The sequence below is a fragment of the Halichoerus grypus genome, chromosome 12, assembly GCF_964656455.1.
Source record: "Halichoerus grypus chromosome 12, mHalGry1.hap1.1, whole genome shotgun sequence".
In the NCBI taxonomy this organism is placed as follows: domain Eukaryota; kingdom Metazoa; phylum Chordata; class Mammalia; order Carnivora; family Phocidae; genus Halichoerus; species Halichoerus grypus.
In genome coordinates, this window is record NC_135723.1 from 1,028,883 (window position 1) to 1,168,220 (window position 139,338).

A 139,338-nucleotide genomic window follows, 5' to 3' on the forward strand; every position below is an offset into this window, starting at 1 on the left:
GGGCCTGCTCTTACTTGGGGGGGAGGGGTCACACGTTCGGCAGGATGGAGCCCCCTACCCCGCCCCAGGGCACAGCGCAGGATTCCTGCGTTTTCCACGCCCCAAGAGACGGCCCAGCGGGCTGCGCCGCCCGGCGGCGGGGAAACTGAGGCTCGGGGCGCGGCGGGCGCCGAGGTCACGCGGCCCCTCGGCTCGGCGCTCGGCGGGGCTGTCGCAGCGCGGCCGCCGGAGGACCGCGGGCGGGCGGGCGGCGCAGTGCGCAGGCGCGGCGGCGGGAGGGGCCGCGCTCGGGGCGCGCGCGCGCGCGGGGCAGCCGGCGCCCCGAGTCTGCCCGCCGCGCCCCGCGCCTCCCGCCCGCGCCCGCCCGCCCCGGCGCCCCGGCCGCCGCCGCATGGCGCTGAGATGGCGGGGGCGCCGCGCGGCCGAGGCGGAGGCGGAGGCGGCGGCGGAGGCGGCGGCGCGGGCGAGCCCGGGGGCGCCGAGCGGGCGGCCCGGCCGGGCGGCCGGCGCGGGCTGCGGGCGTGCGACGAGGAGTTCGCGTGCCCCGAGCTGGAGGCGCTGTTCCGCGGCTACACGCTGCGGCTGGAGCAGGCGGCCACGCTGAAGGCGCTGGCCGTGCTCAGCGGGCTGGCGGGCGCGCTGGCGCTGGCCGAGCTGCTGGGCGCGCCGGGGCCCGCGGCCGGCCTGGCCCGGGGCTCGCACCCGGCGCACTGCGTGCTCTTCCTGGCGCTGCTCGTGGTCACCAACGTGCGCTCGCTGCAGGTGCCCCAGCTGCGGCAGGTCGGCCAGCTGGCGCTGCTCTTCAGCCTCACCTTCGCGCTGCTCTGCTGCCCCTTCGCGCTCGGCCGCCCCGCGGGGACCCACGGCGGCGCGGCTTCGGGGCCGGCGGCCGCCGACCAGGGCGTTTGGCAGCTCCTTTTGGTCACCTTCGTGTCCTATGCCCTGCTGCCCGTGCGCAGCCTGCTGGCCGTCGGCTTCGGGCTCGTGGTGGCCGCCTCGCACTTGCTGGTCACGGCCACCTTGGTGCCCGCCAAGCGCCCGCGTCTCTGGAGGACGGTAAGTGCCGCTGCGCGCCCTCCGTCGGGTCTGGGATACACGCCTGCCCGGGAGGGACCGGGGACACAGGGGGCCGGGGCGCATCTCCAGATTGGGCGGGTGGGGAAACTGAGGCCCCGAGTGTGTGTGGGGGGGCGTTCAAGGTCACTCAGCGAGCTGAGGACGCGGTGGGGGCCGCTAGGGCCGGGCTCGTTTCCGAGTTGCCATCCACAAAGCTCCCCTGGGTGTGGGCCGTGGGGACGGGAGCCTGGAGAGGGCGAGGATTGGCCCAAGGTCAGGCAGCTGGTGAGCCGCCAAGCCCCGCCAGAGCCCAGGTTGGCGCTTTTTGGCCGCACGCATCCCGCAGGAGGGACGGAAACTGGGCGCGGGACCGGCCCGGGCGGGCAGGGCTCTTGCTGGCTGTGCGCACAGCTCCGGGCTCCTCTCCAGTGTGCCTGGACCTCGCGCGGGGCTGGCAGAGTCTCCCTCCCAGCCTGCGGCACCCCGGGGATGTGGGGAGGGGACAAGGACTTGGGTCCCCACCAGTCTCTCCGGTGCCCGTCGTGGACCCGTCTCTGGTCTGGAAAAACAGGTTTGCCAAGGTCGAACGGGGCTCTGGTCCTTGCCGCCCCCGCCCTGCCGGGGCCTGACCAAGGCCGGCCGAAACCGAACTTTGTCACTGCCTTCCGGGCGGGCCAGTGAGACCGTAGCGAGGACAAGGACGCTGCCTGCTTCCCATGGGCTCCTCCCCAGCCGGGGACCTGGGAGGCTGGAGGCAGATGTCTTTGCGGTGTGGGGCTGTCTGAGCCTGTCCGGGCAGCGTAGCCCAGCCCAGCCCACTGGGGCTCCGAGGGCCCTGAAGGAGGGTTTTGTTTGTGCCTCTGGCAGCATTTTGGCAGGAGCATGGGGGGGAATCCGATGGGGTGGGCGAGCCCATCTAGCGGGAGAATGTGGCAGATGGAGGCGATGGGGGAGATGGGGTGAGGAGGGGAAGCTGGACAGAGCAAGCTTTGGGAAGGAAAAGGGGGGGTGAGGGGAATCAGACAGCAGGGTCTGGGGGACCCCCTGAGGACCCAGGGAGGTGCTCTCGGATGGTGATGCCAGGGACACCCAGGGTCAGAGGGGCCATGGACAGATTCCTGCAGCAATCCTGCACCGCCCTGGTGTGTGGAGCTCTGGGATGTAGGCCCCGTACTTTGGGGACCCTGTGGCGCCTCCCCCTCTGGGCCCAGCGGCCAGGTCAGCTCCAGGTGGGGAGGGGAGGCCCGAGATCTGATGTATTAGGGGTTCAGCTGGCTCAGTGAAAGGCTGTACTGTTGTCTCTTTCTGAAACAATTTTTTTATACAGTTTCTGGTCATTCCTTCTAGAGAACTAAGCGAGAGGAAAGACCGTGTATAGGTGCCTTGGGCCCAGGGAGCTCTGCTCCCGGGGTAAGATGAGCCCCTGTGTTCCCGGGGAAGGGAGCCTGTCCTGAGAGCATGGATTCTTAGGGAGCAGACGTCTGGGGTTGGCTGCTGCTGGCTCGCTGGGCAGCGCACAGCCTTCCCGCACAGAGCCTCAGTTTCCCTGACCTGCAGAGCCAGCATGCAGGTGGAAAACTCCTGTTGGAAAAGCAAACATGCAGAGTCTCCTGCCTCCTCCAAGTTGTTCTGGCATCTTTAGAACGTCCCTGTTCAGGTCCGCGCGTCGCTCCCGGTGGTGGGGATGTGGACAGACAGATGCGGTGGGCTCAGACAAACGTGGTGAGGGGCGTGGGTGCTGCCCCGGGGATGGAGTCTGCGCGTGGGCCGGGAGGCCAGTGGGCAAGGTGGGAGCCACGCCACTCCCGGCTGCTCCAGCCCCTCCCGGCTGCCCTGCAGTGCGGTCACGTGCAGACGGCCCCATGTTCTTCGGGAGCTGGTCTGGGGCAGGACGTGAGGTGGAGGCCCAGAAGGACAGGGTGACGGGTGACCGAGGCCCTCTCTGCCTTTGCTGTACTTCCTGGGTGGAGTGTCCGAGCCGCAGGAGGGACAGAGGTGCTCCTGCTCGGGGCACGGAGGCCGGGGGTCACACGGGAGGCCCCCAGAGCCTCTGCCCCTCCACAGGGAGGCTCCGGGAGGTTCCTGCAGCAGTCCTGCACCGCCCTGGTGTGCGGAGCTCTGGGATGTAGGCCGCGTGCTTTGGGGACCCTGTGGTGCCCAGGCCGGCCCAGGCTGACAGGCTGAGAGCACCCAGGAGGTCGGGGACTGCACGGTTGAAATTCGGGGTGCTGCTCTGCCACCCTTCCCCGGGAGGGGCTCCTGCTTCTGCTCTCAGCTAGGGTGCAAGGAGTTTAGGGAGAGGGTCTCATCCCCCCCCAGCCCAGCTCAGCCCCCAGGAGGAGCCTCGTAAATACTGACCAGACTGGGCCCCTTCCCTCTTCCTGCCCCTTGCCCCCTATGGATTGTATCTACGCGAAGCACAGAAATTCGTTTTTATTTAACTGAGCCATGTGTCAGAACCGAAGGCATCATGTTGGGGAACCCCTGAGGTCTGCTCTGGGGCAGTAGGGCAGGCATGCTCGGCTGGGGCGGGCTGGAGACCTGGGGTGGGGCAGGGGGGCATGGGGGGTGAGGAGGAGGAAAGGGGGAGACGCCACGCCTCTGACCCCTGCTCCCTGGTGGTGGCACTCGGGGACTTGAAGGGTACAGCTTGAGGAGGGAGTGACTGTGCTTGGGGACTGGGGGGCAGTGGTGGGGAAGCAGAGTCAGAAGTGTGCATGCCAAGGTCATGGCCTTGGAGTGGTGGTGGGGGCAGCGGGGTGTGTCTGGAGAGAAGCAGCTGGCTCAGGTGCGCCTACAGGAGACCCCCCGGGGCCCTGCTCCTCACCGGCCCTGCGTGTGCGCCTTGGCCAGCTCCAGCTTCCTCCTGGGCGGCCTCTCCCTCGCCCCCCTCCCTCCCTCCCGCGGCCCCCAGTGCCCACTTCTTGGCCAGGGTGGGGCGAGATGACTGTATCTTCTTGGACCCATCCAGGGGCCACTGCCCTGTGCAAAATGGTGTTGTTTGGTTGCCTGTCAATGTAAGTGACGTATTTCATGCCCCCTCCCTCCCCAGGTCTGAGACTCAGGCAGGGCAACAAAAAGCACCATCGTGGTGGGCAAGTGGAGGCTGGCGGGAGTTCCCCTGTGCCCCTCCAGGTCGTCTGAGCTCTGGGGAGAGCTCGAGTGCTGCAAGCAGGTGGAGCGATGTCACCGCCCTCAGAGCCCAGGTGCCCAGGCTGCCCACAGCAGGGCCCGCCCCAGACGTGCGCTGCCCGCTTCCCCCACGGGCTGTGCCCACTCCCCGCGCTCCGGCTCTCCGGCTCCCGGGAGTCGTCCCGACCTATGCCCCGCCCCGGGCCGGGCCCGCTCCAGGCGGCCACCCTCCCCCCCCACCCCCCCCCCCCCCCCGCCCGTAACTCCCTTCGCCCGCCCCCCCGCCGGCCACCCCCCACCGTCACTCCCTCCGCCGCGTCCCGCCCCGGTCTGGCCCCGCCCCCGCCGACCTCCCCCGTCACTCCCTCAGCCCCGCCCCGCCCCCGGCCTGGCCCCGCCCCCTGCCTCCTCTAGGTACCCCCAGCCCGCACCCCACCTGGCTGGGCCCCAGCACCGCTCCCCTGGCCCCCACCCCCACAGGCCGCGCCCCTGCTGCCCTCGCTTCCCGGCTGGGCCCTCACCCAGCAGGGCCCTTCCTCCAGCTAGGCTCCGCCTCGGCTGGACCCCCTCTGCAGGCCTCCTGCCCCTGCTGCCCTGCACCGGCAGGCAGCCGGGCCCTTTACCCAGGCTGGCCTCTCTCCCCCGCTGCTACCTCCCTCCCCCTCCCCCATCTTGGCTGGGCCCCCGTCACTTTGTTTGCTCACCTGCTGGTGCATCCACCTGCCTTGGCTGACCCAGGGCTGCTAGGTGGGGGCTGGAAGCGGGAGGGAGACAGGTGGGTCCTCCTGGCTCCCACCAGGCCGTGTGAAGGCGAGGAGTGGGTTTCTCTGCCTTGGTGAGGAGTGACCCCAAAGACAGCCTCCTTGGCCTTGGCTGGACCCTCTTTCTCCAGGCCTCTGGTCGCTGGGCAGGGCTCAAATCTTTCCACCTCGGGCTTCCGTCACTCTGCACGCTCAGGGCCCTGACACTCCCTGAGCCCCAGGTGGTGGTAGGTGTCTCCTCCAGGCCTGCAGGTCCGTGTCCAGCGGGCGCCCTGCTAGGAACACCCGATCCCCCACGGGCTGCACTCCCACATCTGCCCGGGGGGTCCCTGGGTTCCCTGCCCATAACCTGGTCTGCTTCCTTGGAGACTCCTGTTAGCCTCCCTCCAGAGCAGTTGGCCCTAACTTGAAGAAGTACCTGGAATGGCTCAGGCCAGGGCACAGGAACTGGGCTGACGGGAAATGGGGCCTGGACGCTGAGGGGACACATCCCGGCTTCAGACGAGGGCTGGCACCTGCTCGGAGCAGAGTCCTGGGGACTATTTTTTGCTGCCCCAGCAGGTGCCAGGTAGGGGTGCTTCTGCCGCTGCAGGACCCAGGGACTGTGCGTGGGCTGGAGTCCAGCCCCACCGGTGGACCCGCTGGGGGCGCCTTTTCTGGATAGCTCTGTGATCCACGCTTGGGGGCCAGGCCGCGGGCTAGGGGCTGGGGGGCCCAGTGGGACCGAGACCCCTGTGCTCTGGGAATTTATTGTTTGTGGGGGGACGCTGGCCAACACCTGGGACTGCAGTCTGTGTTGGGGGGGAGTCCATGTGACCTTCGGGGGCGTGTGAAGGAGATAGGGCAGAGGGAGGGCTCAGGGTGGCTTCCTGAGGTCAGTGTGCTCCAGCCAAGATCCCGGACAGACGAGGCCTGGGGCTCAGCCAGGGAGGTGGGCGTGCAAGAAAGGGCAGTTGGGGGGGCACATAGAGTATTTCCTGTTTCTTTGTAAAACAGTGCCGGGCCCTGCAAGCCTTTTTAGCAGAGGGGTCTGATCGGGTTTCTGTTTGGGGGTCCCTGGGATGCAGTGGGGAGCAGGGGTCCCACAAGTGGGCCTGGGTGCTGCTGCCTGGCTCAGACCAGAGTGGTGTCCTTGGGGAAATGTCTGCTTGCCACGGTCCCCACCTGCAGTGACACCACCACGTTCTCATAGGAAGGGTATGGGGCGCAGGGCCCTCCAGTCCGTGACCTTGGGAGGCATCAGAGACCACCCAGGAAGGGAGCCAGCCTGGGCTTCATCTGGGTGGGGAGGTCGGGTGAGCGGGCTAGAGCGTGAGGACAGTGACAAGGGCCAGGCCCCCTGCCCAGCCTGGGTCCATGCCCCTGAGGCTCCCGATGCATGGGGTGAGGGGTGGGACAGGCTGTCCCTTACTGCGGTACCTGGATCCTCCCTGGATCTTCCTCTGTTCCCTAGACCCTGGACCCTGTGCTCCTGGACTGGGGGTGGCAGGATCTGCTTTGATCTCTGAGGTGCTGGGGTCTCACCGGGAGGAAGGCACCCAGCTGATGAGGGAAGGGCTTCCTGCTTCCCAGTGCTGTCCGTGTGGGGCCTCTGTGTGTGCACACGCGAGTGTGCGTGTACACGTGTGCACACGCATGTAGGACTCAGCACACGTGTAATGTGCGTGCAGCTTAGTGGGCACACGTATGAATTTTGTGCACGTGTATGTGCATCCTAGGGTGCACGTGAGTGTGTGTACGCACACATGTGTGCATGTGCGTGTGTTGGTAGCATTCGGACGCCTGCGTCCCGTGAGACCTGCAGGGTCTGGATGTGTGGGTTTGAGGCCGCTTACTTTGCTCTCAGCATCCAGGACCCACCTGGCTCCAGGCTTGTGGCGGGGTCTGTGGGCCTATAGCTTGGGTGGAGGGACAGCAGCAGGGCTGTTGTGAGTCTAGGTCTGGAGTTGGGGCGCTCCCCTTGGTGGGGAGTGGGGCTGGGAGGGGGGGCCTGACCAGGTAGGAGCAGTCCACGGTGACCGTGTGCGCAGTGTGGCTGCCACAGGCCCATAGTGTCCTAATCAAGCTACTGAGGGATCCCAGGGAAGGGACCCGGGTACGGGGGGACAGGACACCCATGGAGGGTCCCAGGTGTGGAGGGACAGGATGCCCATGTGAGGGACCCGGCTGCAGAGGGACAGGACGCCCATGGAGGGACCTGGGTGCAGAGGGACAGGATGCCCATGGAAGGTGCAGGGGGACGGGATGCCCATGGAAGGACTTGGGTGCAGAGGGACAGGATGCCTGTGTGAAGGACCCGGGTGCAGGGGGACAGGACGCCCATGGAGGGACCTGGTGGCGGGAGGGCAGGACGCCCGTATGAGGGACCCGGGTGCGGGGGCACAGGATGCCCGTGTAAGGGATCTGGGTGCAGAGGGACAGGACGCCCATGGAGGGTGCAGGGGGACGGGATGCCCACGGAGGGACCTGGGTGCAGAGGGACAGGACACCCATGTGAAGGACCCAGGTGCAGGGGGACAGGACGCCCATGGAGGGACCTGGTGGCAGGGGGATGGGACGCCCGTGTGAGGGATCCAGGTGTGGGGGCACAGGATGCCCGTGTGAGGGATCTGGGTGCAGAGGGACAGGACGCCCATGGAGGGTGCAGGGGGATGGGATGCCCATGGAGGGACCTGGGTGCAGAGGGACAGGACGCCCGTGTGAGGGACCCAGGTGCAGGGGGACAGGACGCCCATGGAGGGACCTGGGTGCAGAGGGACAGGACGCCTGTGTGAGGGACCCAGGTGCAGGGGGACAGGACGCCCATGGAGGGACCTGGGTGCGGGGGGACGGGATGCCCATACGAGGATACCCAGCCCACAGGGACAGGATGCCCGACCAGGTGAGGGACCTGAGGACAGGGGCCATGGCCCATGGTGTGTCGGGGGTCACCAGAAGTGCAGGGAGCCCCCCTCCGGCCATCACATTCTGCAGCAGAGCAGGTGCACGTCGTCCGTAGGCCCTTCCCAGCGTGAAGGCAGCTTCCTGTCTTGATTCTAAAGGGCAGAGCAGGTGTCTGGGCCCGGCTTTTCCTTTGCTCAAGTAGACCCCCGGCCTTCCAGGGGTGTGGCCGCCTCGGAGGGAGGGACCGGCCTGGTGGTTGGCACAGTGGCCCATGTGGGCCCCGAGGCACCACAAGCCCACGTTTGGGGACACGAGACACGGCACTCTGGACGAGGAGAGCATGGCCGGGCCTGCCCCCCTGAAGCTGGGCCGTGCCTGGGACCCCAGCCCTCCTGGAGCTCCTCTTGCCGGCTGGCGCTGACTTGTTCTCGGGAGGCCCTCCCTGTGCGCGGGCTTCCCAGCGCCGTCGCCCGTGTGAATGTGAGCTCTTCTGGGGGGGCGGGGGGCTCGCACATCTGCACTGGCAGCCTCGCGCCATGCTCGCATCTGGGCGAGGGCATCTGCTCTGGAAGGTTCTCCAGACCCGTGCCACGGCGACCCCGCCTGGTGACCTTCTGTGGGGCTGTTGGTGCGCATTTCTCCATGTCTTTGCCTGGTTTCCTGTGTGAGGGAGGCGCTCTCTTGTTAACGCCTTGCCTTCGGGAGGCAGCTGTGACCAGAGGGATCTGGGATCCTCACTCGTGGATGGCGGACCGCGCCCAGCTGCATGAAGGGCCAGCCAGGGAGCACGTTCCAGGATGCATCCGTTTAGCCTGAGGGTTTCAGAATATCTCTGATTCTTATTTGCAGCAGACCTGCACTTACCAGACATCAGGGCGTCTCCCGCAATCTGACTGTGCTCTGCGGGGGCCGTGGGGTGGGGCTCATTTCCAAAGCCCATTGGGGACAGGCATCAGACATGGGCAGTGACGGGAGAGCCCCTCTGTGGCTAGAGTGAGTGTCTGGGGGTCCAAAGGTACAGGAAGACGTCGAAACGTCCCAGGGCTGTGGCCAGGCGGTTGGGGACACAGAGGCCCAGCTGTCCTGTGGCGTGGAGGGGGCCGTGGCCCAGCAGGTAGGTGAGCCTGGGCTGGGGCAGAAGGCCCTCACGCCAGGAGCTGCCCTGGTAAAGCCGTCAGGGGCCACAGAGGAAACCCCACCCTGACTTCGCCGGGAGCCCCTGGGAATCGGCTCCTGGGTGTGGTGGCCACAGCCCGGTGGTCCTTCGCTTCAGGGGATGGGAGACCCAAGGCAGGAGCTCACGAGAGCCCATCAGAATTGTTTTTTTTAAAAAAAATATCTGTTCTTGTTTTGTTTTTATCGTGGAAACGTCAAACACACACTGAGTAGCGAGGTCCGCAGGGCGCCAGCCCCAGCCTGGACACGTCTGCGTCCTGCCCTTCCTCTTTCAGACGATGCTCATCCCAGGGCACTCTTATTAGTTCAACCACAGAGAAGCTCACAAGCAATGACGTTAATTTAGAAACACACTCGTGAGCGATGTGGAAAAGCCAGACCCGGAGCACCACCCCGCCGGGGGGGGGGGGACATGGGGAGGCAGGACCGGACGGGTCCCCTCTGAGTGCGTGCGGGGTGAGAGGGAGCCCACCGACCAGACACACGACACTTTGTGAGGCTGGGGACAGTGTGTTGATTTAGCAAACGGGATGCGCTGTGTGCGGTGGGGGCTCTGCTGTGTGGGCAGAGCTCCCCCTCTTTGTCCTGTGGACGAGCTGCCCTGAGTGAGTGCGAGCTGGCCCACCTGCGCTCCCCGAAGGCGAGGCCCCCGCCCTGTACTGGGCGGTGTGCGGGGCGGGTTGAAACTGGAGCGAGTTCAGGGGAGAGGTTTGAGTGCTAAAGAGGGGTGATCTTGGGGTGCCTCGGGATTGGGGTCAGTGGACAGAGGGAAACCCTTCAGGCAGAGGCCGCCGTGGGAGGGGCAGTCCCGGGGGAGAGCACGGTCTCCCCAGAGCTGCACGCTGCATGCACGGTGGGGGCACGTGCCTGTGTGCGTGCACGTAATGTGACCATGCCCAGCACACAGGGTGAAGGGAGAATGAGCCAGGTGAGAGGTCAGCCTGAGAAGTGGGCAGAGCCCAGGGTTCTGCTATGGGGGGGATGCTGTCCTGGAGACCACGGAATGTGGGATGCAGTGACCATGGGGGTGTTGGGGGAGCGACCAAGGGGGTGTGGGGGAGTGACCACGGGGGTGGGGGCAGTGACCACCGGGACGTGGGGTGCAGTGAGCACATGAACATGGGAGCAGTGACCAGGGGGTGGGTGCAGAGACCATGGGGTATGGCGGGAGGGACCACGGGGGTGGGGGCAGTGACCACGGGGTGTGGGGGCGTGCAGGGATCACTGGGAGGCAATGGGCAGTGACTGGCTAAATTTTAAGGTGCTTTTTCTCAGTTGGTACAGACGTGTTTTGGGTTATGTTTTTGGGTTATGTTTCCCCTTCCAAGGGGCCCCTCTGAGAACAACACGGCCGTCTGGGAGAACGCACATCAGGCAGCTTCTTTCCTGTGTCCCTGTCCAGCCTTAAAGTCCGAGTGTGGCCCCCGGGGAGGCTGGGCAGTTATCTGCGTGCCCACTGCCATCTGTGGGCCGGGCCCTTCCTCCGAAGCAGCCCGGGGCTCACTGGGCTGGGCCAGGGTGGCCCACGTCCGCTGGGGGCACTTCTGTCTGGACGGCTGCTCACTCACCTGGTCCAGGTGCTGTCCTGGAGAGCCCGCTTGGTGACCTCTGCCGTGTCCTTCCTGTGCGAACGGTGACCTCACTGTCCCTGTGGACCCACGGACCGGGCCCCTTGGGAGGGGGGCCCAGGGTGGCATCTGGGCTGTGTGGCCAGTGATTCCTCCCCCCCTCCCATGCCTGACGCTACAGCCTGGGGTCACCTTTGTCTCTGGGAGGCTCACAGTGAGCCTTGCCCGCCTCCCTTCTCGTTTCTGCGTGGCAGGTGCTAAGCCACACGGCCACCGTGTTCCGCACGCCTGTGGCCATGAGTTCAGACAGTGACTCTGGGGAAAACCTCCAGAGTGGTGGGTTTGTGTCATTAGGTGGCTGGGGGATGTGACAGTTTACTCTCTGCAAAGACATGGGGACGCCGGGTCCCAATGGTTGACACGGAGGGGCGAGCCGCGGGACTCTCCAGGTGGAGTGACCCCACCCAGTCTTCCCGAAGTGTACCTGCTTCCAAAGATCTCCCGTCGCAAGAAATCCCTCTGAGGGGCTCTCCTGTGCGGGGTGGGGGACCCTAGCTCACTGGGGGCGGTGGTCTTCCAGCTGGGTGAGCGGCCCTCTGGACGTCTGAACATGGAGTTTGTTGGCGAGGACGCCCCTTGGGTACCCTAACTGCGGTGGGTTAGAACCCCTCCTACCAGGATACCTTTGCAGCAAATAGATGTGGGGGGGGGTTCCTGGGAGGAATGGGGGCGGGGTGGGGCACAGGCAGTCCTTGGCTGCTCACTGCGCTCGGGAGGGGGCCCAGACCCTGGCAGAGGGGGATGGAGCACTGACCGGTTGTTCACCTTGACAGAAGAACACAGCAGCTGTTTGTGCCCAGGGGACTCCTCGTTCACGTTTGGGACCTCACCCCAAAGATGGGAGGAGGGAAGCTAGGAGGATGAGGAAACTCTCGAGAGGGAGGTTTCCGCTTCTTTACAGTTTTTATTTCAAGGGCTGGGGGTCAGTGTTTGCTGCCTTTAGAAGACGGCTCCTGGTCTCCCGTTTAAGCCCCTCCGGATGCCCCCGTGGCCCCAGCTCCCTCCTCCAGCGCTGACCCTCCCGGCCTCGCGTCTGGCCGGTGGCCAGGGTCTCTGCTGCTGTGTGGATCCCACGTCAGTCCATCTGTGTCAACATTCTGCTTACGTTCTCCTTGGAACCCTGTATCGTGTGTGCTTCCTGACTCCCCAGAACTTGTGACTGGGTCCTAATCCCGCGTCCGCTTGTCCTGAGAACATCTGCTACCCCTGTCCCGGTGGTCCCTCCTCTATCACTCTCAGCCTGGCGCTGGGCCCACCTCCCACTCGGGCCTTGCCTGCCCTGGGCCTCCTTACTCCCAGCCTCCACTCCTGTCCTGTGGGGAGGACAAGGGAGCGTGAGGCCATGGTCATCCTCCCCTGCCAGCGACAAGCCTGGCAGCCCTGAAGCCACGGGAGCCCCGAGGCCCGTCCCCGAGTGCCTGGACCCAGAGATGGCTTGGGGGGAGCTGGGGTTCCCTCCCTGTGTCCGTCTGTAAACCACGTCTTCCCTGCTAACTGTGGTGGGCTCTGTGAATTCCAGAAGCCGTGCGCGCCTGGCCCCCTGCAGCCCTGGGCCACGGTGTGTCCAGTCGGTCTGCAGACACTTTCCACCCACCCTGGGCCCGCACCTGCCGAAGCTCGCGGTCCCTGCTCGGCCTCCTGGGCGTCGCAGGGCCTGAACAATGGCCCGTGGGTTTTGAAGCTTGTTCTCAGTTATTTATCTCAAGCTTCTCAGTGATTGTAAAATTCAAGATGCTGCCTCTGGCCAGCACAATGCACATCACTGTGGGCCCCCGTGCAGCACACGGTTTATGGAACAGGTGTGTGTGGAGACGGGGCGCGTACCCCCTGGGGGCAGGGAGCCCCGTCCTGCGGGTGCGAAGCCATCGTGCCGAGCAGGGCAGGCACTTGCGGAGAAAGCACCTGTCCCCGCGCTCCGAGAGCTGCAGGACCGTGTTAAGAGGCAGGGGAGGCTTGGGGGCAGCTGGGGGGCCCAGGCCGCCGGGACGAGGCATGGCTCCGGGGTGAGCTCAGAGAGGCGGGAGGCGGTGGGCCCGGGAGGCCTGGCGGGGATGCAGGACGATGAAATGCAGGCCACTGTTCGGAATTCCTCGTGCGCACCACATGCTCATGTGACCCGGGCTCCCAGCCCTGCCAGAGAACTTGCCGAGAGCCGGCCCGTGATCCCAGCCCCGGCTGTGGGGGCGGTGGGTGAGGGCCCCGCCTCCAGAGAGCAGTCCCGTGCGTTCCTGCATGATGGCGGAGGGTTCTGCTCTGCAAGCCAACTGTGGGGACGCGAAGGACAGGGTCAGAGGCGTACCTGCCGGGATCTTTGCCCAGCACCCTGAGAATGCCACGGAAAGATCACGGGTGCAGGGGGTACCGTGGGCCGCCGTGTCCTGCGGTGATCGAAGCCGTGCTTCTCAGTACCGTCCCTGACCGGCAGCGCGGACGCCTGGGAAGCCCCCAGCCTGGCCCCTCGGGGCAGGAGCCCCAGACACAAGGTGGTCTCCTGCTTTCCAATAACTACCGACCCAACTTGGCCCTCAGGTGGTGGCCCTTAACCTCTTGGTCGGGTCTGTAGCTCTGGGGTCACGGCGGGAGTGGAATCATTTCCACGTGCCAGACCCAGTCCTGGTCATTTTTCATCCCCGTGAGGCTCTACTCAGAGCTTGTGTCCCCCACACAGTCATGGCCAGGGTGAGAGGGGCCTGCCCGCCATGGTGGACATCGGGACAGTTCATGCTGGCCAAAGGCAGGGGCCCCAGGCACCTGCTGGCTTCTCCCGTCTCTACACCGGCCCTCCCGACCATCCGAGGGACCCAGGTGTCCACTGCGGGGCGGGGGTTGGCTGCTCACCTGGGGCCAGAGGGCTGATGAGCCTGCCCGGCCGTGCACACCTGTGTCCGGGTGATCCCATCCTTCCCTCCGCAGAGCCTGTCCCCCTGGCAGTTTGCCCAGGTCCACAGGGCAGGGGTCTGCTTTGACCCCTCCCTGCCCCTCCTGGGAACACAGGAGGGACCCCGAGCGGCTTCCCCGCTGCTGTGGCCACGGCTGCCCCACGTGCCCCCTACAGTCCGTGTGCCCGGCTGACGATCCAAGGCTGCGTCCCTCGGTCTGCGCTCAGTGGGGCTGACGGAGCAGGACTTCCTGCTGAGGCAGCGGAAGACCACGCTTTCCAGTCCCGTGGTTCCCGTGCTCTGCAGTCAGGTGGGAGGAGGACAGAAGATGCGGAAATGCTGTGGGCTGCTTTTCCTGCAGGAAGCAGGCGCCCTGGTTGACGGCTTTCAGGGGTTTGGTCATTCACAGCGATGCCGCTTCCCTGACCAGAGTCCGCTTCCCCATGTGCCATGTCCATTACCGCTTCAGACGTGTCCTGGATAGTTCCCAGAGGGGTCAGTGTGGTGCCTACACAGCAAGCGGGCTTGAACAGCCTGGAGTGCACACGTCCAAAGCCCAGCTCATGTTGTGTTTGAGTGGATGGGTAAATGGGTGTATGTATGAGTGGATGAGTAAACGGGTGTATGTATCTACATATGGATGGATAGATGGGTGCATAGATGGATGAATGGATGGATGGTTGGATAGATGGGTGCATGAATGGATGGATGGGTGGGTGGGGATGGATGGATGGATGATATGGATGGATGGATGCATGGATGGGTGCATGAATGATGGATGGATGGAAGGAATGATGACATGGATAGGTGGGTGCATGGATGGATGGATGGGTGGGGGGATGGGAGGAGGATGGATGGATGGGTGGATGGATGGGTGGATGGATGGATGGTTAGATGAGTGGATGGAAGTATGCATGGATGATCTGGATGGATGGATAGTTGCATGGATGGGTGCATGAGTGATGGATGGATGGGTGGGTGGATGGATGGATGGATAGATGAATGAATGGATGGGTGGATGGATGGGTGGATGGATGGATGAATGGATGGATGCGTGGATGGGTGGGTGGATGATTGGAATGAGGGGGTGTATCTCTACAGATCTGATTGTAGCTGGTAAAACCCTGATTATTGAAGGAGGTAATGTGGTGAAGCATTTCTTTGTTGGCGTCTTCATTCACTGGGAAGTGGCCAGGAACAGGGTGTGTTATCCCACATCAGCACTTCGCAGGTGAAGGTGTGTGGTCCCGCGGCAGTGGGCAGAACTGGGTTTGAACCCGGGCCTCTGTCTTCATGGCCTGTGATTGTCTGGAGAGTTCACTCGATGCAGGGACCAGCAGGAGGATGCAGTGAGGAGTCTGAGCCCAGACGGGCCCAAGTCTGCTTGCTCACCAGGCTGTGAGAGCCGGCCCACGGTCACACCCCAGCCCCGGTTTCACCTCCGGAAAGGAGACCAGCCAGGAGTGTGGAGAAGCCGGGTGGGGCGTGGGCTGAGCATGGGGACCTTATTTTCCCCCACCTGTGACCTGTGGGACCAGGAGTAAGGGAAAGTACTCTGGATAGGTTCGTGCTGACCCTGCTCCTCCCCGTAAGGAAGGGCCATGGGGTGCTGGAGCTTTCGGGAACCAGGAGAGGCCTCAGGCCACCAAGGCCCCCTGTGCCAGCACAGGTCTGGAGTTCTTCCCGTGGTGTCCTTCATGGCCCACGTAGGAAAAGTGGGGTGCAGGTGGAAATTGAGAGTCTCCTCTGTCTTGCCGGCCTGCAGGAGGCAGGCGGGGAGGGCCCAGGAGGGACAAGGACCTGCCCTCCCCCAGTGCTGATCCAGGGCTGTGAGATCTGGTCCGTATACGCACGTGTCTGCGGGCCGTGTCCCCACGCCACCGGGGCTCTGCCCAGGCTCAGCCTGCTCGAGAAGCCGTGTCACTTCAGATGTCAGGCTGGTCGAGGCCTTGCCTCTGTGCCCCTCTGTGGGTCATGGGAAAGTGGGGGTCACTGCCCACCCACCCACCTGATCACAGATGTGAGGCCTGGAACACGTCTCGCGGGGTCCCGTCGGACAGGCTGGAGCAGTGCAGATCTGTCCTTGCCAGCAGGGCCTGGCCTGGCCCCTTGCGCCCATGTGCCCTTAGTTATTCATTCAACAAACACCAGGGCGCCGGTTTCACGGGAGGCTTCATCCCAGCCTCGGGGGTCCGTTGGCGGGCTCAACAGGCCGAGACCCCCTGGAGGGGCAGACAGCGGGTGGGGAAGGTGGTAGGTGAGTGAACCATCGTGTGTTGGAAGCTGGTAACTGTTGTTGAAAGCAACAGAAGGAAGGAGCACAGAGCCGGCTTCCAGGAAGCTCTGGGTCCCTTGCTCTGAGAAGGTCATGTCTGAGCTGAGCTCTTGGAGGCTGGGCGTGAACTGGGCGCCATGGGAAGAGGGCCCCTGCCCAGGGAGAGGCTCTGAGCAAGGCAGGCCAGGACAGGAGGGCTGGGGGCCCAGGGAGCTTCTGGGCCAGGTGGCTGGAGCAGAGACAGGCCCATCTGAGAAGGGGTCTCAGGAGCATGGCAGGAGGTGGTGGGCGTGGGCAGGCGGCCCATCTGTGGAAAGTGGAGCCCCGAGGGTGTGTGATGGTGGAAATGGGCCATGCCTGGGGGTTCTGGGGCCCTGGTCAGTTGAGGCGGGAGCGGCTGCTGGGGTGAGTGGTGGAAGGGGTCAGTGCCTGTCCCATGCAGGGCTGAGTAGACACCCAGCGGGAGAGGCGCAGTGGCTGGGGCGGGGCCAGGATGAAGGTGCGGATTGGGGGTCTTTGGCCTAGGGGTGGGGTCCCACCTCCACAGGCCGGAGCAGGTGGGGCCAGGTGTGCGGCAAAGGCCAGAGGGGCCTGGAAGGGGCTGGAAGGACAGGCTGGGCACTGGGACCTGAGCCTGGGCTCAAAGCCTGGGTGGCTGTGAGGGAAGGTGGGCTGGTGGGGCCAAGGAGGGCTGAGGCCAGGTGCGTGGGGCAGGTGCATGGAGGCCGGGTGCGTGGGGCAGGTGCATGGAGGCCGGGTGCGTGGGGCAGGTGCATGGAGGCCGGGTGCGTGGGGCTGGTGCAAGGAGGCCGGGTGCGTGGGGCAGCTGCAAGGAGGCCAGGTGCGTGGGGCAGGTGCGTGGAGTCCAGGTGTGTGGGGCAGGTGCGTGGAGTCCAGGTGCGTGGGGCAGGTGCATGGAGGCCGGGAGCGCGGGGCTGCAGCGTGTGCACTGGCCCCTTCAGCCTGGGGCCGCCCCCTCCTCAGTGCCGGTGTGTCTGTGGAGTGGATGCTGGTGGGCGCGGTGAGGACCAGTCCTCGGCCAGAGGATGGGTTTGTGCGGCCACGTGCCATGGGCTCTGGAGGTGTTGGCTGGGACAGCAGCCCAAGGAAGAGGCCAGGGCACAGGGCCTTGCTCACTGGGACGCCCTCGTGGGGGTCCACTGGTGGAGTGCTGAGCAACCGAGGCAGGAGCGAAGAGCGGGAAGGATGCGGGGGGGCGTGGCATGCCCGTGGGCAGCATCCCAGGGCCTGACCGGGTGTCCTGAGTCAGGTGTGGGGTCAAGGAGCGATGGGGGTGGCAGCCCTCACGTGGCCGGGGAGCAATGAGGAGGGGCCGGGGCTGGCAGCCCTGAGAGCCCCGGAGTGAGCAGCTGGAACGGGGGGGCCGGGGGGGGCTGGGTTTCCTCAGAGAGAGGCGGGGAGAGGGGGCCTGTGAGCAGCGTCTCAGGGCACTGACCTCCACAGGCCGGCCTCCCGGCAGATCCTCAACCCCAGAGGCCAGAGGGGAGAGGCAGCAGCGTTGCGCTGGCCCCCTCCCTCACTAGCCCTGGAGCTCCTGCCCCAGCCTTGCCGTGCGGCCCTGCCAGCCTGCGGCTCTTGGGGTGCTCGGTCTGGACCCCAACACGCCCTTCCCCGAGCTCGGGGCCCCCTCGGCCTGTCTCGCCCGTGGCAGTCCCTTTGGCTGCCGGTGTGAACCGACACCCCGTCTGGGCCACACCTGCCGGCAGGTGACTCTGGGCACGCTTCTCTGCGTTGTCACCCTCGTCACTGATCACTGATTAGGTGGCCGGTGGTGAAACCTCTCTGCGGCCCGTTGGGCGGTGGCTGCGCCTGATCCCGGGGGTGGGGGTGAGGGAGGGAGGGAGGGGACGGCAGGTGGGCAGGCGGTGGGGCGCACGGAAGCCCCTGGCTGGGGAATGCCGAACGCCAGGCGGAGGACGCCCCCCTCCCCGAAGGTCCCTGCCCCCACCTCACCCTGCCTGCTGGACGCCGACTCCTTCTCCACGTGGGCAGCTTCAACGGTGTGGACGGGGCAGGCAGGCACTCAGTGATCGGCCAGTTGGGCCTCAGTCTCCCTGGGTGGGTCATCATGGCCGGAGGGAAGGGCAGGAGTGACGAGGGTGTGTGTAGAGGGGTGACCCGGTCTGCCCTCACTCTGCTGGCCGCTTCTCCCATGACCCCACGGTCTGCCCCGTGGCCTGTGTCCCACCTCTGCCCCAGCCTCCCTGGGGACACCACATTCCCCAACTGCCACTCCTGGCCGGCTGAGGCCTTACTTTGTGGAAGAGCCGTGTCTGGTGACGTCCCGGCCCCAGTGTGGGGCTGTCCGCGGTGCCGGCCCCTCCGTGTGGGGACTGGGGGCGCCGGGATGGAGGGCGTCTCGTCTCAGGAGGGTTGGTGCCGTCCCGGGAGGACGTCCTGGGTCTCTCTGGTTCCCTTGCCTTCCAAACGGTACATGGAGGCCGGGCGTGGGCACGCAGAGCCAGACCGGTGACGTGTCGACCGGGAAAAGCCGTGTGCTCTGTGCGGTGACGCCGGATTGTTTGGATGTTTGGAAGAGCGCCCACGACGGTGCTTGTGGGCGTGTTAAGCACGTGCAGCATGCGTTTCAGTACTGAGTCGTTTCACCCGTGCCGGGCATCCTGCCGCCTCCGACACGCAGCTCCACAGTGAGCTCGACTGATCCCCAGGTGGAGCGGATGGTCGGAGAGGACAGAAGACACGGCCCGGGCCCCCGGCACGGCCATGCTGAACCCTGCCCCCGGGGAGGCCGGTACGGGCACCGCGGAAGCAGGTCCTCCCAGCCCTGCACCTGCTTCAGGCGATGCGTGCTCCAGCGAGGGGACAACAGCGGGGTTAGAGGGTCACAGGAGGATGGCCGGGTCACACGGGGGTGACAGGCTTAGCGTGGTCATAGGACTCGGGCGGCTCCCTGGACCCTCACTGGGACGGCGGTTTTCCGACTGCTCGGTGTGGAAGGGGCGCTGTCCTGGTGGTACGTTCCCGCGTCCTTTGAGATGTGAGCTCGGCAGGCGGACGTGAGCCTGGTGTCCCCGGTGTGCCGGCGAGCTCACCCGTGTTTGGGGGGGACGGTTCTGTGCGAGGCCCTGGGGATTCGTGCCCCTGTCACCTTCTTGAACAGCTCTGTTGTCTGCAACCGCGGCCCCGTGCGTCCCTCCTCACCGGTCCTCCGTGCCGCAGTCTGTCCTCAGTGCGCCCCACACCGTCCTCGAGGCTGCAGCCCGCCCGCCCGGTCTGCGTCCCCACCGGCTCCCCGCCCCCAGCCTCTGGCAGCAGCCGGTGCTGCAGGTTCTCCGTCCACGCGGCCTCGCGGCCTGCCCTCCCTTGTCCTGCCGCTTGTCCCAGGACCGCTGCCCGCCCGCCTCCGTTTTGTTTCATCCCATGTAATCGTGTGCAAGTCGCAGCGCCCGGTGGAGAGCGGCAGTGACCCCCAGCCCCTGCAGGAAGTGTGTGCGTCCCGTCTAGCCTCTTCACAGAGACTGAGGGCAGTGGCTTTGGGCGATGCTCATACACCTGCAGCTCCTCGGGGAGGTGGGCCCGGGGCCCGGATCTGTGCCGTGGTCCTGCCGGCCCTGGGCCCAAGAGCGGTGGGACAGACCAGCAGAGGAGGCTGAGTGGGGAAGTGGGGTCTGATCCTCCCCGGGTCTGCCGCGACCTGCGGTGTGGCCATCGTGGGCTCCCGGGCGGTCCGGACTGGCCTCGAGTTAAGGCCGCTGAAAGCGGACATTCTGCAAGGCCCCCCTCCTGGTCCAGCAGGTGCGAGCCTCCGAGTCTGGGCTGTGGCTGGCGCCCCAGGCGGGTCTTTCTCGCTGGCCCCTTCCTCGATTCCCATCCTTTGAAGGGAGTGGGAGCCCAGGGGTGCGGGCCGAGCAGGGAGCTCTGGACGCTGCGTTCCCTGGATGGTCACTCATCTCAAGTGCTCGCTTCGTGCTCGCGTATGACATGGTCCTTTCTTCTTTTTGCTTCTAATCTGCTTCCCTTCGCTGCCCGGTTCGGGAGCATCTGCTCCTCCCGGCATCGTGTTTTCTCGGCTGGTGTCCTGGGGCGGCTGTCACTCGCAGCCCAGCCCAGCAGCCTGAGCAGCAGAGTTCTTTCCCTCCCAGGCCTGGAGGCTGGACCTGCGGGTCCTGGAGTGTGGGTGCCGGTCATCCCATGGCCTTGCCTGGGCATAGACGCCGTCTCCTCCCCGGGTCCTCACAGGCTTGTGCATGCATGCACCTCTGTGTCCTGGTCCCTTCGTCTTAGGAGGATGCCAGTCACACGGCTGTCCCCAGTGACCTTGTTTTAACATAATTACCTCTTGAAAGACCTCATGTCCAAATGCAGCTACACTCTGGGGTGCTGGGGGGCAGGCTTGCACGTGAATTTGGGGGACGCTCCCTGCATGCTGTTCTGCTATATGACCGCAGGAAGTCAGCTGTGCACGGTGGGTCCGGCTGGCATCCCGGCCACCCTGAGCAGCGTGGTCATTCCACGGGCTGCTCGTCGGAGGGTGTGGGAGCCTCTGCCGAGCTAGCGCCCCACGCACATGGTGCTCTGTGTTCTCTCCCTTCCAGCTTGGTGCCAACGCCCTGCTCTTCCTCAGCGTGAACATGTATGGGGTGTTTGTGAGGGTCCTGGCTGAACGCTCCCAAAGGAAAGCCTTCCTGCAGGCCCGGAACTGCATCGAAGACCGGCTGAGGCTGGAGGACGAGAACGAGAAGCAGGTTGGTGTGGTGGGGCTGTCGGCTGCGGGACGCGGGGTGGTGGGGAGCATGGGGTGGGGAGCACAAGGCGGGGAGCAGGGGGTGGGGGAAGGGGGCACGGGGTGGGGGGCACAGGGTGGGGAGCACAGAGTTGGGTGGGGGGCGTGGAGGAGGGAGTGCGGGCCTGGGGTGCGGGGCAGGGAGCACAAGGTGGGGAGCACAGAACACAGGGTGAGGATGGTTAGGGGCATCAAGCCCAGGTTGGCCGCCCCCCCCCAGAGGAGACAGGGCAGCAGCAGTGGGGGCTCCCTAGACCTGGAGATGGAGGATCTGCCACGCTGTGTGGCCCCCAGCCTTAGTTTCCCCATTGGTGAGACAGGTGCGCCCAGGTGACGCTGTAGGGCTGGGAGGAGTCAGGGAGAGCTGCAGAGCTCACCCCGTGGGTTTGTTGCCCTGGAGGGGGCTGAGCTGCTTGAAAGCACGGAGTGGGGGGTGTTTTGCTTGGGGCGGACAGGTGTTGGGGTGGGATTCAGCTGGAATCAGTTTCCGCGGAGCTGGGGGGCGGTGGCGGGGGGATGAGGCAGGTCCTGGCCGGCCCTGGCACAGATGTGGTGGGCGCTGACCTGCCGGCCAGAGTGACCCACCGCGAGGCGAAGCCTCCCCTGACCCTGAGGGTGTCCCTGTGACAGTGGTCGTCATGGTGACCGTGCACCAGCAGCTGGGCTGTGAAGCTGGGGTGCACCTGCCCGGCTCTCGCCACAGCCTGCTGGGGCAGCGGGACCACCCACCCCAGTCTAGAGGGTGAGCTGGACCGGTTCCCACCCCCAGAGCCACTGTCAGCCGCGTGTCCCTGGACTTGTCCCTGTCAGTGTCTCCCGGCCCGCTGCTGTCCTGGGCCCATGGCGTGGTCTGGGAGCTCCAGACAAGGCTCGTGATGGGGGGGTCCCAGGCTCTGCTTTACCAGAGTGTCGGTGACCGAGCCTTGTGCTCGTAGGGGTGGCAGATGGGATTGCTTGGTACTCGAGAGCCCGCTGGGTTCCAGCGCAGGGCGTGGGGTACGGGCTGCACACTTAGAACACCCACGCACGTGTGTTTATTTATAGATACTGTAACGATACCTAGTGTTTATAGTGAGGGTAGGTTACGGCTTAGGAGCAGATGACGTGTGTGTGTTTAGATCGTGTGTGTGTGTCTGTGGGTGGACTCGTCCGTGGGAGTTATAGATCTGTGTGTAGATGTATGTGCACGTGTGTGATATGCATGCATGTGCGTGCCGTGTGCCACACATGTGGGTGTGTGTGCGTGTGTGTCTTTGTGTGTATGTATTTGTGTGGGTTTGCATCCATGTGGACTCTGCATGCCGAGGTCTCTGTACATGCGTGTGTGCATGTGTGTGTATGTATGCGGGGATCGTGTGGATGTGTGCATATGCGTGTGGATGTGTGCATATGTGTGCGGATAAGTGTGCGTACACATAACTGGGTCTGCATGTGCATATGTGTGTATACGTGTGTGTGTGCGTGTGTGGGTGTGAGTACAAGCGTGTGCGTGTGCACATGTGCGCATGTGTGTGCAGCTGTATGTGGATGTGTGTGTGTGTGCGCGCACGTGTGGGAGTGTGCATGTAACTGTGTGTGTGGAGGTGAGCATGCGCGTGCATGGCCGTGAGTGTCTAAGTGTGTGCGTGCGTGCACACACGTGTGTATGATCGTGAGTCTCGGGGGCTGCGCCCTGAGCATTTCTGCTGCCGGTGTCCCCCCCACCAACGGAGAGGCTTTTAACCGCTTCTGAGACGCTCGAGTCTAGTGTCGTCATCCCCCCTTTGTCACCTCCCTGATGTCCTGGAAGAAGTGACATTTGGGGCCGTTCCCGTGTCTTTCTGAATCTTCCTTTGCTTTTCCTCCTGGTTTCTGTCTCCTCTGCATTTCCTTTCCAATGTCTTTCCTTGCTCACCGTGTGTCTATTTTCATTTCTTCTCTTACGTTGGCGGCCTTTTCCGTGGACTGTGTAAGGTTCCGGCCCTAACGTGTCTCCTAAGGCTGAGTGCGCCCCCCAACTGGGGGTCGGCCGTGTGCGATGCTAAGGTGGTGGCCGCCGTGTGGACCGCGCTTCCGTGCACAGACTCGTGGCACGGTGTGGCCGCCGTGTGGACCGCGCTGGCCCCGGGAGCCAGCGGTCACACGCACTCCTGCTGTCACAGTGGCTGTGCGGGCCCAGCACGGCGCTCTGAGTGTGCCATCTCATGCGGGTTCAGAGCAGCTCCGCCAGCAAGGGTGTGTTTTCTCGTCCCGCAGAGGAGTGCGCCCAGACTCGCGGAGGCTCGGGGCTGGTGTTCTCACTCGGGAAATCTGCAACACGGTAAATGCCACCCAATCCCGTCAGCCCAGTGAGCGCTCTGTGTCCTCCAGGTTTGGTCTTTGTGCATCTTCTTTTCCCGTATCGTTGTCATGTTGTCTGGATAATTCTATTTTCTGCATTTTCCCATGGACGGGTCCACCAGTGCTGTAACTGTAACTTGAGGTAGCTGCTCCTTTTCCCTGTGCGTGCGTGCTTGTGTGCATGCGTGTGCGTGACTGTGTTCTCAGCAGACTCCATGTTTTAAAAATGTTACTCCTCACGAGCATCTTTGTTCACGTAGACTGGATGTATTCCTCGGTTATGTTGTTGAGAGAGCAAATACGACGTCGTTTCTCTGCCTGGGCTTGGGGGTCTTTTCCAAATAATGCTATGCTCTGTTTTATAAGTTACCCCCGATGACACTCGGCTCTGGAGGGCCCGCCATCTGTGGGTGGGAAGGCTGAGGTGGGCCCGGTGGTCGGGGTTCTGGGGCGCGGCCCCGGCGATGAGTCTGGTCCTCTTTCTCCGTCCCCCGCTGTGTGTTAGGTCTGTGCCTCCTGGCCGTTCAGTAACGCAGATGGCCGCTTCTCCACGTGTTCACGCGCTTCTCCGTGGCGTGTGCGTTTGCATCCCTCCCGGTCCGTGTTCTCACTGTGCCCGTGGGTGCGAACGAGCCGCTCACTGTGGGGAGGCCGGTGCTTCTTCAGGAGGGATCCCTGTGTCCCTAGCTCTGTTTCTCTGGCCTTTTCTTTGTGTAAAAATGCAGTTGTTCCTATTTTCAAACATAGCAGTTGTTTCTCTTGGTGGTTTCATCTGGTGCTTTAGGAATAGGAGGGTGAGTGTGGACAGGTCACTTCCGTGCGTCCCTGGCCGTCCCAAGACTGGCTGAGTCAGGACCTTGACCCGCACGCCTTTCCTGTTGCAGCCTGTGGGTTGGTCCGTCACACGGCAACGGCTTTCTGGGCTGCCCCGTCCCCTGACCTCAGGGTCACTCCCTGCCTCCCGCCGGCCCGGCTGCTTTTAGCTCATGAAGCCCAGTCTCTGGGATGGCTCAGATGGGCTTGCTCAGACGGGCTTGGCCACCTCTCGGGGGCTCTCAAGTACCTGCAGGCACCTGGTGCCTCCCACTGCCTGGGGACCGCCCGGCAGGCCCAGGACAGCAGGAGGTGCTGAGGCCAGCTGAGGGACCCCCGACTGAATGGCCTGGTCACGGTCTGTGTGTGTTTTCATGTTTGACTCAATTAGCAAAGAATTCAATTTAATAGCAGCTTCTAGGGCCTTTTCCAGACCCTGAGCCCGTAATAGGGCACCCTGGTGATGTGTGAGAGGATATTGGCAAATGCACCCCGATTCCAGGAGGGGGTGCTGGGGCCACACCCCAATTCTGAGAAAGGGCCCGGGGGATATGCCCCAGTTCTGGGAGGGGGTCCTGAAGGGACACACCCTGATTCTGGGAGGGGCCCTGGGGGGATGCACCCTGATTCTGGGAGGGGGTCTCGGGGGGACACACCCTGATTCTGGGAGGGGGTCCTGGAAGATGCACCCTGATTCTGGGAGGGGCCTTGGTGGGTTGCACCCTGATTCTGGGAGGGAGTCCTGGGGGGATGCACCCTGATTCTGGGAGGGGGTCCTGGAGGGATGCACCCTGATTCTGGGAGGGGCCTTGGTGGGTTGCACCCTGATTCTGGGAGGGAGTCCTGGGGGGATGCACCCTGATTCTGGGAGGGGGTCCTGGAGGGATGCACCCTGATTCTGGGAGGGGTCTTGGTGGGTTGTGCCCTGATTCTGGGAGGGGGTCCTGGAGGGATGCACCCTGATTCTGGAAGGGGGTAGTGGGAGATGCACCCTGATTCTGGGAGGGGCCTTGGTGGGTCGCACCCTGATTCTGGGAGGGAGTCCTGGGGGGATGCACCCTGATTCTGGGAGGGGGCCCTGGGGGACGCACCCTGACTCTGGGAGGAGGTCCCGGGGGGATGCACCCTGATTCTGGGAGGGGGCCCTGGGGGACGCACCCTGACTCTGGGAGGAGGTCCCGGGGGGACGCACCCTGATTCTGGGAGGGGGTCCTGGGGGGGACATACCCTGATTCTGAGAGGGGGTCCCGAGGGGACATGCTTTGGTCCTGGGAGAGGATGCTGGGGTGTCCAGCTCTGGAATGACCACTGTGTGGTGGCAGGTGAGCCCACTGGCTTCTGCAGGAGGTGGCAGATGTTGGGGGGGTTGGGTTTAGGAATGGGGTCCTGGGTGATGTGAGCTGGGGGAAGAGCATAAGCAGAGAAGCCGAGGCCCATGTGTGTGGTGCGTGGTGGTCTTCGAGGGGGGTCCTTCATTTGTTGTGGCCTCAGCTGGGAGGACATGGGAGATGGGGGGGCAGGGAGGTGTGTGCACGCGGCCGCGTGCAGGGCTCCGACGGGTGCTGGCAGGAAGGAGCAGGGGTCAGGCAGAGGTAAGAACTTGGAGGCAGGGGTGGGGGCCATGAGTGTGCACCCAGCAGGGCCGAGATGGGAAGCTTCCTAGAACAGGAGACAGTGTGTGTCAGAGTGCAAACCAGGTGCTTCCCCCTCCCCAGGGCTGTGCCCGCAGGACGGGCCTGGCTTGGGTGACACCCCCAGCCAGCAGGCTTGCGGGAGGGGCACGCGGGAGGGGAGAGCAGGGCCCGCCCTGAGATGCAAACCCCCAGGGTTAGAACCCTGCCTGTCCCAGCGGCGGGACAGGACACCATGGGACGCACGGCTCTGCTCCGAATCTGGGGCTGGCGGGCTCTTGCCCACTGTTTGCCGATCTGATGCCAACACCTTCTTGCTCCACGTTGGTCAGTGCCGTTTTGGTGCGGGTTGTAGGGTGTTCGGTGCCTGGGCTGCCCCCAGGGAGGAGCTGCTGATCGCTCTCCTCCCCCCGTGTCATTTAGAACGAACAGCCTTCTGTTTGCGGAGACCAATCTAGAAGAAAGTACCCAGCTCTGCCCCAGAACCTGAGTGTGTTCATCTCCTGCCCTGCTGGTGGGAGACGGTGGGCAGGGCTGTCTGCTGCACTGGACGCTCCTCTACTTCTAGAAGCTTCTCTGCCGTACGTTGGAGAAGCTCCCCGAGTTGTCAGTGTCCCCGAGGCTGACTCCTTTGGGAGGGACTTGGGTGTGTGGAGACCACCCCTCCCACCAAATCAGCACCGATGCTGGGGGTGACCCTTGTGCAGGGTCGTGGCCGAGCACAAGGAGGTGCGTGATCCAGAAAGTTCTTCCTGCCTGAGTTCATACCCCGATTTCAGGCTTCTGCTTTGTGTGCGGCCTGTAAGGACTTTCTTCCATTTTGCAAACCTGGGGCTGGCTCAGGGAATTTCTGACTCAAGAGGGACAACGAGGTGAGGGACAGGGTAGCTGGTGGCAGAGCTGGCTGAAGCCCAGGAACCCCCAGACCAGCCACACCCCCTCTCCAGCCCCGCGTGTCCTGAGCCATGCTAGGCTCAGCAGAGGGCTTGGGTTCACAGATCCCCGAGGTCAGATCCTCCAAAAGGACTGGGAGGGTCCTTTAACAGGGGTCTTTCCCTTTCAGAACAAAAGTGTCCAACATTGAGTCTTTGAAATACGAAAGCCTTAGAGCGACTGATCGGGAAGAAAGAGCGGGCACACAGAGGTCTCAGGGGTGGGAAACGCGGCTGCAGACAGCCGGGCTAAAAATAGGTACGAGGGGAACACTCAGGATGCGCTGATACCAGAAGATTTGGACACTTAGACGAGATGTGCGAATTCCCACAAGGTGTCCACTCTCAAAACTGATTCAAGAAGAAAACGAAGGATTTGGCAACCCCGTGACCGCTAACTTGTCGACTTGGCGCTAATAGTCATCTCCAGGTCTGGGGGTTCACCCGTGAGCCATGTGGGTGTCCAGGGAAGGCGCCGTTCCCACCCTACCTGTCCTGGGGATGCACACGCAGGGGGACCCTCCAGAGTCGCTGACACGCAGGTCACACACACACATGGGGAGTGGCCCCTGCTCCCAGTGCTGTGTTTGTGCGTGCGGTCACCCCGAGGCCCTTTGGCTCCTGGTGCCGAGCGGGGAGCGGGTTTTGTCTGGACCCCTTGGCGCGTCGATGTGCAGTGTATGAGGCTCGGCAGGGGCTGGCATGACCCCATGTGTTGTCATCCCCACGATTGCCTGGACTCCGTGGAAGCAGAGCTGAGGCCACCGTGCCCCGCCCCACGCCCCTGCAGCGCCCCTGGCTCAGGCCGGCACCAGACCTTCTGACTTGGGTCGTGGGGCAGGGGCAGCCTGGGACACCCTCCGTCCCTCCTCCTGCAAGATCCAGCTCTGGAAAGCAGGGCCTGCCCAGCATTCCTTCGGCTGAGCATGCAGGGTGCTCGTGGTGGGTGGTCCCATGGGAACAGGGCGACCATCCCTCCTTCCTGCTGATGCTTCATTTCTACCTGCACACGAGGCAGGTGCATCCCACTGAGTTCTTAAAACCCCTCGCATGGCCTTTCCTCGGTGCTCATGTGCAGAGAGAGAAACCACATTCTCTTCTTAGCAGGACGCTGGTCCTGTCAGATTAGGATGCCACCCTTTGGCCTCATTAAACCTTAATTACCTCCTGAAAGCCCTTTCTGCAAATACAGTCACATGGGAGATTAAGACTTCAACCCAGGAATTTTGAGGGGACACACTTCAGTCCGTGGCACCTGCCAAGTTCACGCAGAAGCCGGGTGCATGGCTTGAAGGTGAGGAGAGGCCGGCTGGCTGGGTCGCGGGCGAGAGGCCTCGCGGTGCCCAGGGCTGGGTGAGCCCCGGCCTCAGAGCTCCTTCCGTGGCCTCTTTCCTGGGTGCCACGTGGAATCGCACTGGTGCAGTTGGAGGTGGAGAAGCAGGCCTGGGCCGATGGAGGAGGGGTCCTCGGCCAGGAGTGGAACCGCGGGTCACGGGGTGACTGCTAAGCGTTTCGAACGCGGCTTTACTGTTTTCCGTTTCCGCCAGCAATGTGTGAGGGTTTTCACACCCAATTCATTGTTTTCTCTTCATGGAGTCTTTTTAGTTTGCGCTAATTACAGATGCACATGTGGTCGTGAGCAACAAGACAGAGGCACCCCATGTCCCCTTCACCTCGCTTCCCCAGCAGCAGGAGACTGACAGGTGCGGCCAAGACACAGAACATGCCGGCACCGCGTGCTCCCCCACACTCCTCCCCACTTCCATCCTGGAGCTGGCACCTGCCGGTCTGCTGTCTGTGTCTGTAAATGTGTCGTCTCAGGGACGTCCTGTGCGTGGAGTCCTACAGCGTGTGCACTTTCGGGGCTGGCGTTTCCACCGTCCGCTGGAGATCATCCAGGTTCTTGCTGTGTCAGCGGCTCACCCCCTTTTCTTTCAGTTGTGCTCCGTGGTGTGGATGGACCACCGTTGGCCTGACCGCTCACCTGTTGGAGGACATCTCGGTGGTTTTCAGTTTGGGGCGATCACGAACAAAGTTGCTGTGAACATTCCTGTGGTTTTTTTGTGTGAACGTGAGTCTTCACTGCTCTGGCGTGAACGTCTGGGAGGACAGTTGCTGGGTCGTGTGGTAGTTGCGTGTTTAGTTTACTGAGAAATCGTGAGGCTGCTTTCTAGAGTGTTTGGATCATTTTTCACTCCCAGAAAAACCCGTTTCTCTGCACCCTCGCCAGCGGGTGCTGGTGTCACTGTTGGCTGTTGTAACACTTCTGATAGGTGTGTACTGATGTGTCAGGGTGACTTGAATTTGCATTTCCCTAGTGGCTGTGATGGTGAACATCTTTTCATGTGGTTATTTCCATCTCTGTGTCCTCTTTGGAGAAATGTCTGTTGATGTCTTTTGCCCATTTTCTAACTGATCGATCTATGTATTGTCTGTCTATGATCTATCTATCTGTCTATTTTCTATCTATCTGTCTATCTATCTATCTATCTATCTATCTATCTATCTATCTATCATATCTATCATCTGTTTTTCTATCATCATCATCATCTAGCTTTTATTCTTGAGCTGTGAGAGTTCTTTATATATTATAGATACTAGTTCTTTGGGAGGTATGTGGTTTGCAAACATTTCCTCCCAGTCTGTCGCTTGTTTTTCCATCCTCTTAATGAGGTCTTTTGCAGAACAAATGGTTTTGATTTTGATGAAGTTGGGTTTGTCAACTTGCCCTTTTATGAATTGTGCTTTCGGTGTCAAGTCTAAAACTCTTTGTCTGGCCCTAGATCCCAAAGATTTCTCTTATGTGTTTTCTAAAAGTTTTAAAGTTTTATATTTTACGTTGACATATATGATACATTTTGAGTTAATATTTGCATCATGTGTGAAGTTTAGATCCAGGCTCATTTTTTTTTTTTTTTTTTTTTGCCTGTGGCTGTCCAGTTGCTCCAACACCATCTGTTGAAAATGCTGTATGTCCTCCATTGCTAGTTTTATTGAGATATAATTGGCGTATAACATCATATAAGTTTAAAGCATACCACATAATGATTTGGTATATGTATATGTTGTGAGGTGATCACCACAATAAGTTTAGCTGCATCCTTCACTTCACATAGTTATACTTTTTTTTTTTTTTCTCTTGATGGGAACATTTAGGATCTACTCTGAGCAACTTTCAAGTATTCAGTATGGTTAGCTACAATCATCATGCTGTACATCACATCTCCAGAACTTACTTATTTTATGATTGGAAGTTTGTACCTGTTGACCCCCTCCTGCCCCGTGCCCACTTTGCCCCCCCACCCCCTGACCTCTGGCAACCACCAATCTGTTCTTTGTATTTGTGAGTTCAGTTTTTAAAGATTCCACATGTAACTGAGACTCTACAGTATTTGTCTTTCTCTGTCTGACTTATTACACTTAGTGTAGTACCCCATAGGTCCATCTGTGTTGTCATAAATGGCCGGATTTCCTTCTTTTTTATGACTGAATAATATTCCATTGTATATATGTACCATACTTTATGTATTCATCCATCAAAGCACACTTAGGTTGTTTCCATGCCTGGGCTGTTGTAAGTAATGCTGGATTGTATGGTAGTCCTGTATACCTCCTCCACTGAATTGCTTTTGTACCTTTGTCAAAAATCAATTGGGTGCATTCGTGTGAGTCTGTTTCCAAGGACTGTGTTCTGTCCCTTTGCTCTGTGTGTTTATCCTTCCACACAGTCTTGGTAATTGTGGCTATATAATAAATCTCAAAATCAAGTAGAGTGATTCCTCCCACCTTGTTCTTCTGTTTTAAAATGATTTCAGTTATTATTGTTTCTTTGCTTTTCTATATAAATTTGAGAATAATCTGACCTATGTCTACTAAAATCTTTGCAGGGATTTTGATAGGATTTGTGATAAGCCTGTCTATCAATTTGGGGAGTATTGACATCTTTACTATTCTGAGTCTCCCAGTCCATGAACATGGTATGTCTCCCCATTTATTTAGATCTTTTTCAAGTTCTTTAACCAGTGGTTTGTAGTTTTCAGCATGCAAGTCCTATATATGTTTTGATATATTTACCCCTATCGATTCCATTTTTTGAATGATTGTAAATGATAAATTGTATTTTTGATATCATTGTCCATGTGGTCATTCTTAGTATATAGAAATGCAACTGATTTTTGTATGTTGATCTTGTATCCTGCAACCTTCTGAGCTTTTGTTTCTGTTTTTGTTTTTTGATATTGTTTTGTTTTCACATGGTTTTTCAGTCCTTCATATTTCTTACGTGGACCATCATGTTATCTGCAAATATTTACAGGATTATTTCCTTTTTTCCGGTGCGTATGCCTTTTATTTCCCTTTTTTACCTTCTTTCACTGACTGTACTTTCCAGTGCTGTATGTTGAATAAAAGTGGGAAAAGCAGATATCCTTGGCTTGATACTGGTAAAAGTGTTTAGTTATTTCACCATTAAGTGTGATACTAGTTGTAGGTTTTTTTCTGGATGTTTTTTTAATCAAGATGAGGAAGTTACCCTCTCTTCGTATTTTTCTGAGAGTTTCATCAGGAATTGATGTTGAATTTTATCAAGTTCTTTTTCTGAATCAATGGTTATGTGATTAAAAAATAACTTTTAAAGTATATGTTATAGTTGCAACGTCATTACAATGTGCAACAATGTACGGTGTTACATTAGTTTCAGGTGTAGAACATAGTGATTTGACAAGTTTATAGTTTATAAACTATACTATAATTTATAGTATATGCTATGCTCACCACAAGTGGAGATAGGTGGTTTTTATTCTTTATCCTGTTGATATGGTATATAACATTGATTGATATTTCAATATTGAACTAGCATTGTGTCCCCTGATTAAACTTGGGTCAGGTGTTATTATGTATTGCTGATATGCTAATATCGTGTTAAGGATTTTTACATCTGTATTCTCCAGAGACATTGGTCTGTAGTTTTCTTTTTATTTTGATCCGATTTGGTGTCAGATAATATTAACTTTATATAATGAATTAGGATGTGTTCGCTTGGTGTAAGGTGATATCTCATTGTGGTTTTGGCCATTTGTATGTCTTTTTTTGAGAATATATATTCAGATTCTCTGCCCATTTTTAATTGCATTATTTGGCTTTTTTGATGTGGAGTTGTATAAGTTCTTTATATATTTTGGATATTAACCCCTTATTGAAGCTATCATTTGCAAATATCTTTTTCCATTCAGTAGGTTTCATTTCATTTTCATTTTGTTAATTACTTCCTTTGCTGTGCAAAACTTTTTATTTGGTATAGCCCCAATAATTTATTTTTGCTTTTGTTTCCCCTGCATGAGGAGACATATCTAGAAAGATCTTTCTAAGGCTGATATTTTCTGGATGATTATAGGTAGAATTGCTGTTAATTCTTCTTTAAGCAGTTGGTAGACATATTTAGTAAAACCATCTGTATCTAGAGATTTCTTTTATATGAGTTCTTAAATTAAGAATTCAGTTTACTTAATAGATTACAGAGCTATTCAAATATTTTATTCATAGTATTTATTTCTTATTGGGTGAGTTGTAGTGGTTTGTGCTTTTTGAGAAGTTTGTCCATTTCTTTGAAATTGTCGAATTTATGTGTGAAGATTTGCTACTATTCCCTTTATCCTTTTGGTGTCTGCAGGGTCTGTAGTGATATATTTCCTGATTTTGTTTATTTGTGTCACATCTGTCTCTCTCTCTTTCTATCTCACTGGTTTTTCTAGAGGTTTATATATTTTATTGATATATTTAAAGGATCACATTTTTGTTTCATTGATTTTGTGTTTTTTTTTTTTCCTCTCCTGTTTTCAGTTTCATTGATTTGTTCTTGTGTTTACTATGCTATTCCTTCCTCTAATTTTGGTTTATCTTGCTCTTCTTTTCCTAGTTTCTTTAGAAGGAAGCTTAGATTATTTGAGAATTTTCTCTTTTTTAATGCAAGCCTATCGTCTCATAAATTTCCCTTTCAGAGCTGCATGCCACAGATACTGATATGTTGTATTTTCACTTTCATTCAGTTCTTTGTATTTTTAAAATTTTCCTTTAGGATATCCTTTCGACTCCTGGATTGCTTAGAATTATTTTTGCCTAATATCTCAATATTTGGGGGGTTTTCTGTTGTTTTCTGCTATTGATTTCTAGTTGGAGTCCATGATTTTCCATAAACTATTATTTGAATTCTTTTAAATATGCTGAAGTTTGTGTCATTATCCAGGCAGGATATGGCTTGTCTTGGTGGGTCTTCTGTGGGTGCTTGAAAAGAATGTGTATTCTGTGCTTCTTGGGTGAGGTGTTTTATAACTGTTGATTACATACTGTTGGCTGATGGTCTTCTCGAGTGCTTCTGTATCAGTGCTGAGCTTTGTCCAGCTTTTCTATCACCTATTGTTATATGGGGTATTGAAGTCTTCAGCTAACATTGCAGATTTGTCTCTTTCTTCTCTTGGTCCTATCAGGTTTTGGTTTATATATTTCGAAGCTATGTTGTTTGGTGCATGCATATTTAGGATTGCTGTGTCTGGGTGGATTGACTTTTATCATATGTAGTGTCCCTTTCTGACTTACAGTATTTTTCCTTGAAGTCTAGTTTATCTGATAGTAAAATAGACACTCCTGTTTTCTTTTGATCAGTGTTTGCATGGTGTATTTTTTCCATCCTTTTCTGTTCAGCCTATTTTATATGTGAGTTTCTTGGCAACTCCATATAGCTGGGTCATGCTTTCTTAATCCAGTCTGCCAATGTCTGTCTTTTGTGTGTTCAGAACACTTATTTTTCATGTAATGAAATGTTTCATTTTATGTTTTGTTTTCTGTTTTCTTCTCTGTTTCTTTCCCCTGCCTTTCTGCGTGTTACTTGAACTTTTTTTTAGAATTCAGTTTTGATTTATTATTGTGCCCTTGAGTGCCTGTCTTTCTCAGTGCCATGGGAGGTTTTACACTCTATGCACATAACATCACTTTCTACTAGAACCATGAGAAACGATGGACTCTGAAAAACAAACTGAGGGTTCTGGGGGGGGTGGGAGGATGGGTTAGCCTGGTGATGGGTATTGAGGAGGGCACATTCTGCATGGAGCACTGGGTGTTATGCACAAACAATGAATCATGGAACACTATATCTAAAACTAATGATGTAATGTATGGGGATTAACATAACAATAAAAAAACAAAACAAACAAACAAACAAACAAAAAAACATCACTTTCTACTGTTGTTGACATCTTACCAGATAGAGTGAGGTGCAGAAACCCCCCTCCATGTCCTTCAACCTCATCTGTGACAAAACTGTCTTAAATCTTTCTTCTGCATACATTTAGAACCACACCATGTGATGCTGTAAATCTTGCTTCAACCAGCACATAAAGGAGAAGGGAAATATATTGTACTCATATGTAATTTTGCTCATACCATGTTATTTCTTCCTTCCTGATACCCAGAGATTCTTCCTTTTCTCCTTTTCTTTCTGGTTGAAGGACTTCCTTCAGCCATTCTTTTGGGGCAGGACTGCTGGTGACAAATCCTCATACTTTCCCCTTGTCTGAGGACGTCTTGATTTCTTTCATTCCTGAAGGGTTCTGGGTGGACAGTTCTTTTCTCTCAGCACTCAAAAGATGTGCCACCTTCTCATGGCCTCCATGATTTCTGATGAGAAATCTGTTCTAATTGAAACTGTCTTTCCTCTGTGGGAGAGGCATTGTTACTCTCTCATTGCCGTGAAGGCTTGTCTGTTGTCTTTAGTTTTCTGACATTTGACTATGTTGTGTCCTGGTGTGGATTTCTTTGGTTTGTCTGCATTGGGGTCTTCCCAGTTTCCCAGGTGTGGAGGTTTACGTCTTTGTTAAATTTAGGGACTTTTCATCCATTATTTCTCTGAATACTTTTTATAGCCATTTTCTTTCTTGTCTTTGGTGATTCCATTGACATGAATGTTGGATCTTCTATTACAGTCCCATGGGTTGCTGTGTTCTGGGGATTTTTTCCCCTAGTCTATTTGCTCCGTTTTTTCAGTTTGGGCAATTTCTTTCATTCTGCCTGCAAGGTCACTGGGCTTTCCTCTGTTCTCTACCACCTGTCGACCTTTTTATTTCATTATTTTTTTTTCAGTTCTAAAATTTGCATTTGATTCTCTTTTGTATCTTCTATCTCTTTGCTCGAGTTTTTTTTTCTTTTCTTTTTTTCAAGTGTGTTTGTGGCTGCTCATTGAATTATTCTTACAAGAGCTGCTTTAAAATCCTGTTAGTTATTCTGATTATCCTGTTCATCTTGGTGTTGCTGTTTGTTGATTGTCTTTATTCACTTGTTGAGACTGTTCTGGTTCTGAGATGCTGAGTGGTTTTCGATGGGAACCTGGACATTTGGAGTATTGTGTGTGAGACTCTGGGTCTTCTCTGGACCTTGTGTTTTCACTGGTTTTCTGTGACTTCACTTGGCAGGGAAAGGGGCCACCACCTTGACACTTCCAGGTGTGGTGGAAAGTCTGGGTGCCACACTGGGCCTCTGTTGGGGCTCATGGTGGTTCCACCTTACTGCCATGCTGGAGAGGGGGTCTGGCTCCTGCCTGGGAGGGAGGAGCAGGAGAGCCCTTGGTCTCCCCTGACTCTGAGCAGCAGGGAAAAGGCCGGGCTGCTGGTGCCCTTGTGTGCTCGGTGTCTCCTCACAGTGGGGGGAGTGTGGACATGTGCAGGAGTTTCGGTTGTTTGCCTGGAGTAGGGCTGCTGTTGTCTACAGTTTTCCTCTCATGAGGCTGCCCCTCTCCTGGCCCTTTGGCCAGAGAGAGCTGGGTTTGGGGAGAGCGTACTGTGGTGCCTGCTGGTGTTTCTGGATGTTTCTGGGCTGCCCTGTCTCCAGCAGTCAGTCTGGGGGATGAGGTGAACAGAATGCCTAGGGCCTCACCTCTGGGCTGCTCCCCAGTCCCCACGTCTGTGCCTCCTTCCTTCTGTCTTTCAGAGTCTTCTCATGACTTTCACATGTAACGCCCAGGACTTGAGTACACGTAGCGGGAGAAGGGGGACAAAGTCTCCTGGAAGCAGAGTCCTCACAACTGTTACTTAAATATCGAATGATTTTTAGGAATACTACATTTATTTGAAGTCATGTTTTGATAGTCAAGAGCCATGTAGTAATGTTCATAAGACGCTGGGATGCTTTGTCTGATCCATGGATACTTTGTAGGCTCCATCTTCATAAATCTGACCTTTTGATTTCTGGCTTTGTATTTTATTTTGCCGGTTAGAACGCATCAGTGTTGTGTGCTTCTGATGCATTGTTCACAGTGTTTATTCCTGCTTGGGGCTTTAGGGCTAGGTTTGAGATTGGATGTGGATTTCAGGTAATATCTTTATGATGTCAGAGAACGACTTTGTCCTAGGTTTTGCTGTTTTTAATCGGGGATGGGTGCTTGATCTTGCCAGATGGTGCTTTGCTCCCTATGGGAAAGTTGCATGCTTTTACTCCTGGTTATGTGTGTCGGCTTTAGGTACTATCGCTAATCTCGTGGGTGGAGCTGATGCTGAGCCTTTGGTCAGAAGGACAGCCTGCCCTTAGGAATTTCATACAACTACGGCTTATGCACAACGAGGGCACTCTTTCCCCCTCATATATGGGTTCCAGGGAGGCCCTTTATGGTTGATGTGGCAGAGCTGATCCATGCCACCCTGACAACCCAGTCTCCATCTGTTAATTAGTTTGCCATTGTTAGTGCGTGGCCCTCATCCTCATGAATCAAGAAGGTAGGTAGAGAACCAGACATCATGACTGTATCCCCAGCAACAGAGGGAGACAAGGAAGAACAGGCTGTCTTTAAGGAACATTCCAGTAGCTCCCACGTGACCTTTCAAGCCCTATGTCGTGGGCCACCTCTAGTTGTGGGGAGAGGCTGGACCACGAAGTGTTTATTTTAGGTCACCAAGCCCCAGACGAGAGTGAGGGGCTAGACGATCATGCTAGAGGTGGAGAAGGGGTCCGGAGACAGTGGCCAGTCTGCCTTCGCCTCTCTCCCAGCACCTGCTGGGCACTGCCCAGCATTCCCAGCACATTGCCCTCCTGTCCCTTCTGCCTTTTCAGGTCCTCCTTCCCTCCTGGTGCAGCCCTTGGTCTGCGGCTGACTCAGTTTCCCTATCCTAACTCCAGATCGTGCAGGGCAGCTGAGGCGATGGAGAGACCAGGTCCCGGAGGTGTGCCAAAGCCTGGGTCCTCAGAGAGAGAGCGGATCTCCCAGGGCGTTAGGAGAATACTGATGGGGAGGAGAGTGTGATGAACGTGGGGGGAAGCAGCCTCCCTTGTTTGATCTGATGTCGCATTTTTGTAGGTGCTGATGAGGGATTTAAGAGCCGCGCCCTGAGCAGTGGGCCTCGGAGGTGTGGCAGGCATGGTGGGGAGTGGGCCCTGCAGTACAGTAAGACCCCTTCTCTGAGCACCTGCTGAGGAAGCTGTGTGCTTGTCTCCCTGTCTGATGTGATGGAATTCAAATAGGGCTGAACTGACCCAAAAGGGCAGAGCTGAGATGCAAGGCCAGGCAGCCATCCTTTTCCCCAGGGACCCTCTGTGCAGGGCACTTGGGGGTAGGTGTCACTCCCTGAGCCCCTAAACGGGGCTCGGTGGCCCGGGGTGTAGGGCCCCATGACATTGGGTCTTCCCCTGGAGAGAGCGTGAAGCTGTGTGTTTTTCGGGCCCTTCGTGGGTGGCCTTCTGTAGTGTCCAGCCGCATCTGTGTCCCCACCTTGTGCCTCACGGCATTTCCAGAAGCTTCTGGGTGTGTTCGCGTTGCTGATGCTGCTCTTGGCCTGTCCATGTGGCGGCCCGAGCGAGCCCTGCCCCGGCTCTCTCCCCCTCTGGCACCACCAGCCACTGCAGACTGTGTCTCAGTCTTGTCCCAGAGGCCCCCCGGCCAAGGAGGGGGTCAGCGTCCACCGGCCAGACCCCAGTCATCCCGCAGCTCCCACACCCTGTGCAGTGGCTTTTTAGCCCCTGGGCTGTCCTCAACGTGCTCAGCCTGGACACTTCCACGTCTGGAGTCGTGTGCTCTCCCGGGACCTGGAGGCCTCTCCCCACAGCTGACCTGATGTCAAGAGTGGCCATAGACCATTGCACTATTGGGATGTCCCTCTTCTGCATTGGAGCCTGTCCCTTTGGCAGCTATGTGTGTGGACCTCAGGGTGGATCCAGGCCTCGCTCTCCTTTGCTTTCCGAAGCAGGGTGGGAAGGGGAGTGAGAGGGACCAAGGGATGGGCCTCTGATGCCGGTGAGGCTGGCTGGTCAAGGGCCAGTGGGGTTGAGGTCAGGCTAGGACCCTGGGGAGGAAGAGAGGCAGCGTCTGGATGAGGAAACCGTGTCCTCAAAAAAGCGATGGAGTCTCCAGGGCAGCAAGGCTCCTCTGGAAAAGCCTAGATGTTGATTCCATTCTCTGGGGGGGGAAGAAAACATCTGACCCCCATAGAGAAGGAAGAAATCAGAAGACAAGACCAGGGCGCCTGGGTGGCTCAGTTGGTTAAGCGACTGCCTTCGGCTCAGGTCATGATCCTGGAGTCCCGGGATCGAGTACCGCATCGGGCTCCCTGCTCAGCGGGGAGTCTGCTTCTCCCTCTGACCCTCCTCCCTCTCATGCTCTCTGTCTCTCATTCTCTCTCAAATAAATAAATAAATAAATCTTTAAAAAAAAAAAAAAAAAAAAAAAAAGAAGACAAGACCAGGGGGGAAATGCAGTGTTGTCTGTTTGTCTCTGTGAGATCAGGGGACCCCTGTTGGTCCTGGGGGATGGGTTTCTACAGCCCATCTTGAGGTCCCTCTCAGGCCCGTGTTGGGCAGTGGGGTGGGGAGTGAGGCCGGGCCGCCCTGTGTTTCCTGCCTGTTACCTCTGCTTAGTGCAGCTGGGGCACACGGGTGGGGGGGCAACGGGGGAGGGTTGCCATGGAGGCCTGGGTGTTCTGGAGGTGATGCCGGCCCCTTCCCAGTGCTCGGGGAGCGAGTCACCTGTGTAATGACAGGCCAGGCCTGGGCACAACCCGCCGGGGCTTGGGGGCCAGGCAGGATCTGCAGGACCAGACCGCATGCTGGTGCACACGAGGAGGGTCTGCAGCCCCTGACGCAGGGCAGCTCGTCAGCACCACCCTCAGGGGAGTGATTGAGGACTGGCGGGGAAGGCCCCGCGGCATCACACGGGCCTGTCTCTCCTGTCCAGGAGCGGCTGCTTATGAGCCTTCTGCCCCGGAATGTTGCCATGGAGATGAAGGAGGACTTCCTGAAGCCCCCCGAGAGGATTTTCCACAAGATTTACATCCAGCGGCATGACAATGTGAGGTAGGGCTGACGCTGGCCTGGCGGAGGTGGGCCTTGGGGAGCTCAAGTGAGGGTGATGGAAATGGCAGGCGACGGTGGGGGTGGGGGTGATGGAGGAGGTGGGAGGCCACAGGCAGACGGGGGTGGAGGGCCCCCGTTTGAGGGGAGGAGGGGCCAGGTGTGGGTCGGGAGGCGCAGGTGAGCACCTGCCGGCTGGGAAGCAGGTCCCACGGAAGGTGGGGCTGGAGAATTCTTGGGTGATGGGTGTCACAGCTGCTCTGTCCCACTCTTCCTCACCTCCCGTTTCCTGCGTGGGCTAGACAGAGGGTTGGCACTCTGCCCCTGAACTGGCTTGGGTGGTGGAATTTGGGCTGGGACTTGGCCCACATCAGGGTAACAGCTGAGCATTCTTCTACTCGGTGCCAGGGTCTGGGGTAGGCGTCCTCTCCCTCACTCGGTTCCTCTCATGGCAGCCCCAGGAGGTAGGCAGTGTTCCCGTTTTGCAGGTGAGGAAACAGTCCTCGGGTGAACCAGCTCGCCCCAGACACACTCTGAGGTTTGTGTGCTTGTTTTTAAAGATGCAACTAAAAATAACTTGGTTCCACTCAGTCGTGCCTTCTCTTTAAGAGTGCTTACACTAGCTGAGTGTTGCACTTTCCATGAATGTCACTCAGGCAGGCGGTGGTGGACGACCCTGGGCCCCTGCAGACACCACAGGATCAAAACCTCCTTCTGTTTGTGTTGAGTGCTGTGGACCGAGTCCCCACAAGCTGGTGCTTGTCCGTCGGGAATGAGCTAAGTAAGGCCTGTGGCTGCCGGCCCCTCCCCATCAGGGTCCGAGCCACCCGTGTGTGTGAGCCGGCGTGGCCAGCCGCTGTCTGCTGAGCATGCTCACTCCCACTGCTGTGCTTCTCGGGAAGGACCGGTGTTGTCCTCCTGTGGAGGACGTTGAGCCCAGTGAGGTTAAGGCCCCAGGGTGTGGGGCTAGCATTCCAGTCCTGGCAGCCCAGGCACTGTCGCCTGTACTTGTAGATGAGGAGACTGAGGTTGAAAGTGAAGCCCGTGAGTGGTGGGGCTGGGGCCGCGCCTGGGACTGGCTGCTTCTGACATCCACCTAGACTTCCCATTCACCCACTGACTCTCCTTCGTGAGTAAGGACGTGGCGCAATGACCCAGCGCCCTGCTGAGACAGACCACCAGAACAATCCAGGGCGTCCCTGGGGGGAGGGGTGTAGAGCGTCTGCACCCACAGTAGGGAAGGCATCAGATGTCAGGGACCTCCTGGGGCGGCAGCTGGGGGTGAGCCTGGTGCACGATGCCCTGGGACAACAGACACATATGTGGAAAGTCACTGTTTCCCTGTGAGGCTGAAAAATCTCCACCCACATCCCCTGGTAGGTGCCTCATTCCCAGCAGGTGCAGGTCTGACAGCTCTGAGGTACGAGGGGAAGCCAGGGTGAGAGATGGCTTCCTCCAGCCCAGATGTGAACATCTCACTGTTCTCCTCACCGTCCTTGTTAGAGTCCCTCACTGGTCCCCATCACTCCAGGATTAAAATCCTGAGTCGGTACACCATTTGCAGCTGATAGGCTGATGCCACCAGGAACAGTGGGGTAAGGACATCTGAAAATCCTCTCCTCCATAGAAGCAATGACAATACTGACAAGAACTGTCAGAGTCAACATTGTCAGGACACTGGAAACGAGCCCAAGCCTTGCAGGAATCCAGGAATGTTTACTTAAGAAAAACGCCTAAATCTTGGTAAAAACAGCAAGCTTTGTAGAGTTCTGACTTACCCTGTTCCACCGTTTTTAGCTCCATGATAGCTTTGAAAACCAGCAGCTGCAAACACAGGGAAAACCTGTCCACTGACAGCCACCTGAGGGGACAGAATGGGGTTGGGGCTTTGAAAAATCCTCAGAGAACTGTGTCATTATTTGACTGTCTGGGAATTCCCTGGAAAACCTTGCTCAAGGCTTGTCTTTATTTGACCTGACTCGACACTCAGTGTGAACAGCTTTTGCCCTGGGACATTTGTTAAAAACAATCAGTGACAATTGTTTAACATCATAGCTGTCAGAGACAGTGAAAGCAGCTGAGGCAAGCAGCAGAGCACTAAAAATTTAAAACTGGGGAACGAGATGTCTGTCAGGTGCTTTGAAAGGCTCTGGGGATGTTTCTGGGAATCAGAAGACCGTGCACAAGGGTAAGGCTGTGTGCGTGCTCAGGAAAGACCACGAGGACCCCGGGCTGTCCTTGAGGTCTTGAGGCTGACCTTGAGGCTGTGTGCAAGCAGGAAGAGCAGACTAAGACAGAGTTGGAATCTGCCTGGCTGAGTGCCCATCATCAAAGACTGAAAGACTTACTGGCTGCAGGCATGTGAGGAAATTTCTGTCCAGTCATTAGCTGACCACTAGGCTAACCAACCAGAGATTTTAATGGCCCCACATGAGAAAGAAAACAGACTTTACAGGATTTGTCAGAAAAGTCACTGAACAAATAACAACATAAATAGCAACAAGAACAACCCCAATCCTGAGGTGGGGGGGGGGGTTCTGATTTTCAGAATTGCCACATTGTATTATCCAGTTTTCCATAAAAATATATGCAACATGCAAGAAAACACAAATGTTTGACTCACACAGGAATGAAAAAAGCAGTCAATAGAAGCTGTCCCAGAGGAAGCCCACACATCGGACTTCTAGACAAAACTAAATCACATATATTTTTTAAAGATTTTATTTATTTGAGAGAGAGAGTGGGGGGGGCAGAAGGAGAGGGAGAAGCAGACTCCCCACTGAGCAGGGAGCCTGACGTGGGGCTCCATCCCAGGACCCCGAGATCATGACCCAAGCCGAAGGCAGACTCTAAACCTACTAAGCCACCCAGGCACCCCTAAAGCACCCATTTTAAATATGTTCAAAGAACAAACCATGTCTAAATAAAGGGGAACATGAGAAAGACTTCCAGAAATTCCAACTTTGAAATATACATTAAAATGAAAAGGTCACTCGGGGAGCTCCACCTTGAGCAGATTTGAGCAGGTTGAAGAAAGAATTGGTGAACTTGAAGACGGACAGTTGAGGTCATGGAACCTGATGAACAGAATGAGAAAAGGGTGACAGAGAGAGAACAGAGGCTCAGAGACTCCAGGGACACCGGCCAGCCCAGCAACACACCCATAATGAGTCCCAGAGGAGAGGAAAGGGGCAGAAAGAATATTTGAAAAGAAATATGGCTCAAAATGTCTGAAATTCGATGAAAAACGCTCACTTACACATTGAAGAAACTCAGTTAGGACACACACAAAGAGAGCCACCCCCAGACACATCGTAATCGAACTTTAAAAGCCAGATACTAGGAGAGAAGTGGGAGAGAAGTGATGTGTCACATGCAGGTGACTGCCAACAAGACCAACGTGTGATTTTTCATAGGGAGTGGTGGAGGTGGGGGCTGGGGGTGGCACGTTCCAGGGCTGAACTAAACAGTCAGGAATTCCGTATGCAGCAGAAATCACAGTGACGGCACCGCTGTGCTGCGTGAGGCTTCATGGCTGTAGAGTGTCCAGGAAGGAGGCTGTGCTGGGGGGTGGGCACCCTTGTTTAGACCTGCCCAGCTCTGTAGCAAACGGATGCCCACACATCAGGCTTCCATCCCGCCAGGTGAGGCCCTGGCCCGATGCAGACCCAGTCGGCCCCTCCGTGAGGCTCGGGGATCCACAGCCGGGCTCCAACAACACCGGGGCTCTGTCGCCTTGTTAGCGGGCAGGAGGGGAAAGGGGCGAGGAGGCCAGCTCACTTCCGACAGGCACATCCCTTGTGCTCACTGGCCACTGGTCACAGGCCGTCTTGGGCTGGGGGCAGGTCTGGTGGCCGTGGAGCTGTGCCCCGCCCGTGTCCTGGGGGGTCAGCCGGAGCTCCGCCTGGCCCCAGCGTTCACTACCCCCGTGGCCGTGAGGGCGTCCCCCACTTCCCTTCCAGCCCACCCCGAGGAATAAACAGGTTTATTTTGGGGTGCTCGTAAAGGCAGCCCTCGGCACGGCTCTGGGGGCTGCGGTCCGCCTGGGAGGCTGGGCCCCGCGTGCCCGCGGAGGAGGCAGCCTGGTACCTTTTTCTTGCAGCATCCTCTTCGCGGACATCGTGGGCTTCACGGGCTTGGCGTCGCAGTGCACCGCGCAGGAGCTGGTGAAGCTCCTCAACGAGCTCTTCGGCAAGTTTGATGAACTGGCCACGGTAAGCGCAGCCCCCCGTTGTGCACGGGTCACTGGAGCTGCCTCTGGGGCACCAGCGTGCTGGGTGGGCTCCCGTGGTGCGGGTGTGACCTGGCGGACCGGCCGGCGCTTTCGCCCCGCCCAGCTGTCAATCACCCACAGCTCCCGCCTTGCGGACCGCCCAGCGCTTTGGTCCCACCTAGCTGTCAATCACCCACAGCTCCCGCCTTGCGGACCGCCCAGCGCTTTGGTCCCGCCTAGCTGTCAATCACCCACAGCTCCCGCCTTGCGGACCGCCCAGCGCTTTCGCCCCGCCCAGCTGTCAATCACCCACAGCTCCCACCTTGCGGACCGCCCAGCACTTTCGCCCCGCCCAGCTGTCAATCACCCACAGCTCCCGCCTTGCGGACCGCCCAGCGCTTTCGCCCCGCCCAGCTGTCAATCACCCGCAGTTCCTTGGCGCAAAGGAAAGCGCTCTCCCTAGCGCAGCCCGAGCGCCTCCAGCTGGCTGGGTCGTGAGGCCCTGCGCGGGCAGCTCTGCCTTGAGGGTCACGGCTGGGGCCAGTTGGTGACGTTTGACGATGACAAAGCCCCTTGCCTGTGGCAGGAGAGCGCTGGCGTTTTAAGACCTTCCCAGGGCAGGTCACATTCAGCCCTGCAGAGGTCAAGCCCAGGCCGGGCTAACAGCCTGGGCTTTCGGAGGCAACTGACCGCCTGGTGTCCTTGCACCTTGACACCTGCCTTCCCTGCCCTGCAAGGACTTGGGCGGGGACACAGGGACGTAGAGCCACGCCCACCTGCCCGGCCAGCCTCCCTCCAGGTGGATGCAGAGGGACCCTGAGCAGGTGGCTGTGGGGGAGGGGTAAACTGCTCAGAGTCAGAACTTTTCTCAGGGAAGGTCACAGTTAAAGGGCTTGGTAGAAAGAGCGGACAGACATCCCCTTGGTGAGGGAGAGGGAGGAGAGGTCCCCTGCCCGTGTGGCTCACACAGCGGAGTGGTGAGGATGTCCCTGTGTGTGCAGGGCGGGGTGAGGGTGCCACACGGGCTGCAGACTCGGGCTGGCCCCTGGGCGGGACACAGAATGCCAGGCCCCAGCATCTGCCCGTGACCTGCAGGCGGAGTGGGTGGTGGTCACGCTGGCTGCAGTTTTAGGATCGGGTGCAGGCGGGAGAACACTCGGCCTCGGGGTTGGGCGGCATGTGGGACCCGGGCGCCACCCCCCGTCCCCCGCCCTCCACCCTGCAGTTTCCCTGAGGGGTGGCAGGGATCCTGAGACGTCCAGTTGTAAGGTCCCGCTTGCTCCAAATCGGTCGGCGCTAGAACCCTTTCTCCTGTGGCACCCCGTTGATGTCCTGGGCCTGCGCTCTGCGGGACCCCATGTGGGGGAGGCTGCTGCTTCTCTCCCCAGGATGAAAGTAGGAAGCGGCTGTCCACCGGGGGCGGGTGCTGCTTCTGGCCGTCACGTCCGCTGGGTGCCCTGGCAGCCTGTGCTCGGGGTGGGGGGCCTCTGGGCTCGTGCCCTGGGGAGCCGCTGTCTCTGCCCACACGAAGGCTCTCCGGGGCCTCCTCCCTGCCCGACACCTGTGGTTTTGGGGAAGTATAAAGGAGGAGTGAGGAGTGTGAGCGTGTCCCCTGTGGCTTGTGTGGCTCGCTGGCCTGGTGGGAGCTTAGCATCTCCTGTGTGCGGTCAGAACATGTGTTTTGTCCGGGGCCAGGGTGCCTGGTGGCCCGGGGCTCTCTTGGTGCTGCTCCGAGCTTTCCTGGGCCTGCACCTTCCTCCTGCGCCTCCCGAGGAAGCTTCTGGATGAGGGTTCCGCCGGCCACTGGGGCTGTCTGAGCACACGCTGCTGATGGAAGGGTGTGCCTTCCCCCCACTGTCGGAATCGGTCTTTCCAGCGTCCAGACATCAGCATCCTGGTCCCGGTGGGGACACATTCGCTCAGTGACTCAGTGGTTAGCAGTGCCACCAGCCTGGCTGCCTCCCCCCCCCCCACCGCTGGCCCCCGGAGACTGTCCCCACCCCCACTCCCAGTCTCTTACAACGGCACCTGCCCCAGCCCCCAGGACAATGGGAGTCCGTACACTCACCTTGTCCTTCTTCAGGCGGTGCTGCTCATGTTCTCACTCTGCGTCTTTACGCACATCCTGGCTACTTGTTTTCTCAGTTACTGGGCGAGGGCTGTTGAGCTCTGCGATGTAATTTATAGCTCTGTCTGCCAGTTTTGCTGCCTGTGTTCTCAGGCTCTGCTATTCGATTCCTAAACATTTAGGGTTCTTAGGCCCTCCTGATGAATTAGCTCTTTGTGTGTGTGTGTTTTTTTTTAAGAGAGCTTGAGTGGGGGGAGGGGCAGGAGAGAGAGAGAGGGAGAGAGAGAATCCCAAGCAGACTCTCCACTGAGCTTGGAGCCCAACTTGGAGCTCGATCTCACGACCCTGAGATCATGACCTGAGCCGCAATCTAAAGTCGGGCCCTCAACCAACTGCGCCACCCAGGGACTCCTAATTAATTCTTTTTTCATTAAGAAATGACCCTCTTGGGGCTCCTGGGTGGCTCAGTCGGTGAAGCGTCTGCCTTCGGCTCAGGTCATGATCCCAGGGTCCTGGGATCGAGCCCCGCATCTGGCTCCCTGCTCCGCGGGAAGCCTGCTTCTCCCTCTCCCACTCCCCCTGCTCGTGTGCTCGCTGTCTCAAATAAACAAATAAAATCTTAAAAAGACATGACCCTCTTTAACTGGAAATCTAGTTTTGTCCTGTGTCCTGTGTTAGTATGTCCGTTTCAGCTTTCCTTTGGTTATTGTCAGGAAACATGTCTTTTTCTATGCCTTCCCCCCCCACCCACCAGTTTGTGTCTTTTTATGTAAAGGGCTGGGTTTGCCATTTCTACCTCGAATCCCGACAGTCCACATTCGAGGGCTGTGCTGTCGGCTCCCTGGGGTTCGTCCCATCCGTTCCTTGTTGTTTTACTTTTTCTGCCGGTGTGTGGGTTCACGGAGTGTGTTCTGTGACCTGGCCCTGGTGCCTGTGTGGGCTGAAGGGTGAGTGCTCTTGGCGCTGTGGGGTCTACGGCACATTCCTTGACTCCGTCTGAGAAGCTCGCAGAACGCGCCGCCCTCCTCGGCCTTTGTGAAATCGTGCATCTTTTACTTTTTGTCATAAACCCCGTTCTGCGTTGTTACCATTTTTGTTTGCACAAACACGCCGTTCCCTTTGGAAGGTCTGTTGCTCTCGGGGCGCGTGGGATTCGCCAGCGCGTCTCCACGGGGTTTCTCTGCCGAAAGAAGGACGGGCCAGCTGGTGATGAATCCTCTCTGTCTCTGTTTCTGGGAAAGGTCTTTGTTTTGCCCTTAATTTTTGAATTTCTTTTCACTGGGTATAGAATTGTGAGTTAACAGGTGTTTGCTCTGCTGTGCTGTTTCCAAGGACGACACTCTGGTCCTCTGTCCGGAACACGTAAATGTCTTTTTTCTCCGACTGCTTACACGATTTTCTCTTCACCGCTGGTTTTAAGCAGTTTGATTTTGATGTGCCTCCATTTGGTTTTCTTCACGGTGTTTGGGCTTCCCACATCGGTAGGTTTATGGTTTCGTCATCTTGGGGAGAAAGCCCTCAAATACTCCTTATGCATCTCCCCTTCCTTTGGGGACCCCGGTTCACCTGTGTCCAGGTCTTGACGTCCCACAACTCAATAGAAAAGGAGGATCCTTTTCTATTTTGGGCTCCTTTTCCTTTTCTTTCATTCTGGATGGTTTCTGCTGCTGGGCTGCCCAGGTGACCGGCCTGGTCTACTGCGAGGTGTGACCTGCTGTCTGTCCATCCACCCATCTGGCACAGTGTGGGTCTCTGAGGTTATGTTTCCATCTCTGGAAGTTCAGTGTGGATTCCCCGCCCCGTCAAAGTTGCTGCTGGACAGTTGAGAATTAGGAAGCTCTGCTCTTAGTCTGTCCATGGGGTTGAGTATTTTTAAATTGTGTTTTCCCTCCAATCTGCTCGAGCCCTGCTTCGACGAGTCACGGCACGTGTCCCGGCATCTGGTGCGCAGGATGCGGTGAGGCCCGCGAGTGTGCTTGGAAATCACATGCGCGTGAGCCAGACACGTCCGTCCTCACCATGGTCCTGCCGGGCAGCCAGGCCCAGAGTGTGTGCGTGTCTGCCTTGGTCTCCACAGTCACTGGCCGTTTATTTACCCCTTATCCTCGGCTGGCCGAAGATGTGCGCAGTATTTTTGACCTTTTCTCCATTTTAGGAGCCGTTTTAGGCTTCCATTTGCTCTGGTGACAGGGCCCTTCTCTGGACGCCAGCGTTCTTACCAAGGAAGCGAACCGGCCAGATGAAGCGACGTCCCTCCAGGCGCTTCCAGGAGGCCGTGGCGAGGCTGGAGCCCAACTGTGCCGGCTGTGGAGGCCAGCCTGGCTCCCCGCCTGCGCCTCGGGGTGACGGGTCCTTAGTCGGGGTCGTGACCCCAGGAACTCTTCCAGGGACTGTTTCCGGAGCAAGCTTGTTGTACTGTTGTAGGTTCTCAGGCCCGAGGTGGCCTTTGTCTGGCCCACGACAGGGGACACATTCAGATTTAGGACACCATAGGCCGCACACCCGGGCAGGGCGGCTGATTCGCGCCTGAGCCAGTGGGCAGTTGGCGAGGGTGGACAAGCCCAGGAGGCGTTTCCTGTCGGGTGCGCTGTGTCTGCTCATGGGCTCTCCTTGGGGACCCCACCCCGGGCTGGGCCAGTCTGCACTGTCCCCGACTCACACACAGCGGGGGCCTTGCTGACCCACCCGACCCGACACGCAGGAGCACTGGGACAGAATGCAGGGGTCGGTTGGGACTGTGAGGGAAGACAGGACGGTGCCGAGGGTGAGACTCTGGCCACCACGGCGAATGTGAGGCTCGCGGCACGGTCTGGCTGTTTTGCTCAACCTTGAGTTGCTGGAAGATGACTATCATGACCTGTGTTAGTGAAGGTGTTAGTTATCTGTGTTACTCTGGGTGTTCCCGTGGAAACCAGTCTGAGAGCTGGAGCTCGCTGGGGTGTGTGCTCATGTCTGTCCTTCCCGTGCCCCATCCTTCCTCCTCCTTGGGCTTTCCTTGGGCTTGATCCAGGGGCCAGGACTCGCTGGGCGGGCAGCCACGAGGACTCGGGGCACCCTCGAGTCTCATGCCTTGGTTTCCTGGCCTGTGAAACGTGAGGATACCCAATGGCCTACGGTCCCTCCCTGCCCCGACACCCTAGTCCTGGGAGCCGCTCCAAGCTGTCGGTGCCGCGTGCCCGGGCGCGCTCGTCTGCCGACGGCTTGTCACTGCCGAGTGGTTCTCTTTCCGTGGACGTGCTGTGCATGCGCCGTCAGGATTGCACGCAGCGGACCGACGGGGGAGCGCAGGGCTCTGCCCGGGACGTCCAGCGCAGGAGGGAGGCCGCAGCTGGGCCAAGTGTGGTCAGGACTGCGACCAGCTGGGAGGAGGAAGCAGCACGCGTGTCGTCCACGCTCAGCTGGAGAGGCTGACCCCAGCGGTCGGAGTGTGTGCGGGATGGCCCGTGGGGTGGAAGGAACCCCCGCTTCCGGAACGCGTACGCACACGTGGGTGCGTGCCGTCGGGGGACAGCTGGGGGGAGGGTCCCAGAAGGACTGTGGTTCTCGCTGACTCGTGCATCCCCAGTTTTAATTTTCGGAGCTTCCTGCATTCATCTAGGATGAGCCTGGATTTCTTTAATTATTCCTTAATTAGCAGGAAATAAACATTGTTTCCTGAAAAACCAGTAGGTGTTTGGAATTCAGAGGAACCTGTCGTTTCTGTGCGGTAGAAACTTGCCCCACCCTGCCCGCCGGTGGCCGCCCGGTTCAGGAGCGCGGTCCCTGGGAGGCGGGAGTCGGCTGTGGGAATCGGGATCTTCGGGCTCCAGGCGCTGTTTCCCCGGGTGGAGCGTGCCTTTGCTGCCAGAGGACAGCCTGTGTGCCCACGGGCCACGAGGGGTTGCCGTGGCCCAGGGACCACCCAGGACCGTGGGAAGGTTTGTCCCTTTCGTGCCACTGAAGGTGTAGTTGCAAGCAGACAGCTCGCACCTCGTTGGCGTGTCCTTTCTGGGAGGAGGTTCCATGCTGTCCCTGGAGTGTGGCCGTCACTGCCCGGACCACGGGGGTTGGCCTTCTCCCCAGAGTCGCTCGCCCAGTGCTTCTCACTCCGCCTGCTCATACTCTGGCATCTCAGGACGCAGGGATGCGTGTATTTTTTAGAAGAATAACAACAAATTCTGAGTTTGTGTGGGTATTTCCAACTCCCCAAATAACTTCACTCCTTCGATTTTCATTCCCGTGTCTCCCCTCCCCCGAGGCTGGAAACCTGCCGACAATAACGCCGTTCACCTGTTTCGTGTGTTTAGATTCCCTCAGTTCAGAAGAACGTTGTCAGCGTCAACACCCACAAGACTGCGGCACGCGGTTTGGGATTCTTCTAGCATTTCTTTGTTTGGTCCTTGGCTGACATCCCACTGCACACACGGTCACGTCACCTGGAATAACTGTGCGGTCATGCTCCCGACGTGGTCACCCTTAGGCTTATTTCGTTCTGGTTTTGGTTTTTGGGCATTGCTATTTTCAACTTAAGTTTTTAAAAAAGATTTATTTATGTATTTGAGAGAGTGGGAGAGGGGGAGAGAGAATCTCAAGCAGACCCCCATGGAGCACAGAGCCCGATGCGGGGCTTGAACTCACGGCCCTCACCAAAATCAGGAGTCGGACACTCAACCGACTGAACCACCCAGGCGCCACTCAATTTAATTTTTTTTAAGTGAGTAAACTATTTGCATGGCTCGGTTCCTTAGTGTTAGACTGAGACCAGGTGCATGGAGGGAGGGTGGCCCTGCCCGCACGGTCAGGCCTACGGGGCTGTCCCTTGGGCGCTCTCCATCCTGGCCATCGGGAGCTGATGCGCTGCCGGGAGGTGCCTTGTCGGGCCGGTCTGGGGCTGCAGAGACGGCCCCGCTGCAGGACAGACATCTGCTCCTGGGCAGTCCCTCCCGGCAGGCAGAGGCTCCGGGATAGCAGGACCCCCATCTTACCCAGGGGCCAGCACAGAAGGGCCAGATGAACAGAGCCGCGTGCGGATGCGTTAAGTGGAATGGGAGTCGAAGCGAATGGTGGTGTGTGCTCCCTCCCAGCGATCACGATCGCTTACGTCATGGGTCCCTGCCCTCCGAGGCCCCCACGGCTGCCCCACAGCAGGGCTGGTGGGTCAGAGCTTGTCTGCGAGCCTGCAGACCACACCTGGCAGGCTCAGCATGAGGCCTTCCCCCCTGGATCCTCCTGCCACCCCTCTGGGCCACCGGCCACTCTGTCCCCCAGCCTGGGGGGAGGGACAGTTTGGACGCTGTGGGTGGAGGTCTCAGGAAGAGCTGTCCAGTCGTCGTAAAGGCTTGGGCTCAGCTCCAGCGCTGGTGTTCCGGAACCACCAGGAAGATTTTAAATCAAAATGCACCAAACTCAGTGAAAACACCTCTTTTGGTCTCTCAAGCCAGCTAACGACAGCCAGGACATTTGAAATTAGAAGGACAAGATGAAGGGTTAGCTGCTTACTGCCCCAGTCTGCCGTGGGCTGTGTCCCTGGCCCGGCGCTGCGGGGCCGGTGAGGAGGGGCCGCGGCTTCGTGCTGGGGGACGGTCACCAAGGACACATCTGCTGCTGACAGGCTGTAATTAGGCTGTGGCCCCTGGACACTACCTGCTAAGTGGCTTTGCCCCCCCTGCCCTCACTTGGAGATTGGCCGCACGGGGCAGCGATGGTCACACTCCAGCAGCTCACACGCACCCGCCTGTCCAGAGACAGGACACTCAAAGAAGGGCAAGATGCCGCCGGGAGCACCTCGGGACACGCCAGGGGCACAGGGATGCCCTGTGGTGGTGCTGATGGGCACACATCTCCCTTGAGGTACCCAGCCTCGGGTATGGGTGCCCTTCCCGAAATCGTCTGCAAAAATAGCGCTGTCATCTCCGTGGGCTCCTCGGGGGGTAGGTCTGGAACCCCAGACTGATTGCTGGGAGGACGTCCTGGCAGCCAGGAGAGGGGTGAGGCTGGGCAGTGGCCCCTGGTGTCATCCCTGGGTCTGGGGACAGGGGAGGTTGGGAGAGGGGCTCTCTGTCCCTGGCCTGCTCTGACTGTTGGGGACAGGTTGCCCCCAGCATGACCTTCCCCTGGGACACCAGGAGAACCCCTTTCATAGACAGGGAGGCTGGTGTTCTAACGGTTAAGTGGCTGCCCGCCCCGGGGTCACTCGGAGGCTGAGTGGCCAGACCCGGACCTCCCTGAGGTCAGCTCGCAGTCCGTGGGGGGAGCCCGAGGGCTCTGCCTGGTGAAGGGTCCCGGGGCTGGGTGGGCGCCCGGTCCTCTGATGTGGGGTTGCGGCCCGGGCAAGTGTGGGCGTGCAGGAAGCGGGAGCTGAGAGTTCTCACTGTGAATTCTCAGGTTAACGTGTCTCATTGGAGGAAACCCGCAGGAGGGAGGTCTTCTGTGACGGATGGAGAGCAGGATGGAACAGGAGCTGTGGGATGTGCTCTCAGAGTGGGGGCCGCGGGGCTCTGGGCGTGCAGGACATCTCGAGGCCTGGGGGGTGCTCCTCACCCAGGACGTGCTGGCGAGGCCGGCCCCTCGCAGATGCCCATGGGCCCACGCGACCCACGCGACCCATGCAACGTGGAAACGAGCCACGCTTCTCACTGCGTGTGTTTGTTCTGGGAAATGTCATAAATTTTCATGAAATTTGCTGCTTGCGTTAACGTATAGAGGATTTGCTATCACCTTTGAGTGTGTTAATGCGATTTGAAGAACGTCTTGAACGTCCAGGGGCAGGACCTGCTCATGGGAAGGAGTTTTGTGAGGCTGTCCGCTATTTTAGGGGCATAAAGGGGAGCTTTACGGAAGCGTCTGAGAAGTAAAACTTGAGTCATGGCCATAATCACAGCTGAGACTGATGGGCTAGCGCACGACGGGCGCTAGGAAGTCCTTCCCCAGCGGGACGGCGAGGTGGGTGCGGATGCTCTCTTACTGTCGTATAAATGCCAGAGTGGACGTCCTGGGTGTCCCTGTGGGCGGCCAGGTCAGGGTGCAGACCCTGGCTGTCCCCTTGGGGCTCAGGCCCTGGCAGGTGACTCTCTGGTGACAGCCGCCCATGTGTCCCATGGACCTCAACCTCAGGGACACTCAGGTGCGTGCACCTGCCCGTCTGGAGCTGGTGTGTGCGGGGCTCTGATGTGAGCACAGGGTCCCTCACACGGCTGTCCAAGACGGTGGTCAGGAGGGGCGCTGTGCTGGGCCCCCAGCAGAGAGAACGTCCCGGGAACGGCGCTGGCTCTGGACTTGGGGCAGCTTCCCAACCTTGGCTGGTCTGCGGGTTTGGCCAGGTGGGCTGAGGGATGGGCGGGGCAGACCTGAGTGCAGGCGTGGGGGTGCGTGGGTGCCCCAGTGACCCTGATCACTGCCGTGGGGGCTCTTCCCCTCCTGAGGCTGCCCTGGCCTCGGAGGGGGTCCCTTGGGCGGGCTTGTGGTGCCGCCTGCTCCGTGGCCACCGGCTCCGTGGTGGTGAAGGTGCAGGTGCCCAGGCCCTGGGCGCGTCACTAACGTGCGATCTGTCCTCTCGTCCCCCAGGAGAATCATTGTCGCCGGATCAAGATCCTTGGGGACTGCTATTACTGCGTGTCTGGCCTCACCCAGCCCAAGACTGACCACGCCCACTGCTGCGTGGAGATGGGCCTGGACATGATCGACACCATCACGTGAGTGTCCGCGGGGACGGGTCCTCCTCGCACCCCCTCTGGGCCCCGCAGGCCTCAGGGGCCACATGTCCCCAGGCTGTGGAGAGCCAGGCTGCATGGCGAGGCTCGGGTCGGGGATGCATTAATGGCGCAGGAAGAAATCAGCTTCATGGCTCAGCCAGACAAGACATCCAGGGAGTCAGCTGGGGAGGGGGTTGGCTCAGATCCAGCCGAATTCCACTGAAGGAACGCACGTGCTTGTCTTCACGGGCGTAGGTGTCCAGGGGCTCCCTGCCGGAGGAGCTCAGAGGGAGCAGGCGTGCCTTCCGGGGACACCGTGGGCCGGCCGCACTTCTGAGCCAGCCTCGTCGTGTCCCGTCAGAGAGCGGGATGAAGAATCAGGGACCCTCCGTCGGGGCAGGGAAGGTGTGGGCTGGGAGGTTGAGCTGCCCACATCTCAGCAGCGTGGAGGGGTGGGTGCAGTCCAGCAGGACGGGGCTAGCAGGGACGGGTGTAGACGTCCACACCCGGAGCCGAGAAGTAGTGGCACCAAAGTTGTATGAGGAACACGGGAGAACAGAGAGGGAGAGAAAGGCAAACGAGGAGGCTCAGCGGGGGACTGACCCTGCAGACCGGGTGTGGAGGCGTCCAGGAGCGTGCTCAGCCTGACACCCGCTTCCCGGGGACAGTGAGCGTGGGGCTTCGCCCGGGGTGGGTCCCAGTGCGGGTGGCGGTGGATCTGTTCTATGAGGAACACGGAAGCACAGAGAGAGAGAGAGAGACCCAGCCCTGGGTCGGGGGCGGAAGAGGCCCGGTGACTCCAGCGGGGGGTCCTCTGAGTGGATGGGGGATCCAGAGCAGGGGGGCGGTTGGGGCCAGTGCATGCGGACCCGTGTGTGGTTCTGGGGTGCTCAGGATCGGGGGGTGGTGCTGCGCCGGCCGCACACCCAGTAGGGCTGCTCACTGTGCAGACCTGATGGTCCCCCGACGTGTGTGCTCAGGACGGGCTTGTGAGGGGCTGGGCGTTTGCTGCCGCTGGACGGAGGGAAGGAATCTCCTCACGGGCAGGCGCGTGCAGGCCCCGGCCGCCTGGGTTCTGACCTCTCCTGAGGCTGGAGGGATGGAGGACGTGTTCCCGGTCCGGCGGGTGGGGAAGGATCTCGTGTTGCACTTGGTGGGAAGTGTGTCCCTGTGGGAATAACAGGCGGGAGGGTTTACAGGCTCCGTGTTAAAGACAACACAAGGGAGCCGATGTGGAAGCGAAGGCCCGGGGCTCCCCCCCCCATGGCAGGTGCAGCTCGCGGGGCTGGGGGCTCTCCCAGCGGGTCCCCAGCTGCTGGAGCATCCATTCCCCCACTCCGCAGGGAAGGGGCCGCTCAGCACGGGGTGCAGGAGGTTTCTCTGCTCCCAAGCGTCAGGATTCTGTGCGTTTCCAGTAGCGCGAGATCCTCGTCTGTCTCAGGCCTTAGCGAATCGCGCATCGGACCGGCAAGCGTGCGGGGCGAGGTCTGGGTGTTTTGTTTTTCGGTATTGGATCAGGGGAAGTAAACGGCATGTGCTCTGCCCTCTGGGACCCAGCCTTGAGCTGGCGAGGCCGCCGTGGTTGTCCGCTGACCCCGCCGCAGCCAGCCCGAGCAGGGATGGCCCAGGGAGGGGGGCCGTCTCCCACGGCTCCGCAGGCCCCCCTCCCGTCTCTGTTCTCGGCAAACGTGTCTCGGTGAGACCGCCCCTGATGCGCGGCTTACTGAGACGTGAGTGTCCAGGTGACCGTGTATCTACTGCCACCAGGATCCAGATGTTTGAGGCAGAACCTTCCGGAAGAGGTGAGGGTGTGCGGGCTACAGGATTTGGTCCCCGTGACCTTTGCCCCTTCCTGGCTGCGGAGGTGGAGATGCTGTAAAATGGGCAGAAACACCGTTTGCAGCTCTTCTTGTTCACGTCTCCCTGTGTTCCTTTCCTTTTGCAAATATCAAAAAAAAAAAAAAAATCCAAAATTTTAACCCTGTTTTGTTTGCTTCGGTGCTTCTCACTAGAGGTTGGCAAATGACTGAGAAAAGTTAAAATTGAGAGAAAAGATGTTCAATATGTGTAAAACTCAGTAGGTGTCGAAGACACGTCCACAGACTCCTGAGTAGCCTTTGCTGTAAACCCGTGACACGCGGACTTCCGGACGCGCACCAGGGACCTTGGACCTGACGTGAAACGCTCTGGTCCTGGGGGCCGGGCCCTCGGTGGACGCAGAGGTGGTGCTGGGCTCCCGATGGGTCCAGGACGGCTTTGCATGGGGGCGAGGCGGTGTGGCGGCGGGATCCCGTGGGACCGCTGGGCAGTCTGCTCATGGAAGCCGGGGCAGGGCAGGCAGGGCCGAGCGGGACGCTGTCCTCCCGGGCGGGGGTGCTCCAGCCAGGTGACGGGACCCCAGCAGCCGCGTGGAGTGGGGTCCACGGCCACGAGGACTGCTCGGGCCGTCCTGCAGTCGGGGTCCTCACGGACCCTCTCCCGGTGTTTCTGCCCCTGTGTCTTCCAGAAGAGGGGTTAGTGGGACGTGGGCTGTGGCCTTGAGCCTGGGGACGCCAGGGTAGCTGGGCGGCTGTCAGAGCCCATTGGCGCTCATTCAGCTCCGCCCTGGATTGCACACGGGAAACGGAGACCCGGAGAGGGCAGAGGTTGGCCTGGTCACCTTGCTGGGCTGATGGGACATCCCTAGAAATCAGGGGCCGCCCTGCTCATGTGTGCTCCCCACGCGGAGTGGCCGCCTTTGCCCATCTGAGGTTCTGAGAGCCAAAGCCTCTGGACGCTCTCCTCAGCAGCCCCTGTGTGTGTGTCCTGGGCATACATTCTGGACAGAAGACCCCAAGCTCTTTATTTCGTCCTTAAAGCCCCTTGTTTTCTTTCAGGATTTCTAACTCAGATGTTTTAAGGGACCCAGACACCCCCGAGTCTCTGGTCATTTGGGCCAGACTGCCCGGTGGTCAGGGCATGGCCGGAAGCGGTCTCTGACAGACCCTGTTGTACCGGCACCAGTGATGGATCCTCAGGGATGGGGGTGAGGATCTGGGAGGGCTTCCCGGAGGCTGCATCTCAGCTGGGCCACATCATATTAGGAACAAGGCGGGTGCACACGAATCAACCCCAGGTTCTGAAGTAGGAGGGAGGTTTATCATTGAGCTCATGGGTGGCCTGCTATCCTGGGTGGGGTGGGGGGTCTGCACGTGGCTGGGCCGCAGGGCACCTTATGCTGGGAGGGGACGGAGGGTGGGTTGTCCGGTGGGCCGGCCCCGGGGTGGCAGCCTGGCGACCCTGTGTGTCCGATGTTTCCTGGTCTCCCTTCTCCCTCGTGACAGACCTTCTAACCACGGGGCCTCGTGTCCTGGGCCACGGCTCAGCCTCCTGGCCCTTTGTGGTTGGGCTTTGCCGCGGGCGGGGGAGCCGCATTGGACACATCTGCTGTGGGGGCCACCTGTGGACAGGCGGGGTCACATGGCTCAGCGCTCCCTCCCACGGAGCCTCGTTGCACTCCTGTCCCTTGGAGCCCACGGGTAGCCCGCTGTCGCTTCCGCAATGCCCTGCTTTAGCATTTTCTGTGATAATATAACTTCTGCCCGTTGGGGAAGAGCGGAACACACAGGAGATGGCATCGGAGGGCCTCAGCACGGCCGCTGCGTGTCCCCTTTGGTCTGACGTGGTGTGCTGTGTACCTCTGACCGTGGCAGTGAGGCCTAGAGTTGGGGAAACCATGCGTGGCACCCTGTGGGTGCCCCCACATGATCGCTCGCACGGAGCTCCCTGCAGCAGGCGGCGTCCCCTGGGTGCTGCCGGGACTCACGCTGGCCCACGTTCCCCAGCCATGGGCGGCCTGCCCACCTGGACCCGCCGCCTGATTTCGGCATCCACACGCTTGTCATCCCGTAAAGTTTACTCGAGGGTCATGTCTGGAGCTCGGGGTCAAACCCTGGCTGTTCCCAGGATGCCCCTGGCAGGTCGTCACGCTGGCCTCTGGCCAGCAAGCAGGCATGAGCCCCCAACCGGGTCAGCGGGACACAGAGGGGATCGGAGGTCCAGGCTGATGTCCCCCTGGGGGCTGCCCTAGGTGGGGAGGGGCAAGGGGCGGCGTGGACACAGCGTGAGATGCCCAGCGGCCAGGGAGCTGGGGGGCCTGGCCCAGAGCAGCCCTGCCCACCTGGAGCCATGCTCGGGGATCGGGCTGACTAGGTCAGGAGAGCCCCATGCTCCTGCCTGTGCAGACTCCCCTGCGTGCGCAAGCTCACGGGTATGGGCAAGGGCCCAGCCCCATGCCATGACGTGTCTGTTGCAGGTCAGTGGCGGAGGCCACGGAGGTGGATCTGAACATGCGTGTGGGGCTGCACACTGGCCGGGTCCTCTGCGGGGTCCTCGGCCTGCGCAAGTGGCAGTATGACGTGTGGTCCAACGACGTGACCCTCGCCAACGTCATGGAGGCTGCCGGCCTGCCCGGGTGAGTCAGGGCGAGGCAGTGCGCTGTGGGGTCGAGAGGACGGTGTGGGAGGGGCCTGCGCCACTTCCCCAAACTAATGTGCTGGGAGCATGGGCCAGGCGGCTGCAAAGCAGAGGACACCGGGTCCTGAGCAAACTCCACCTGCCCTGGGGGTCCTAGGGGAGCCACGGTGGGAGCCATGGCAGGAGCCACCTGCATGTCCCCCAGCTCCAGACCTGCATCCCCTTCCCCTGCCGTCTGGGACCGTCACACGCATAGCTGGGCCTTCGGTCCTGCAGGACTGAGAGGCAACGGATGCTGGGCATCCCCACCCCGTCTGTGTCCGGGGAAGGGGCTTGTGGGGCTGACCGTGTCCGGGCCGGCCAGGCCACGCTTCGGCTGGGACCCGTGGTGGTATCCACTCCCACCTTGTGCTTGCACCGGAGACCCCTCTGCTGTCCCAGAGCCTGGAATGCTCCCCTCTGTTCCTGCTGACGCTCGGCCCGTCCCCGGTTCCGAGCCCTCCCCAGCAGCTCCCCCCTCGCTGGGCTCCCTCCCCCTCTTCTTCCCAGGTGACCGGTGCTGCCCAGTGACACGGGGAACCTGAGTGCCCCTCCTGGACCTGCCCGTGGGGAGGGCCGCCTGTGCCGCCTCGGCAGGCCCTGGGCACCGTGCTGCTGCTGTCTTGCAGGAAGGTCCACATCACGAAGACAACCCTGGCGTGCTTGAACGGTGACTACGAGGTGGAGCCGGGGCACGGGCACGAGAGGAACAGTTTTCTGAAAGCTCACAACATCGAGACCTTCTTCATCGTGCCGTCACATCGGCGGAAGGTGGGCTCCGGGACTGGGACGGGGTTCCCGCTCACCTGGGCTTGGGCCAGGCCAGTCGGAGCCCGGGGTCCTCTCAGGGGCTGGACTGTCCTGCATCCTCTCTCCCCCCCACCTCCCTGGGCCTCCCCCCCTTGCAAAACAGGCCAGGGATGGGGGAGCACTGAGCAAAGGGGTGCTGTGCACACAGGGGGCCTGTGACCATCGTGTGGGGCACTCAAAGTCACTGTGCTTAAGGAAACTGAGCTGGACATGATCAAGGGGGGCCTAGTCTTTTCAGGGTTCAGGTGAGGGATGGAGGGCATGGGGAAGGGCTTGGGGCACACGTGAGGGGTACAGGGCATAGGTGAGGGATGCAGGGCACAGGTGAGGGGTGTAGGACACAGATGAGGGGTACAGGGCACAGGTGAGGGGCTCGGGGCACAAATGAGGGGTACAGGGCACAGGTGAGGGATACGGGGCATAGGTAAGGGATGCAGGGTACAGGTGAGGGGCTCAGAGCTTAAGTGAGGGGTATAGGACACAGGTGAGGGGCTCAGGACACAGGTTAGGGGCTCAGGGCACAGGTGGGGGGTGCAGGGCACAGGTGAGGGGCTCAGGGCACAGGTGAGGGACTCAGGGCACAGGTGAGGGGTTCAGGGCACAGATGAGGGGTACAGGGCACAGGTGAGGGGCTTGGGGCACAAATGAGGGGTACAGGGCACAGGTGAGGGATACGGGGCATAGGTGAGGGATGCAGGGTACAGGTGAGGGGCTCAGAGCTTAAGTGAGGGGTATAGGACACAGGTGAGGGGCTCAGGACACAGGTTAGGGGCTCAGGGCACAGGTGGGGGGTGCAGGGCACAGTTGAGGGGCTCAGGGTACAGATGAGGGGCTCAGGGCACAGGTGAGGGGTTCAGGGCACAGGTGAGGGGTACAGGGCACAGGTGAGAGACTCAGGGCACAAGTGAGGGGCGCAGGGCACAGGTGAGGGGCTCAGGGCACAGGTGAGGGACTCAGGGCACAGGTGAGGGGTACAGGGCACAGGTGAGGGGTGCAGGGCACAGGTGAGGGACTCAGGGCACAGGTGAGGGGTACAGGGCACAGGTGAGAGGTGCAGGGCACAGGTGAGGGGCTCAGGGCACAGGTGAGGGACCCAGGGCACAGGTGAGGGGTACAGGGCACAGGTGAGGGGTGCAGGGCACAGGTGAGGGACTCAGGGCACAGGTGAGGGGTTCAGGGCACAGGTGAGGGGTGCAGGGCACAGGTGAGGGGTTTAGGGCACAGGTGAGGGGCACAGGTGAGGGTCTCAGGGCACAGGTGAGGGGTACAGGGCACAGGTGAGGGGTGCAGGGCACAGGTGAGGGGCTCAGGGCACAGGTGAGGGGTGCTGGGCACAGGTGAGGGACTCAGGGCACAGGTGAGGGGGTCAGGGTACAGGTGAGGGGTACAGGGCACAGGTGAGGGGTGCAGGGCACAGGTGAGGGGTATAGGGCACAGGTGAGGGGTGCAGGGCACAGGTGAGGGGTGCAGGGCACAGGTGAGGGGCTCAGTGCACAGGTGGCCCCAGTACTCCTTCAGGACATAAGCAGGTGGGGTATGAGGGAGAGCTTCAAGCTTCTCTGTCCTGTGTGTCCGTGGATCGGGGCTGTGCAGTCCCTTGTGACCTGGGGACCGTGGCTGCTGGGGGCTCCAGGGCAGGACAGGCTGGGCTCAGTGAGCTCACTCCTGAAGAACGGGAGAGAGGGTGTGGCAGGTGTCAGTGGGCTTGGAGGAGGGCCGGGTGAGGGGTTGGCGCTGGACCCCAGGACAGCAGGGCCCACCCATGTGGGAGTGGAGGGTGGGGTAAGACGGGCAGGGACCCCAGGGGTTGGTGGGTGGTGGTCCTCAGCCAGCTGCTGGCCCAGACAGTAACGTCCAGGCTCCAGGGTCCCTAACTGGCCTGGCCCCAAATCTTCCCATGGCTCCTCCCCAGGACTGGGGCCTTGCTCTGGTTTTCAGAGGCCCCAGGGTAGCTGCGAGCTGTGTGCTGTGGGCCCGGCTTGCTGGTTCCATCCACGTCTGTTTGGCCTTGAGCACACGGTCCCCATGACCTCCCTGTCCCCGTCAGGTGCCCGCTCCCAGCTCGGGGGCGCGGGGGGCAGCATGGGTCTGCTGACGGGTATCTCCGTGCCGGCTGCCGGCACAGATATTTCCAGGGCTGATCCTGTCCGACATAAAGCCTGCCAAGAGGATGAAGTTCAAGACCGTGTGTTACCTGCTGGTTCAGCTCATGCACTGTCGGAAGATGTTCAAGGCGGAGATCCCCTTCTCCAACGTCATGACCTGTGAGGATGATGACAAGGTAGGAGGGCCGCCTCCCCGCCCCGGGAAGCCTGGTCCTGCATGCTTTCTTTCTTTCTTTCTTTTTTTTTTTAAAGATTTTATTTATTTATTTGAGAGAGAGAATGAGACAGAGAGAGAGAACATGAGAGGGGGGAGGATCAGAGGGAGAAGCAGACTCCCTGCTGAGCAGGGAGTCCGATGCAGGACTGGATCCCGAGACTCCAGGATCATGATCTGAGCCGAAGGCAGTCGCTTAACCAACTGAGCCACCCAGGCGCCCCCCTGCATGCTTTCTAACTGTGTAAATGCTGTTTAGAGCCGGGCTGCTTTTGCTTTCCTGGAAAAATCTTGCTATCATCTTGCAATTTTTTTTGCAATTTGGCCTTCCACTTGTTTGTGGGTAAATGCTTGTCCAGACCCCCAGCAGCTGTCTGAACCTTCCCTGAGGATATTCATGCTCATCAGATGCTCTGTCGCGAGGTCTGGAACCTCAGCCATGGCCTGCGAGCCCGGGTGCCATCAGGCAGGCTTGTCTCTGGCCGCCCCCACCCCCCGGTTCTCCTGCTACGCACCTGTTCACCCCCTTCCTGTTCAAAGTTGTCCAGTCCACGGAAGGTGGCCTCCTGGAGGTGCCTGCCTCGTGGCCTGGCTGCCAGGATTTTCCACCTTTCCTCTTGGGTTGGTCAGAGTCGTCTTTGGATGTTCTGGTCTTCTGCTGGGTTTGGGGGCGGTGCTGCTCTGTGGGGGTCCCAGCATCCCCTTCAACCGCACGGGCCTCGCGTCTTGGGGGGGCAGAGACCCCAGTCTTCTGGGGCAGGGGTCGCGTCCCAGGAGCCTGGGACAAGCCTGGAGTGCCACCCCTTCCCCTCCTGTGTCCTCGTGTCTTGGGCCCCCCGGCCCAGCGTGGCTCCATCCTGTGACTCATGTCCGGTCCCCGAGACCGCTGTCTGCTCACTCCTGTTTTCCCTGCCATTCCGGGTTTTGTGCCGTGGCAAGAAATTCCATCCCTGCAGTTCTGGGGGCTTTTCAGGAAGAAGCAAGAATCTGCTGGTGCTCCTGGGGGTTTCTTGCCTCACAGGTTTTTTGTGGTTTTGACTGTGAGCTCACATTTGTGAGAATTTTGCTGGAAATTCTTCAAGAGCGGTGCTGATGTGGGTTCTATCAAGATTGGCCTTCCCCTCGGCCAGGTACCTGGGGGCTTCACGTGCTTGCCCAGTGGATTTTAGATGTCCCAGCTGGGCAGACGTGTGCAGATGTGTTCCCGGGGGTCCCCTCGGTGCAGAGCCAGGTTTAAGACTGTCCCCCGTGCAAGGGCTCCCCATGTTGGTGTTTGCTGAAGGGGCCGCTGGGGGCGTGGGCCCCCGCTAGAGCTTTGACCTCACTGCCCACCGTGCTCAGGCCCCGCGTTGCTGCGGTTGACTCGTGAGGGATGATGGGCTCTCCAAGCTCTCCGGGTCTCAGAGGGCAGCGACGCATCAGCCACCTGCCCGGCCTGGGTTCCCGCGTCGGATGTCCTCTGGTGACTTCCCTTTCTTACCAGCTTCCTGTGCATTTGGAAGTGTGTGTGTGTGTGTGTGCATGAGTGTGGGTGCACGTGTGTGTATAAGTGTGTGCATGTTTGCGTGCATGCATGTATGAGTGTGCACACGAATGTGTGCATGCAGGCATGTGTGTGCATGTGTGTATGAGTGTGCACGTGAGTGTGTGTGCATGCAGGCATGTGTGTGCATGTGTGTATGAGTGTGCATGTATGAGTGTGCATACAAGTGTGTGCATGCAGGCATATGTGCGCATGTGTGTATGAGTGTGCATGTATGAGTGTGCACACGAGTGTGTGCATGCAGGCATGTGTGTGCATGTGTGTATGAGTGTGCACACGAGTGTGCACCCATGCGTGTGCATGTATGTGTTCACGCATGCATACACGTGTGTATGTGTGTGCATGTTTGCGTGCATGTATGAGTGCACACGTGTGTGTGTATGCAGGCACGTGTGTGCATGTGTGTACGAGTGTGCACACGAGTGTGTGCATGCAGGCATGTGTGCATGTGTGTATGAGTGTGCACAGAGTGTGCACGCATGTGTGTGCATGTATGTGTTCACGCATGCATGCACGTGTGTGCGTGCATGAGTGTATGAGTGTGTGCGATGCATGCACGTGTGTGTGTGCATGAGTGTATGAGTGTGTGCGATGCATGCACGTGTGTGTGTGTGAGTGTGTGTGATGCATGCATGTGTGTGTGTGGGGGGGGGAGTGGCCCCTTCCCTCCCTGGTCTGGAGTTGCTGCTGGATTCCTCACCCCCATCCTCTTCCTCCTGCCCCTCCTGGGAGCGCAGAGCCATGCTGGGTTTCTTCCGGTCTCCCACATCCTGAATCCTGGCCCAGCCCCAGACACCCCAGATCTCTGGAGTCACAGGTCAGGCTCTGCCCACCTGAGACTCTGGTCCTTCATGTGTGTGTGCTGGGGACAGTGGGTCCTGGCCCTCCAGCCTCCCTCCTTGGGGGCCACTTGCTGCCTCACGCTATACCCAGTGCCTAAGTGTGGCATGCGGGCATGCACCCTTGCCTTCGTCCCTGTCGCTGTGCCCGGCACCCCAGGTCCAAGGCCGAGCCCCCCAACCATCGTGTGGTTTCAGGGCTCCTCATCTGCGCCCAGCTTCCTGACCTGAGAGGGTCTCCCTGCACCACTGGTGAGCTGCCTGCGAGTGTGTGGGACTCCTGCACCCCGAGCTTTGGCCCCACGTCTGGTCCCTCCCCGCCAGCCGGCACTTCCAGCCTCCGTGGCCCAGGCGGTTCCCCTGCCGGGGAGACGGAGGGGCAGGCAGGTAGCGGGCTGGGGAACCGCGGCTTCCCCTCATCACCATCTGCCTCGTGAGCGGTGGAAATAAGCCCCAACGTGCAGGATAGCAGTGTCTGCACCGTGGGAGGCCCCCAGCGGTTGAGACGGGACAGTGACAAGGCCGGTGGTCCCGAAGGATGGGGTGGACAGGCGCAGAGGCGGGGCCGGCCCGCCAGTGAGGGCAGCTCGGGAGATGGCCGTCGAGTGACCCGCGGGGCAGGCCCTTCCGCCTGCGGGTGCTGTCCCTAGGGCCCCCCAGAGCCTGCGTCCCCTTCGGGATGAGGTCTCCCATTGGCCTTGTCTTCCCTCCTCCGCGTCCAGGCCTCACTCCCATGCGGGCGCCCTCGTGTGTGGCCAGGGTGGGCCCCGCGGACGGCGCTGCGCTGGTCTGTCCCGCTGCGCACCTCGCATCACACGTGTGGATTTAACGGAAGTCGCGGGATGATCTACGAGTAGCTTGGTCGCTTGTTTTTGTCACCTGCCGGTACGGTATCGCGAACGTTTCTCATATTAATAAACGTTCCTCCGAAATGTGATCTTTATGTCACCGTGTGCGTCTCCAGCCTGAGGAGAGACTGTGTGTTGATTCCAGGTCCGTTGACGTTTAGGTCATTTACGATTTTTCGTTTTCCGGTCAGAGTGAGTAACTCAGAGCGTTTCTCTCACGGAAGTGCGTGGACGTCAGTGATCATGTCTGCGGGTCCCGGGTCGGCGGGAGCGGGCGTGCGGTCGGTGTCCACGCAGCCCCCCGCGCCGTGCCCAGCGCTCCGGGCCCATGCACACCTCTGCTGTCCGGCTCCCGCCTCCTGGCCAGCAACTTTTCCAAAATGTCATTTCTACCATTTCTGTCTGAATTTAACAAAGATAATGTTTCAGCTCACGTTGAAACTCATCCCGGTAACGTCTTCCTCAGCTCAGCTCACGTCGTAGTCGTGACTCTGACCTTTCCTCCACCTTGTGTTAACTGTTGCTAACAGGAGAGCCACGCTCTTTCCTTCTGGCTGTTCACTGTGATGCTTTGGGTTAGAAGCGGCCACCCCCATGAGCGAGTGTTTGCGCTTTTTGACAATGAGGAGTAGATGCTGAATTTCAGAAACTGCATTCAGTATATACGGAGGTGACCCATCCGGTGGCTTTCTCCCCGACTCTCACAGTGACAGGTGCACGGGACCCTCCGGCGTCTCTGGGACACTGAGTAGCTGCTCCTCGCTGTCTGAGCCACCGTGTCAGGATGCCCAAGCTGGGCATCGGGGCTCGTCTTCTGCTTTCTGCCTGGGACAGCACCGGCTCCTCTCTCTGCCACCACAGCCACACGTGGGCCCCTCTCTTGTGGCTTTCAGTTGTTGCCAGAGGGGATATTGTGAGCCCTGAGGCCGCCGGCTGCCCCGGTGGGTCTGTGTCTGTCAGCCCCAGATGGGTCAGCCCAGGACCCAGTCTCCATCAGCCACTCACCTCTGCGCACTGGCTCAGGCAGGCGCTCCCTGACCGTGGTCGGGTCTCAGGCCAGGTCTGCCATCTGGTGACAGCGTGCACGGGGCCAGGAAAGCAAGGCCGAGTGTGGCGTCCTTCCTTCTCAGGCCCCAACAAAGACTGTTTCGAGCATGGGCATGGAGTCTCTCACCTGGGACTGTCATCGACGGCCTGGCCCCAGAGCTCTGTGCCCCCAGCGCCCCCTCCCTTCCGTGTGTCCAGCCCGTTCCAGTAAGAGGTTCTGCTCCTCCTCGCTCCCAGTGGCCTGTGTCCATGGAGCACATTAAACCCAGAGGCGTCAGCACGGCGATTCAGCCAACATACCCACACTTCCCGAGTCCCGGTGAGCAGGGGCCATCGCAGAGACCCTACGATGTTACCAGTGAGAGAGACGTTGGCACCTCTATTACAAACCGTCACAGTTTTGAAGAGCAGAGCAGATTCCTGATAAATGTGAGGAGAGAAGACCCAGGCAGGAATGGAAATCTGTATGCCCTTTGGGGCGTCCCTGCAGCATGGGGGTCGACTGCAGGGCCCTGAGTGGGCTGGGGAGAGCGTATAGGGAGGGAGACTGGGGTACAGGCTGGGAGGGAGCAGCCGCTTGCTGACCACAGCCCGGAGGGGCCAGCGCCGGGCAGGGCCACGTCTCACCAGGTGCTGTCCCGAGCTTGTGTGTCGTGGCTGGGAGATGCTTTTGCTCGTCTCTGCTGCTCACCTGCCTCAGGGAGCGGGGTGTCCAAGCTGAGCCCCAGAGAGCGCACTCCTGCCCAGCCCCACCCAGATGAGGCCGTCACTGGGCACTGCCGTCCTTCCTGTCCCCCAGCTCACCACCCGTCTCTCCCGGCAACCGCATCCCATGGCAGGGAGCGGAAAACCGGGAGTGGAGGGGCAGACGGGCCCCAGCCCCCAAGGATGTCAATTTACACACATGTGTGCTCAGGGGTCCTGCTAGTCAGCAGCAGGCTTGGTGGCATTGAAGAAAACCCCAATTGTGGTGACTTGAACGAAAGGTTTCTTATGGTTAAAGTAAACCTGGAGATCGGGCAGGATGGAGCTAATGTGGCAGCTTCACAATCATCTTGAACCAGACCTCTTCTATGATGCTATTCTGGCTTGCCTGCTATCACCTCATGGCCCAAGATAGATGCTGGGGCTCCAGTCATTGCGTCCACATTCCAGCTGGCAGATGGGGGGGGCAGGCGAGTACATTTCAGCCCCCAAGCCGGCTTTCCTGGTGAGGCCTGCCTGCCCAGGCCAGTTCCTCCATGTGCCCACAAGCCCTGCCGGCGACCAGAGCGGGTCACCTCTCCTGCCCTGGGTCAGCGAGCAGATGGATCGATGGCCACCGGCCTCCCAGGAGCCTGCCCCGCAGTCTGGCTCATCTTCCCAGCTTGTGTGAGCAGCCCATAGTTCCCGGCGTGTCTGCCTCGCCTGGGCCTCCACGTGGACTGGGGCTCCAGCTGCCCCCCTCCGGCAGCACGGGGGGACCTGCTTGCTGTCTCCACTGAGGACAGGGAGAGCCAGCTCGAGGACTCGGTCTGGGCCAGCGTGCTTCCAGCTCTTCACAAGCATGAGCGTTCTGCGTCTTTTGAGAACTCCCCTTGGGGGCCACCTTTGTTCTCATGTTACAGACCAGGAAGCTGGAGCACAGAGAGGTTAAGCAGCTCACTCCGGGTTGCACAGCTGCTGGTTTTCAGGTCTCTGCATTGAAGCCACCAGCCTTCCCTTCGGCAGGTCCAGAAAGAGGCTCGGGCAGCCAAGTTCCACAGCAAAATGAGCAACAAATTTTCTCCTAAACTTGATTTTGATTCGGTTTCCAAGGAAATACATGTTTGTTGTGGAAAGTCGAGAAAAGTGTGAAAAAGAGGGAGACTGGGATCCCGGCCCCAGAAGGTGGCCACATTACCGTCCTGTCCCATTGAAGGAGTCACTGCCCGGGGTCCCCCGCGTGCCCAGGATGGCGCCGCCCCCCAAGAAGTCAGCCCTGCCCCCCTCTTGGCCTCTGCAGACCCGGGGCTGGCGGGCAGACAGGTGCTCCTCCTGGGATAACTGAGCGCTGTGGCGGAGATCCAGGGGTCGTGGTGCCCGCCGGCCTTTCCCTGCACGCCGATGCTCACGGGAGCTGACCTGGTGTCACGGGAGGTGGCAGGGTGCGAGTGTTTTTGTCGTGTACAAATGCTTTAGGTCCCGGGGGAGGGCGCATTCGTGGGAGTACATCAGGGGTTTGCCGGCCCTGCGGACCCTGCGTACAGGTGGGTCTTCCTGCGCTTATTCTCGGGCCCGGGGAGGCCGGGGCCGTGGAAATGGAAGGAGCACGTTCACAGGCGGGTGGTTGCGTGGGAGCGATCTGCAGGCTGCCCCGCAGGTCAGTGGCTTGTTTCCAAGCAGGGACTGTGTGTGGCGGCTTTCTGTCCGTACCTGTTAAGGTTTCTGCAGCTTTCTGGAGGTGGGGGTGACGCGCCGCCCCGACCACACGCGCATCCACCGCGGAATCCAGCAGCGTGCCCAGAGAGGCCTGGGGGCCCCCAGTGGCCTCCCCCGCGGTCACAGCTCGCCCGGCGACCGCACGGACCCAAACAAGGGAATGGGCTTTGGTGGTTGGGGTGTGTGTGGCTCTGGCCTGCTTCCTCCCGGCGGCCACGCTCGGCTCCGGAGCGGTTCCTTCACGGCCACAGTCCCCCTTCTGCTGGGGTCACACGCCGCCCTCCCCAAAGCCCAGCTGCACTGACTACTCTGCGTCCCGTGACTCACACTTGAGGGTGTTGTATACGCCCCGCGACCTTGGCTCTCTCTTCAGTCTCCACGCAAAGCCCGCGGGTCCCTCCGGGCTGTTCCTGCGCCAGTAGCTCGAGCCTTGCCGTGGCCACGGGCGTTCCACGGTGTGGAGGGACCACTGTTTGCGTGGCCTGTTGAAGGACCTTTTGGTTGTTTCCAGCTCTGACTGTTGCAAATAAAATTGCAGTCAGCGTTCACGTTCAGAGTTTGGTGGGGACATAACTGCTTATTTGCTGGGAGAGACGCCCGACTGCCATGGATGGGTCTTGGTTTTTTGCTTTTGTTTTTTAAGAAACTGCCAAACCGTTTGTGGAGTGACTGTCCTGTTTCACGTTCCCAGCAGGCACGTGTGAGAGATCGGGCTTCTCTGTGTCCTCGCCAGCCCGTGGTGCCGTCACTGTTTTTAGAACATTTTGACTGTTCTAATAAGTGTGTAGTGACACCTCATGATTTTATTTGGCATTTTCCGGATGGCTAATCATGCCGATCGTCGTTTCAAGTCCTTATTTTCTGTCCACATATTTTTCTCTTCTTTTTTTTTGGAAAAATATCTGTCTTGCTTTCTAATCTGAGTGACTTCTTGGTACTGCTGACCTTTGAGAGTTCTTCAAATTCTGGATCTGATTCTTCTGTCAGATGTGTGGTTTGTACGTGTTTTCTCCCAGCGTGTGGCTTGTCTTTCACAGACAGATGTTTTAAATTTTGAAGATGTCCAATTTACTGATATTTTTTCCTTTATGAACTGTGTTTGGTTTTGGTGTTGCAAGAGATCTTTACGTAGCCCAAACCCCAAAGATTTTCACCTTTCTTCTAAGAGTTTATACTTACATGTTTTATAGTTAAACCTGTGGTGTGTTTTGAGTTAATCTTTTATAAGCTGTGAGGTTTAGGTCAAGATTTACTTTTTGGGGGGCGCCTGGGTGGCTCAGATGGTTGAGCATCTGCCTTCGGCTCAGGTCATGATCCCAGGGTCCTGGGATCAAGCCCCACGTTGGGCTCCTTGCTCAGTGGAGAGCCTGCTTCTTCCTCTGCCTCTCCCTCTGCTTATACTCTCTCTGTCTCTCTCTCCCTCTCAAATGAATAAATAAAATCTTAAAAAAATAAAGATTTACTTTTTTTGCATGTGGACGTCCATTTGGTCCAGCGCCATTTGTGGAAAAGACTATCCCTCTTCCATTGAATTGCTTTTGCATTTTAGTCAAAAATCATTGACCATACTTGTGTGAGGCTGTTTCTGGGCTCTCTAGGGTGTTCTGTTCCTCTGAGAACACCCTACTGTCCTGATCAAAGGAGCTATACAATAAGTCTTAACATTGGGTTGAGTGATTTTAAGAAAAAGAATGAAGGGGGGGAAATTGGAGGGGGAGATGAACCATGAGAGATGATGGACTTTGAAAAACAAGGTGGGAGGATGGGTTAGCCTGGTGATGGGTATTGAGGAGGGCACGTTCTGCATGGAGCACTGGGTGTTATGCACAAACAATGAATCATGGAACACTACATCAAAAATTAATGATGTAATGTATGGGGATTAACATAATAAAAAATTTAAAATTAAAATAAAAAAAGAAAAACGTTTTCTAATCCATGAGCATGGGTATCCCTCCTTGTATTGAGATCTTTGATTTCTTCCATCAGTATTATATAGTTTTCAGCATACAAGTTGTGTACGTGTTTTGTTAGAGTTGTACCTAGGACTTCATTTTTTCCCCGTGATTATAAATGGCACTGAATTTTAACTTTGGTCTTCACATGCTGATTATTAGTTTAAGAAATACCTTTATTTATTTATTTATTTATTTTTAGAGAGAGAGCGCATGTGCGGGAGCAGGGGGAGGGGCAGAGGGAGAGAGAGAACCTCAAGCTGACTCCCCACTGAGCACGGAGCCCGACGCAGGGCTTGATCCCACGACCCTGAGGTCACAACCTGAGCCAAAACCAAGAGTCAGACGCCTAACTGACTGGCCACCCAGGCGCCCCAGTAAATACCCTTTTTATGTTTATCTTGTTTCCGGTGACTTTGTGGAATTCATTTGTTCTAGGGCTTTTCCTCCCCTTGGAATTTTCTATGTAGACCATCCTGTCATCTGCAAATAGGGCCAGTTTTAGTTCTTTCTTTCTAATATTTGCCTTTTATTTCCTTTTCTTGCCCTATTGCAGTGTTTGCAGTCTCTAGCACTGCTGAAAGTCAGGGGGAAAGCACTCCGTCTTTCACCAGCAACTATGACGCTAGCTATCGGTACTGTGTAGATCTTCACCAAGTTGGGGAATTTCCCCTCCCTCCCTAGTTTTCTGATCATGTTTATCAAGAATGAGTATTGGATTTTGTCAAATGCTTTCTCTGTATCAATTGACACAACCATGGGATTTGTTCATATGGTGTTAATATGGTGTAGGCATCGACGTACAAATATGTAAAAAGACTTGCATCTCTAGAAATGGTTATGGTGTATGCTGCTATTTATATACTGCTGAATTCTATTTGCTGACATTTTGTTAAAGATTTTAGCATCAGTAGTGAGAGAGATGGCCTGTGGTGTTCCTTTTTTTGTACCGTCTTGGTCTGATCTTGGTATCAGGATAATACTGACTTTATAAAGTACGTGGAAGGTGTTACCTTTTCTATTTTCTGGAAGAGATTGTATAGAATTGGTGTTAATTCTTACTTAAATGTTTAGTAGAATTCTCCAGTGAAACTCTCTGGGCCTGGAGATTAATTTTTCAGGAGTTTTACGGTTATGAATTGACTTTCTTTAGTAATTACAGGGCTCATCTAATAATCTTTCGTGTTGGGTGAGTTGTGGTTACGTGTTTTGAGTAGCTCTTTGATCTGAGTTGTCAAATCAATGTGTACAATTGTTCACAGAAATTCCTTGTCACCTTTTTGATGTCTGCAAGGTCGGTAGTAGAATCACATTTCATTCCCGAGTTTGTTATTGCCTTTCTCTTTTTTTCTTTGTCATGCCTGCTAGAGATTTGTCCATTTTATTGATATTTCAAAAGAACCAATCTCTGTTTTATTGCCCTGTGCTGGGTACCGCCCCCATCCACACGGGGTGCCACATGAATGTCGCGTGCCCCCATTTGCAGACATGGGAGTCCCAGGCGGGGTAGCTGGGACTGCATCTCAGCCCCGAACCCGGCCCCCCAGACTGCAGTGGGCAAGCACGCAGGCTGGAGGGAGCATGAGAGCTTCTTCTTCAGTAAGTGGAGGATTTGCTAACATTTCTTTCTTTCCCCCGTGGCTGCAGCGGAGGGCGTTGAGAACTGCGTCGGAAAAACTCAGAAACCGCTCGTCCTTCTCTGCAAACGTTGTCTACACCACCCCGGGCACGCGCGTCAACAGGTACATCAGCCGCCTCCTGGAAGCCCGCCAGATGGAGCTGGAGATGGCGGACCTGGACTTCTTCACCCTGAAGTACAAGCAGGCTGAGCGTGAGCGCAAGGTAGGTGACCGGGACCTCAGGAGCGCAGAGAACCCCGGGGGCCCCTCGGCTGTGGCCCCCCGCCCTTGCTCTTGTCGACGCGGCTGCGGTTCCTGGTCCTGGGTGCCCCCGGGGGACCCCCCGTGTCTCCCAGTGGCCGCAGCCACTGATGGTGGGTCTCGGTGTCCCCTAGTACCACCAGCTGCAGGACGAGTATTTCACCAGTGCCGTCGTGCTCGCACTCGTCCTGGCCGCCTTGTTTGGCCTTGTCTACCTTCTCATCATCCCGCAGTAAGTGTGGCGGGCCCCGCGGTCAGCGGTCGGGGGAGAAGGGCCGGGGGTTCCTTCCATGTCCGCTGGCGTCTCCCCCGTGGTCCCCAGCTCGCGGGGATGGTGCCGGCCACGGCCAGCTGTCCACGGGCTCCAGGGAGCCGGGAGGGCAGGCCCCGGTGGCCCACGTGTGGGGGGCACTCGCTCCCAGGTTCTCCGTTGTCGTGCAAACAACCCTAAGACACCAGCCGTTCCCAGCGTTTCCATCCACACAACGTGTACCCTTGACTCCAGGACGGATTTCGAGGGAGAAAATGCGCATTGGTTTCTGGGTGTGCGTCATTTTCAGATACGTCAAAATGAGGAAAAGCGGCCTCTGGAAAAGAAGAAAAGTGTAGTAATTGAATAATATTCAGTTATGCTAAGTCAAAGTGAGCTTGCAGTGTTTGTTTTTGATGGGAAGATGCATTTTCCTTCCAGACAGACAGCTTTCTTGACAAGCCCTCCCTAGCGGAGTTGTTCCCCTGTGAGTTTCCGGAGTTTCCAGAAAGCACAGGAAGCTGCCCCGTCCCCGGACGCTGGGAACACGGTGACCACCTGATGGCCCTGTGTGGGGATTCAGCTTTTTCTACAGAAGCTGCTCTCAGATGACACCCAAGGGGACAGCAGCATCCAGGGGCCTGTCCTTCAGGAGGGAGGACCTCGTGGAAGACCCAAGTGGATAGAAGTTGGGGTGGAGACAGGAAGGGACTTGGTGGAGAGCTCAGGCGTTGGAATCGCAGGCTCCTCTTGGGCACACCTTGCTGGGCCCAGCCCGCAGTGAGCCTGTGTCTTCTGTCCTAGGAGTGTGGTCGTCCTCCTGCTGCTGGTGTTCTGCATCTGCTTCCTGGTGGCCTGTGTCCTGTACCTGCACATCACCCGGGTCCAGGTGCGTGCGTGTGCGTGTGCGTGTGTGTCCCGTCCTGCCCATCCCCCGGGTCCAGGTGTGTGTGCGTATGTGACCCGTCCTGCCCATCCCCCGGGTCCAGGTGCGTGTGCGTGTGCGTATGTGTCCCGTACCTGCCCATCCCCCGGGTCCAGGTGCGCGTGCGTATGTGTCCCGTACCTGCCCATCCCCCGGGTCCAGGTGCGCGTGCGTATGTGTCCCGTACCTGCCCATCCCCCGGGTCCAGGTGCGTGCGTGTGCGTATGTGTCCCGTCCTGCCCATCCCCCGGGTCCAGGTGCGTGTGCGTATGTGTCCCGTACCTGCGCATCCCCCGGGTCCAGGTGCGTGTGCGTATGTGTCCCGTACCTGCGCATCCCCCGGGTCCAGGTGCGTGTGCGTGTGCGTATGCGTATGTGTCCCGTCCTGCCCATCCCCCGGGTCCAGGTGCGTGTGCGTATGTGTCCTGTACCTGCCCATCCCCCGGGTCCAGGTGCGCGTGCGTATGTGTCCCGTACCTGCGCATCCCCCGGGTCCAGGTGCGTGTGTGCGTATGTGTCCCGTACCTGCCCATCCCCCGGGTCCAGGTGCGCGTGCGTATGTGTCCCGTACCTGCGCATCCCCCGGGTCCAGGTGCGTGTGCGTGTGCGTATGTGTCCCGTCCTGCGCATCCCCCGGGTCCAGGTGCATGTGCGTGTGTGTCCCGTACCTGCGCATCCCCCGGGTCCAGGTGCGTGTGCGTGTGCGTATGTGTCCCGTCCTGCCCATCCCCCGGGTCCAGGTGCGTGTGCGTATGTGTCCCGTACCTGCGCATCCCCCGGGTCCAGGTGCGTGTGCGTATGTGTCCTGTACCTGCACATCCCCCGGGTCCAGGTGCGCGTGCGTATGTGTCCCGTACCTGCCCATCCCCCGGGTCCAGGTGCGCGTGCGTATGTGTCCCGTACCTGCGCATCCCCCGGGTCCAGGTGCGTGTGCGTATGTGTCCCGTACCTGCGCATCCCCCGGGTCCAGGTGCGTGTGCGTGTGCGTATGTGTCCCGTACCTGCACATCCCCCGGGTCCAGGTGCGTGTGCGTGTGCGTATGTGTCCTGTACCTGCGCATCCCCCGGGTCCAGGTGCGCGTGCGTATGTGTCCCGTACCTGCGCATCCCCCGGGTCCAGGTGCGCGTGCGTATGTGTCCCGTACCTGCCCATCCCCCGGGTCCAGGTGCGTGTGCGTGTGCGTATGTGTCCCGTACCTGCCCATCCCCCGGGTCCAGGTGCGTGTGCGTGTGTGTATGTGTCCCGTCCTGCCCATCCCCCGGGTCCAGGTGCGCGTGCGTATGTGTCCCGTACCTGCGCATCCCCCGGGTCCAGGTGCGTGTGCGTGTGCGTATGTGTCCCGTACCTGCCCATCCCCCGGGTCCAGGTGCGTGTGCGTGTGCGTATGTGTCCCGTACCTGCGCATCCCCCGGGTCCAGGTGCGTGTGCGTATGTGTCCCGTACCTGCCCATCCCCCGGGTCCAGGTGCGTGTGCGTGTGCGTATGTGTCCCGTACCTGCCCATCCCCCGGGTCCAGGTGCGTGTGCGTGTGCGTATGTGTCCCGTACCTGCGCATCCCCCGGGTCCAGGTGCGTGTGTGTATGTGTCCCGTACCCGCGCATCCCCCGGGTCCAGGTGCGTGTGCGTATGTGTCCCGTACCTGCGCATCCCCCGGGTCCAGGTGCGCGTGCGTATGTGTCCCGTACCTGCCCATCCCCCGGGTCCAGGTGCGTGTGCGTGTGCGTATGTGTCCCGTACCTGCGCATCCCCCGGGTCCAGGTGCGTGTGCGTGTGCGTATGTGTCCTGTACCTGCCCATCCCCCGGGTCCAGGTGCGTGTGCGTGTGCGTATGTGTCCCGTACCTGCGCATCCCCCGGGTCCAGGTGTGCGTGCGTATGTGTCCCGTACCTGCCCATCCCCCGGGTCCAGGTGCATGTGCGTGTGTGTCCCGTACCTGCGCATCCCCCGGGTCCAGGTGCGTGTGCGCGTGTGCGTATGTGTCCCGTACCTGCGCATCCCCCGGGTCCAGGTGCGTGTGCGTGTGCGTATGTGTCCCGTACCTGCCCATCCCCCGGGTCCAGGTGCGTGTGCGTGTGCGTATGTGTCCCGTACCTGCCCATCCCCCGGGTCCAGGTGCATGTGCGTGTGTGTCCCGTACCTGCGCATCCCCCGGGTCCAGGTGCGTGTGCGTGTGCGTATGTGTCCCGTACCTGCGCATCCCCCGGGTCCAGGTGTGTGTGCGTATGTGTCCCGTACCTGCACATCCCCCGGGTCCAGGTGCGTGTGCGCGTGCGTATGTGTCCCGTACCTGCACATCACCCGGGTCCAGGTGCGTGTGCGTATGTGTCCCGTCCTGCCCATCCCCCGGGTCCAGGTGCGTGTGCGTATGTGTCCCGTACCTGCGCATCCCCCGGGTCCAGGTGCGTGTGCGTATGTGTCCCGTACCTGCGCATCCCCCGGGTCCAGGTGCGTGTGCGTGTGTGTATGTGTCCCGTCCTGCCCATCCCCCGGGTCCAGGTGCGCGTGCGTATGTGTCCCGTACCTGCGCATCCCCCGGGTCCAGGTGCGCGTGCGTATGTGTCCCGTACCTGCCCATCCCCCGGGTCCAGGTGCGTGTGCGTGTGCGTATGTGTCCCGTACCTGCCCATCCCCCGGGTCCAGGTGCGTGTGCGTGTGTGTATGTGTCCCGTCCTGCCCATCCCCCGGGTCCAGGTGCGCGTGCGTATGTGTCCCGTACCTGCGCATCCCCCGGGTCCAGGTGCGTGTGCTTGTGCGTATGTGTCCCGTACCTGCCCATCCCCCGGGTCCAGGTGCGTGTGCGTGTGCGTATGTGTCCCATACCTGCGCATCCCCCGGGTCCAGGTGCGTGTGCGTATGTGTCCCGTACCTGCCCATCCCCCGGGTCCAGGTGCGTGTGCGTGTGCATATGTGTCCCGTACCTGCCCATCCCCCGGGTCCAGGTGCGTGTGCGTGTGCGTATGTGTCCCGTACCTGCGCATCCCCCGGGTCCAGGTGCGTGTGTGTATGTGTCCCGTACCCGCGCATCCCCCGGGTCCAGGTGCGTGTGCGTATGTGTCCCGTACCTGCGCATCCCCCGGGTCCAGGTGCGCGTGCGTATGTGTCCCGTACCTGCCCATCCCCCGGGTCCAGGTGCGTGTGCGTGTGCGTATGTGTCCCGTACCTGCGCATCCCCCGGGTCCAGGTGCGTGTGCGTGTGCGTATGTGTCCTGTACCTGCCCATCCCCCGGGTCCAGGTGCGTGTGCGTGTGCGTATGTGTCCCGTACCTGCGCATCCCCCGGGTCCAGGTGCGCGTGCGTATGTGTCCCGTACCTGCCCATCCCCCGGGTCCAGGTGCGTGTGCGTATGTGTCCCGTACCTGCGCATCCCCCGGGTCCAGGTGCGTGTGCGTATGTGTCCCGTACCTGCGCATCCCCCGGGTCCAGGTGCGCGTGCGTATGTGTCCCGTACCTGCCCATCCCCCGGGTCCAGGTGCGTGTGCGTATGTGTCCCGTACCTGCGCATCCCCCGGGTCCAGGTGCGTGTGCGTATGTGTCCCGTACCTGCCCATCCCCCGGGTCCAGGTGTGTGTGCGTATGTGTCCCGTACCTGCCCATCCCCCGGGTCCAGGTGCGTGTGCGTATGTGTCCCGTACCTGCCCATCCCCCGGGTCCAGGTGCGTGTGCGTGCGTACGTGTCCCGTACCTGTGTATCCCCCGGGTCCAGGTGCGTGTGTGTATGTGTCCCGTACCTGCCCATCCCCCGGGTCCAGGTGCGTGTGCGTATGTGTCCCGTACCTGCGCATCCCCCGGGTCCAGGTGCGTGTGCGTGCGTACGTGTCCCGTACCTGTGTATCCCCCGGGTCCAGGTGCGTGCGTGTGTCTTACACATTGTTTGGTACGGATCATGTGCATCTTGCATTGTGTGTCACCTGGACAGGTATGTGTGTATGCCTGTGTCCTGTCCCTGTGCATCACCTGGACAGGTACGCGTATGGCCTCCGCCTGCCCTCTCGACAGGACAGGTGGGGCGGTGGAGACCCTCGCCCTCTGGAAGAGCAGGAGCTCATAAAGCCCTGTCGTGTGCTGGGTCCTGCTCGGAGTTCTGGGGGCACACGGGGACACAGGGCAGGCAGTCTGTAGTGATGGAGTGGGGCCCACACAGTGTGTCGCCTTCTCCTGAGCAGAGTCCCTCAGGGCAGGGGACCAGCGGTCTGTGGTGCACTCACGTGGTGGACAGGGCACCTGCACTGTGGAGGGTTCTCCATTGGCTTTGCTGTTGTGACCTTTGGGGTGGGGGGTGTGGGATGGCACCGGGCAGCTGTGCTCCTGGGAGAGCCCTCGGTCCCAGCCCTGTGTGGCCTCCGTCCATGTCTCCACACACCCCACTTCCCCGTGTCACTCCACCGCCATGTCCAGCAGACCTGGTGTTGTCTTTGTATAATTGTTGGAAACCCCAACTTTTTTAAAAACTAAATTTGGTTTTATTCACTTAACTTCTTTGTTATTCATAGGTAATTTCTTGTTTTTTTTTTTAATTGAAAAAATGCTATTTATTTAAACCATACTTCCAGTTTTTGGATCTTCATAGAGTCACACTTGACTGGAAACTGCCATTTTCCTCTTTGAGTAAGATGGTGTATTCACATAATTTTCGGTGAGCACGTGCCAGGGGGAGCCGGCTTCTAGAGCCTGCCACAGCCCGCTGGGGAGCTGGGAGCCGGGAGCTGCGGTGGACACGCTCCTCCTGGCACAGGTGGTCTCAGCCCGAACCCTGTGGAGTTCAGTCTCACGCGCCTGGCGGTGTCCCCGAGCAAGCTCTGAGCGTCCACCCCGGGGTGTGGCCCGGAGACCGTGGGCACAGGTGGTGGCATCAGGCTGGGGAGGGGGTGGTGGCCGGCAGGTGGGGCCGGGCCATCGGCGGAGGCCCACATCTGCCATGGAGGACAGGTACGGGTGGGCACGGCTGTGCACGCAGGTGAGCCCAGGTCTGCGGTGGCGAGGCCTCCGTGGGAAAGCGTGAGTCAGCTGGGCAGGTGCTTTCTGCTGGGACAGGGCAGGCGGCCACAGCCAGGGCATCCGGGCAGCTGGGCCAGCTCCGTGGCTGCCCGGCACCTTCATCCCCCCGCTTGGCTCCTCCATTGCTAGGGGCTGCTGGCCCTGGGGCCTCCGAGTCCCCGTCTGTGACATGGGGTGGGAATTGAGCTGATAAGCATCAGTAGCGGGAGCCTGGCACACGAGGCGAGATGCTAGAGAACAAAGGGACGGGGTCAATGGGGCCAAGAGGGGGCCAGGAGGCCGGGATGGGGAGGAGGGGCCCGCAGTGCTGTGGGCCGGCAAGAGAGTGGGCTTGAGGGTGCGGGGTGAGAGCTAGGAGGGGGCTGAGCAGGACCAGCCGGCCGTGAGGGGCGGTGAGGCCAGGCTGGCCGGGCTGGGCAGGAAGGGACTGTCAGGCAACCTCTTCAGGGTCAGGTACGCTTTGCTGTTGGGGGCTCCCCGCCCCAGGGCTAGCTGGGGGCTGGGGAACCCGTGCTGTGAGCAAAAGGGACAGACGCAAGAGGAGGACAGCCTCGCCCAGCACTAGCTGTAATCGGGGCTCCGGCAGGTGGTTTCAGCTCTGTCCGTGCCGTGACAGCCCAGAGATTCTCACCCCCATGCTTGCTCCGACTTGCACAAGCCCTGCCCCTGGCGGACACGTCATCCTGGGCCTTAACCCCCAGGCGCCGGGAAAGCAGGCTGCGTCGAGCTGAGTGGCGGAGGCCACGGCTGCCACACCTGCCTCAGTCTTGCAAACCCTCGGCTGCGAGGCTCAGGCTCGGGTCACCTGGCAGAGCGTGCCCAGGTTGGTGCACACGGACGTGGCCTCCTCCCGGTGTGTCCTGGGCATGGCCCACTCCACGGAGAGGCAGACGTCCCGTGGTGCTCTGTGGCATCGCCCACTGGGGCCTTGGGGATGTTCTGCATCTGTCATGCTTGCAGGTGCTCATGTGGCCGTGGCTGGACTTAGCGTGGATGCCTTTTGTGTGGACGGTGTGCCTGGAGGATGTGCAACCCCCGACAATCCGCTGGGCCACGTTTGATAACTGTGTTTCATGCTCTGGGGTGGTTCACCTGGGTTCAGGGCAGATCCGCTGTTTTTTCCCGGATTACAACAATTTTCCATGCTCGTTTTTGCTCCGTGGATATATAAACAAATTAACTGCCAGGATAAGTAGGCCACGGACCTTAAAGCTAAGACAGGCCCCTTGGCGTCCACGTGTGGCCCACAGCACGCAGGCTCCGCCCCACGTCAGTCTTCGTGGCCAGCATTGTTCACTTTTCAGAAAAGCGTTTCAACCCTTTGCATTTGAGCAAATACGTTTCTAGGATCAGGTATTCGCGTGGAGGGAAGGTCTCAGCAGCCCGTGGCTGGCAGTCAGGGCTCCCGCCTGGGGTGTGGGCGTGGTGGCCTTAAGGAACGTGAATTTGCAGGTCACAGAAGAGCCAGCTCCCGTATTGGTCTTGGATGCCAAAGGGAACTGATTGTCTCGCCTGTTCAGAAACAGCCGTGGGGTGGGGTGGGATGACCCAGGGCTCGTGCTCTCCAGTGACTCCGACCGGCAGCCGAGACCGGAGACCTGTTCTCTGCGCCCTCTCCTGCCTGTTCGGGCCTGCCTGAGCCCAAGCTGGCCTTCCTCGTGGGGTCCCAGACAGCCAGCTCTACCTCCGTTCGCCACTCCCTGAGCGGGGAAGGGACCTCTTTGGCTTCTCCCTCCAAGAACCCACAAGCTTCCCTCCCAGCGCCCTGGTTTCTGCCAGTCAGAGCCCCCCAGGGAAGCAGCACGAAGACCGTACGTCCGACCGCCCCATGTAGAAGGGATTCCTTCCCGGGGTTTGGTCTTCCTCTGCCAGATGGGTTTCCGTCCCTGGGGGAGTCTGGAATCTGCAGGGCAGGAGAGCAGAGGAGACGAATATGAAGCAGGGGCGGGGCAGGCATGGCTTATGAATCCCGAGCTCGGACTCCCACCCCCACCGCCTGGTCTCGGGCGCTCCCCACTTCCAGCATCCGTCCCCTCTTCCTGTTGCTGCCCGACAGCCTCAGGGGTCCGAGGGCGGGCACGGCCAGCTGGCTCCCCGCTTTGGGCAGCGCGTGGCCAAAGGGAAGGTGCCCGCAGGCTTTGTGGGGCTCCTTCAGGCTGACCGTTGGTGAGATCCGGCTTGGGCGGTGGGGGGACTGTCACCCCAGCTCCCGGTGGCTCCTCTCCAGTCTCCCCAGGCCAGCACCAGCGTGTGGAGTCCCTCCCGTGCCCCCAGCCCGCCTGTTCCCCCTTCTGCCACCTGCTGGCTTTAAGACCTGGTGTGGTTGACCCGGGTCCACCCGCTTGTCCTTGGTGAGTAACAGAGTCCGCCCACTGCTGAGGCCGATCACGGCTGCAACCCTCCGCCGTGGGCTGCCACGTGGTCGAGGGACCGTGCTCCTCACGGGCCCAGGCAGTGAGGGAGAGACCGTGGGGACCATTTTGTGCCCATCTCAAGCGTACCAGATGCACACCAACCTCACTGGTTTTTATCTCTGTCTTTATAAACAACAGTAAGAGAGTTTTGATGTATTTTTTAAGTTAGTTTTAATTCAGTTAATTAACATATAGTGTATTATTAGTTTCAGAGGTAGAGTTCAGTGAACCATCAGTTGCACATGACACCCAGTGCTCGTTACATCACGTGCCGAGCGTCTTGATATTATAACGATCATTTTTAAGGGCCATGGGACGATCTGTGGGAGCACTGCGCTGTTTCCATTGGCGCGGTGTTCTCCACGGTCCCGTGGTGCGCCGCGAGGCCAGGACCGTGCCACGGGGGCCAGGAGGATGTGACCCCGGCTCTGCGAGAGCGGGCACTTAGCCCGCACCATAACTGAGTCTTCAGAAGGGCGTTTCTCCGTCCGTGAGCCGTGTGCTTTGGGGGGGGTCGTGGTAAGACCAGGGGGGTCCAGCAGCATGCACCTGCTGTGTCCCCCAGTGAGAGTGGAGGGAGGCTAGAGAGTCTGGTGCGGCTGGGCCGCGGGGTGAGGCCGGTGGTGTGAGCGGCCAGCAGGGGGGCCGCATGGCTTTGTGCCTGTCCCCTGGGCCCGGATGGATGCTCCTTCCCGGAGTCCCTTCCCTGTGAGTCCCGTTAGGAGAAGGGTGCCGTGTCGGGGGCTCCCTGTTGGTCTCTGCTGGGATTGGGCGGCATTGGTGGCCGTGGTCATGTTGTCCTTGGTGAGTGGGTGTCCTTGCTGCTGAGCGTCACCTCTGTCCCTGCCCCCATGGCCACTTTGTCCATGAGTCCGTGGGCGGTGGCAGGGGCAGCTGGGGAGAGGGGCTGACAGGTGTCCCCAGAACAGGCCTCCCCCCCGATTATTACACTCCCTGTCCGCCGAGGTCCCCCACTGGTAGCATTCACATGGGACACCGTGTTTTCCGCCCCCCCAGTCGTGTGCCCCAGCGGTGACTTCCTTGTCACTGTTGCAGTCACGCTCCTTGTGCGTCCCCAACCGTCCAGCCGGACCACGGGCCAGCGCCCGCGAGTCAGGGAATGACAGCACATCTGGGCCCTTCCCCTTCCAAGCAGAACCCCCAGCAGGTGCACCGCCTGACGTTCTGCCCGTTGGCAGGATTTACCGTCACTGTCCTTCGGGGACAAGCCAGAGGGGGTCATCGCGGCTGCAGCTGCCCACTCTGGGTGGTGCCTTCAGGTCGTGTGGAACCTGCTGGAAGCTAGTGGAGTCTTCTCTTCCTCCATCAGCTGATCGTGAACGATCACAGGTGTAACAGGAGTGGGGACCGTGGTGTCTGGGCCTCTCCTTGGTGTAATGTGTGTGTGACCCCAGGGCCTGCCTGGGCCCGGTCACATATGTGCCTCTCCCACTCGATGACGGGGGCTTGCTGTCCATGCACACCCACCTTCCAGGCTTGGAGGGTCGCACAACACCCCGCTCAGGAGGTGGCTCAAGTCCCCTGGCACCTTGCTGGCCCGTGGCCGAGGCCCGGGAGCAGGACCAGAGTGTCTCCAGAGAATGACCGGGCTTTGCTCTGAACCCCATCCGGAGCCTGAGCTGTGGTTTACGTATCGGGGCAGCTGGTCGCTCCGCTCCAGGGGCTGCCCCCACCCGCGAGCTCACGAGTTAGTCTGTGTCTGCTGTGGTCTTGCCTCTGATGGGACTGGAAGCCCCCAGGGTGGGCCGAGGGGAGGGGAGATGCCTGTCTGGTGGGGTGAGCAGGAACCAGCGGGGTCCTGTGAGTGTGAGCTGGTGACGTCCCACGTCCCCATGCTCATGCAGCGGGGCTCCTGGCGCTGAGCACACAGCCGGCCAGGGTCGGCGGCCCTGAAGCAGGGCCCAGAGGGGTGACGAGGTCACGCGAAGCCGCAGCACCCCTTGATTCCTGCTGGCCCACGTCACGGCTCCTGGCGTGCCCTCCTAGCCTGGCGGGGCAGTGCGCCAGGTCCTGTGGGGTCGGCTGGGGTCAGTGGCCCCAAAGCCTGGGTTTTAGGAAAAGATCAGATCCCTGGATGAGACTCCTGTGCTGTGGCAGGAGGGGGGAGGAGTCAGTGCCCGGGACTCAGTGGATTCCCACCCGTAAATAAAGCATCATGTGAGCAGTTAGCGTGCACTCTGTGTAGAGCTCAAAGGGAGGGACCGGGCCTGGAGGATCCATGTGGGCAGCTTGTATGGAACCTGCAGGAACCCGCCACCGTTTGGCCATTTGCCACACAAATGGGAATGGTGCGTTCATCCTGGCAGGCTGCCCGCGATTCTGTGCCCCTGAGCCTTGCCTAGCTGCCCTCCCCCCACACCGCAGACCTGGCTCCAGGCCGCCTTCCACTTCGGCCCCTGTGCACCCCGGGCAGGGCTTGCTGGGCCTCGGCTGGCGGCCACCCACTCACCGCCTACCCGAGGGACCTCTGTGCTGTTTCTGCCTCTGCCAGGGCACCGGGGGCCAGGCTCTGGGCAGTGCCCCCACGGGGCTCCTGACGTCCACCGCCGGGAGGAGCCCCTCCAGTGTTTGCTGAGTGAATGCGTGAGCTGCGTGTGCCTTGTCGGCTGGGGGGCGAGAATCCCATGGCCACATCCTCAGCCTTGTCCCAGGGCTGGCACGAGATTAGACGGGGAGGGAGGCGGCGGGCGCCAGGTCCGTGAGGCAGTCGGGCTGGTGCTGCCGCACATCTCTTCTCTCTGAGATCTCGGGGGCCCAGGGGTCTGCACAACGCAGCAGTGCTGGGGCTCGGGAATCCTGAACGGGACCCAGATCCGTCGCTGCAACTGCGTGAGCTCCATGGAATGAGGGAGGCTGGCTGGCGGGGCCGTGTTTGCTCGCCTGCAGACCGGGGACAGCGAGGGTCCTCACTTCCCGGGGGAGGACGGCGGGTAGTCCCGTGGTGGCCCGGGCGCCCTGGCTGCCTGGGGGTCTCGTCAGCATCCTGTGCAGAGTCCCTGCCGTCTTTACTTTAGCTTTTGTTTCCAATTTCACGAGCGTGACTCTAAAAAGAACTTGGCACTTTTATCCATGAAGTCAGTTGCGTGTTGAATATCACAAAATGTACTTAAATAGATTTACAGTAAAGTTTCTAATAACAAAAATGACGCAAAGCCTCTGTGAAGAAAATGACGAAACTTACTTGGAGCACATAAGAGAAAACACAAATAAACGTAAATCCTTGTTTCTGAGATAAGATGTCACATTCATGGATGGGGTTCGTTTTAGTGCCTCGGTCACAGCAGGGGTGCCTGGTGGCAGGTGTGGTTCTTTTTAATTTAAAGACCTTAGTTTTTGTTTCTTTTGATCTGGGCAGTTTGTTGACTTGGGAGGTGGAGCCTGAGCTCAGCAAGGAGTGCGTGTGGAAGGGGGCCGTGGGTGGGGGCCCAGCAGCCTCGTGCCCATTTCTGTGCACGCGAACCCATCCTTAATAAATGCCCGTTTTTACAGTAACGTGTTGTACTGTTCAGTGTTTTCCAGGATGCCTGACGATCCAGATCCGCACCGTCTTGTGTATTTTCATAGTGGTCCTAATCTACTCTGTGGCCCAAGGATGTGTGGTGAGCATCTTAAGAGGCAGCAGGGTCTGGCGTGGAGAGTGGAGTGAGGTGTGGAGGGGGGTCGAGGGGGATGCCGTCTCCTGGGGAGGGGACACCCAGCCCCTTCACAGTGTGTAGATGATAGAAGCTGGGGCAGAGAGGCAGGACAGACTGGGGCAGGAGTAACAGGAGGCAGGTGGTGGTGGGATAATAGGATGGAGGTGGAATGGGGAGTACCAGGAGGGAGGTGGGGGAGGAGAACCAGGAGGGAGGTGGAATTGGGAGTAATAGGAGGGAGGTGGGATGGGGAGTAACAGGGGGGAGTGGGATGGGGAGAACCAGGAAGGAGGTGGGGGAGGAGTACCAGGAGGGAAGTGGGATTGGGAGTAACAGGGGGGACGTGGGATGGGGAGTGCCGGAGGGAGGTGGGATGGGGAGTAACAGGGGGGGAGTGGGAGGGGGAGAACCAGGAGGGAGGTGGGGGAGGAGAACCAGGAGGGAGGTGGGATTGGGAGTAATAGGAGGGAGGTGGGATGGGGAGTAACAGGGGGGAGTGGGATGGGGAGTACCAGGAAGGAGGTGGGGGAGGAGTATCAGGAGGGAGGTGGGGGAGGAGTAGCAGGAGGGAAGTGGGATTGGGAGTAACAGGGGGGAGGTGGGATGGGGAGTACGGGGAGGGAGGTGGGATGGGGAGTGCCGGGAGGGAGGTGGGATGGGGAGTAGCAGGGGGGAGGTGGGATGGGGAGTAGCAGGGGGGAGGTGGGATGGGGAGTAGCAGGGGGGAGGTAGGGGAGGAGTAACAGGAGGGAGGCAGGGCTGCAGTAACAATAGGAGAGGGGCAGGAGCACCCAGCGGGGGCTGGCGGTCTGGGGAGGATGGCAGGGGTCTCCTTCCCCCTGGCCCTGCCCACCCTGCTGTGAGGAGTCTGGAAGGCAGAGCAGGAGGGAGGGTCCAAGGCCTTCTGGTGGCACCTGGGGGCACGGGTCCCCTGGGGGCGAGGGTCCGCAGCCAGAGGCTGTAGTGGGCTGGGGGTGGAGGGTGGGCTGGTCCTGAGCGGGCGTCTCCCTCCCCTCCGTCCCCTCCAGGTAGGCTGCCTGCCCTGGGCCTGGAGCTCCAGCCCCAACGGGTCCCTGGTGGTCCTGAGGCCTGGCGGCCGGAACGCAGTGCTGCCCGCCGCCCCCTGCGAGTCGGCGCCCCACGCCCTGCTCTGCGGCCTCGTGGGCACCCTGCCTCTGGCCATCTTCCTGCGGGTGTCCTCCCTGCCCAAAATGATCCTGCTCTTCGTGCTCACGACGTCCTACATCCTGGTCCTGGAGCTCAGCGGGTACACCAGGGCCTCGGGGTAGGTGCGCTCCCCCCACCGGGATACACCTGGCTGGTGTCGTGTGCGCCCGCTCGGGCTGCCTGTTCCTGTTTGCGCGTCAGGAAGCACACTGGTTCCGTGGCTTCTCCACGTGTCCATTTAGGGCCCGGTTCCAGCCAGGCCCTGGGTTTCCCGGCGAGACTGGCTTTAGCCCGGGTCTGTGGCAGGCGCTGCTGAGTACGGCGTCCAGGGGCAGGTGGGGCCGGGTCTGGCGTTCTCCGAGCTGACGAGGTTTCCTTCCTCGACCCGCACAGGGGCGGCGCGGTCTCCGGGCGCAGCTTCGAGCCGATCGTGGCCATCCTGCTGTTCTCGTGCACGCTGGCCCTGCACGCCCGGCAGGTGGACATCAAGCTGCGGCTGGACTACCTGTGGGCGGCACAGGCAAGATGCGCTCTCTCTGCTCCATGGAGGGGGGCGTGTGGCAAAGGGGCCCCTCGGGAGGGGCGTCAGGGCTCCTGTCTGGTCACCAGCTGGCGTGCGGGTGGAGCACGCAGTGCTGGGGCCGGGGAGTAGGACGGGGGCCGGGGAAGGCAGCGCTGGGGAGCAGGCGACCGCCTCGTGAGCCCTGCCTGACGGGCGCCAGAGTTTGGCGGTGTTTAGAGCAGTGAGTTCCCTGTCCCAAAGGCATTCTAGCTCTGGGGCGTGGTGCAGAGTGGCTCAGCCTTCCCCGGGCTGCATGTGACAGCGGGTCTCCGCAGGGTCGTGGCAGACTCCGGAAAACACCGACTCCTGCACCGTGCACCCCAGATTTAGTAGGTCTGCAGGTGGGGGAGGGCAGGAATCTCCATTATTACCAAGCACACCGGCAAATTCTGGCGCAAGAGGCCTGAAGGGGGCTGAGGAGTGCAGATGTGGGAGCTGTCCCTGGGCCTCAGCCCCAGGGAGGGAGGGGACGACCACCAAAGGCTTGCACTGTGCACCTGCCGAGCGACCAGCACACAGGTGCACTTCTGGGCCCAGCCCAGGATGCGGGGCTGGTGTCTCTGGGACCCCCTTGTCACCTGCTGTGTCCTCAGCCTTTGGACGGGGAGGCCATCTGGCTTTCTGGGCCAAGTTCAAACTCCGTCTGTGCAACATGCAAACTTCCTGACCCTGGGCAGGTTGCTTCCGCTCGGCTTCCCCATCTAAACTTGGGGAGGCGGCGTGCCATAGAATGGAGACCCACAAGTGTTAGCTCTCAAGAGTTTTCTTATTCTGACGTATTAAGAAGCAGCTCTTTAGTGTCCAGGGCATTTAATAGTGTTTGTTCTCATAGCAGCCTTGCCCAGGGTGGGGCCTGCAGGTGGGGAACGGGGCACAGATGTGAGGGGCCCAGGCGGCGGGGACACGGCTGAGCCGGGATGACCAGGGGTCCGAGTGGTGTCCAGGGCAGGTGGGAGCGTCCTCGTCCCAGGAGCCCCATGGGCAGCCAGGGGCCCCGCCGGGGTCCAGGGCACAGGGATAGCCGCGGTCCGACCCCGGACAGGTGAAGCCCAGAGGACTGGGGGGGTGAGGGCGCCCACGCTGAAGAAGGCCATCTGCGTCATTCAGTCCAGCCGTTCAAGTGTTAATCCCTCCAGAGACCAGCAAAGATCCCCACAAACGATGTTCGCAGCCCTGTGGCCCAGTCCAGGTGACACGTAAAATGTTCCATCCCGGGGGGGATACGGTCACTGTAGTTTCCTACGCGGACAGGCTTGGTGGCGGGCCTGGCGCAGGGCAGGGGCTCTGTGCGGCTGCGCGGCCTTCGGACCCCGCCTTGCTCACCTCCGGGGACGTTCCACCTGCAGTGGCCAGTCTGATACTTGCTCTCTGGTGTCGTTAGCCTGGAAAAGACAGATTTGGGCTAAGGACGTCAGGGCGGGACGCATATTCAAGATCACGAAGGATGAATCTGTTACTTTGGGTAAACAAAAGAGGGAAGACGCGTGTGTGCACACGCACGCATATTCCACGTACATACGTGTATCTGTGCGTGTGTATACGCACACACATACGTACGCTGGGGAAAACACGGCTTAATTACTCTGTTTTACCTAACAGCTGCACTGAGGTAGAATTCAGGCTCCGCACAACTCGTTCCTGTAAAGGATACAGTTCAGTGGCTTTCGGTGTATTTACCGAGGTGGGCAAGCGTCACCACAGGGCTAGAACATTCGCATGTCCCCAGGAAGAACCCTGTGCCCATTAGCGGTCACTCTCTGCTTCGGCCACCCCAACCCTGAGCAACAGCTGGTCTCCTTTCTGTCCCCGGGATGTGCCTGTTTCGGTCCTTCTCCACCCGGTGTGCTCAGTGTCTTCTCCGGGCAGTCCCCACCCCCGTGTGCTGGGGGACCCCTGCTTCTGAGGGGCCTGCCGCCCAGCGCCGTCTTCCCTGCACACCTGGGTTCTGGAGTTGGGGGGGGCAGAGGCCCCTGAGATGCTGAGCCCCTTGGCCCCCTGTCCGTGGGGCTGGGACACGTGGGCTGGGCTGTGTGGACAGTGCCGGCCCAGAGTCCCCCTGCAGACTGGGGAACACCCCTGATTCTGGCTCCGCCCCTCAAGGGACTGGGCTGCCACTGTCGTCCCGCATGACAGCCTGACCACAGCCCAGGTGAGGTCAGGGTCACTGAAGACCCTGGCGGGTATCGGGCAACCCCGGGCTGGTGCGGTGCCTGGGGGCCACCAGACAAGACTCACGGCCTGCAGCCACGGGACACGGCCAGCCCTCAGTGACATGCGGGAAGGGACCCAGCCGTGCTCTCCCTGCTCCTGCGGACGCTCCGCACTGACCAGACCTGCTGAAGAAGGTGCAGGGGGCCTGTTGGCCGAGCCCTCCGGGAGGTCTCGGGTCCGAGTAGAAGCCAGAGCCGACGGCTGCATACGTGGGCTCCCAGAAGGGAGGCCTGACCGCGGCCGTTTGCCAAAACCTTGCCAGGTAACAGAGAACAGCCTCTTTTGTGGGCTGTGCTAAGGGACTTGGTCTTGTCTGGCTCCGGCTGGCTCTCCAGGGTGACCGGGCCGGCTGGTCCCCGGAGATGCCCACCCGTGGTCAGCTGGCCCCTCTGGTTTCTGATCTTTGAGCTGTGAATAGCTACTCAGAGCTTGAGAAGAACAGAGTCAGGGTGAGCCGGAGAGCCGGGCCGGACCCCAGACCTGGGGGTGTGCCAATCTGGGCCCCCAGCCTGTCCACCAGACACCTGCTCCGCGGCTACCCTCACGGACGGAGGCCGAGGTGGCTTTTGCTCTCATCTGGGCTCCCAAGCACTCTTCTTGGCATCGGCGTCCCTTTAACCGTTGGTAAGCCTGGGGGTTGATCCTGCCCTGAGGTCCTCCACCGCCAGCACCCCGTGCCATGCCCGGCCCCCACCTCCAAGTGAGCTTTCCAGAGACTTCGGTGCCAGAGAAACCCCCCCCCCCATTGCGTGTAGGATTGCCTACACACAACACACCGACATGTTTTTCCAAGGATCTGTAACAAGAAATGCCACATCACTTTCCCGTAAACCCAGCAAAACAAGGCAATCTCTAGACTTTGCCCGTTTGCCCCCCGGGCACGTCAGCCTGTCTTGCCCACCACGGTGCCTCACACTGCTGTGAGATGGCCAGGCCAGAGCTGGGTGGGGGTTAACTATGTACCGAGCCCGGGCTGGCCTCATGAACCCGCATACTCAAGCTTGCCTCTTCTCGGTGGCCCTCACAATGCTTCTGTCCAGAGCGGTGTTTTCCTTGGGCTCGCCAGATGACCGTGACGCCAACTGTAGTTTTGATGATCATAGAGCAGCTGATGTCTGTACCAGTGAATGCTTGACTCAGGAGGGTGATTCCCATCGGTGCTGGCGCCATATTGGTGGCGCTCCGAGGGAAGGCGGCCCAGCGTGGGCTTGCCTGTGACGTAGGAACGGTTCTATGTATTGTTGGATTCACTGTGCCAGAATTTGGTAAGAATATTTGCATCCCCATTCATGAATGTTGTCGTTCCGTAGTCTTGTAGGCCAGACAAGGCCTAGAGGTCAGAGTGAAGCAGGCCTCAGGAGTGTTCCTTCCTTTTCGGGTTTCCAGAAGAATCCGTAGAGTTGGTACCATTTCTTCCTCAGATGTCTGGCAATGTGAAGCCCTTGGGCTTGGATTTGTATGTATGTATTTAGAGTGGGAAGGTTTTAACTAAAATCAGTTTTTCTAAAGATAAAGGGCTATCAGGTTTTCCATTTCTTTTTGAGGTATCTTTGGAAATTTGTGTCATTCCCCGAACGTTGTTCATTCTATCATCACGACATTGTTTATACCATTCTCTTCTTACCCCTTTACCATTTATCGGATTTGTGGTGACGTCCCCTTTCTTCTGCTGAGGTAGGATTGTGTAGACTTTTTTTTTTTTTTGATCAGTGTGACAAGAAGTTCATACATTTATTGATCTTCTCAAAAAACAGCTTTTGGTTTTACTGATTTTTCTCTGTTATTTTTGAGTTTCCCATTTCACTGGATTCCACTCTGATCTTTCTTTTCCTCTGATGACTTTGGGTTTAATTTACTCTTATTTTCTAGTTTCTAAAGATGATTTGTATCTTCTCTGACTCAGGGTTTTTTTTTTTTTTATCCATTTTCCTCCAAGTGCTGCTTTAATCCCACAAATTTTGACATTATATGTCATTTCATTTTCCTTTGGTTTGAAGAACTTTCTGAGTTTCTTTTCTAAGTTCTTCTTTGGACCAAAAGTTATGAAGAAATACATTCTTTTGTTGAAGATTTCCCAGAGATCTTTCTGTTATTGACTTCTACTTAGTTATACTGTGGTCAGAGATGATGCTTCGTGTGCCTTGAATCTTTTTACATGTCTTGAGAATTCTTGTATTGTCCATGCTCCATTCTGTCGCTGTTGGGTGGTATGTTTTTTAAATGTCAATGACGTCAAGCTGGCTGAGACCATTCATCGGTCTCCTATGCCCTTACAGACTTTCTGCCCAGACAGTCTACCAATTTTTGAGAGAATGGTGTTGAAATCTCCCACTATACCTGTGGACAGAATTTTGTACAGTTCTATCAGTTTTGCTTCATGTATTTTGGCCATCTGTTATTAGGTGCATAATAAAGGTTTAGGATTATGTCCTCTTGGTAAGTTGAAACTTGGATCCCCCTTATCACTATGGAAAGAGCTGCTTTTCCCAGGTAATGTTTCCTGGCTCTGCAGTCTACTTTGTGCGATATTATATAGGTAATCCAGCTCCCATTATATATTTTTTCCATCATTTTACTTTTAACCTATTGATGTCTTTTGACTTAAAGTGGATTTCTTACAAGCAACATAAAATTGGACCTTGCCTTCTTGATTTTTTTTTTTTTAAAGATTTTATTTATTTATTTGACAGAGACAGAGACAGCAAGAGCAGGAACACAAGCAGGGGGAGTGGGAGAGGGAGAAGCAGGCTTCCCGCTGAGCAGGGAGCCCGATGTGGGACTCGATCCCAGGACTCTGGGATCATGACCTGAGCCGAAAGCAGCCGCTTAACGACTGAGCCACCCAGGCGCCCTGGACCTTGCCTTCTTATCCAGTTTATAAATCTCTGCCTTTTTAATTGAGCTATTCAGAACATTTACAATTAATGTGATTACTGATGCAGCTGGATTTTTTTTTGTTTTGTTTTTTTTTTAATTTTTTATTGTTATGTTAATCCCCATACATTACATCATTAGTTTTAGATATAGTGTTCCATGATTCATTGTTTGTGCATAACACCCAGTGCTCCATGCAGAACGTGCCCTCCTCAATACCCATCACCAGGCTAACCCATCCTCCCAAACCCCTCCCCTCTAGAACCCTCAGTTTGTTTTTCAGAGTCCATCGTCTCTCATGGTTCTTCTCCCCCTCCGATTCCCCCCCCTTCGTTCTTCCCCTCCTGCTACATTCTTCTTCTTCTTCTTTTCTTTATTGACATATATTGCATTATTTGTTTCAGAGGTACAGATCTGAGATTCAACAGTCTTGCACAATTCACAGTGCTTACCAGAGCACATACCCTCCCCAGTGTCCATCACCCAGTCACCCCATCCCTCCCACCCCACCCCCCACTCCAGCAACCCTCAGTTTGTTTCCTGAGATTAAGAATTCCTCATATCAGTGAGGTCATATGATACATGTCTTTCTCTGTTTGACTTATTTCGCTCAGCGTAATACCCTCCAGTTCTATCCACGTCGTTGCAAATGGCAAGATCTCATTCCTTTTGATGGCTGCATAATATTCCATTGTATATATATATATCACATCTTCTTTATCCATTCATCTGTTGATGGACATCTTGGCTCTTTCCACAGTTTGGCCACTGTGGACATTGCTGATGCAGCTGGATTTTAATCTTTTATCTTGCTGTCTCCTATTTGTCCCAACTGCCCATCTAGTCTTTGTGTTTTTTTTTTCCTCTTTTTCTGCCTGTTTTGGGTTATTTTTATTATTCTATTAAAATATAAAGTAATCTTTATTATTCCATTAATAATTATTATTGGTTATTTATTAATGATAATTATTATTATTAATTCATTTATCTCCCTAGCTCTCTCTCTCTTCCTCTTTTTATTACCTGCAATTCTTTGTTGTATTCTTTCTTTTTTTTTAGTTTTAAATAGAAACTTTAAGTTTTTATTTAAATTCCAGTTGGTTAACATATATTGTAATATTACTATTTCAAGAGTACAATTTAGTGATTCATCACTTACACATAACACCCAATGTTCATCACAACAGACGCCCTCCTTAACCCATTGCCCTGCTCACCTCCCCTCTAGCAACCCTTGGTTTGTTCTCTATAGTAAAGAGTCTGTTTCCTGGTTTGCTTCTCTCTCTTTTTTCCCCTGCTATGTTCATCTGTTTTATTTCTTAAATTCCACATATGAATGAAATCATATGGTATTTGTCTTTCTCTGATGGACTTATTTCACTTAGCATAATACTCTCTAGTTCCATCCATGTCGTCATTACAAATGGCAAGATTTCATTCTTTTTGATGACTGAGTAATATTCCAGTGTGTGTGTGTGTGTGTGTGTGTGTGTGTGTGTATCACATCTTCTTTATCTGTTCATCTGTTGATGGACATCTGGGCTCTCTCCACAGTTTGGCTATTGTTGATAATGCTGCTATAAACAGGTACATGTATCCCTTCAAATCAGTGTTTTTGTGTTCTTTGGGTAAATACCTAGTGGTGTGATTGCTGGATCATAAGGTAGTTCTATTTTAACTTTTTGAGGAATCTCCATACTGTTTTCCAGAGTGGCTGCACCAGTTTTCATTCCTACCAACAGTGCAAGAGGGTTCCTCTTTCTCTGCATCCTCACCAACATCTATTCTTTCCCGCATTGTTAATTTTAGCCATTCTTACAGGTGTGAGGTGGTATCTTATTGTGGTTTTGATTTGCATTTCCCTGATAAGGAATGATGTTGAGCATCTTTTCATGTCTCTATTAGCCATCTGTATGTGTTCTTTGGAAAAATGTGTATTCATGTTTTCTGCCTATTTCTTAACTGGATTATTTGTTTTTTGGGTGTTGAGTTTGATAAGTTCTTTATAGATTTTGGATACTAGCCCTTTGTCAGATATGTCTTTTGCAAATATCTTCTCACATTCTATAGGCTGCCTTTTAGTTTTGTTGATTGTTTCCTTTGCTGTGCAGAAGCCTTTTATCTTGATGAAGTCCCAGTAGTTCATTTTTGCTTTTATTCTCTTGCCTTTGAAGACATGTCTAGCAAGAAGTTGCTGTGGCCAAGAGGTCAAAGAGGTTGCTGCCTGTGATCTCCTCTAGGATTTTGATGGATTCCTGTCTCCCATTTAAGTCTTTCATCCATTTTGAATTTATCTTTGTGTATGGTGTTAGAAAGTGCTCCAGTGTCATTCTTCTGCATGTGGGTTGTCCAATTTTCCCAACACCATTTGTTGAAGAGACTGCCTTTTTTCCACTGGATATTCTTTCCTGCTTTGTTGAAGATTAGTTGACCATAGAGTTGAGGGGCCGTTTCTGGGTTTGTTGAGAGTTTTTATCATGAAAGGATGCTGTATTTTCTCAAATGCTGCTTTTTCTGCATCTATTGAGAGGACCATATGGTTCTTGTCCTTTCTTTTATTAATGTGGTGTATCACGTGGATTGATTTGCAAATATTGAATGACCCTTGCAACCCAGGAATAAATCCCACTTGATCGTGGTGAATGATTCTTTTAATGTACTGTTGGATTGGATTTGCTAGGATCTTGTTGAGAATTTTTGCATCCACGTTTGTCAGGGGCATTGGCCTGTAGTTCTCCTTTCTAGTGGGGTCTTTGGTTTTGGAATCAAGGTAATGCTGGCTTCATAGAATGATTTTGGAAGTTTTCCTTCCATTTCTATTTTTTGGAACAGTTTGAGAAGAATAGGTATTAACTCTTCTTTAAATGTTTGGTAGAATTCTCCTGAGAAGTCATCTGGCCATGGACTTTTGTTTGTTGGGAGATTTTCGATTACTGATTCCATTTCTTTGCTGGTTATCGGTCTGTTCAAGTTTTCTATTTCTTCCTGTTTCAGTTTTGGTAGGCTATATGTTTCTAAGAATTTATCCATTTCTTCCAGGTTGCCCAATTTATTGGCATATAATTTTTCATAATATTCTCTTATAATTGTTTGTATTTCTGTGGTGTTGATTGTTATTTCTCCTCTCTGATTTGTGATTTTTGTTTATTTGGGTCCTTTCTCTTTTCTTTTTGATAAGTCTGGCTAGGGGTTTATCGATTTTATTAATTCTTTCAAAGAACCAGCTCCTGGTTTCATTGATCTGTTCTACTGTTTTTTTTTTTGTTGTTGTTTGTTTGTTTCTATATCATTTATTTCTGTTCTAATCTTTATTATTTCCCTTCTACTGCTGATGTTAGGCTTTATTTGCTCTTCCTTTTCTAGCTCCTTTACATATAAGGTTAGGTTGCATATTTGAGATTTTTCTTACTTCTTGAGGTAGGCCTATATTGCAATATACTTCCCTCTTAGGACTACCTTTGCTGCATCCCAAAGGTTTTGGACTGTTGTGTTTTCTTTTCATTTGTTTCCATGTATTTTTTATTTATTCTTTAATTTCCTGGTTCACCCATTCATTTCTTTTTTTTTAAAGATTTTATTTATTTATTTGGGAGAGAGCGAGCGCAAGTGCAAGTACAAGCCTTGGGGGAGGGACAGAGGGAGAGGGAGAGGCAGACTCCCTGCTGAGCAGGGAGCCTGATGCAGGGCTTGATCCTAGGACCTTGGGATCATGACCTGAGCCGAAAGCAGACGCTTAACCAACTGAGCCACCCAGGCACCCACCATTCATTCTTTAGTAGGATGTTCTTCAATCTCCATGTATTTGTGGCCTTTCCAAATTTTTTCTTATGGGTGACTTCAAGTTTCATAGTGTTGTGGTTGGAAAATATGCATGGTATGATCTCAATCTTTTTGTACTTGCTGTGGCCTGATTTGTGATGTGATCTATTCTGGAGAAACTCCCATGTGCACTTGAAAAGAATGTGTGTTCTGCTGCTTTAGGATGGAATGTTCTGAATATATCTGTTAAGTCCATCTGGTCTACGGTGTCATTCAAAGCCATTGTTTCCTTGTTGATTTTCTGCTTAGGTAATCTGTCCATTGCTGTGAGTGAGGTGTTGAAGGCCTCTACTATTTTTGAATTCTTTTATGTTTGTTATTAATTGATTTACATATTTGGGTGCACCCAAGTTGGGAGCATAAATATTTACAATTGTAGATCTTGATGGATAGACCCCTTTATTATGATATAGTGCCCTTCTTCATCTCTTGTTAGTCTTTGGTTTAAAGTTTAGTTTGTCTGATACAAGTATGGGTACTCTAGCTTTCTTTTGGTGTCCAGTGGTTCTCCATCCCTTCACTTTCAGTCTGCAGGTGTCTTAAGGTCCAAAATGAGTCTCTTGTAGACAGCATATCAATGGGTCTTATTTTTTTGTATCCAGTCTGATATCCCATGTCTTTTAATTGGAGCATTTAGTCCATTTACATTCAGAGTAATTATTGATAGATATAAATTTGGTGCCATTGTATTACCTGTAAAGTCTTGTTTCCAGAGATTTTCTCTGTTCCTTTTTAGTCTTTGTTGTTTTTGGTCTTTCTTTCCCACTCAGAGTGCCCTTTAGTATTTCTTGTCTGGTGGGTTTAGTGGTCATGAGCTCCTTTAGTTTTTGTTTGTCTGAGAAACTCTTTATTTCTCCTTCTATTCTGAATGACAGCCTTGCTGGATAGAGTATTCTTGGCTTTAGATTTTTCCCAATGAGCACTTTGAATATATCATGCCACTGTCTTCTGGCCTGCCGACTTTCTGTGGTCAGATCTGCTGTGAACCTGATTTGTCTTCCTTTGTAGGTTGGGTACTTCTTTTCTGTTGCTGCTTTTCAGATTTTTTCTTTATTTCTATATTTTGCAAATTTAACTATGATATGTCTTCGTGTTGGCCTGCTTTTGTTGATTTTGATGGGAGTTCTCGGTGCCTCCTGGATTTGCATGTCTGTTTCCTTCCCCAGATTAGAGAAGTTTTCAGCTATAATTTCCTCAAATAAACCTTCTGCCCCTTTTTCCCTCTCTTCTTCTGGGATTCCTATGATACGAATGTTATTATGCTTTATGGAGTCACTGAGTTTCCTGTCTACATTCGTGATCCAATATTTTTCTTTCCCTCTTTTCAGTTTCATTATTTTCCATAATTCTATCTTCTATATCACTTATTTGTTCCTCTGCTTTTTCCATCCTTGTAGTCATTACATCCAGTTGGTTTTGAATCTCAGGTATAGCATTTTTTATTTTGGTAAGACTAGGTTTTAGGTCTTTTATCTCTGCAGTAAGAGGCTCCCTGGTGTCTTCTCTGCTTTTCTCAAGCCCAGCTAGTATCCTTGTAATGGTTGCTTTAAATTCTGGATCAGGCATATTACTTATATCTGTTTTGATTAGACCCCTGGCCATGACCTTTCTTTGTTGTTTCCTTTGGGATGAATTCTTCTATCTTGGTATTTTGTCTAGGTATCTGGTCTTCTTCTCTGTGGTAGGAAAGCCTGGTACGTCTCCTGCTCCTGAAAGTAGTGGCTTTGTGAAGAAGAGGTCATATAGTGTCCGGAGCCTGGCGCGTCCGGAAGTGTCTCTAGTGTGTGTTGCATGCACTGTGCTGTGGTGTTTTGGCCGCTCTGTCCTTCAGACCAGTCGTGTGCAGAGGCTCTCCTTGCCTGCAGTGGGCAGTGTCTGGACCTTGTCCAGTGTTGGGTGAGTTTTAACTAGGTGTGCTTTGTTGTGCTTGTTAAAAGAGATTAGATCCTGTTTCCACTAGAGCTGAAGCTTTGCAGCACTCCGTGGTCAGTAGATGTGGTGCATGCAGGGGGTTTGTGATAATCCTCTGGGGGAAGGACCCACTGTTCTGGTTCTCAGGGACACTTGCCCAAGAAAAGCAGCACCTGCAGAGCACAGGGGGGCGGGGCTTGGTTTGGGCTGTCACTGTCGGCGCTGGTGCTGCTTACTGAAGTTAGTTTATGCTGGGGGCGGAGGAAAGAAATGGCGCCCATCGGTTCTTTTGTCCCCAGAGAGAGGCAATGCCGCCTCTCCTACATGTGCTCCAAGAAGGGGGAATTATCTGTCCCTGTGTGTCCCAGGGGATCCTCAAATTGTGCCGTCTGCTCTGGGGCTCTCCACCCTCCTTCCCCACAGGAGCATTGCAGTGCCCACCAGGCTCCACACTGGCCACACTGTGGACCTTAGAACTCCAGTCTTTGAACCCCGCTGGTTGTAAAATCTCACAAAAACCAGCCTCACCTGTTTTCCCAGTCAATGGCTTTGAGAAATGTTCTCCTTGTGCATAACCCTGTGCGCTCCTCTCTCTCGCCTGTCTCTGGGACCAGGGCTTCTTTCCCTCTGCAGTACCCACATCTGTTTCTCCCCCAAACCATATCTCCCCATCTCCTACCTTCCATGATGTGGCCTCTTCCTCCCTTTCGTTGTGCAGTTTGTTCTGTCAGTCTTCAGATCAATTTTTTGGGTATTCAGAATGATCTGATATTTATCCAGCTGTGGTTGAGGGACGAGGTAGGCAGAGGGTCCTCCTACTATTCCGCCATCTTAGCTCCTCCCCAGGTGGATTATTTCAGTGGGTACTTATCACTGTCTTCAGCTGATGGTATTCTACCTTGCAACAGCATACATATTTCTCCCATCCTTTTTGGTATTGACATCATAGATTTTATTTGTACATATATTATAACCCCCAAAATATATTTTTCCATCATAAACACTTAACTATGTTTTAAAGATATCTTACGAGAAGAAATTGTATTTTTTTTATTTTTTTATTTTTTATTTTATTTTATTTTTTTTAAGATTTTTTAAATTTATTTTTTGAGAGAGAGAGAATGAGAGAGAGAGAACATGAGAGTGGGGAGGGTCAGAGGGAGAAGCAGACTCCCTGCCGAGCAGGGAGCCCGATGCGGGACTCGATCCAGGGACTCCAGGATCATGACCTGAGCCGAAGGCAGTTGCTTAACCAACTGAGCCACCCAGGCGCCCAGAAATTGTATTTTTTTTTAAAGATTTTATTTATTTGGCAGAGAGAGACACAGCGAGAGAGGGAACACAAGCAGGGGGAGTGGGAGAGGGAGAAGCAGGCTTCCCACGGAGCAGGGAGCCCGATGAAGGGCTCGATCCCAGGACTCTGGGATCATGACCTGAGCTGAAGGCAGACGCTTAATGACTGAGCCACCCAGGCGCCCCAGAAATTGTATTTTTATGTACCCACATAGCTGTGATTTCTGGTGCTTTTCGTTCTTTGGTGAAGATCCAGGTTTCCATCTGGTATCTGCCTTTTTCCTGAAGGACCACCTTTAACATTTCTTCCAAGTCTGTTGGGAATTTGTTCTTTCATCTCTTGTGTGTCTGGAAAGGTTTTATTTTGCCTTCATGATCGAAAGATACGTGTGCTGAGGATAGGACTGTAGGTTGATGATCTTTTTCCCTTTCATACTTTAAAGACGTTCTCTCTCTCCTGTCTGGCATTGCTTCCAACGATTCCTTGGCTACCATCTTTCTGTGTGTAACGTTTCTTTGTATCTGGTGGCTTTTGAAGATTTTCCCTTTATCCCTGGTTTTAAGTGGCTTGATTGTGAGGTACCCTGGTGTCGTTTTTTGCTTGAGGTTTGTGGAGCATCTTGGATCTGTGGGTTTATGGTTTCCATTAAATTTGGGAAACTTCCATCCCTTATTTCTTCTGATCTTTTTCTGTCTCTCTCTCTCCTTCAGGGGCCCTGCCTGTGCATGCATTAGGCCCCTGGAAGGGGTTCCACACCTCATTCATGCTCTGTGCATGCTCTGCTGCTCCCTCTTCTCAGTGCCTTCCATGTTTGGTGCTTTTCACTGCTGTTTTCACGTTTCACGTTTATCCTCATTTCTGCTGCAATACTTAGTCTTCCATTAATCCCACCCATGCATTTCCCATCTCAGATTTTGTAGTTTTCATTTTCAGAACTTTGATTTGGGTCTCTTTCATATCTCCTCTCTCTCTACTTACCATGTTTCCTCCAGCTTTTTGAATGAATCATCTAACTCAGCCCACTGACTGCATGCCTGCAGATCAATATCAACTGATTTGTTTCCCTCTTCGTTATGAGCTATACTTCTTGCTTCTCTGTATCTGCTAGTTTTTAGTTAGATGTTGGGCATTGTGAATTTTAGTTTCTGGGGGCTGAGTATTCTTGTATGCCACAAATATCACTTTGATCCCTTTTTGGGGACCTAGATAAGTTCAGGTTGAGGGCCTGAATAGAACAAAAAGGCAAAGGAAAATTTCACCCCTCCTGCTGGACGGTTGAGCTGGGATGTTGGTCTTCTGACCTCAGTTCCCCTGGTTCTCAGGCCTTTGGGTTTGGACGGGAACCACCACTGGCTCTCCTGGGCATCCAGCTTACAGAGAGCAGAGGGTGGGACTGCTCAGCCTCCATGATCTCATGAGCCACATCCTGGTAATAAATCTCTTCTTGTGTCTGCACGTGTCCTGTTGGTTCTTTTCTTGAGGACTCTAGTGCAGCATCAGCAGCTCTGTTCATGGTGAGTGTTCTGGAAATCAAGAAATGCACTTTCCTACTATTTGCAGTATGAGCTGGCAGTGGCCATCTGCCTCCGGCCACATGTCACCTCCGGGGGAGGCAGGGACGTCACTTCCCAGGCTGAGTGTGACCAGCTGTTCATTTTGAGTGAGCACGTCCTTGATTCCAGGTGCTAGGAGGGGTGTGCTGGTCTAGTTGGTTAGATAAAGAGTCTTGGCAGCACTCTGTGGGGGTCATGGTGACAGTCACTGCACACACAGCCCACCGGTCATCTGTGTCAGCAGATCCGGGACTTGTCAGGTAATGCTGTTTTGTTTTGTTCTGTTTATGGAGAGACCGTGCCCCCAGTCCGTGAGCCCTTCTCAGGTGCCACGTACCTGTCTGTAGGTGCACCCCAGGAAGTAATTTCTGAGATGTCCGCTCCTACATTCTGTCCCTTAATGTCCCAGGTCAGATTCTTCTTTTTTTTTTTTTTTTTTTTCCAGGTCAGATTCTGACGTATGAGAAGGGAAATGCCTTTTGAAACAAGTTCCACTGCAGAGGGAACAGCTTGAAAATGGGGTGTTGTTGGGGGCGCCTGGGTGGTTCAGTCGTTAAGCATCTGCCTTTGGCTCAGGTCATGATCCCAGAGTCCTGGGATCGAGCCCCATGTCGGGCTCCCTGCTCAGTGGGGAGTCTGCTTCTCCCTGCTCGTGCTCTCTGTTGCTATCTCTGTCTCTCTCTCAAACAAATAAATAAAATCTTAAAAAAAAAAAAAAGAAAATGGGGGTGTTGGTCGTGTCTCTCATGTGGTGACAGGAATTGTGTATGTCACCTACACCAGCTCTTTCTCACCAATACTTAGGGTTTCTTGGTTGGTAGGAAAATCTCATGAACAGAGAATTTCAGCAGGTTTTCATCGTATTTGTTAAAAATACAATAATACAACTCCTTCTGCTTAATTTGTAAGAAGATGGACATTTATCCATCACATGTAATGTAAACGTGGATGGATTAAAAAACAGAATGATTTTTTGCTACTGATGGGCCATCAATGTCAGCGAATTCTAAGTCAGTTGAAAGACACTGAACTTAGAACCAAAGCTTTTGATCACAAAGTGATAAACCAAGATTCTTTATTTTACAACGTTGAAGTGCCTTCACTTACATTGCTTTCTTTAAAGGATCCTTAACACTAATGATATTTGGGGGAGAGCAAAATTTTTAGTGCCATTAACAAATAAAACTGCTCTCTTAAAAATATTGACTTCCTCTTTATCTTATCCTGCAAAGGACTTTCTTTTGTGTCTGTCAGGGCACATGCGTTGAAAGGTAATGAATCGCACGCGTCCTAGGAGAGGTTCCCGGCTTCCTTCTGGTGTTTCCCTTTCTCCCACAGCTGCAGCCTCCCTCCTGCAGGGGCCGGCTCGTCTCCACCGGGTCTTGGAGCTCCTGGGCTCCTTCTCCCATGCCCCACCCCCCACCGCTGCCTGACTGCACGCTGTGAGGAGGAGGATGAAGCCCATCCTGTTGCCAGGCTCCTCGATAACTCATGGTCCTGTGGCCCGCCCATGGTCGTTTCCCTAGCACGGTGCCCAGAGGGGGCCCAGGGCTGCTGGCCGGGCCCCTCATCCGGGCCGCGCTGTCCCCTGTGCTCCAGGCGTCCTCGTCCTCATGCTGGTGTCTGCAGCTCTGTCTCTGGGAGTTACTCCTTCCCACTTTAACTGGTGGAAATCGTACTGAATTAACAGGAACGGACAATTCCAGGCTTAGTAGGTAGCACACGCTCTCCTAACCCTTGATAAGTAAGACCCTGAAATGGAGGGTTTTCCATCCATTTTACGACGAGGAAGCTGGCCATGAAGCGGGACCGGACTGGGGAAGGGTGCCTCCAAACCGCAGCTTTGACGGGCAGGCTGCAGGCTGCCAACAGGCATCCCTGTGTCCCCGTCGTCACTACCAGAGGCCAGTGTCCACAAGGCTGAGGCAGCCCTAGAAATGTTCCCCAAGCTGCTCCTTTCTCCGGTCGGCCTGGGTGCCAGGTTTGGGAGCTAGGGTGAGTGACCGATGCCATCTGGTGGCTTCTGTCTCTAAGGGCTGGTGTGGCTGCCACAGGCCAGGGGGCATTGCCACTGGTTTCATTAGTCTGTGCAAAGGCCCTGTGGCTCAGAGGTCCTCCACCTGCCTAGCAGCATACCCTGGGAGGGCCCCCTTGGCCCACACCCCCTGCTCCAGGGAGTCTGCACTCAGCTGAGTCCTGTTGGTGCTGTATCTGTCCCCAACCCCAGGTCCCTGCAGGTCCCCCTATCTCAGTGCCCAGGACGTGAATGCTGCTGGAGGTGGGGAGATTCTAGAGGAAATGGGGTTGGCTGCCTGGCTTTGGGAGTCCCGAGTGACTGACAAGGCGGCAGGTGCCCGTGAATGTTCTGGGGCACCACGGAGGCTGCCTGGGGGCCAGCGGGACCTGGGAGCAGGCTCGTGTCTCAGCTGCTCCGGTGTCTGGGTCCCAGAAGGTGGTGGGGAGCATACCCCGGAAATGGGGTGAACCCCCCACTGTCTGTCCTTTGAAAGTTCCAGCTGATCAGGGTGGGGAATTCCTCAGAAATTCGTGGCTCCTCTGGGCCCCCATGAAGTTGGGATGCAGGGGCTCTGCCCGGGGAGGGGGCGTGGAGTGGACCCTGTGTAGACCATGGATCTGCACCCTTGCAGTCTTGTTCGGATGATTGGAAAGACCTGGGTGTTGTAGGAAAGGTGACTCATGGCACTGTGAACAGTGTGAGGCAGATGTCATTTAGAGCCATTGGGACAGGTGTGGCCCAGGCAAGTGGGGGCTTATCGCCGAGGAGCAGGTAGGGGTTGGCAGACAGAAAATCACCAAGGGGAAATGTCAGGGGTGAGGGGTCTGAGGGGTCTGACCTAACAGGCTTCCGGCTGAAGGCGGTGCAGGGCATTAGGTGTCACCTGGGAGTGAGAGGCTGACGAGCCCCGTCAGAGGTCCAGGGTGGGCGTCTAGCTGGACTCCTGGTTCTGCTGAGATCGGGTGATGCCCAGGCACTCAGACGCCCATGCAGGGCCTGGCTGGGAGGTGTCAGGGGTCCTGGTCGGCCTGGTCTGGGAGAGTCTGCCACAGGGGATGCTGAGTGAGGGGAAGAAGCCGAGTGGGTAACGGCGGGTCTGCCCCCCAGGCAGAGGAGGAGAGGGACGACATGGAGAGGGTGAAGCTGGACAACAAGAGGATTCTCTTCAACCTCCTGCCGGCCCACGTTGCTCAGCACTTCCTCATGTCCAACCCCCGGAACATGGTGAGTGTGCGGTACCTGCCTCCCGCTTCGCCAAGCCGGGCTGCTCTGGCGGGGCTCACAGGTCTGCGGCTGGAGGTCCCACCCAGAGGGACCCTCCCGTCACGTCTCTGCTTGAAATTGCAAAGCATGGCTGTTTCTGAGCCCTGGCCGCACCGAGGCTTGAGTGGGGCCCCCTCTGCCCAACCCTGGGCAGCAGGAGGCTCCAGGGGTGAGGAAGTCCCCACTCTTGGTCCCGGGAGAGAGCAGAGCATCTGTCACCCTGCATGGGGGGAGAATGGGCTTCATAAAGCCCGTGTTCAGGGCAGCCGGGTGGGTCTGAGCTTCCTAATCGCGGCGGCCACAGAGCAGAGCTCACACATGCCGACTCAGAAATAAAGAGGCTTGGTTAGCATTTTAGATCCTAAAGGCATGGGGCCCACGGCTCGGCCTGACTGGCTTTGACCGGAAGCTTCCAGGGCTTTGGGTTCATGGGGCTGGGTCCCGGGGCAGCTCAGAGCCCATGCATCCTTGCCTGCCGCCCTCCTCCCCTGCCCGCACCTGCTGTCCCCAGCGCTGCGGCTGACCTCACCTTTGCCCCCAGGACCTGTACTACCAGTCCTACTCGCAGGTGGGTGTCATGTTCGCCTCCATCCCCAACTTTGACGACTTCTACATCGAGCTGGATGGCAACAACATGGGGGTGGAGTGCTTGCGCCTCCTGAACGAGATCATCGCTGACTTTGACGAGGTGAGGGCCGTCCCTGAATGGTGCCCCACAACGTGGCGCATTCCCCCGCACACAGAACTGGGAGGAAGCCCGCGCATTCTGTCCCCTGGGGGGTCCAAAATGACCCTGACCGTGGAGGAGGGGCCTTTGCCGCCCGCAGGCTCTGAGTTCTGGCGGCGGGTGCTGACACCTGACTCCTACCCAGTACAGGCTGGCTTGCTGGCGGCCTCGCCTCCAGGACGGGTGGGCAGGAGCCTGGGTCTGCACTAGCCCTGCTCCCTGCCCCGGGGCATCTCCTCCAGGGGAAGCCTGAGGTTGCTGCTGCAGGACAGGGTGCTCTGCATGGTCCCTCCTGGGCTCCTCTTCCCCACGCCCTTGCTGGCACCCCTCAGCTCAGCCCAGACCTTGTCTAGTGCCCACAACAGAAGAGCTACACTGCTTCCCAGAACAGGCTTGTCCGCCCTGGGGTGGCTCCCACGGTGGCTTCTCTTGGATGTTATGTAACATTTAACTGTTTTGTGTTTTAAACAAAGCTCATGGACAAAGACTTTTACAAGGACCTGGAGAAGATCAAGACCATCGGGAGCACCTACATGGCTGCGGTGGGGCTGGCGCCCACAACCGGGACCAAGGTGAGTGCTGTCCGGGGTTTTGCTGCTCAGGGACTGGGTCTCAGCTCTGCCCCAAACTTCTCTGCGACTCTGGGCAGGTTCCCTGCTCTGAGCCCCAGTCTGCCCTAGCATTGGGTCAGGGCAGTGGCCTGTGGGCTGTCCATTCAGTGGCCAGCTCTCTCCAAACAGTCTCCCGTGGAAAGTCAGCACCGAGGCCAGTCTCGGGGGCTTCCTCCTGCCCTGCCCTGCCCCACTGACCCTCCCCCACCGGCCCTGCCTCTTCCTCACTGGTCCCGCCCCCTTCCTACCAGCCGCACCCCAGTCCTGCCAGCCCAGCACCATGGAGTATTCCCCTTTCCCAATGCAGAATTGTGAATAAAGTCCTCAGGTTAGCCCTAAAAAAAAGGCAGGAAAAGAACGGAAGGTGTAAAAAAAGAAAATGCAATGAATGGAAAACAGTTATAAATACGGGAGATACTAATTCAACTATTTCAATAATCACTTTAAATGTGAGTGTAAATATGCCAATTAAAGGAGACTGACAGAGTGGCCAAAAACACAAGACCCAACTAGGTTTGCCACAAGAAACACACTTAAAATATAAAGACAGAGATACCTTAAAAATAAAGGATGTAGAAGGAGGTACCATTCTAGCACTAATAAAACAAAGTTTAGGTAGCAATCTTAAGACAAAGCAAACTTCAGATCAAGGAAAATTATCAGACAGATAAAAAGGGAGATTGCAGAATGATAAAGGAGTTAATCCTCCGGAAGACATAAGAGTCTTTAACATGTATGCACCTAATAACAGTGGGTCAGAATATGCAAGGCAAAGCACAGATGGAACCGTGAGGAGGAATAGATGAACGCACTGTTATAGTTGGAGACTGCAACACCCTTCTCAGTAATTGGCAGATCCAGTGGGCTGTGCATCTGCAAAGATGGTTGAAGTGAACAACATCATCAGGCACCTGGATAAAATTGACACCTACAGACAACTTCATGCAACAACAGCAGAACACACATTCTTCTCAAGCTCATGTGGAACATGTACCAAGATGGAGCACATTTTGGGCTGCAAAACACACCTTAAGAAGTTGTTTTTTTTTTTTTTTAAAGATTTTATTTATTGAGAGAGAGAACACAAGTAGGCAGAGTGGCAGGCAGAGAGAGAGGGAGAAGCAGGCTCCCCGCTGAGCAGGGCGCCCGATGTGGGACTCGATCCCAGGACCCTGGGATCATGACCTGAGCCGAAGGCAGACGCTTAACCGACTGAGCCACCCAGGTGCCCCCAAAACACATCTTAAGAAGTTTAAAACCACTGAAATCATATAAAGTGTGTTCTCAGACCAGAATGGAATTAAACTAGAAATCGATCGATGGGGAGATAATTGGAAAATTCCAAAATATTTGGAGATTAAGTAACACTTATCTAAATGACACGAGTCAAAGAAGAAATCTCAGGAGAATTTAAAAAATGTTTTGAATGAAATAAAAATGAAAATACAATTTATCAAGGTCTGTGGAATGCAGCAAAAGCAGCCCTTAGAGGGAAATTTATATCACTGAAGTCCTATATTAGAAAAGAAGAGCAATCCAAAATCAATCCCCTATGCTCCCACTTTAGGAAACCACAGAAAGAACAATATAAACCTCTGGTAAGCATAGGGAGAAAAAAAATCAGAGCACAAATCAATGAAATTGAAAACAAGTAAGCACAAAAGAAAATCAATAATGGGGCGCCTGGGTGGCTCAGTCAGTTAAGCGTCCAACTCCTGATTTCGGCTCAGGTCACGATCTCAGGGTTGTGTGATCGAGCCCCGCGTTGGGCTCTGTGCTCAGTGTGGAGTCTGCTTGAGATTCTCTCCCTCTCTCTCTCCCCCTGCCCCTCTCCTTGCTCATGCAATAAATAAATAAGTAAATAAATAAATAAAATCTTTTTAAAAAAAGAAAATCAATGAAACTCAAATCTGGCTGTTTGAAAAATCAATAAAGTTGATAACCTCTATCCAGGCTAACTGAGAAAAAGAGAAAACACAAGTTACTAATATTAGAAATGGAAGTCAGGCCACTTGTACTGAACCAAAGGGTGAAAAGGTATGTTATGAACAACTCCGTGCCCACAAATGTGATCATTTCAATCAAATGGACCAATGCCCTGAAAGCCACAATCTACCAAAACTCAAACAAGGGGAAATAAAAAATTTTAGCAGGCCCATATCTATTAAAGAAATTGAGTCAGTAGTTAGTAACCTTCCAAAACAGGAGTGGGCCCAGATGGGTTCACTGAACATTTAAGGAAGAAATTATACCAATTCTCTAAAATCTCTTCCAGAACGTAGAAGTTTCTAACTCATTTCTTTCTAACTCATTCTATGAGTCCATAGAGTACCACATAATAATATGAAATAATATGAAAACCAGATGAAGAAACTACAAGGAAGGAAAATCACAAGCCCATATTCCTCATGAGTAGAGATGAGTAAGTCTTCAACAAATATCAGCAGGTTGAAGCCAACATTGTATGAAAAGAACAATAGACCACAAAGAAGTTGGAATTAGATATCAAGATATCAAGAAAAATATAGCTTTTTCCTCTAAATGGTTAAAGATTTAATCTTCTAGTAGTATCCTACAGATTTGTTGTATATTAACTTTTTAAAAATTTACCATGAATTAACATTTTCTCCTCTAACACCTCTTAAATCTGTGTACTTTCATAGTTCAGAGAAAGCTGTTTTGTAATTTTTTAAACTCTTTGTAAAGGTTCTCTTGAGGCCTAGTATGGGGGTAATTTTACATATGTGTTTTTTGAAAACTTTAATATAAAATAAACTCATTTTATTAGTGAAAAAAAAAAAAGATATCAAGGCTGGGGTGCCTGGGTGGCTCAGTTGGTTAAGTGACTGCCTTCAGCTCAGGTCATGATCCTGGAGTTCCGGGATCGAGTCCCACATCGGGCTCCCTGCTCAGTGGGGAGTCTGCTTCTCCCTCTCCCGCTCCCCCCTCTTGTGCTCTCTCTCTCTCTCTCTCAAATAAATAAATAAAATCTTTAAAAATAAATAAAATTAAAAAAGATATCAAGGCTGGTGCAACATTTCGAAGTGAGTTCATGAAATTTACTATATCAACAGGATAAAGAAGAGAAATCATATATGATCATGTCAATTAATTAATGCAGAACAATCATTTGACAACATCCAGCACCCATTCCTGCTTTTAAAAAAACACAACTGTGAGCAAACTCTACAAATAGAAACTTTGTCAACTAGGTAAAGAACATCTATAAAAACCCGGTAGTTTTCCATCATACTTGATGAGAAACAAAGCCTCCCCCTCAGATCAGGAGTGTGGCAAGAATGCCCCTTGTCATCACTCCTGTTTGACATTCGTACTGGAAGTCTTAGTGCAGTAAGACAAGAAAACGAAATAAAGGTACACAGACTGGGGAGGAAGAAATAAAACTGTCCCTGTTCACAGATGACATGATTATCTATGTAGAAAATAAAAAAGAATCCACAAAATGTCTATAATAAGCAACCATAGGAAGGTTGCAGGAAACAAGATTACCAAATAAGTCATTTCCCTACACACCAGCAATAAGCAAGTGGAATTTGAAATTAAAAACACAATGCCATTTATAGTAGCACCCCCAAAATTAAATACCAGGTACACGTTTAACAAAATAACTACAACAGTGTCTCTGTGAGGTAAACTAAAACTTTGATACAAGAAATCGAAGAAGATCTAAGTAAGTGGGAAGGTAATGTTCCTCTGAGCACAGGAAGACTCATGGGCGAGAGGTCAGTTGTCGCCAATTGATCTTAAAGATTTACACAATCCCACTCAAAAGTCCAACAGTTTATTTTGTGGTGTTGACCAACTGATCCTAAGTTTACATGGAGGCAAAAGACCCAGAGTCAGTTAACACAGTACAGTAGAAACAGAACGGAGCTGGAGGCTGGCACGACCGACTTCAAGGTCACCTAGATAGGGTGAGGTGGGGAGGAACAGACGGCTAGGTCAGTGGAACGGAATAGAGAGCCAGACATAGACCCTGATCAGTAGAGTCAACAGATCTTTGACGAAAGAGCAGATGGAGCAGAGGTAGCCGACAGCACACAGCTGGGACACCTGCGCATCCGTCTATATTTAGCAGAATGTTAACGCAAAATGTGTTAAATTAACTTATAATGGGTCGTAGACCTCCATGTAAAAGGCAGACATATTAAACATCTAGAAGATAGCATAAGAAAGATCTAGGTGCCCTTGGGTTTGGCGATGAGTTTTTAGATACAACACCAAAAGCACGATCCACGGAAGAAAACATCGTTATGTTGGATGTAATTAAGAATCTAAAATTCTGTGTGGGAGATACTATAATGAAAAGACAATCCACAGGCTGAGGGAAAAATCTTTGTAAACCACTCTCTGATAAAGGACTTGGATCTAAAATATACAAAGAACTCCTGGGGCACCTGAGTGGCTCAGTCGGTTAAGTGTCCGACTCTTGAGCTCAGCTCAGGTTTTGATCTGAGGGTTGCGAGTTCAAGCTCCACACTGGGCGTGGAACCAACTTAAAAAAATAAAATAAAAACAAAATATACAAAGAACTCTTAAAACTGAACAATAAGAAAACAGACAATCTGATGAAAAAGTGGGCAAAAGATCTGAACAGACCTCTCGCTGAAGAAGGAACACATGAGACGTAAGTGTAGGGAGAAGCTTCGTATTACGTGTTCTGGGGAAATGTAAATTAAGACAACGAGACACCACTACACACTGATCAGAACGGCCAACATCCAGAACCTGGAGGACACCCAGCGCTGGCGAGGTGTTCCCTCTCCTGCTTGTGTTCCCTCTCTCGCTGTGTCTCTCTCTGTCAAATAAATAAATAAAATCTAAAAAAAAAAAAGAAAAAGATTTTATTTATTTATTTGAGAGAAAGAGCACAGAGGGAGAGTGAGAGGGAGAAGCAGACTCCCCACTGAGCAGGGAGCCCGATGCGGGGCTCGACCCAGGACCCTGAGATCATGACCTGAGCTGAAGGCAGATGCTTAACCAACTGAGCCACCCAGGCGCCCCAGGAGCGGACAACTTACGTCCACGAAATATCTGACATGGATGTTTACGGCAGCTTTATTCATAATTGCCAAGGCTTGCAAGCAACCGTGATGTCCTTCATTGGGTGAACGGATAATGCACTGTGGTCCATCCGGACAAGGAGATGTTATTCAGGGCTAAAAAGGAATGAGCGATGACGCCATGGCAAGATGTGGAGGAAACATGAATGCATATTACGGAGGCAAGAAGCCAATCTGAAGAGGCTGATGCTGTAGGATTCCAATTATGGAACCTTCTGGAAGAGGCACGACTATGGAGACGATGGAAGGATCAGGGGTTGCCCGGGGGCTGGGGGGGGGTTGAACACGCGGGCGTGCAGGGGTGCAGTGAGGCTGCTCTGTGTTCTCCTACAATTGTGGGCGCACGAAGTTCTGCGTTCGTGGAAACCCACAGGACGTGCACACACACAGCGAAGCCTAATGCGAACTGCGCACTGCGGTTAACCGTCGTGCGTCACTGTGAGCGCTTCAGCGGTAAGGGAGGTCCCCCAGGAGGTGACCAGGAGGGGAACTGTGGGAGGGAGGGCAGCCGACGGGACTCTAACCAAGAGAAGAAAATTGCCCGATGTCCTTGTTTGGCACGAGAGAGGCCGTGAGAGCCGCACAAAGCAGCGGGGGCCACGGGCTCTGTGTGAGGGGACACTGGCCTGCCTACCTGTGCACCGAGGCTGCCCCCGCCCCTGCCGCAGGGGGTCCAGCCGTCGAGGGGCTGACGCCAAGCCTGCAGGCGGTGGGCGCACTTGTGCCTGTGGGCTCCGGTCCCTGATCCCGCGGGTATGGCAGGGCGCCTCCTGAGCGTCCCCGGCCCCCAGCCTTGCCCTTGCGCCCCCAAACGTGGTAACCCCCGTCTGCTCGTGCGCAGGCAAAGAAGTGCATCTCCTCGCACCTCAGCACGCTGGCGGACTTCGCCATCGAGATGTTCGACGTCCTGGATGAAATCAACTACCAGTCTTACAACGACTTTGTGCTCCGCGTCGGTATGTGGCTCCGGCGGTGGCCACTGAGGCCAGCACCCTGCGCCCACCCCACCTTGGTCTCAGGGAGGGGGCGGGGACTCCCAGGAAGGGACGGGGCCTCGCAGTTAGGGGTGGGGCCTCCCAGATAGGGGTGGGGCCTCCCAGGAAGGAGGGCGGGGCCTCCCGGATAGGGGCGGGGCTTCCCAGGAAGGGGAGAGCCCTCCCAGTAAGAAGGGCGGGGCGTCCCGGATAGGGGCGGGGCCTCCCAGGAAGGGGAGTGACCTCCCAGAAAGGGGTGGGGCCTCCCAGATAGGGGCGGGGCCTCCCAGATAGGGGGTGGGGCCTCCCAGGAAGGAGGGCGGGGCCTCCCGGATAGGGGGTGGGGCCTCCCAGGAAGGGGCGGGACATCCCAGGAAGGAGGGTGGGGCCTCCCGGATGGGGCGGTGCCTCCCAGATAGCGGCAGGGCCTCCCAGGAAGGGGAGGGACCTCCCAGTAAGGGGGGCGGGGCCTCCCAGATGGGCGTGGCCTCCCAGGAAGGAGGGCGGGGCCTCCCCGATAGGGGCGGGGCTCCCAAGAAGCAGAGGGACCTCCCAGGAATGAGGGCGGGGCCCCCCAGATAGGGGCGGGACCTCCCAGGAAGGGAAGGGACCTCCCAGGAAGGAGGGCGGGGCTTCCCGGTTAGGGGCGGGGCCTCCCAGGAAGTGGGCGGGGCCTCCCAGATAGGGGCGGGGCCTCCCAGGAAGGGGAGGGACATCCCAGGAAGGAGGGCGGGGCCTCCCGGATAGGGGCGGGGCTTCCCAGGAAGGGGAGGGACCTCCCAGGAAGGAGGGCGGGGCCTCCCAGGAAGGAGGGCGGGGCCTCCCGGATAGGGGCGGGGCCTCCCAGGAAGGAGGACGGGGCCTCCCAGAAAGGGAAGGGACGTCCCAGGAAGGAGGGCGGGGCCTCTCGGTTAGGGGTGGGGCTTCCCAGGAATGGGAGGGACCTCCCAGGAAGGAGGGCGGGGCCTCCCAGATAGGGGCGGGGCCTCCCAGGAAGGGGAGGGACATCCCAGGAAGGAGGGCGGGGCCTCCCGAATAGGGGCGGGGCTTCCCAGGAAGGGGAGGGACATCCCAGGAAGGAGGGCGGGGCCTCCCGGATAGGGGCGGGGCTTCCCAGGAATGGGAGGGACCTCCCAGCAAGGAGGGCGGGTCCTCCCAGATAGGGGCGGGGCTTCCCAGGAAGGGGAGGGACCGCCCAGGAAGGAGGGCGGGGCCTCCCTGATATGGGCGGGGCTTCCCAGGACGGGGAGGGACCTCTCAGGAAGGAGGGCGGGGCCTCCCGGTTAGGGGCGGGACCTCCCAGTAAGGAGGGCGGGGCCTCCCAGATAGGGGCGTGGCCTCCCAGGAAGGGGGCGGGGCCTCCCAGATAGGGGCGGGGCTTCCCAGGAAGGGGAGGGACCTCCCAGGAAGGAGGGCGGGTCCTCCCAGATAGGGGCGGGGCTTCCCAGGAAGGGGAGGGACCTCCCAGGAAGGAGGGCGGGTCCTCCCAGATAGGGGCGGGGCCTCCCAGGAAGGGGAGGGACCTCCCGGCAAGGAGGGCGGGTCCTCCCAGATAGGGGCGGGGCTTCCCAGGAAGGGGAGGGACCTCCCAGGAAGGAGGGCGGGGCCTCCCTGATATGGGCGGGGCTTCCCAGGACGGGGAGGGACCTCTCAGGAAGGAGGGCGGGGCCTCCCGGTTAGGGGCGGGACCTCCCAGTAAGGAGGGCGGGGCCTCCCAGATAGGGGCGTGGCCTCCCAGGAAGGGGGCGGGGCCTCCCAGATAGGGGCGGGGCTTCCCAGGAAGGGGAGGGACCTCCCAGGAAGGAGGGCGGGGCCTCCCAGATAGGGGCGGGGTCTCCCAGGAAGGGGGCGGGGTCTCCCGGATAGGGGCGGGGCCTCACAGGAAGGGGAGGGACCTCTCAGGATGGAGGGCGGGGCCTCCCGGATCGGGGTGGGGCCTCCCGGATATGGGCGGGGCCTCCCAGGAAGGAGGGCGGTGCATCCCGGATAGGGGTGGGGGCTCCCAGGAAGGGGCAGGGCCTTCCGGATAGGGGCGGGGCCTCCCAGATAGGGGGTGGGGCCTCCCAGGTAAGTGGGCGGGGCCTCCCAGGGGCGGGCCTGGGAACGCAGGGACACTACCTTTGAAATTTGGCAACTGGGCCCGAGGACCCAAAGGGGCGCTGCCCAGCTCTCGAAACACCTCTGAGTCCACATGCACCTGGAGGAAAGTGCCCCCCAAAGTGGTGGTTTTAGCCGGGATAGCGTGAGGACGGTAACAGCGGAGGCCCGCCAGAGCGGGGGCGTTCTCCCCAGCGCAGCTCTGCCTGAGGCCGGGTGCCCGCCAGGCCCGCATGCCCACGTTCCGGCTTTGTTCTCGGCTGGAGCTCCACCATCCGTGTAGTGATGTTCCGGGAAACAGACACTGTTCCCGCCCCCCTGGGGGACCTGGCGGGGTGAGAGCCCAGGCCCTTTTACCCAGCAGGCGGGCTCTGTCTGGTCCGTGCCCCAGCAGGCATGGGGGAGCGGCCCCTCAGGCCCCTGTCTGGTCCCCGGCTCCACCCCAGGGCCATCCCGCTGCCAGGCCTGAGGCACTGACGAGGCCGGTGGCCGAGACATCATTAGCACCCCTGCCTAACCCAGAAAGTCTGTGCACGGGTGCAGAACGGGGACACAACGGGGACACGTGACGTGGCGTCATCAGGAAGCCCCGTTGGGGAATGGCTACAGGGGTGATTGGCACTCTTCGGGCAAGTCGGCCCCCGAGCCACGTAAAGAGAAGGGGACCTCTGCTCCCCTCTTCAGAACATCCTGAAAGGCTGAGCAGTTCTGGGCCCCACAGCTTGAATGCCCTGCAGGGTCGCAGCCAGGGGAACCGTCAGGAGAGACTGTCCCTCCTGGAAAGGGACTGCGGGGGGACACACTGCAGTCTTACAGCCTGAAAGGCCAGGCTTCCTAGCCGCAGGGTCAGTGCGGGGTCGCTGGTCCGGGAAACGGGACTCTCTCCATGCCCGGGGGTCCATGTGTGAGCAGACACTGGGGGCCCCTCTTCCCAAGTGGTGGGTCTCTGCTTCAGGAAGGGGCCCTGTGCTAGATGCTAGATGACCGCAGGAATCCATGACCCCGAGAGGGGCAGCTCATTCCCTCGGAAGCCTTGCTGGTGCTGACGGCGCTCCATGGCTGTCTTCCAGGCATCAATGTTGGCCCTGTGGTGGCCGGGGTGATCGGGGCTCGGAGGCCGCAGTACGACATTTGGGGAAACACGGTCAATGTGGCCAGTCGGATGGACAGCACCGGCGTCCAGGGCAGAATCCAGGTCAGTTCACTAGAGATGCCCGAGGCACAGGTGCCATCCTGCAGGTGCGAGACAGGTGCAAAAGGCCGGGGGGCCAGCCCGGCCTCCCTCTTCTGGGCAGGGACACGAGGCCGCCTAGCACAGTGTCTGTGACCTGCAGGGCAGGACCTGAGACCAGGGGTGGTCTTGGTTTGGTTTGTCCTGTGGCTCTGGGGGTCAGCTCCCACGTGGCCATGTGTGGAGGCAGGGGCACGGCGAGTGCTGGGGTCCCAGCGGGCCCGTCCGGCATCCAGGACCCTGCCCACCTGCCCGGCTGCCGTAGACGGAGGGGCTTCCTTGGGTTTGGAAGGGCGGGTGCTGTGGGGCTGCCTGGCCGGGAGCCTGTGGGCAACCCTGACACCCTATAGCAGCCCCCCAAAGTTCCGGGACAGAGGCTGCTCCTCCCAGGTGTGCACAGGTGTGGGCGGCTCTCGGGACCCCCCTTCCAACCATGTGAACCCAGGTCTGCCGGGGTGCACGCTGCAGCCCCCGGGGGCCTCGGGGGAGAAGGAGCCAGTCCCGCAGTGTGGCCGTGGCTGGCCTCTGGGCACCCATGGGGCTGGGGCGGGAAACGCAGGGCGCTCTGTGAGCGGCACCAGGTCCCGCGCTGGCCTCTCCCTCTGCCCTGATCCCTGACAAGGTCCCCCGAGCCCCGCGTGTACCCGGGTGCAGGCTGCCAGCTCTCCTGCGGCTGTGTGTTGGGTCCCCCGCCCGCCTCCGGCAGGTGCCCGCTGCGCCCTTGGATTCCTCGGTTTACCTGTCAGGAGACTCTGCTCAGAGCGGAGGCGTCTGCAGTCCTTCCTTTGAATTTCTTGTATTGTCAGGAAACACACACACATTTACAATCCTCATGTACGTGAGCGTGCGACTCAGAGGCGCTAAGTGTGTCTGCATCGTCCCGCCGCCATCCCACAGCCCGTCCCAGGACACCGCGCCTTCCCGGGCCGGGTCACCCCCAGGGGGGACTGGGCGAAGGCCCGTCCACTCTCCAGCTGGCCACTGTCTCACGTGAGAGTTCGAAGTTTCCACGACCAGATAGCAGCGAGCCCCTCCCTTGCTCAGCACCAGGACTGTTCCCTGTGGTCCCCGAGGGCCGTTCTCCATGACGTGGCCGCTGCTCATGGCCTGGCCTCCCCTGGCTGCTGGGCTTCCGGCGATGTGCCTCCCAGGTCTCTGTTCCCTGGCTGCACTGCAGGGACCCCCTTCCACGGCCCCCGCCCCCGTGCCTGTGTGTGGGTCCCTGCATGGAGCCAAGAGCGCAGGGCAGATCCACAGGGGTACTGTGGATGACCACAGCCCCGTGTGCCCCCGTTCTGAGCCAGGCGCCCACCTCATGGGGTCCTGGGGCTCCGACAAGCCTTGTGACCCCCCCAGGCGGCCACTCTGCGTGCTGGAGCAGTTCTTCGCACGCCCCCCACGGCCACCTCCCTCCGTGTCTGTGTCTGGACTCCCCGAGGCACAGAGCACTCGGCTGTCCCGTGAACGCCCCCGTCCCCCAGAGGACCTGCGACAGGGGAGCTCTATGCAGACGGGGGCCCCTTCCCCTGCATCAGGCCCGGGGTCAGCGTCTGGGGTGCGTGCACCAGGGCAGGACTGCCGTCAGCGTGGGTAAGACGCGGTCCGTCCGTCGGGGCCCCTGGTGCTGCCTGAACCCCTTCTGCCGAAGGACTCCTCCCGCCCGCGGCCCTGTACGCGCACCTGCTCCCGTGTTGAGGAGAAGCACGCCCCACCGTTGCTCCTTTTACGAGTTCTTCCTCTGCTGGGCCCAAATTAGACATCCGGTTCTTTCCTGGAAGAAGTGCGCGAGGGACTCCGATGGTAGCCATCCAGCTTTGCCTGTCCTGCTCCTCCCTGTCCAGGCCTCTGGCCGGTGCCTGGGGTGCCACGGGGCTCCCACCTGGGCCTGCTGCCGCGTCTCTGTGCCCTGTCCCGCCTGCTGCGCACCCTGGGCCCTCCCCTCGGAGACCATGGCTTCCCCAGGCTTGTCCGGGGCTAGCGGGTCGCGCAGCCCCCAGGCTGTCCCAGCCAGGGCCCCTCGAGTCCCCTGGCACTGTCTGATGTTGGGGACAGGTCGCGGGGGGTGGGGGAGGGAGCCCTCTGGCGGCCCTGCCCCCGGCATCCTCCCCTGCTGACCCCGGGGACGCTCGCTTGCTTTCCTCCGCTGCAGGTGACCGAGGAGGTTCACCGGCTGCTGCGAAGGGGCACCTACCGCTTCGTGTGCCGCGGGAAGGTCAGCGTCAAGGGCAAGGGCGAGATGCTGACGTACTTTCTGGAAGGCCGGACCGATGGAAACGGCTCCCAGGCCAGGTCCCTGAACGCAGAGCGGAAGATGTGTGCTTACGGACGAGCCGGCCTCCAGACCAGACTGGCCACAGGCCCGCCCCCCGCGGCCCCCGTGGCCGGCCTCCCGGTCAGAGCCGGGCTGGGGGCTCTGCAGGGCTCGGGGCTCCCCCCGGGCCCGCCAGGCCAGCACCTGCGCCCCGGAGCAGCTGGGAAGGAGGCTTAGCTGGCTGCTGGGGGCTCAAGGGCTCCAGCAGGGACCAGCCCGGCCCACAGAGCAGGGCCGGCGGCCGGAGGCTGGGCTGCGGAAGGGGTGCCGTCCAGGCGTGACCCGAAGCAGCCGGGCAGTGACGGGCCAGGGGAGCCCTGCCCGCCTGGACGTTGGGGCTTTCAGGAGACTGTGCTCGCTCGGTCCTCTCCTCGGTGGCCGAGGAGCGGCTGCCACGGTCGGTCAGCTCAGCGTCCGGCGTCGGGACCTTGTGAATGTGCCCCGCGGCCGCGGGCTTCGCTGAGCCAGAGCCGTGGAGCTGTGGCCGGCAGAGCGGGAGCGTGCCCCGAGGAGGCCCGCGGCAGCCCCGGCTGGAAGCCAGGCCTCCCGCGTGCGGCAGGGCCGGAAGGGCAGGCCCGGGGCCCAGACGGGCGGTTTGGGGAGAAGCCCTGCCGCACAGAGCGGGCCCCGCTGGCTTCCTTCGGGAGCGGTTTCTGCCAAGACCCAGAGGCAGGTCTTCTGGAATTCTTGGGGCCCCGAGCCACGTCTCTGTGTCCCGACCAGCATCGTCCCTGCTCTGCCTGCCCGTCCCGCGTTGTCCCTCGGCCCCCGATGGCCTCAGCCGTGCAGACCCTGGCCTCTCTCGTCGAGGGAGGAACCGAGGTCGGGGTCGCGGGCCCCTTGCTGTCCCCGCGTCTGGGGCTCCTGCTCTTCTCACAACAGCACAAGCTTCCCGGGCGGATGAGCCCGCGCCCCGGACGTGGGATGTCGGAGTGAGTGTGGGCTGCACCTGTGTGGAGAGCGCTGCAGGTGACTGGGGAGGTCTGGGGGGGGGTCTCCCGCGCGCACAGGTGCAGACCGAGGACAGGCGGGATGTGCTGCTAGGGGCGCGGGGCGGCGGCTCCGGCCGCAGGAGGAAGGCAGCTGGGCACCGGCGGGCGGGGCTGGGCTCACTCTGGCTGAGCCCCCGTCGATGTCCCGGGGCTGCTCCCATGGTGGGCTTGTGAGGCGTGGCGTCCTCCGCGGGGGCTCAGCCCTGCCCGGCCGTGTTGCAGCCAGCCTGGGCAGCCGCCGGGCCGTGTGTGGACAGGCCAGCTGATGCGGGACTCTGGACGGAAGTAGGTGGGCCGACGGCCTCCCCCCTGAGAAGCAGCTCTGCGCTGAGCCACTGAGTCCTTCTCAGCCTTTAGAGACATGGCAGGATTCCATCAGGGGAAACCGAGTCATCCCGAGAGTCCTGTGAGCATGCGGCCCGCGTGGTGAGCTGCTGTGCCGGGCTGCAGGGCTGAGGACCTGGCCAGGGTCCTGGTGCCCGCCTGCTGGTGGCGGCCAAGCTGCCCCCGGGGCAGGGCAGGGGGGCGGCAGACCGCACCGTGACCCCGACCCCGTGCTCTGTCGTGCGGCAAAGGGACTTCACAGACGGAATTGAAGGTACGGGCCTTAAGCTGGGGGCAGGATCCTGAGCTCTCTGGGTGGACCACTTGCCCCCCTCGAAGTGGACAGAGAGGCAGGGCGGCCCGGATGGCCCAAGCATGAGGTAGCTGTTTAAAGATGCGGGGACCTGACATCAACCATCGGGGAGAGGAGCTGGTCGCCCCCGCGGACACACGCCACGGATTCCGTGTGGACCCGGGCAAGCCGGGGGGCGGGTGGACGCCCATGAACTCTCCGCGGCGCCCCCAGCCCTGCCGGGCCCGGACCTGGGGTCCGCACAACCAGGAGCTCCGGAGCCCTGCCAGGCGTGGCCGCCGGTCGTGGCAGCGGCGGGAGGCCGTGGGATCCGACGGTTGTGGGCCGGCCGCCATGACCACCCACGGCGGCGCCGCGGCCCAGCTCCCAGGAGCGTGCGACACTTCTGTCATCAGCAGTCCAGACCCTACTGCCCCCGAGGGCGCGGCAGCCCCCACAGCGGCCCTCGGAGGCGGGTGCGTGATGTCTTCCTCTTTATTTGTGATGAGACCGTATGATCTTGCCTTATTTATTTTTAATCTTGTACAGCATCCACGGACAAGCGTTAGCCTTTCGAGTAGGTTGTCTCTAAATTATTTAAGATGCTCTGTAAATAGTGAACTGTTTCAGGGGACACCTGTTCACTCCCACCAAAAATGAGAACAGCCCCCTGCCCCGTGCGAACGGCACGCTTTACCCAGATGTGTGACGTCCCTAAGGCACCGCGGCCCTGCTGGGGAAGCCCCGGCACTGGGGGGGCCTGCGCGTCCCTCGTGTGCTGCTTACTCCCGACCTCAGTAGCGTAGAAGGCAGCCCCAAACTTCCAGACGCTCCCACGGACCACGGGGCCCGGGGGTCCGCTGCACGGGCTGTGTGTGCTGCAGCGTGGAGCCCCCCACAGACCGGGCCCCCCGAGCCTGCACGTTTGTCAGACCCCAGAGCCAACAACGCTTCAGGCCCTTTCTGTCTCCAGAAGCAATAACTAACTCTAAACTGCGGTCCAAAGCCAATGGTGATTCCAGCATAAGCCATGTGCACGAGTTTGCCTGAGTTCAAGCACGCTGTGGGGGGCCCGACACCCCCACGGCCCCCCAGCCCCTCCTGCAGACCCAGCTCAGGCCCTGCGCTCTGCGGGGTTTGCCGTCGGTGCGCGGGACATAGGAGCAGAGGGCCTGCCTCAGCCCCATCGGTTAAGTCGCCCTCGGGGCGAGAGCAGGTCTGTGCACGCCTGTGACCCTCCCAACCCATCTCAGCGCGTCCACGGGGTGCGGTGAGCCTCGGGGCCAGGACGCCCGTCCTGCCTGGTGAGCCTGGTTGACGTGGGGGCTCTGAGCCCCCCCGGACCCATCCAGCCTGCAGGGGCACCAGGCGCTGGTTCCACCTGGTGGCAATGCGTGCTCTCGTCCCATCAGCACCCAGAAGTAGTATGAACCCCCTCCTTTGTCCTGCTGCTCAAGAAGGAAGGGTCCTGTGGGCCTCGTGCGTGTGTGTCCCAGACAGGTGGACCGTCTCCACTCCAGCGTATGGGCCCATGATTCCCTGAGTCGGGGGGCCCTGCGGGCCCCTCCCCGTGTGGCAGGCTCGCCCACAACACGCACGCACAGCCCGCGAGGCAGGTGCTCCCTCCGCGTGCGCCCGCCGCCACAGAGCCGGGCACGGGGGCTGGCGGGCACCCCGCCACGCGCCCAGCAGCCCTGACTCGGCGGGTCACAGGGCCCTGCGAGCGCTTGTAATTCTGAGGCCTGTGGGCCTGTTGGCTCCGTAGAAAGTCACTCCGGAAACCGACCTGACCGGATTTTGTAGTGGCTTCAATGAAAAAAAACGACAAAACTAAAAAAGCAAAAAATCAACCTTCTTAGAGGCAGTTGATTTCAAAATGTTTGGTTTGGTGAAATGAATAAGGGGCAAGCTGAGGCCCGCTGGAAGCTGGAGGGCACAGCCGTGTCCCTGCGCCCGGACATCCTGCCTCCCCAGCTGCGGTTTGCTTTGAAAGTTGCCTGGGACTTGGAGGCCCAGCACCCTCTGAGGGGGTGTGGGGGCCATGTGAAGATGTGACCTTTCTTCTCACAGTGTCTTGGGGTTTGCATTTGCTCCCATGAATCTTAGGCTGGGGTGGGTTGAAGTCTGGTTCAGGGAATGGATTGCTAGGGGTGGCCTGAGGACCCCCCTCCTGGATGGCAGGGTGGGGATGGGGCCACGGCCTGAGGACCCCCCTCCTGGACGGCAGGGTAGGGATGGGGCCACGGCCTGAGGACCCCCCTCCTGGAGGGCAGGGTGGGGATGGGGCCACGGCCTGAGGACCCCCCTCCTGGACGGCAGGGTAGGGATGGGGCCACGGCCCGAGGACCCCCCTCCTGGACGGCAGGGTAGGGATGGGGCCACGGCCCGAGGACCACCCTCCTGGACGGCAGGGTAGGGATGGGGCCACGGCCCGAGGACCCCCCTCCTGGACGGCAGGGTAGGGATGGGGCCACGGCCCGAGGACCCCCCCTCCTGGACGGCAGGGTAGGGATGGGGCCACGGCCCGAGGACCCCCCTCCTGGACGGCAGGGTAGGGATGGGGCCACGGCCCGAGGACCCCCCTCCTGGACGGCAGGGTGAGGATGGGGCAGATGGTCAGGAAGGCTCAGTTTGGCTCAGCCTGAGGAATAAACTCCCAGCTGTGAATTTTGCCAAGATGGACTTGGGAGGTGGGGGGTTGGCGCTGACAGGCAGGCCCCTGGGGAGTGGGGCGGGGTCCTTGATTCTATGAGAGCATTCTACTTGGCAGCCCACAGAGCACCTTGCCCGTGTGTCGCCCATTGGCCACTTACAGCCCCCACGGTGTCGTGAGGGATCTGGGGCTCAGAGAGGTTGTTGACTTAAGTGAAGTCCCACAGCGCGAGTGGCAGGACCAGGATTTATGCCAGCCTGTCTGTCCCAAGCCCTTGGTTTTCCATCATACTCAGTGGCTCTTCGCTGACACCGAGTTGGGTTTGAGGGAGCCCCCTAGCTGGTCTGCACCCAGGTGCCCACTGTGGTGGGGGGACCCTGGCAGGCTGGTTCAGAGTGTTTGCCCCACAGCCCGCCCCGGGTGTGCCCCGGGAGCTCAGTCAGAATGCTGTCCTCACAGTGGACCTCCCAAGGACAGTCTGAGTTAGCCTGAGAAGTCCCACCTTGTCTCGCTTTCCATCCTAAATCTGTCGTGCCCACAGCCTGTCCTGTCTGAGAAAACACAGACCCCCCTTCAGCAGGGAGGATGGTTGCCCATGTCTTTCTGCATGGTCTCTCTGGCATCAAACTGGGAGACGGGGCCCCCAGGAGCCCCCAAGCCACACACGCTTCCCCACGTCCACGAAGCCGGGTGGCCCCCGAGTCCCGGCCTGAAGGCGTGTGAGCCCCGGGAGGCCGTCGGTCGAGCCGGCCGTCTCTGCTCCGTCTTGCCTGGTGGCACGGCCATCTGGTCCCTCACGCCACGGGAGCGGTATGGGCGGTGAACGTCCCTTCCTGCAGGTCGGGGGACGGCCAAGGGCAGGTTTCCGTGAGAACGCGTGGAAGGCAGGACGGGGATCGTGGAGGCTGGTCGGAAACCGGCAGCCTCCCGGGCCCCGACTCCTTCGGCTCCGGGCAGCTCAGACGTTGTTCGGAAGCTCGGTTCGCAAACGGCTCGCATCACGTGCTGAGAGCTGATGTTTAAACAGAGAGGTTGTCCTAGACCAACGGCCGAGAGATCCGGGTGACTCTGGGCTCCCTGACCGCATGGTGTGCGGGACCATCTGCAGGAACAGCCCCTCAGAGCGCCGTGTCTGTGGCCTGTCGCTCCCCACGGCGCGGGCCACGGGCCCACCAGCAGCCAGAACTGTTTCTTGCCTCCCACCAGCAGCCCCATCCAGCCCCCGGGCCCCGGGCACAAAGCACACGTCTCAGGGGACCGCTCCCCATGCGGGATCCCCAGGAAGCCCGCTACCACCTTTGCACACTCCGGGCACCCGCGCAGCCGAGCTCCCGTCCCGGAGGGGCGCGCGGTCTCGCCTTCGCCCTGTCCAAACTGGGGGCTCGCACGCACGTGCCCTCTGAATTGCATGCCCTGAAATCCCCATGTGTGTGAAACCCACTTTGAACTTGAAAACACGCAGCATGCGCGGAGGGACAGGCCCGCCTCGGGCCATCTGCCGGCTGGCCGCAGAGCGTCCCCGCGACACGGCGCAGCCTGGGGCCCCGGCCTGTGCGGCCAGCGCCCGCAGTCGTCACGCAGCGTCCCTGCCCGCCCCCCCGGGCCACACGATTGCACACCACCTTGCACAAGGAAGGTAACGTATCGATCGCGACCACCTTAGAGTAGCTTCCATTCTCACCGAAGGTAAACCCAAAGCCCACCCTTGATTTTCTTTCCTCGCCGAGAAAGGCCGGATACGCCCCTGCACCTCCCGTGTCCGGCTGGGTGTGGCTTTGCCGCTCGACGGAATGCAGGGGTGGGTGGGCAGGGGACACGCTCTCTACCCACGGAGCTCGCTCGAGAATGGTTCTGCGGACACAGAACCAGGTGACGGGGTCAGAGTGACGGCAGCTCACGGTCACCAGGTAGCTTCTCTCGATAGATTTGTATAATCAATACGGGTCTATTTTTACGTCAGCCCCACACTGTACCTTCCAGTCTTTTCCAAGATTGTTCGACTGAGACAAGTCACTGAATAATTGGTCCTATTTTTATTAACAAACCAGTGAACGGACTGAAATGTTAACGTGAATGTACATTTCTTAATTGCGACTTTTCTACTGAGTGTTTGCACTATACTTTCTGGAATCTTATTTAACAAAAATAAAGGAAAAAATTGCTTGACTAGAAACCCGGTGGCCGTTTTACTCGCAAACCGCGGGGTTTTGTGGCTTGTGGGAAGACGCGCCTCCCTGCAGGGGGACTGTGGTGTCCTCTAGTGTCGGCGGCCCGTCCTCTGGGCCGGGCTCGGCTCCTCCTCTGACCGCGGGGCGGGGGCTGCGGGGGCTCGGCTTCTGCTCCCAACCGGACACTCCGGGCGGACGACGTGTACCGCCTGTGGTTCTCAGACTGGTCTCGGACTAACCGGTCCGGGACTGTTGTTGAAGGCAGACCAGGGGTGGACAGCAGGGGTGGGGGTGCGCCCCCAGCAGGCTGAGCCAGGGTGTTCCCTAAAACCGGGCTCCGCAGCCCAAGGTCAGGCCGAAGTCAGGGCCTAGCAGAGAAGAGGCTGTGAGGCGTCAGAGCAGGATGCCGCCGGCCCCCCTCCGCCAGGACACACCTAAGGCCACCGTCCAGGGAAGCCCCCTCCTACCCAAAGAGCGGGCAAGAGAAGAAGGGTTGGTGCAGGGACCCCGCAGCTGGTGGGGAGGCAAGGACTGGGCCAGACTCTGGGGATCACGGGAGCGTGGCCCAGGCTCGGCACATCCCGTGGAGCCTGAGACCCCGTCAGCAGGGGAGGGGGTGGAGGGGCTGCCGGACTCTGCCCCCTCTGAGGACGCCCTGAATCCCAGGGCAACTTCCAGACCCCACTCACTCGGCATTTTCCCTTAGAGGTCTGGCAGACACATCAAAGGGAACACACCACCTGAGGGGTGTGAGGGGGTGAGAGAGACTGTTGTTTGAAGGAGCAGGTCCCCCGGTTACGGGGCTGCTAGGTCCAGTCTGCAGGGCAGGCGGCAGCTGGAGACGCGGGAAGGAGCTGAGGTTGCATCTCAAGTCCGATGGCTGCCTGGAGGCAGAATCCCCTCCTCCCCTGGGAGGACCTCAGTCTTTGTCTCTTAAGGCCTTCAACTGATTGGACGAGGCCCACCCACATTATCGAGGGCGATCTGCTTTAGTCACAGCCCACTGCTATAAATGTTGATCTCACCTAAACCAGAGCCTCACCCTGACATCTGGATTGGCGTTTGACCAAACTGGGCACAGTGGCCCAGCCAAGCTAACACATAAAATGAATCGTCACAAATGTGTATCTTCAAGCTCAAACGAAATCAATCCAAAGTAAAGGAATTTAAAAAATCCTTATGAAAAGCACAATATCCCCAGAGAAACAGGACATTTACAGAATCCTCCGAGAAAGGGATACAACCAACCAGGAAGCAGGTGGACACTTGTCCAACTTGTCCAACAACCATCCATGAGGGAAATGCGCAGCGAGAACACAAGGGTACCGTGTCACTTTTCTAGCTGGTACATGTCTTAATTATGATTATTTTTTATTTTTTGTTTTAAAAGCTATAGTAAAACTAGCAAAGCTGCAGTGAGTGCCCACTCGGACACCGCTCGCGGGCCCCGCACCTCGCTGGGTAATACCTAGCAGGGACCACACGATGGGAACACCGTTTAACCCACAAAAGGACTTGGAGGATTCTAACAACACTGGTAGACATTGGTACAAAATGCTTTGCTCCACGCCCCCATCCCCAATCCTGTGAGTGGGGTGTGGTATCACCCTGCTTGTGCCCGCGGCGAGGCTACCTGGCATGCTGGACCCCACCCCAGCCCTCGAGCAGGGGATCCGGAGCACGGACGGTCTGTGTCCCACCGAGGCGGCCACGCACACACGGGTGGGCCTGGGGCCCGCGTGCAGCCCCGTGGCGGCCAGCAAAGGAACGGGGTCCCCGGTCCTGCACCTCCACACGGAGCCGGGTTCCCACTTTCCTGCTCAGATGCGCCGGGTGAGCACCTGCTTGGCGTCCACTTGCAGAGAGCCCAGGTGGAGGTGCAGCCGAGCCACCAGAACGGAGGTGAACACGGGTTGTTTTGAGTCTTTGTTTTGCAGCAAAAAACAAATTTTAAAACACCAGGCGCTAAGACTTTACTGGAAAGTGATGCACAAAACAGACCCTGCAGCGAGGCCACCAAGCAGCCCCTCAAACCAGGTTTCTGACACGGTGACAAGGGGTGTGAACGTCAAATACAGACACCCTGGATAAATAGCTTATTTTAGGAAGAAAACGTATAGTTTTGAAGATTAGATTAGACGGGGATCACTTCTCATTTCACGCTGAACAGAAACTGCACGAGGAGAAGCATGCTACGGGGGTCGCTGGCTGTGGCGTGGGCACGTTCCTGGAGATGACCCTGGTTCAGAGACCCTGAGGGGTCCCCGTCTACGCAGCCCGGACCGGCAGTGCCCGCGTCCTGAGCGCTGGTCTGAGGCTGCCCTCCTGCCCGTGCACAGCTCGGGTCCCGAGGACACGGAGGTCACGGAGGTAGTGGGTGCGGCCAGGACGCCCTCCCTGTGCACTACGTTCCGGCTTCGGGCACAGGACTCGCTCCTTCCTTGGGCTACTTGCCGGCCACATCTTCCCGTGGCTGGAACACGCTCACAATCCATGCTGTTTTATTTGTGAAACGCCCCCACAGGATTGCATTTCAAACACCAACTAGAGGGCCTGTGCCCTATGCTTGCATACGCTCTTTTGCACAAATGCAAGAATCCGTTTTGCTAACACGTGGGGGAGAAAACGCAACATGAGCATCTAGGAAAGTATCTTATGAACAAAACGCTTCCTTCTGAGCACCTGTAATTCCCAAGCTTTCAAGAACAACCTCCCCGAAGTGCCCCCGTCATGCCTTCCTCCTCCCTGGCCTCATTCTGCATCTGAATTTGTCAAGGGCTGTAAGCAAGACAGAGAAGCCACTTGATGACCCATCGGAATCACTTTGCATCAGACACAGATGCTCAGGAGAACCGTTCACTGACTTCCAGTATTGAAGGCGCGAAGGGTTTGCACTGAAGTATTTTTCCACGGTATGCAATTCTAGGCAGACTTTCTGCTTTATACTTTTGTGTTGTATTTGAAAAATTCATAAACTTATCATTTCCATAATCCGACAATAAATGTTGTAACAAAGGGAGAAGTGAGCACGTTGAAGAGTCAGCTTATGAAGGAAGAACGGGGTCAGGACAGGCAGGACTGTGTAAGCCCACTGGACAGTAAATCCGCTCTTCCCACACGTACAGTCATTTGAAGTGACTCATCCAGTGACGGCAAACCACCCCCACCCCGGGAGGACTGTCCTCCTTCCTTGTTGGAAACCTCCAAACAAACACAGGGAGTGCCCTGCTTTAGGGCTGCCTCCTGATTCTGTCTAGCAGTGAGCTTGATCTGCAGCCCTGAGAGCGGGGCCACCATGGCCAGGCCTGGAGGGGCAGCCCTGGAGACGGCCCGGGGTAGGGTTGGAAACAAACGCTCTTTTCGTTTTCAGAAGGAAAAAAAACAGAGCACAGGGTGTAAACACCTCCGGCTTTTCTGTGGGACCCCAGCGACACTGCACAGGGACGGGGCAGAGACGGCCCGAACCACGGCACAGGGTCGGATTCTTCACCCCACCCCCACCTTTCGGAACGAGCACCTGCAAGCCGCCCGAAGCGCCTCCCGCTCAGAGTCCCAGCGTCTGACTCTCCCGGAATGGCATCCTGAGCCCGCGGGGTGTGCGGCCCCAGCCCTGTGTGGGCGGCTGGGTCGCCACGCTCCCTGGTCTCTATGTGCAAAATGTCATCCTGTGCCCTGGATCGCACTGGGGAAGCCGCGGGGGTGGCGGGCACCCCCAGGGTGGCGCAGTGGGCGTCCACCTCCCCCGTCGGCTCCCTCTGGGCCCTGCGCTCTGGTGGTACCTCGGAGAGCCTCGTTAGCTCACCCCCACCCGACTCGAGAGGCGCAGCGCGGGGAGGGCAGCGGTCCAAGCGGGACCTGGGCAAGCCCTGAGGAGGGCTGGGGTTTGCAGACAGACAGAGGGCCGGGTGAGTCCGGCCGAGGTGCGAGCTCCAGAGCATCGCAGCCCCTGGCCCCGGCCCCGAGGGTCAATCGTCCTCGATGGTGAGCTCGTGCTGAGTGGCCTCCTCGATGTTCTGAAGCTGGCGGATTTCCCACTGCCTCACGCGCTCCATCTGTCGGAGGAAAGGCGTCTCTGAGAAGGCCCGTGTTGCAGGAGCACCTGCCACGCTGCCCGTGGACAGCAGAGGCCCATGCGGGCTGCACGCCCCTCCCCACCCGGCCCTGCCCTCGGCTCGCGGGCACCCCTGCTTCCGCGTGCCGGGCATCACAACCGCACCACGGAGCGGCAACCGCCCAGAGGGCCGAGTCGGGGTGGGCACCGGAGGGGTGGCTGAGGACCCAGGGGAGTGGGGCAGAGGGGGCCGGAGGGCTGGGCACAGGGACAGGGAGGGCCAGCCGGGGGCGTGCCGGGGACATCCCCGTGGGGCGGAGTGGACAGGCGGTCTTGCGGGGCTGCAGCAGGGAGAAGGGCCCAGGCCAGGGCGGGGAACACGGGCAGGATGAGCCCTGCTCCTGACCGAGACGCGGGCTTGGCCTCCTAGAAGCCACGGCGGGGGGGCAGGGTGGCGGATCGAGGACAGGGTTGGCGGTGGAAGGAAAGACTGGGTCCTCGGCCCCCCATGGCGGGTCCCCCACAGATCATGGTCCTCCAAATAGCCTGGAAGTGTAAAAAAATGAAGCAATCCCTGGGTGGGGGCAAATGAGGACCAGGAGAAGCTGGTGTTGTCAGCAAGGGTGTGGGCAGATGGCAGAACGAGCGGGGACAGCAGAGCCGGGGGACGGGCCACCAGCAAGCACATGACCCCCTCCCAGAGCCCAGAGCAGTCCGAGGGGCTGGAAGCTGGGCGCCTGCACGAGGGGCCCCATAGGCCCAGGGCCTGCCCCACCTCTGGGACAATCTCTGCCACACAGTGAGACCCCCAGGCCCCTTCCCTCTGTCAGCTCCAGAATACTCCAGCCCCACTCACACCTCTCCTGGCAGCAGGTGGGAACATCATCAGCCCGTGGGGACAGGGCACTAGGGAGGCATTTGGGGCTCGGGGGCAGCCCCGCACTCGGGCCGCACCCAGGAACGCAGGTGGAGCTCTGGTCAGCTCTGCAAGGCCGGGTTCCCAACCACGACCAGACACAGCCACAGAGGGCGGGGTGGGGGGGCCGTCAGGAAAGCATCCCACCAGCAACGCCCCAGAAGGGCGAGTGAGGCCAAGCAGAGAGGACTGGAAGGCCAGTGAAAGGAATCAGTGGGAGAATCGAGGCATCCTGCGGCGACCTTGGAAAGTGGAACCCAGCACCCCTCCGAGGGGCGGACAAGGAGTGAGAGAAGAAAGAAGAGACGGCAAGAAGCCATCCAGGCTGCCCCACACCTGACTTCCACGGAGTCCCAGCAGGTGGAGCGGAGCCACGGGCCTCAGAGGCCACAGAGGGAAGGGTGAAGGTTTCCCAGAGGGACCCAACAGACCGACGGGCGCCCAGCCCACGAGCCAGGCCATGCACTGCACACGCCCCACCTCTTGGCAGCAGACCTGGACAGCCGGGGTCAGCTGTGGCCCCACGTGAGGGGCAAGGTGGAAGTCCCCCGGCCGTGCCCTTCTCAGAACCTTCTAGAACAGCAGGGCGTCACAGGAGAGGTGAACCAGCTGAGGGGCCAGGACGCAGTGCTCCGAGCAGGAAAGGGGCCCTAGGGACGGGGTCAGGGATGGGGTCGGGGACAGGGTCGGGTCGGGGACACAGTCAGGGACAGGGTCAGGTTGGGGATAGTCGTACCACAGTGGCCAGCTTCTTCAGGTCCCGCTTCCTCCTCCTGGCTGTGGTGGGGATCCCGGGCAACCCCACGGGTCGAGGCCGGCTCCTCGCTCCGCGGGACTCCGCTCGCTGCTGCCGCCGCCGGGTGACCGAGGCCGCTGTGGGCGGCTCTTCCCCGGGAGCCCGGGGGTCTGGGTTGGGCCCTGGCTGCCCACTGGCCGCCCTGGAGGCCCAGATGCTAGAAAGCTGCGGGGTCTGGAGGGCGGCCGTGGAGCTGAGCCCTGCCTGGGGGGTCGGGGGGTCCCAGGAGAGGTGTGCAGGCAGCGGGGATCCAGGCTCAGGGCCCTCTGCCGGGTGGGAGGGGACGGGGCCTGCTGGCCTCCTGCGCAGGCTGGGGGAGGCTCCCAGCGGGGTGCTGTGCTTCAGGACCCTTCTCAAGGGCAGCTGACTCCTCAGTGAAGAGGGGCCCTCGTCTTCCTCAGAGGAGCTCACCCTGGAAAACTGCCGAGACAGAGCACAGATGTCGGCTCCCTAGAAGGTCCCGGCAGGAGCCTCAGGACGGGCACCAGAGCCCACCGGGCACGTCCTCCTCCCCGCCAGCCTCTGCCCTGGGCACAGAGCCTCCAGTCCCGCCCCGGGTGGGAGCGTGCGGCCCAGAGCGTGCTCCCGCCGTACCTGCCTTTCCACCCAAGTCGCCTGTTCTATTTTTTGGTCAAAAGCAACCATGGGTCCAAAATGTGGTCTTAATAATGGAATTGAAAAAGAGGGGGTTTTCAGGTAAAAACACTTTTTTTTTTTTTTCAGGAGAAAACTGTAAAACATTGTCAATGAAATCATCTTAACATTTACGCTCAACATAAAAGAGCAGAACAGCGGCCGGACGCAGCTGCTCTCCGTATGATGGGACGGCGAATCAGGCAGGGGTGTGGACACCCAGCGTCCTGATCCCGAGCCCCCCGCCCCCAGCTCCCAAGCCCCCGGCCGGCAGCAGAAGCTCCTTCAGAGTGTTTTTCCATCGAGAACAAAGCCTCTGGGAAAACCCTCAAACTCCTGTGCTCACGGCCTTTCCCTCATGCTGACAAACTGTCTTCGGCAAACAGTTTTATGGTTATCCTAAGGTCGTGGTCTCCACAGCGCTCCTTGACAGGTTGTCATGTCAAAAGGATGTGACAGACTGAGCAGCTTGGTTTTTGAAAGAAGCCCTCATGTGTCTTTTAAAGAGGCATTAATTCACACTGCGGTGCATCCGAGCCAATCCCCTACCAGTCTAGGTAGCTTTCAGAGGAATGCTGATTTTATGTTGAATGCCACGGATGGAATGGGGGAAAGTATTCGCAAAGTACAAATCCAATAAGGGGATACTATCCGAAGTACGCAAGGAATTCATACAGCTCAATAGCAAAAAGCCAAATAATCCAATTAAAACATGGGCAGAGGACGTGAACAGACATATCTCTAAAGAGGACATCCAGACGGCCGACAGACACATGAAAAGATGCTCCACATCACTCAGCACCAGGGAAATGCAGATCAAACCTACAAGGAGATACCACCTCACACCTGTCAGAATGGCCAAAATCAACAACACAAGAAACAGCAGGTGTCGGCGAGGATGCGGAGAAAGGGGACCCCTCATGCCCTGTTGGTGGGAATGCAGGCTGGTGCAGCCACTCTGGACAACAGTATGGAGGGTCCTCAAAAAAATGAAAAACTGGAATATCACGTGCCCCAGGAATTCCACGTCTGGGCATTTGGCCAAAGGGAAGGGAACCATCATCCTGAAAAGGTACCGACTGACCCTGCCACGTTCACTGCAGCCGTGTTCACGATGAACGGTCACGCTTTGCTGAATCCCACTCTCAGGGGCCGATCTCATGCACCTGTTCGCTAGTGGGAAGAACATTTTCTGGTGATGATATCCACTGTGGGCCCTGCTTCCCAAAAGTATCAATCAAGAAAGCCACTGTCATGCATGGTGCGGGAGGGACTGGAACTTCTCTCCAACAAGTGGATAGAAGTGTGAAGATGGGGTGATTGGGACGTGCCCGGAAGCCCGCAGTCTTGGCGGCGGCCCACCAACTGGCTTCCGCTCAGGGGAAGAACAGAGCCACCAGTCAGTGCAAGATACTACCGCGGGGTTTTCCTTGAATTCCTGCTGTGCATTTGCACCTGAAGGGATGTATCCAGTAGTGAGTTTTTGGGGAGGCAGAGCTGAGAAGCATAGTCATGATAGTGAAGTAATAACGGGCTAAACTTTTCCTAGAACAGAGGACAGATGCTTATGTTGCCTTAAACGTGAGCCTGATCAGAAATGCTCCAAGGCCGTGGGAAAGCGTCCTAGCCATCGTTTGCTGCGTGACAAATCACGCCAGCACTGAGGAACGTAAGACAGACACGGGTGGTCACGGTTTCCATGGGTGGGGGGCTGGGGCTCTCCCATGGGGCTGCTGCCCTCCTGTCCTGCTTAAAATCAAAGCATAGAGGGACAAGTAAAACTAGAAAGTCTAACGTCAGCCTTCCTGCCATCCGGCTCCCCTAAGTAGCTACTGTTAGCAATTTGTAAGAAAACAAAAAGCACGGAATGCATGTCCCGTATACAAAAGAAGTTCACGTCTCGTAAATGGAATCCTGATGCGCATGGCTGTGTGGCTTTTCACCTCACCGGTGATGGGCCACGTCCCTGACTCTGAACAAAGCACGTCAAGTCGCTTATTTGAGCGTGGCAGAGTTGGGTGTTTAAATTCCCCAGAGGGGCTTCGAGGTGGGCCAGGGCAGAAGAGGTCCGGAAATACGGTCTGGCGGGAAGGGGTTGTTGCTCGCGGAAACGCGTTCAGTGGAGCGTGCTGGAGTATTCCGAATCGGATCCCAGTGAGCTCTTAGAGCATTCTTCCGAGGTGAGTATATCATGACCAGGCAGCTGGGGGAAGTGCCAGCCCCGCTGAAACCGAAAACAGGTCAGACCGTGCCGAACGTCCACAGGAGGGTCTCCCAGTCCCTGGGCCGGAAAGCCAGTCGGGAGTGCCATCCTGGGGGGTGGTCAGTTCCCGAGCGGCTACTGTGTAGGTCTCAGGGTGCTCTTGGTACATTGTTTCCCGTCGCAAAACCCGTAGAGATTGATGAATGTGAACTCTACCCACTCTGAAAAGCTGGATTCGCTCCAGAGAATGAGTCAGCATCAGTAAGTGCCCAAGTGTTTCCCAGAGTGGCCGCGCGGTCCTCCAGCCTCGCGGGCCCGCACGGGGAGCCCAAGTCGCTCCGCATCCTCACCGGCATTCGGGGTCGGCGGCCCCTAAGGTGTCCTACTGTTTGCTTTCTAACAGGTGAGCAGTGGTACCTCACGGCAGGGTGGTCTTAATGTGCATTTCTTCCACGACCGGTGATGGTGAGCATCTTACCCTTTATTTACCACCTACTTACCGCGTATACATCTTCTTTGCTGGTTAGAGGTTGAACACCTGAGCCCTGTCGACAAAGGCAAACAGAATCAGCTCGCTTATTAACAGACTGCACTGGGTCAGAAAGCGCATCGGCCCCACACCGCCCGTCGGAGGCTGCGCCGGAGACCAAGGGCTTCGGAAAGATCCCCAGCATTACGGCAGCGAAGACAACCCACGGGGGGGACGTGTGAGCACAGGAGCACGTCTGCTGTTAGGAGGCCAAATTCATGCAAAAATGCGTTAGATGAGTTGAAAAACAGAAGCACAGTGTGATTAAAAAGTCTGAATGTTTTCCTCTTTAAGCACCTTTGCTCCAGAGGCCGCAGCAGCAACACAGAGCAAAATCCACAGAGAAATACGGAGAAACAGAAATAAACTAGTAATGGAGGCTACTTCACAGTGTGGGTTTTTTTTTTTCTTTCTAAGCCTATGGTAGATCAAAGAGAAAAAGAAGAGAAATGATCCAAATCCCATGGAAGGTCATCAACGCTTGTAAAGGGAGACAAAGTCATTCTACTTCCAAGAGGGACCAGACTCAGTGCAGGGGAGGGGTACACACCGGGCGGGGCTCCTACCAGAAAGGCATCGAGAGCGAACAGGAGCATATTTTCTGATTAGCAGGAGCTACCCTGAACTAACTTACTCATGGAAGTGCGCTGAGAACCAATACACAATTAAATGCTGATATGCTTTTCCATAAGAACAATTTGAGAGCCGCCTGGGTGGCTCATCAGGTTAAGCGTCTGCCTTCGGCTCAGGTCATGATCCCGGGGTCCGGGGATCGAGCCCCACATCGGGCTCCCTGCTTAGCGGGGAGTCTGCTTCTCCCTCTCCTCCTGCTTGTCACTCCCCCTGCTTGTGCTCATTCTTTCTCTGTCAAATGAATAAAATAAAATCTTTTTAAAAAAAAGAACAATTCGATACATTTTTGATAGAACAATACTATAGCACTAACAGCTTACAGAAAGAACAGTGTGGGTTTTCAGATGCGTACTCAGCACAAACAATAGAGACATACATCTGGGAATATTAGACAGGAAGAGATGGGTTTTAAATGAGCAGGGAAGGGAGTTTTTTTTTTTTTCTTTGAGTGTTGTTCCAATGGGTCAGCCATTTAGAATAAAAAAAAAAAGTAGCAAAGCCAAGTCCCTACCTCATACCCTACATGAAAATAAACTACAAGGGACTGAATAGTAAACTCTTTAAAAATTCAGATTGCGAAAAAGAAACAGAATAATTTTGAAAAATCAGAAACAAATTGGATTCTTATATCATTCACCAAGATCAATTCCAACTGCATATAAGATGCAAATGTTGTGAGACATGACGTGAAATGGGGTCACTTATTTTGAGGGGTTTAGATGGAGCCGGGAGGCCATCAGCAGGGGGGCTCGTCCTTGTTCTCTGTCCTCAGGGTGAAACTAGAAACTTTGAGCCCCGCCAAACCCCACATACCCCGAGCCCCTGCAACTTGCTGCCCTAAGAGATTTTACTCCAATTCTGTTCAACCAACCCGAATTTTCTGCTGCCAACACCAGTCAAAATTCTTTCTAAGCAACATATACAAACTTTCCCCATTATCTTTAAAAACCCCTGAATTTTGTCCCCTGAGGGGACACAATTTGGGTTGCTCCCCGAACTGCAATCCTGAGACCTCACATAAACGCTTTGTTTTAGGTCAGTTCTGCCTCTTTGCCAACAAGGTACAAACAGAACTATCAAAGCACTGGAAGGAAATGCGGGTGGCTTGCTCTGTAAACTGGTAAGGCTTTCAAATGATAACTCATGACACAGAAGCCATAAAGGAAAAGAAGTTGAAATATAAAATTTTAAACTTCTGTAAAGAAAAACAGATGACATCGTCAGTGAAAACAGACGGCCCACAATTCCTATGAAAGATAAACAACAGGCTAATGTTCCTCCAACCCAGGGGAAAAAACTAAACCCTTAATGGATCAACATGCAAGGACCCTTAATGGGTTTTTTTTTTAAATCTCAAATGTGTTTTTAATATATTGATAAGAAAAGATGTCTATGTTTTGGGTACAGGATCCTTTTTTTTTTTTTTCCCCAAACTGAGGAAAAATAAGGATCTAATGTTCCAGAAGAAGCTAAAAATAACATCAGGTTATAGTGGGGGCTAGGGAGGGCGGCAGGGGCCACTCCAAACCTGCTTAGCCCTTTTATTTTGACACCTAGCCTACAAATGAAGAAGGGAGAAAGGTCCCTGCCCGGGGAGACTCGAGGAGACCTGGGCAGCCCCCCTGGCTGGGCTGGGGAGTGGTTAGGGTCCGAGACTCAGGACTCTGAAACTCCCCCCCCTCGGGACCCTACCAGTCCTGCACCCTGCGTCTCTCTGCACATATGGAGCAGGCATGGCGAGGGCTCCCCTCCTGCTCCTGGTGCTGGCCCCCCCCCGGCCCCCCGCAAGGCCACACCGGACCCCGCCCCGCAGGACAGGCTGGGGAGGGGCGGGAACAGGGGAGGGAGGGCGGGGTGTGCAGGACCTGGACCCTCACTGATGTGTCGGGGGAGGGCGTGTGGGGTCCCAGCGCAGGGCGCCCCACACCAGGGGAGGCGGCCAGCCGTACCTGTGCCCCGGGCTCCATCCTGCCTCCACGCGGGGACGCAGCTGCCGCACCCCAAGCCGGCGCCCAGAAGCCCCGCGGCGCGGCCCGCAGGCAGGCCAGGCAGGCGACCGCGACCCCCGACCCCCGTGCTCGGCCTGCACCTGGCGCTCCCTGGGCGCACGTGCAGGGCGGGGCGCGGGCGGGGCGAGCCCCGAGGGCCTCCACCTGGTGGGTTCCCACGCGCACCTGTGTGTGTTCCCGGCCTTCCCGCCGTCGGGGCCGGACGTCCAGGCCTGAGCCATCCCCGTGCGCTCCTGCGTGCCGGCCGGTCGACCCGCCTCTGCACGACAAGCTTCGGGAGCGGAGACCGTCACCCCAGCCTCGCACCCAAGGCAAGGCTCGTGTCCCCGTGTCCCCGTGTCCCCGTGTCCAGAGGCAGGGAGCGGAGAGTGACTCACAGCTGTCGGACTCCCAAAGTCCTTGGCGCTGTGAGGATCCTTCCCAGCCCTCGTGGGGTGGGGTCTGAACCCCTGCAGGGCCCCAGGCGGCGCAGACGTTCCGAGGGGCGGCCCTGGTGGGACCCGGACGGGCATCGCTGGCCGGTGCTGGTGCTGCCCGGGGGGACCCCTCCCACGCAAGCGACTTCGGGAGTGGGGCGGCGGGAGGGCAGGCGGGAGGCCGGTGCCCACCTGACCAGCGTCTTAACATATCATTAGTGAATAACGGTTAAAAAAAAACCATCTCGCCTGGTACAGTCCATCCTTTTCCAGGTGGGGAAAGTGGGGGCCACAGTGGGGAAGAGTTTGTCCCAAGTCCCGCAGGGAGCCCGGTGGGGCTGCTTTGACGACATCCCAGTGTCCTGTTGTTTCCTCACTGTGTCAGGCCATCTGAGGGTCCCCTGGCCTCCTGGCACCCCGGCTCCCCTGCTCTCCTGACCCCAGCGGTCCCCCTGACCTCCTGGCACTCAGGCACGCTGCTTTCAGTGTAGCATACGGCTCTTTTGTTTGCGTTCGCGGCTAAAAACAATTTCGAAATCTGCAGTGTGTGTCGAGGGTCACGTTAGTCGGGCACACCAACGTCATCTGTCACCAGCACCCTTCGCTGCCGCCCTGGGCAGCGCTCTGCGGGGGGAGTGTGGGGGTCTGGGCATGCGCAGGGGCGCAGCGCCAGCTCAAGGCCAGCCTGCGGAGGAGTTGGCCCCATACCCTGCTCCGGGTCCCTGCTGGGAGCCCCGCATGTTCCTAGAGCTCAGAGAGGCTGGGTGCCCGGAGCTGGATGCCTCTCGCTGTGCAGAGGCGACTTCAGGCGTGACTCGAATCCAGCTGGTAGATGCACCCATGCGCCTGCTGGTCTGCCACACGGAAACCTGCATCGCGGGTACAAGTACTGCTCTTGGTGCGGAAAGTCCGGTTCAGAGCCCGGCTCTTGTTACGTAGAAGGCGCGGGCTTTGGACGAGACATGCAGACGGTCCAGGGCAGTGAGAGCTGCCTCACTGGGCTTACAGATCATGTGCGGGGGATGCCCAGGAGCGCTGGGCCCGCGGGAAGTACTCAGCAGCTGGTGGCATCTGCATTCACTCTACCTACTTATCTTCCAACAGCCTTTCCATTCTACCTTGCTGGGGCTTTCGGAACTCCGGCAAAGCAAATTACCCATTGCTTCTGCATTGCACATTTATTTTCTGTATATTATGATGTTTTGGCCTCTTAAGACCTTTCTGGCTGGGGAGAGGTTGTCCCGCGTGGGGTTAGCCAATCCTTAAAGATATAAAAGGACCCAATGGGAAGCATGTCTTCCATATGGGAACCAAGCAGCCCAGAGCCATACCTCCTCCATCTAGACCGAGCAGCCCAGGGGACAATATTCTTTTTGGGCCAGGTGCCAGGCAACTAGGGACACCCTACAGCACCCTACTGCTGGAATTATTCAAGGTAGCCAATGCTAAGCTGCTCACACTGTCCTGCTCTGCCCTTTCCCATGGAAACCCCAGTAAGGGTTATGGCCTGGGCTCTCTCCTCCTCCTGCTTCTGCCTCCTGACCACCCTGACGCTTCCTTGTGGCCCTGTGTGGTGTGCTGTGCCTCCTGTCTGTAGGACCCGGAATATAATAAACTTTCCTTCTAAGCCCCATTCCTATCTAGGCCTGTGTCCCATTGACTTTACTATCGCATACCCAACACGTATATTCCTAGAACAGATTCTACACAACCAGTATGCTCAAGGTTGCATCTGACCTCAGGCTGTAAATAAGAGGTTAATGACTGATACTTTTTGGAAACCACTACAGAAAAGAAAAAAAAAAAACCTGTAAATTTCATTAATAATCAAATAAGTAAATTTCATTAATAATCAAATAGCACAAGTACTGCTTTAAATTCATTAACATTTGTAAAGATAAACTGTCAAAATACCTTCCAAGACAGGAAGTGCCAGGTTTACTTGTGAATCCTACTGAACATTTAAGAAAGAAATTATACCAATTCTTTACAATCTCTACCAGATTTAAACAGAGGAAACAGTTCTTAACCCATTGAGACCAGCATTACCATAATACCAAAAACAGATGAAGACATTACAAGAAAGGAAAACTACAGATCAAAATCTTTCATGAACATAGATGGAAAAATCCTCAACAAAATATTAGCAAATCAAATCCAACAATGTATAAAATAATTATATGCCATGACCAAGTGAGATTTATTCCAGGTGTGCAAGGCTGGTTCAAGAGTTAAAAATCACCTAATGTAACCCATCACACCAAGCTAAAGAAATATCACATGATCATATCAATAGAGGCAGAAAAAAATCTGACAAAATCCAATGCACGTTTGTGATAAAAAACTCAGTAAACTATGAATACAGGAGAACTTCCTAAACTTGATAAAGAATACCTATAAAAACCTAAGTAAGATCACAGCTAATGGTGAGAATCTCAAAGCTTTCCCACTAAGATCAAAACAAGACAAGGATGTCCTCTCCCACCAGTGCTTTTTAACATCATGGTGGGAGTCCTAGCTGATGCAATAAGACAAGAAAAGGAAATAAAATGTATACTGATTGATAAGGGATAAATAAAATTGTCTTTGCGGATGACAAAAAGAATCAATGGAAAAACTCCTGGAACTAATAAGTGATTAAAGCAAAGTTGCAGGATACCAGGATACAGAATCAATCCTTTGTGAATATACCAGCCATGAATAAGTGGAATTTGAAATTAAAAACACACCACTTACATTAGCACCCCCAAAATGAAATACTTGTGTATAAGTATAATAAAATATGTACAAGATCTATATGAAAAACTACTAGACTGATGGATGATCTCACATAAGAACTGAGTAAATGGAGAGGTGTCCCATGTTCACGGAGAGGAAGACTCAATTTTGTCAAGATGTCAGTTCTCAACTTGATCTAGAGATTCAATGTGATCCCAGTCAAAGGTGCAGTACGTTATTTTATAGATATCGATAAACTGATTCCCAAGTTAAAAAAAGAGTCAAAAGACCCAGAATAGCCAACGTAATATTGAAGAACAAAGTGAGAGGACTGACACTACCTGACTTCAAAACTTACCGTAAAACTATGGTATAATAATATGTGAATCTATAGCATAAAGAGGGGTATTGGAAATTAATAGACAAACAGTGCAATGGAACAGCTTAGAGAGACCAGAAATAGACCCACGTAGATACAGTCAGCTGGTCTTGGGCAAGCAAAGATAGTACAATGGAGAGATTATCTTTTAACAAATGGCACCAGAACAACTGGACATCCACATGCAAAGAAATGAACCTAGACAGAGACCTTACACCTTTCACAAAAATTAAGTCACATGGATCGTAGGCTTAAGTGGAAAATGAAAAACTATCAACTCTGAGAAGACGACAGGGGGAAAACCCAGATCGCCCTGGGTGTGGTGATGAGTGAGTTTTTTGATGCCAAATGCATGATCCATGAAAGCAAAAGTGTAGAAGCTGGACATCAGTAAAATTTAAAACTTCTGATCTGTGAAAGAAAATGTAAAGAAATTAGAAGAAAAGCCACAGACTGGGAGAAAATATTTACAAAAGATGAATCTGATAAAAGACTGTTATCTAAAATGTTAAAAGAACTCTTAAAACTCAAAAGCAAGAAAACAAACAACCTGATTAATAAATGGCCAAAGGCCTTAACGGAAACAGTCCCCAAAGAAGAAAAACAGATAGCAAATAAGCACATGAAAAATTGCCCCACATCATACGTCATCTGGGGACTGCAAGTTAAAACAAGGAGATATAAGTAAATACTTATTAGAATGGCCAAAAACAAGATACTATCAACACTAAATGGGGAGGAGCATGTGATGCCTCTTGTGGTGTAACCAGGGTGACAGCACCCCCATGTTGTGTATCACTCACGCTGTGATGGAAGGGAGACACCCCATGATGTCCACGCTGTGATGTAGGGGACACACCCCACGATGTCCACGCTGTGATGTAGGGGAGACACCCCCATGATGTCCACGCTGTGATGTAGGGGAGACACCCCCATGATGTCCTCACTGCGATGTAGGGGAGACACCCCCATGATGTCCACGCTGTGATGTAGGGGAGACACCCCCATGGTGTCTGTGCTGTGATGTAGGGGAGACACCCCCGTGATGTCCACGCTGTGATGTAGGGGAGACACCCCCGTGATGTCCATGCTGTGATGTAGGGGAGACACCCCCGTGATGTCCACGCTGTGATGTAGGGGAGACACCCCCATGATGTCTGTGCTGTGATGTAGGGGAGACACCCCATGATGTCCACGCTGTGATGTAGGGGAGACACCCCCATGATGTCTGTGCTGTGATGTAGGGGAGACACCCCATGATGTCTGTGCTGTAATGTAGGGGAGACACCCCATGATGTCTGTGCTGTAATGTAGGGGAGACACCCCATGATGTCTGTGCTGTGATGTAGGGGAGATACCCCATGATGTCCACGCTGTGATGTAGGGGAGACACCCCCATGATGTCCGTGCTGTGATGTAGGGGAGACACCCCATGATGTCCACGCTGTGATGTAGGGGAGACACTCCATGATGTCTGTGCTGTGATGTAGGGGAGACACCCCCATGATGTCTGTGCTGTGATGTAGGGGAGACACCCTATGATGTCCACGCTGTGATGTAGGGGAGACACCCCATGATGTCCACGCTGTGATGTAGGGGAGACACCCCATGATGTCCACGCTGTGATGTAGGGGAGACACCCCCATGATGTCCACACTGTGATGTAGGGGAGACACCCCCATGATGTCCACGCTGTGATGTAGGGGAGGCACCCCCATGATGTTCACGCTGTGATGTAGGGGAGGCACCCCCATGATGTTCACGCTGTGATGTAGGGGAGATACCCCATGATGTACACGCTGTGATGTAGGGGAGACACCCCCATGATGTCCACGCTGTGATGTAGGGGAGACACCCCCGTGATGTCCACGCTGTGATGTAGGGGAGACACCCCCGTGATGTCCACGCTGTGATGTAGGGGAGACACCCCCGTGATGTCCACGCTGTGATGTAGGGGAGACACCCCCGTGATGTCCACGCTGTGATGTAGGGGAGACACCCCCGTGACGTCCACGCTGTGATGTAGGGAGACACCCCCGTGACGTCCACGCTGTGATGTAGGGGAGACACCCCCGTGACGTCCACGCTGTGATGTAGGGGAGACACCCCCGTGACGTCCACGCTGTGATGTAGGGGAGACACCCCCGTGACGTCCACGCTGTGATGTAGGGGAGACACCCCCGTGACGTCCACGCTGTGATGTAGGGGAGACACCCCCGTGACGTCCACGCTGTGATGTAGGGGAGACACCCCCGTGACGTCCACGCTGTGATGTAGGGGAGACACCCCCATGGTGTTCATGCTGTGATGTAGGGGAGACACCCCCGTGATGTCTGTGCTGTGATGTAGGAGAGACACACCAGCATGATGTACTGGAGACTGTAATATAGGACATGATCCCCACTTTTCTGCACAGGGTCCTTGCCCTTTGAGCAGGTCAGAGAACAGGCAGAGCTGTGTTACCTCCTGCCTGGTGGGCACCAGAGCACATTGTTGCCGCCTCTGGGGGTGGGGGAGGTCCCGCGGCCCCATGGGTGGTTTGTTCGGCTGGTGAGGGGATCCTGGCCATGGAGGTTGACCGGTGGGGCTGTAGACACATTAGTGAGTAGGTGCAGAGAGCGGCCCCAGGTCAGACGTCAGAGCGGGAGCCCCTCCCCCCAACCCTGCCCAGGAGGTCCCAGGGCCCATCTGGTGGAGCATGTTCTCATCAGAGTCATGGACACTTATGACCATCTAACGAGACCACTGACCTCATCTCCAGGAGATGATCAATGCTCAACCAAACTAATCCTGCCTGAGAGCCGAGCAGGGACCCGGGCAGACTCTTCTGGTTGCACCTCTTCCTTTATACGTGGGGCAGTGAAGAGCAGTAATGACTCGTGGGACTCCATCTGGGGAGCACAGGGACCGAGGCGGGCGTCTGTCGGCTCCTGCAGAGTTCTGTCCATCACCCACCCGCCGCAATGACTCCTGACCATCGCCCTCTCCCCAGCTGTCCACCTGGTTCTTGCAGGCTGGCCTTCAG

At 57.4% G+C, this 139,338-nt stretch overlaps 2 protein-coding genes across 3 annotated transcripts; one reads left to right on the plus strand and one right to left on the minus strand.

Annotated features, from left to right (window-relative positions):
- The first annotated feature begins 402 nt into the window (after positions 1 to 402).
- ADCY1 (adenylate cyclase 1) lies at positions 403 to 121,035 on the plus strand. 2 transcript variants are annotated; one of them, XM_036066746.2, is made up of 20 exons: positions 403 to 1,056; positions 20,368 to 20,517; positions 38,453 to 38,571; positions 42,671 to 42,782; positions 52,392 to 52,519; positions 56,814 to 56,972; positions 57,643 to 57,784; positions 59,949 to 60,104; positions 70,422 to 70,616; positions 70,789 to 70,886; positions 71,709 to 71,793; positions 82,770 to 82,859; positions 83,924 to 84,180; positions 84,456 to 84,582; positions 101,411 to 101,527; positions 102,108 to 102,254; positions 102,767 to 102,865; positions 108,830 to 108,944; positions 112,130 to 112,254; positions 114,440 to 121,035. In XM_036066746.2, exons 1-20 carry the CDS (start codon positions 403 to 405, stop codon positions 114,776 to 114,778), a joined length of 3,414 nt encoding a protein of 1,137 aa, XP_035922639.2. In that variant the 3' UTR covers positions 114,779 to 121,035. The 2 variants fall into 2 exon arrangements, with proteins under 2 accessions (XP_035922639.2, XP_077916033.1); XM_078059907.1 differs by lacking the exon at positions 114,440 to 121,035 and adding an exon at positions 113,647 to 113,794 and having other exon boundaries at positions 672 to 1,056.
- A 3,358-nt stretch (positions 121,036 to 124,393) lies between these two features.
- CCDC201 (coiled-coil domain containing 201) lies at positions 124,394 to 137,099 on the minus strand. The gene is made up of 4 exons (XM_036066748.2): positions 133,178 to 137,099; positions 130,130 to 130,174; positions 126,734 to 127,213; positions 124,394 to 125,082 (listed from the first exon to the last, which is right to left on the minus strand). The coding sequence occupies exons 1-4, from the start codon at positions 133,310 to 133,312 to the stop codon at positions 124,996 to 124,998; spliced, it is 747 nt and encodes a 248-aa protein (XP_035922641.2). The 5' UTR covers positions 133,313 to 137,099; the 3' UTR covers positions 124,394 to 124,995.
- Positions 137,100 to 139,338: the final 2,239 nt, after the last annotated feature.

Excerpts from the sequence above, each read along its gene's own strand:
- ADCY1 (XM_036066746.2), top strand. The coding sequence starts at position 403 with ATGGCGGGGGCGCCGCGCGGCCGAGGCGGAGGCGGAGGCGGCGGCGGA. Across the intron at positions 60,105-70,421 it reads CCTGTGAGGATGATGACAAG|CGGAGGGCGTTGAGAACTGC; the intron begins GTAGGAGGGCCG and ends CCGTGGCTGCAG. Across the intron at positions 108,945-112,129 it reads CGACTTTGTGCTCCGCGTCG|GCATCAATGTTGGCCCTGTG; the intron begins GTATGTGGCTCC and ends GCTGTCTTCCAG.
- CCDC201 (XM_036066748.2), bottom strand. The coding sequence starts at position 133,312 with ATGCCCGTCCGGGTCCCACCAGGGCCGCCCCTCGGAACGTCTGCGCCG. Across the intron at positions 130,175-133,177 it reads ACTTTGGGAGTCCGACAGCT|GGCTCAGGTGTTCAACCTCT; the intron begins GTGAGTCACTCT and ends CTTTGTCGACAG. Across the intron at positions 127,214-130,129 it reads GCAAAGAAGATGTATACGCG|TTTTCCAGGGTGAGCTCCTC; the intron begins GTAAGTAGGTGG and ends CTGTCTCGGCAG.